At 37.6% G+C, this 103,524-nt stretch overlaps 3 protein-coding genes across 3 annotated transcripts; 1 reads left to right on the forward strand and 2 right to left on the reverse strand.

Moving 5' to 3' along the window:
• Positions 1 to 2,391: 2,391 nt before the first annotated feature.
• LOC139717267 (neuroendocrine convertase 2-like) lies at positions 2,392 to 47,975 on the reverse strand. Its single transcript, XM_071628760.1, is given in 13 exon segments — positions 2,392 to 3,628; positions 3,810 to 4,037; positions 5,193 to 5,269; positions 5,271 to 5,294; positions 8,138 to 8,353; positions 8,779 to 8,954; positions 10,943 to 11,031; positions 12,759 to 12,873; positions 13,979 to 14,087; positions 21,846 to 22,022; positions 32,777 to 32,902; positions 47,305 to 47,740; positions 47,908 to 47,975. Coding segments are annotated over 12 exon segments (2,295 nt in total). The 5' UTR covers positions 47,488 to 47,740; positions 47,908 to 47,975; the 3' UTR covers positions 2,392 to 2,853.
• Positions 47,976 to 66,307: 18,332 nt separating this feature from the next.
• Positions 66,308 to 86,521, reverse strand: LOC139717268 (uncharacterized). Its single transcript, XM_071628762.1, has 11 exons — positions 86,396 to 86,521; positions 84,087 to 84,121; positions 83,481 to 83,617; positions 82,479 to 82,529; positions 81,321 to 81,484; positions 78,713 to 78,827; positions 78,194 to 78,247; positions 77,490 to 77,710; positions 73,822 to 73,896; positions 67,076 to 67,181; positions 66,308 to 66,738 (listed from the first exon to the last, which is right to left on the reverse strand). The coding sequence occupies exons 1-11, from the start codon at positions 86,489 to 86,491 to the stop codon at positions 66,689 to 66,691; spliced, it is 1,104 nt and encodes a 367-aa protein (XP_071484863.1). The 5' UTR covers positions 86,492 to 86,521; the 3' UTR covers positions 66,308 to 66,688.
• Positions 86,522 to 94,219: 7,698 nt separating this feature from the next.
• LOC139717333 (organic solute transporter subunit alpha-like) lies at positions 94,220 to 103,234 on the forward strand. Its single transcript, XM_071628839.1, has 8 exons — positions 94,220 to 94,241; positions 96,313 to 96,381; positions 97,393 to 97,553; positions 98,000 to 98,073; positions 98,484 to 98,642; positions 99,370 to 99,481; positions 99,920 to 100,172; positions 100,889 to 103,234. Exons 1-8 carry the CDS (start codon positions 94,220 to 94,222, stop codon positions 101,290 to 101,292), a joined length of 1,254 nt encoding a protein of 417 aa, XP_071484940.1. The 3' UTR covers positions 101,293 to 103,234.
• Positions 103,235 to 103,524: the final 290 nt, after the last annotated feature.

Here is a 103,524-nt window from a genome sequence, read left to right on the forward strand (position 1 = left end):
TCTTATTAAATACATGGAAAACTGTGATCACACAGCTAATATTCATAGATAAGCTGTTAGTTACAATAAAACTCTCTATCTGTTATTATGTACATACCAATAATATTCTAGAACTGTATAATACATCGTGACAGTTTCATTTTGATAATGATGCGAAACAAAGTGAAAGTAGATGTTTGATGTGTCACACCTACGGGTGAACATTGTGCGATGAACCTAGCTCAATCGAATATCCACTAGAATGTTTAGAATCGAACCGTCAAATTGAACACGATAACAGAGAACTGAGATTGCACAACAAAAAAGCCACAATATGCATCCTTAAGATTATGCTTTGTTTTTTTTTTCTTCTAGAAAGGATTAGCATAATTATATCATTACAAATAATCCTCCATTTCTATTGAGTGCAAACAAATTTTAAGAATTTTCACATTTCCATACGAAGCTTTTGATTTCGTGAGCCGTATATATATATATATATATATATATATATATATATATAATTATACACTCATTAATTTTGAGCTTTACTGAAGTCTTTGGGTCTTACAAAAGTTGTGGGCATTAATGCATTTTCTTTCAATCAATACTAGTTGTATGATAATGTCCACATAAATTTGTTTTGCAGACTTAACTGTTTTAGTATGTGTATACAAAGCAGAATATAATATTATTTTTATTCATATGCATGTACATGTACATACATAAACAGTAAATCTGCAGGAAACCAAAGAATTTGTAGACGTTTTGTACAGTTCAACATGATTTCGTGTATCAGGGAATAAATGCAAAATGGCAGTAAGTGAGGTGTCTGCATCTAACGAGAGAAGATTACGGTGGCGACATGCGTGGTTTGATTCTGCCGAGAAATAAGAGAAAATGACACACACATTTAGTTACAGTAACAGGGCTACGTACAAACACAGACACTTTCTAGATTTAAATGCGCGGGATAATATCAACCTTGTTATTGCATTGCTAAAATGACGGTGACAAATTCGGCAGAAAGTAAAACCTCATGATTTATAGCGACTAGTCAGTTTGGTTTTAATGCAGTACAAACGCACATTGTTTTGCGTGAAATAGCTACCGAAGTTCTGCAGTCAATCAACTACAAAAAAAGTAATAAAAGAAAAGATTCAATCCTCGAATCCTCTTATTAAAAAAAATGAATAAATAAATAATGAAAAATTAGAATTTATGACAAAATTTCCCTCTCGCGGAGTATTTTTTAAAAATTATGCACACAATGTTTTATATTGACATTTTCGGTCACCATGTCAAGGTGACTGACAAACAAACGAACAAAAACAACAAAAAAGAAACAAAATGAATCTAGTGTAGAAGAGGTGGCCAGCTTTGTTTTTCCTCTCTCTGAATGACTGAAAAGAAAAAAAAATTAACGTAGATCTCATTGAAACACAAAGAAAGGGTAAAAACGAAAATGAAAATCGCGTAACAATTAATCACTTGGTGAAACATAAAACATCACCAGGGGTGCTGATAATATAGTGAACGATCCCTTTATCTATGAATTGCGTTCTTAAAGTACCATGGTTCAATGACGACGAAAATTCAGTCTTCATCAAAGTGATATATCAAATTTTAAGAAGTTAAGACGTCCCCGTTGTTCCTATTTAGTTTAAACAAAATGTTATATAGTGATGATTTCTTTGAAAAGTACTTAAATTCATGCTAACCTGTACCCGGCAAACGGGTCTACAAAGTATGCAGAAAGTTGGCTGTAGGGACTGTTTTGCTAGCCAGCATTTTGTCAAAACTTTGCGTACAGCGAAATCAGGTCAGCCCAATGACGTACGCATGCCACCCGTTTTTCAACACAAATAAGATAATAAATCTAATAAAACCGTCCATCCCAATACCAAGACATGAACAGTCTTTACAGAGATGTGCGTTTAAGACCTGCCCTCCCCTCAGACGGTCAACCATACACATACCCTTGTTCAAGATTCTTAAAGATACACCCTCGGTGAGTGGAAAAGGGTTAGAATTTGACCTCCTATCACAGGCTTTATGAAGGGAAGCCATCAAGATCCCCTCCCCCACTGCCCCACCCCCCCCCCCCCCCCCCCCCCGCGAAAAGAAGGCCAGTCCGGCATACTCTACAGCAAACCATGCAGAGTAAACACCAAGAAGCCGTACTATACCCCTATTTCGGAATTTTCCTGGGGTTTGAACTAACCCTCTTCGGGACGCTATTTAATGATTGCTCGGGGGAAGATTTGAAAACTATCACTGATAAAAAAAAGAAAACTTAAAGAATACTAAAAGACCCTCTATTTCGACGATTTTGGGGGATTTTTCCCCCGAACTGAACCCCTTAAATATACCCCCCCCCCCCCCCCCAAAAAAAAAAAAAAAAAATGGGAACGCGCATGCGGTGCAGATGACCACCTGAGTGAGTGTGGGGTATAAGATTGAAGATGACGAAGAAACGTTTATATATTTCTTGTGAACTTATACTCGCCTCGCGCTATGTCTCTGCACATAGCGATTTCGGATATCAAATACAATGTACCAACAATCAGGTAAATAAAATATGATGATTGACCCAAATCATTCTTAAATGATCCATAAGAAATTTTATGTTTGTTTTATGATTTACCCTGAGTTCGAATGTTCATTAAAACTGATTTGATTCTCATCTTTTTAAGTCCACAGCATAGTAAGTTTTAGTTTGCTGTTGCCGATTTTATTTGAGCAATCTGTCTACGTGAACAAGAAAGGTTTCACACCCGAGTACCCAGTTCCGATTTTATTTTTCATGTATTTTTTTTAAAACCATGGGCTTCTTAACCCCCACTATCCTGAGATTATTTTTAGAGATGAATTTCACTCACGGCTTTCCTTCGAGAGGAGTTTCTTTAGTAAAGCCAGAAAATCATCATCATTACTGAATTTTCTCCAGGATTGGAGGTATGAAGGATAAGAAGAACTATAGTAATCAGCAAAGATTGATTCCGACCCAAAGACCTCGTTCTCGAGGCCGTTGTAGAGATCGCTGGACGGTTCTGCTTCGTCGGGGTAATCTTCAGATACTGCAGCAGCTGCCTGCTCCTCCTCTTCCTCCTGGTTTTCGAGCTGTGCCAGCTCTTCGTTCTCCAACGCCTGCTCTACGGCTTCGATCTCCTCTTCTTCCTGGCGGTCGAGGATGGTCTGGTTGCGTTCGGCTTCTTCCGCTTGTTTCGCCAGCTGTTCTATCTTGGCCTTGCACTTAGAGCGAGCGTTGGCCTCTTCGATGTAGGGCGCGGTCTGGGTGCCGTGGAGAACCAGAGACCACTCCGTGAGGGTGGCGGCATGTGGGGACCCGGGCACCATGGCCACCTCCAGAATCCATTCTCCCCGCGGGTCCTCTCCCCAGGTGTGGGTGGTCATGAAAGGCCAGTGCTGGAAGCCATCCTTGTCGTCGTCGTCTTCTGGCCGCGTGCTAAGGAGAATGCTGCGGGTGCCCATCGGGGAGGTGAGGTTGAGGGTGACGTCCCCTCGCCTGGAGCTGTTCAGGGTGATGATGGCCTGAGTGTGCTCCAGGTAACGCACGAAGCCCTTTTGGCCGTCACAAGCGTCAGTGTTAAGCTTCAGCACTAGCTTGTCACCGGCTCTCACGGTGCTGCGGAGAAAAAAAGGACAGTTGAGAACTGGCATCGAGTAAATGAAATCGGAGAAAAAAACAAGTTCAGTAAAAAGGTAAATGTTTGATGTTGACCATGGCCATTGATGTTACGGAATCAACAATTCTTAAAATGCAAAAAGTAAAACTAAACATGTTAAACGGAACCAAATCTCCTTACCTTGAGCCATTCCAGTGGGCTCCAGTACAGTGAAACCTCTCCGGAACGGTCTCCCACTTCTCCGCCAGCTTGACCATAGCGCCGGCATCGAGAACGCCGAACCCGAAGAGGTGGTTAAACTCGAGACCGACGCCGTTGCACTGCCATTTATAGTTCTCGTCGTACAGTTGGTTTTTGTGGGAGGTGAGGACGGTAAGGTGTTGGATATCACGCCATGTTAGCTCAGGACTGCATGGAAGTTAATAGGTCGGAACGTAAGTGCGAAACGTATAAAACGATAGTCGAAAGGAATAGAATTTTCACTTGGCCAGAATGTGCCTGTCTCATGAACAGATGGATATCATTCATAGACGGAAAAGGATTCGGTATTTTGAGGCTGAGTGTAATCCAATATGTAGAATGCTCAGATAAAGTTCATTTTTATATTGTTTCTCTTAAGCGTTGATTCCTGTCGATCAATTCCTTTGTCGAGAAGGTTTCTTTTTCGTAAAAAGCGCTCTTTCTGTTACATTGCTGAAATTAAGGTCAGCAAGAATCATTATGAACGACAAAGCGAATCTGCACTGAGGATTCAGACAACTCAATTTAAAGAGATTTTGACAAACATTTTCGTTATGTTTGCATGTTGGCGTGCATAGGTAGATGCGCTATGCGTGTTCCTTTTTAGATCATCAGTAACTAAGGCGCGAGTTTAAGGTATTGATTTTGTCAGCTTACATACCTGCTCGACTGCTAGTAGTACACGTCAACACACACACCAGCAAATGCACACAACACTACGTGTATGCATGACAGCACTGGATTACAATCAATGTTCCAAGACATCATTCAATATCATTGCAGACTTATCACTCTTTCAAATGTTGTAAATTCAAAGTAACACTTGTGGTAATTTCCACCACATTGTGGTCTGAGAATACATACATTTTTTTTCCGGTTCAGGCATTTATTGCAGGGCTGTCAACCTCTGCAGATCAAAATCATAACTGCAATAACAAAAACAAATATTGCATCGCAAAGTGAGAAAAATGAATATCATAAAACATATTAGCTGCAACGCTACTGATGCCATCTTTAGCTCGTAGTAAGATTCTTAAATTGTGTGTTTTTTTTTTTTTAATTCGGGGCAGGGGGAGGATTTAGTCCGTCAAGCATTTAAACTTAGGCCTACAGTTATGTGTAACCTTGTCAACGCTGGTAAGTTCCAGCAGATTTGTTCGCAGAATTTAGGCAATAGTGATCTATTATGATAACTCAGCCAAGTAATGAAGATCAGTAATCTTGAATCTTGTGACGCAAAGAAGCATCTATCGAGAGAACCAAACAGATAACGATCGTGCCCCTGTATCTATGACGATTATCTCTTCGAAAGATGTGACTTACTTGGCCTCCAGAGCCAAGGCAAACACTCCGGCGGCTTCAGGTGCAGCGGCGGACGTTCCAGAGTGCTGAAGGGTGCAAGTTCCCATAGAGATCAGTGGTGGCCTTTTCAAAATTAGAGAGGGAGAGAAAAAAAATATGAAAGGTGAAAATGCCTTGTTAAAATATAATAAAGTAGATAAATATACAAGCAATGATAATTGGATCAGATTGAGAGGCATATAAGAGAATAGTAAAGTTTCAACTCGAAGTCGAAGCGTAAACCTCATTGACGTGCAGTCTAAGATGGTATGAGATCTTGCCTAGATATTAATTTTGGTTCTCGTTCGATTCTCTTTCGTTCCTTTCTGTGTTCCTCAAGCAAACTTGCGCTGCCACAGCTTAATTTTCATTGATAATGATAATAATAATAATGATGATAATGATAATGATAATAATAATAACAATAAAAGTAATGATAATAAATAATGATAATGATAACAACAATAATAATAATCATGATAATAACAATAATGATAGCAATAAAAACAACAATAACAATAATAATGACGACGATGACGATGAGGATGATGAAGATGATTATACTAATGCTAATAGCAATATTGATACAAATAATAATAATGATTATAATAATGATTATGATCATCATCATCATTATGATAAAATTTATTTATTTTAATTATCTATTTATTTCTAAACTTTTGTCAGGGTAGCCCATTCACCAATGAATAGTGGTCTTCCATGGAGCCCTGATTAATATTGATGAACATAATGTACATTAAATAGCAAAACGTATAATTTTTATACAGAAGATAACATATAGATACATACTGTGCATTGCAAAGTAACATAAAGAATACAGTGTATGTTGATTATGCCACAACAAGAGTTCACCAGAATACCGAAATAACAATTAAAACGCTATTAAACAGGAATGATTAGCTAGCCCAGAATAAATTTGGTGTGTTACTTACAAATAAAAACTTTGCTGAAACAATCTCTGAAATGAATATACGGAAGAAGCTGATCTAATTGAATAATCCAGCCTGTTCCATTCAAGTAGAGAAGATACGATTGGGCTGCACTTGTGACAATCAGAGCGAAATCTTGGCACACCGTAAACTTCCACTGTCTATTAGCCTTGTGTGATGTTCATATACATCACTAGGCTTAACTAAGTGTAACTGAAGGTATGAAGGTGCTAAGTTGTGGACGCATATATCATCATAACGCGGCTGAAATCAAAACGTTTGTCTAGTGTCATCCATTTAAGACTTGTGAATAAATCAGCCGACAGTGTGTCATATGTTTTGTCCAACATTATTCGTGCTGCCCTCTTTTGAATTTTTTGCAGCTTAGTTGTATGGGATTGAAATCTGTTTGACCAAACTACAGAACAGTAATCAAATTGTGGTAACACTAGACTGTTATAAAGTAATATTAAGGATCAATAATGATAATTGATTCATATAAAGCGCTCATTCTACCTAAGGAGATACTCATGGTGAAATGAAAACGAAAAAAAAAATAGAAGGATATGATACGTCACAACACAGTTTCATGGAATATGGAACATAAGATTATCATGTTCCATATTCCATGAGCAAACGAGCAGTCAAACAGACAAACAAAAACACTGTACATAGATATAGACAATCGCCAATGTAAATCAAAAAGGTAAAGGCCATGTCACACTTTTCCGTGCAAGTCTTGCGTGCGACTTGCGAAAGCAGTTTTTACTACCCGGAGGTCCCTGCAAATGACCCGCACATGACAGTTACAAGCACGTATCTCACCCGTAGTTACCCAGAGTTGCTCACGCAAGTCCCATTAACCCGCAGCCAAGTTTAGGACCTGTCACACTTTATCGGGCAAGCTAAGCAGGCTTGTTGCATGTGGGGATTTTATAGCACGCAGGACGATTTTTGCAGGCGCACAAGGATTTGGGCAAATTTCGCATGCGTCTTACTTTCGTGTGACCTGCGTGTCAGGCGCATGGGTGGCGAGTGAGAGCTGACAACTCGGTGGAGAATTCCCTTTGAAGGAATGGCAGAAGTCCCATAGAATGTCATTATCTTGATGCATACGGGGCCTGCGAGGTGCTGCCGCTAACGGCCTCCTACTGGCGTTCTGCGATCCCCGCAACTCACCCGGAAAATGTTTTGGTCATGCTCAAAACTTGGCTGCGGGTAAATCGGACTTGCGTGCGCACCTCCGGGCCACTACGGGCGAGATACGCGATAGGTACAGAACTGTCAGGTGCTGACCAACTGCTGGGAGGTCCGGATAGCACGGTGTGAGAAGGCCTTGAGCATGCTCAAAACTCGTTCCGGGTGAGTCGCGGAGGTTTGCCCGCATTGGTACACGCAGAACACCAGTAGGAGGCCCTCAGCAGCAGCACCTTGCTGGCCGTTCCCACGCAGGTACTTCGCAGTCCCAGTGTGTCACTCGTAGCTGAAAATGGATCGGTTTCAAAGCTCTCACGCAAGTCACACGGGATACACGCAAGTGGCAGGCACGCGTCTAGCAGTAAGACGCAACTACGGAACTCGCCAACATCCTTGTCCTGGACATCCTGGAAAATCCCTACTCGCAACAAGCCCGCGTAGCTTATCCGGAAAGGTGTGACAGGGCCTTTTGTTTTGCATAAAAGTTTTACATGCAAAAGGACGACCCCCCCCCCCACACACACACACATTGATCCGCGGTGTTTGTTTTTTTGTGAGTAAGATGAGCAGAGATTTCGTGATGGTAGATGAAAATGAAGAGTATTTTGAAGATACCCCCCCCCAAAAAAAAAATAAAAATAAATAAATAATAATAAATAATAATAATAATAAATAAAAAATAAAAAATACATACAAAAATAAAAATAATTCCTTTTGTGACCGTTTAGTGTTTAGAGCTAAGTTATCGAATAGTAATCGAAACAGGCGAAAGCTGCTTACCACTCCAGCTTCGGGGTGCTGGTTACGGCCGTTGCTGAATGTGGAAGCCAGTGTAGAGGAACAAGACTCGTCGTAGAGGGCGGTCCTGCCGTCGTTTATGGCGCTGTTGATGGAGACTGTCCACATGCTGGACGCATACCCGTCACAATTGCAGTCATCCATGGGGCCGCCATCACCGGAAGCCCACACGTAGATACTACCCTTTCCACCTCGACCCTGATAACAAATTAAACAGAAAATCAAGACATTAATTTTAGAGTTTTATATAGGATGGCTCAAAATGTCTGTAAAACTACATAGCAGCATCACTGAAGGCAATGATTATTTATCACTCTTATCTATTCCTATTTCCTTTGAATTTTCTCTTTTCTCACTGCAAAATAAACGAAAATCAAGGTAACTTTCAATTTATGTAATTATTCCTTAAGTTCATTACCTCGCATAAACAGATAGGCCTTCTCCAAACAGCTCAACTGAAAAAGAGAGAACTGTTCTAGTAAAATTGAGTGTCAATACCAAAATAAGCGAAAAGATTGAAGCGTGGAATTAGGAGAGACATAATTATTATGGGTATGACAAAAACAAATCTGATAAGAATAATATTCCTCTTGAAGCAAAACAGCAATTTCAACAACACTCACGTTGTTGACGCCGTTGGCAATGGCGTCTAGAGTAAAGTCTCGGGGCCCGTCAACTGTGCGTCCGTTGTCCTGGGGACCCCAACTGGCGCTGTAGATATCAACTTCCTGGGGTAGATGACTCATAGAGCTAGCTTCGATTATATCCGTCATGTACGGCTGATCCAACATCCGAATACCTTGTTGGAAAGACGATGACGAAAATCATGTAAACAGACTTACAGAAACAAATACACTGTCGAAGCTAGAGGGTTTTGCTCTGATTCAAAGTACAACTGAATTAAAAAATAATTCGAAAATAACAAACAATGCGCTGAGGCTCATATCAATATAAAAGAATATTCACCTGTACAACGATGACAAATTTAATATTCGTTCAACAAAGATATTTTCAAATCATACAGAGCTCCTTCGATCGTTAGCTAAATCATCACTTTCTATACGAAAAGCATTTGAAACTTATGAATAGTGATGTTGACTTCGAAATACCTTATCAATCCGTCTGTTTAGGTCGTAATCTGTACAGTACCGTAGTTGTATTGATGATGCATACAAGATAATACATGCATATTGGAGCAAAATTTATTGCCAAAATTAGTAAAGTTGTTGCATTTATTTACTTGTTACATTCATTTACTGGTACACACTGATGCATGTCATATCATTCTAACTTCTATTTTGACTTGTTTGTTACTTCTCCTTATTCATTTTCCTTTCGTCTTTTCCCTTTGCGCTTAGAAACATTGTATTAACCGCTTTACAAGTGTAATGTATTATTATTGCATTGAAACAACAACAACAACAACACAAAAGTACACACGCATACACATATATATATACACACAAAACCAACGGCACACTTGAAGTTTATGTTCTGCGTGCCCATATATCCACGTAGATATGTGATAATGACTGAACAGCGAATGAAGAGGATATTAGGCTTAGCACTGGGCCCAGTGCAATAAGAAAAAAAAAAAACTTGTTCGGAAGAGGGACTTATTGTAATAATGTCATTAACGTTGAGACGCTTTCAAGTCAGTCATTGCATTTTCTCATTATGAAAGCTGGCATTCTGATATTTTACAGAATAAATGAATACTATACATCGTTTGCTGTACAGTAGCACTTGCATTACTCCATCGAAAACAGCCCGTAATTTAGGTGTCATATTTGATCAGGAAATGTCATTTCGAAGTCATGTAACTCATATTCAGCGGAATGTTCGATATCAGTTGCGTAATTTAAGTTTCATAAGGAAATATTTGTCTAAATCTGCAGCTGAGATACTTATTCATGCTTTGATTTCTTCTCGGTTGGATTTTTCGAATTCATTATTGTGTAATCTTCCAAAAAAAGATGTCACAAAACTTCAACGGTTGCAAAATTCTGCTGCCCGATTGTTAACTTTTACTACTAAGTTTGATTCCATGTCACCAGTTCTCCGTTCCTTACATTGGTTACCTGTAGAAAAAAGGATTATTTTCAAGATTCTGTTATTAGTACATCATTCAGTTCATTCTTTTTCCCCCATATACATAAGTAATTCTGTTCAAAAATACAATCCGACACGAAGGCTACGTTCATCATCAGATACATTCTTACTCCAAACACCCAGAGTAAAACATGGGTATGGTGATCGTGCTTTTTCCGTTATGGGACCAAAATTGTGGAATCAGTTACCTCTTCAGTTAAGGGAACTGTCATCTACAGAGTCATTCAAATCCAAACTTAAAACTTATCTGTTCCTTTCATACTGAGGACTGTAATTGCTGTATGGCATTAATGTTGGATCAATATTGTATTTTTAATTGGTATATGTTGTATTCTTTATTTGGTATATATTTGTTTTTGTTTACCATTTTCTTCTTTGTTGAAATGTTTGAATATGTATATGCATGTAAATATATGATATCTTTTCATTTTTTGAAGCGCCATGAGCACTGAAAAGTGGACCTATGCGCTATACAAGTAGCCACTATTATTATTATTATTATTATTATTATTAGTGCTTGGTTACCCGGTTACCCGTGTTCTGTTCGATATTATCCGGAACTATTCGTTGTTCTTCACTGCACTTCTGTGAATTTTTGTAAACGTCATTCTTTGTCCATGCTATACGTACTCCAATAAAAAAAAAATGAAATGATGAAATGTGAATCGAACCCACCAGCAATCTTGGAGTTGTAAGCGATGCCCACTCCGCAAACGCCATTGTTTGCTACTCCCGATACTTCTCCGGCACATCGCGTTCCGTGGCTGAAATAGAGATGTGTCAAAAAATATGAAGAAGTAGGAGGTATTTTTATCCACCCCTGCAGCCGGCATTCGCTTTTCATCCGAAAGGTCAGACTACATGCACTGCATGCGTGCGTGCATAGAATGCCGCTGGGGGTATTGTGATTGAAGATAAATGATATTTGAACATTTTGCATACAACAACAACAACAAAGAAAAAGTTCAAGTGTCAAACAAAGCAATGACAAAGATATCTAACACTATTTTAGAAACATGACTGCTTCGCAATGCGAATGGAGGAGAAAATCTGCTTCGCATTTCTACAATGGTTAGTGACGTTTGCTCCAGAACGTCAATCGACCATGGCAAAAAAAGAATATTGGGATATTGGATATGACAATAATGATTTCCATCTAATCAGACAATTACAAACCAGCAATCTGTTTGCTATAATCCTCTTCTTGCCTTCTCTGTCTCATTTCTCCATCTCTCTTTTCAATTCAGTTCAAATCAAATGAGATTTTAACGACATGGAACTTTTCTTCTTGACTCTGTGAATGTAGGGCGTGATAAATGGCAAATCACGTTAGTATAACTGCTGCTAGTTTTCAAAATGAAACACAGATCAATCACGGAAATTGGACATATGAATAATTTATATCCTGTCGCCTAATGCGTCCTAGTAATCACAAAACAGATAGACATGTTTTTTTTAGTTCCCCTCTTCAGTATATACAAAGGTCTAAAATTTTTGTTACAATGCCTCAGAGTCCACATTGATATCAATAAATAAATCAATCAAATTTCGATATTATGAGAACGGATACTCGTAAATCATTTTCGGTCAGCATTACGATTCAAAACGAGCGTCTCGTCTTTTCGGATTAAACAACATACAAAGCATATTTTTGATGGGCTTGAAAGGGAATCTCAAAATGACTGACAGGGGCGGATCCAGGGAGGACCGCAACCGGCGCACGCCCCCCCCTTTATTTTTTGTTGAAACAAAAGAAATAAAAAGAAAAAATGGGGGAGGGGTGCGTGCGCCCCCCATTTAATTTTGCAAACGCGCCCCCTCTTTACGGAATTCCTGGATCCGCCCCTGACTGATACTATCACATTATGTTTAGATCATGCATAGTTGAGTTAACTGAGATAATGGTTACTGATGTCATTGCTACTCCACGTTTATGCGAATTGAAGAGATTCTTCCGTCGAGTCGTTTTTATTGCAACTGATAGACAAATTACCCTACATCGACGTAAATAAGCACTGAATCAATCTGTGCTTTAGCAGTAGCCATGACAACAGATATCATGGGCATATACTCGAGCAACGACCTGATCACGACAGACGTCTTATCCACTAGACGAGCTTCCGTCCTACAGTCAATACTGGCTGGTCCTAATCCTTACGGCGTGCAGCGGGTACTGCGTAATTATTCGAATTGATGAACAACTGATCAGTTCAGTGCTTATTTACGTCGATGTAGGGCAATTTGTCTATCAGTTGCAACGATCCACGTTTGTATTAAATCTCAGTTATCACCATCACCATCGTCCCACAGACTGCAGACGATGAATTTCAGATTAATCAATTTCACGAATGGAACACTAACCGTATTCACAACATACACACACACGCACACACCCGAACACACAAGTTATACAATGTACACACATTAGCTAGTTCTCTCATGTGAAAACTGAAGTAGCTCATTGAATGTAATAATGGGAGGTACACAGTACCTGTTAAACCAATCATCAGTGTAGCGTGGATAAGGGAGGGGGTCGTTGCTGCTGAAATCGTAGCTCGCATTTGCATTGAAATTTGGCGCCAGGTCAGGGTGCAGGTAGTCAATACCTATGGCCAGTAAACGATCAAGAAAATGGAAAGAAAAACAAACCAATAAACAAACAAACAAACAAACAGAAAAGAATCGTAAGAGCATATGACATTGAAAATAAGGGTATTGAGACATTCGTTTCTGAACTAACGGGTGATTTCTTCTTCAATTCTTCAAGAACGGAACTTCTCCATTATTGACGATGAGCTTTTGCATGAATAAAAAAGTGGATAAAAGAGATAGACATAAGTATAAAGACAACTAGATACTAACTAGTTAGACATATGGACACATGGTTTTAAATATAACGATTGTTTGTGTCCCTCAGTATGCTGCAAGGTTGGGCATAGCGTGAATAAAAAAACACTAAAAAAGGTTGAAATTGAAAAAGGAGAAATAAAAAAGGGAAAAGACGAAGATTCCGACACACTTACGTTTCAGAACAAGAAATTGTAAGCTACGTTTTTCAGCTTGGTGCTGAATATAGTTAGGTAACATGTGATTTTAATGATTGTCACATAGCAAATTCTACAAGTCGTCAGAGTTTGTAGTTTTAGTGCTTAGTTTAGAGTGCAAAAAGTGAGATTAAAATGGTAGTTTCATGATAATTTTGGCCGAGAAACAAATCACTATACATTTGGCAGATTTGCCGAACTTTAGTATACATGACACATAGGGCCTATGATAGCTGAAGCGATCTTTAAGGTCATAATAGATATTGATGTTTTCAGGCATCGTATTTCTAAGTGCCTGGTCCTCATCCACCCTCCCCCCCCCCCCCCCCCCCCCCCCCCGCCCCATCAAAGTTAGGCCGCAAGTGTTCAAATTGGACATTCAACATAGACACGGATTAAGGTAATACCAAAGATCTGCGTCACTTACTGGCCCGAATGCAAGAAAGCGATATTTTAAATCATGGTCTACTTAGCCCTGGTACAAAATAAGAACAAGGTTAAAAATTGTACCTCCTTCGTGAAATGCAAATTTTTGTACCATGGCACAAACCTGCGGTACAATCAATCCATGATTTAAACCCACGGTTCAAAATTGTACGGCTCTCGTGAATTTGGACCATTGTGTGCATTTTTTTTTTGTGCGAAAATCGGTTGCCTCACAACTCACCGTCATCCATGATTGCTATGGTAACCCCTTTTCCAGTGTAGCCAGCTTTCCATGCTTCCTCCACGTTCAAATCCAGTCCTGGTCTACCGTTTGCCTGACCGACATTTTTCTGCACGTGAAGAGTGAGTGTGTGAAATTGAGAGGGAAAGATTGTGTGTACGTGTGTGTGTAGGTATGCGTGTGTGTGCATGTGAGAGAGAGAGAGAAAAAAAAAAGGCAGAGAGAGAGAGAAAATAATACATTGAAAGTTTCAGTTTTCTAACTCGCAAATTTCGATTAAAAAAAGCAAATAACAGATCAGTGAATTCGGTTAAAGATTCGTTCACGTACATTGAGGAATGGTGATATGATTGTATACGTAGTTATATATCAAAATATGCGTGAACATACTCACATACATTAGCAAGTGTACAGAAGCATACATAAAGGGTAGAGCGAAATAAACAAGCATTGAGATTGATGGCCCGGGGTTTTGCCGCGAGAAATACACATGAATTTTGCATGCGGGTGATTAATGACATTACTTCGAAGTGAAATGAATTCTAAAAGCGCAAATGCAGGGAAGATAATTCGGCGGGACTTCGCTCTCCTTCATTGCGGACGATATGACTTCTAGAAAGCTTTTATTAGGTCAGAGGCTTTTCTCGCCTATCCCGAGGGAAATGCGAATGAATTCAAATCCTGGAAATGGCATTATGCCATCGTGAGTGCTATCGGTAAAAAAAAATAATAATAAAAATGAATAAAAAAATCTGAAAGATTTTGTCCGTCGCTCTCGTCTCCTCACATATCTGAGTCAATCCTGCCATGCAAATCAATGGTGACATTAACACCCTCAAGATGAAGTTTGCTGCACTTCTTTCCCCCCTTATTCCATTACTTCGAACAGACCACCAAATAGCGGCGTGCTTGCATTTTGTTTTTTCCCCCTCCTCCCTCACAACACGAGCATTCAATCTCGACTCATTTATGGAATGTCCGCCTCAGCGCGCTTTGCCCATCGATCAACCTATGCTGCCAACCAACTATATAAAGCTCTTCGAAAGTTCTTTTCCCACCATAGTTATAGATGTCTGACAAATCTTATGCCTGCTTGTGCTCACTCTGAACAGCCACTAGAGAGTAACAAGTGGTGACTTTAGATCCCCTCAATTTTATTTCATTTAGGACAATTTATGTATAGTTATAATAATAACTGTCTTCCGCTTATATTGGATTCTATGTTTCCTCGTAACCTGACATACCATAGTTACCCAACAAGACAGTCTAATGAATTTCATTTGCCCCTGCTTAGAACTGTGTTAGCTCAGCAGACATTTATATATACAGGCCCAAGATTCTGGAACTCCCTTAGTCCAGACATAAAAAATGCTCCTTCTTTGTTTTCATTTAAAAAAAGATTGAAATCATTCCTTCTTAAGTCTTACAATGTAACAGAAAGAAATTAATTTTGTTTGTTTATCTTTTTCAGTAAGTAGGTTTTGTAAGCACCAGGATGTTATTGATTTTTCATAGGCTAGTTAGGTCGCGTCTTTCGCGGAATTCCGCATCGCATCCCCTGTTTTTCCTATTGCAAACTTACGTGCCTTCACAGAACAGATAATGTGCTCTGCTATCAGCAATTCCATACAATTGTATATATCACTTTCTTGTCGCTTTCAACGCTCTACACTTCTAATATGGCTAATAGTCTCTGTTGGTTTGATCTTGAATGTACCGATTGATCTAGGCTTTCTGTTCTTAGTTGTCTCGTCTCTTTACTTGTATTTCTGCTTCTTCCCTTTCCCCCTTTCCACTTCTTTTTTCATCCCGCACACTTGTAGTTAAGTTTTCACTTTTTTTTTCTTCCTGTGAGGTGCCCACGTTGTACAAGCATAGTCTTTTGAGTGGGTACCTCCACTTTTTTTTTTCGCAGAATGTATAAATATGTCTGTATGAAAAATGCCTAATTTTGTAATGATTATTGACAAATGTTATTCTTTGCTACCTATGTATGATTCCTTCAAACACATGTCGAATCTATATTTTTTGTACATTCTGTTGAAAGAAGTGAAAATAAAACCTTTGAATTGAATTGAATTGAAATATAGGATATACAATGTGGCAATTACTGGGTTATCAAGTTGCTGTATAACTTAGATTAAGTGTTGATGTACTTTTTCGATTTATTTCCTCAAAGGGCCGCCAGGCTAGGGAAGAATTATGTTTATATGATTTGTCTTGCTTGAAAAAAAAATGCATACCAATGAAATCATTGCTATGATATATATGTTAGTAGAGTACAAGAAATAATCAATGTATTGAAATGGATCAATGGATTTTAATGCTGTGACGGTCTCAAATTTACACATTGAGGATTGTCCATAGCATTCTTCTTTATACTTTGTCCTGCCAAAGGACACTTCCCCGTTTGATTTTAGAGATAGCATGGTATCCATGTAGAAATAGAATTTAGTGCTAAGTGTAACCTTTGTATGCCGGGTTTTAGGAATTGCGTCATGGAAATGGATATTTCTACACTAAATTAGGTGATGGTCACCTTGATTAATTTTGTTCTCATGCTTTTATCGTGAGCGTAAATGATAGATCCGGCATGTCTAGAAAAAAAAATCAGGTTCTGTCAACCGTCTTGATATATTTTAGGTAATTACAATATCAGCAGTTTCCATGGCCACAGACGTGGGAGTATCATATTCTTCGAGGTATATTCAATTAATGCAAGAAATGGAAGCAAGAAAATACAACATTTTCTATTCTTCCATACAAAGCATGGGAGAAAATGGGAAGTTTACCTTCTTAATTTCAAAAAGGACAACAACAATTACACCATAAAACATCGATCTTGAATATCCCATTCTTTTGTAATTATCATTATTTGACTACATACTGTCAACAATGGTGTTTTCACAATGGGGGATAAGTGTTTGAGAAATAAGATCCAGTATCCGCAGTCATCGCTTAGTACAGTGGACGTTTAATGAGACTGGGACGACGCAAGGATACTTCAACGGAAAACGACGGGTTATTAAGTTTAGAGGCTCGTCTGACTGATCAGAATGCTAAATCCCTGAGCCACGACAATCCAGTGGATGTACCGTCGGGTGCTCTAACTAATATTTCAGTCACGAACTTACTCTCTGTTGTGACAACAGCTAACATGCTGAAAGTAGCAAAATATCTGCTTCCTCCTTTGGATTAGAAAAAATGTGACATATATTAGCGATTTATTTTTGCTCCTTCCATCCATCGTAGTCTTGAACGGACGTGGAATTCACGACATCATCTGCTCTTAATACTCTGTCCACTGTTGATCTCATGTTGCTACAAGTTGTAAAGTGTTTATGACTGCTAGTACTGCTTCCACCCACGGCCCCATTGGACCAATCCGGGCCGAAGTCCACAGCAGTACTTGTGGGACGAAGACGTTTTGAAGTGTGCGTCTCTTGAGAAGGAACAGTCCCTACTCATGCCGGGCAATTCGACAAGATGTTTGCGGACGGCTGTGCTCTCCTATATCCCCATCGCTCTCTGACCGTTGGGCCGCGCCGACAGCACCTCGGGGAATATCTCTCGACAGATAAATTAGTGCTCTCCCGGCTTTGGCAGCCGATGTGTTTGCTCAGGTTTGCTAATGATGTCAATACATTTCCAATGGCCGTCAGCAGGCGGGATATTAGAGTTTGCCGCGCCTTTTCTTTGACGCTCGGCGGCTCACGTTCGGTTTGTGATCTTTGAGTAGTCTGTTCCATCGCGACTGGAAAAGGTCAAGTTTGGTTGTACACTCCCAGTGATTGCTTATTTTTTTTAACCGTAATTTCCTTCAGACACCATTCCATCAACAGACGTAGTCAAGATAGGCTAATATATTCAATCCTCTGTGAGGTAACAGCATCCTACCATGAAATAAGATTTCTTTAAAACTTTTTTTTTAGATAGCAATCCACTTTGACGCCATGCAGCTTTCTTTTCGAACGCAAAAGTAGCTATATGCGTATCTAGCAAGGGGAAAACACAACAGAAACGATGTAAGAACTATATTGCTCCAAAAATGCCCAAGAACAGCAGTTTTTGGCGCGTTTTGAGAATAAAATGCATATTATGCGTAAAGTATACAGAACAATCCCGTTAACGTCATCACGTTACCATCATAATGAAAGCGGTTTTCTTCGAGAACGTGAATATATAGGCCCTACTCGTTATTGCGAATTTTTATAGAGTCTGACATTTCTTCCGTTAGGATGTTTTGTATTGCTTCGTTTCATTAGTTTCGAGTTTGTCCGAAAGTGCTTCTCTGAGTGTGGACCACATAATAAGTGGCAAAAGATTCTCGTGCCAGTGGTTCTCAACAGTGTCTTATGCACAGTTGTTTATTGATGACTGAGTGATTAGTTTCTACTCGCAACTTCAGACTATCTCAACAGGCTTGAGGACACATAGCAGCAAAACTATAATGCACTATAAAAATGCACTAAATAAAGCCATTGTCATTAGTGCGATAAGATAATTTCATCTGCTGCTTTCCCTGTATCATTAAAGTTGGCTTCTTTGTGACCGTGATATGAAGTTATAGCTGGATTGAGCAATGCACAAAAAAGAAGAAGAAGAAGAAGAAGAAGAGAAAGATCGAGAGAGAAAGAAAAGGGAATCGTCAATACTGTCGTCTTTCAGGATCGGGTAAAGGTGTCATCCAATGAACGCTCTAGTGTCTGTAATGGAACTATTAAAAAAAAATCAGGCAAAGAACACACCGTGCTTAATAAGCGTCATACTAGTAGGCCTATAGGTCGCCCATTGTCTAAATGCTTTTGCGTGAGTGCTTACGCTCCACTTTCCAAGGATCAACAGATCATCCGATTGACGATGATTATGACGTCGATTGACACGCATAACTGATTTGCATCACGAGTTCGGCTCACACTGTGATTGCATGTTCGCCCTTCCGTATTCAAAGCGCGAAAGTGTTACCACGGTGCCGAATAGCGGTGGCATGTCATGGATTGTCATGAGTCGCAAATGATTTTGTATAATCATCGAATTGCCATTGGCTGTTGATTCTTGCAGACCAATGCCCACAAGGAATACTTGGAACTTCATTAGCGCGAGACTGGTGTGGTTTCTTTGGACGCAGTGGCAATGGGCTTCCACTTGAGATATTATTAGTGGGCGGATAGATGAATAGATAGATAGATAGACAGACAGATAGAGAGATAGACAGGCACGCAGACAGACAAATAGATAGATAGGGAGATGGACGGACAGACAGACAGACAGACAAACAGACAGATAGATAGAAGATTATATGGGGGACAACATCATACCGCGCGGAAACCTCTACGGTTTCTTTGAGACCTTCTGAGAGATGAAAAGAAACTCAGACTGAAAAAAAAAATGGTTTTGTATTTCAGCTCACATGTGGCAGGAGATTCTTCCGGACAATCCCACTGTATATATACGAATACTTGGATCTCCATTAGTTTGAGGTTGGCGTGGTTTCTTTGGACGCAGTGGTAATAGGCCTCCACTTGAAAAACAGATAATGTTAAAGTGGTACACCGCAAAAATCTCTACATTGACAGTACTGGTAGGCGGATAGACGAAAGGATAGATAGATAGTTTGATAGATACATACATTACGAATAGACAGACAGACAAAGAGGCAGAAGGAAAGAGGAGCAACAGCATATATCGCGGAGAAGCCTCCATTTTTTTAGACTTTCTGAGGGATGAGGAGAAACTTTGGGTGATGATGATGATGATGATCCACAGCATTTGTATGGCGCCATATATCTGTCACAGAAACATTCAAAGGCCCAGCACAGTACATGTTATGGATCAATGGTACAATCTTTTTCCAAACTGACCTTTCCATCAATATTATTTAACATCCGAAGGGTTTGTATCTGATATATTTTCATCTACTTTTCCAGAGTGAGATTGGTTCCCGCTTTCCTGCACAGAGAGACGCACAGCAATAGGATGTGGTTTCATTCCCAATACGGCCCTCAGTCTTCGCTCTCAAACGTAGCCTGCCCGTGTCTGGCGTATACACACCCTGTCTTCCTTTATATTTCTCCCTATCTCACTTTTCCTTTATCCGACAGTTTTATTGCCCAGTGGCACTGTCAGGCAATCCACGTCTTCCTTGAAAGTGTTCACAAACATCTTTCGGTCATTTCCTGACTCCAAAACAGGGTTTTGATTACTGGCAGGTTGACGAGAAAACGCTACACGATTAAAGTTGAACACCTTTGAAGATCGAATAGTATTTTGCCAACAGCTTTATGATGTTCTCATACATTGAAGACATAGGAGCGCGTAAAAAAAACCGCGAAAGTGTATAGAAAGAAATCGAACAGCAAGGATTTTGCAGGAGTAAAGACCCGGAAAAGGGTAGGGTAAAGAATTACTAAAGTTTCACATCCAACATTTTCCCTCTTGCCTTAGAGGATCATTGGTGTAGGCGTGGGGGGGGGGGGGATTTTTGTTCTCGACATGAAAAGTGTGAGGCATCAATGCCCCCGAATACTAATGAGAATTAGTTCCTTAAGCCAAACCTGTCACTCCTGGTTTGGTGACGTTAAAAGAAACCAAAAACTGTTTACACAGCCGGGAACAGTAATTCATTGATTGCGACTTACAGCAATACGCGTAATAGATTAATCTGTCACAAAGTTTGACTAAGAAGATCTCGTAACATGATTGTTACTTCATTTTTTCCCCATTTTCAGCATACTGACGGCACATGTATCATTTAATTTTGCTCATTACAATACAAAGATAATATCTATTAGAATGCAGGCATTTCGGAAGCAAATAATACAGATAATTGCATACGGTTTGTGCATTTAACTGACCAAAATTACAGGAATGTTCCATGCTTGGATGTATAAGCCGATGGTAGATTGTATCTTATAATAAAGTCATTTCGTCATTCCACATTCTCGTTGTGACCGTCACATAAATCAATTTGATGAACGTAAAGAAGAAAAAGAAAAGAATAACAAGAGGCCGAGACCAAACATGGGGTAAATGGAAGAGGAAAAAAAATGCCACCATGGCTAATCCATTATGTGGTTGTTGTCCGAAATTGAGGTGTTGACGAGGATATCAGGTGTAAGCTCGAGGATGATGGGGGCACGAGAGGGTGGGGGTGGAGTGATTATTGATAGGGGCAGAGTCGGGTATCAAGCGTAAGCCTACCCGTCAGCAAAAACATCTACGTGAGATGTGAACTTTACTATCATTACGGAAAGAATGCTTGATAAAATGTTACGAGGTCATACCAGTAGGCCCTATACGGTCAAATCTGAACACAATAGGTCGCTCGGAAGGGGAATCATGAAAATAGTCCTTTATAAAAGAGTCGTTGAGGTCATATTTATTTGACCATATTATTTTATCTACTCACGCAGCATCATGGATTATGGTGCAATGCACAGGCCATTAACACACTGACGGGAATATTATGCAAAATGTAGGTACATGCTGACATTGTTTCTATGGTTATGAATGATTACGTCCAGTTTTTATGCGGCTAACTTTTAGTTTGCTTCCATCCATGAAATCAGCATGTTTATTAATGACATTCTATATCTAATCACTGCGAGAGAATAAGCTGGCCATTCAGATTAACAACACCATCCAGATCCCATCAAAGGAATGCAATCGCCGTAACTATGGACATGATTGCATAAGATATTGGCCAGAAAAGGAAGAGTAACAATGAGACAGCGTACTATTAAAAGTAGACCAGCAACTCGCAGTTTTAGACCTATAAAGTCCATTCAAATCACTGTATGAAAAAAGACAGGTATATATATATCTCAGTGGAAGATTACCATGGCAACTGGGCCCAAGCAATACTTACGAGATACCACTGTTTGGATAGGAGAGGATCATTGAACGGGGCATTCTTCCATGTTTTCGGTTCCTCTTGGCTCGCTGACTTCAGCTTCGGGTAGTCGTATTTTTCGTAAAGCTTTTTCAAATCCTTGAAACCGCGTTTATCCCGGGTGAAGCCTTGTTGTCGAACGACGCGTTTAATCTGGATGAAAGGAGGAGAGGGAGAAAAGATCATAGTCATGAAATAAGATTATGTAGGTGTGATTTATGAGACCTAATTATACTTGATCTGTGTGTGTATGTTTATCTGTCTGTCTGTGTGTATGACAATATCCCTGAACAGTAGGGCCTTCGTTACAGAAATTTTTCTTAGAACCCACGCAAGGAGATACGAAATTCATGAGGGGAGGGGGGGGGGGGGGCGGAGAGATAAGATGAATCTTCAATTTTGTTTTGTGGCTTTCTCCGAGCCGGGGGTGGGTTTTCTTTAATGAATATCATTACAAGACTGTATCAGCAGTTGAGGTGGTCACATTCCCTGCGTACATGAGCAATAAGAGACTTCAGAGCATGCAAATTAATGTTCACGTCATGTATAACATGATGCGACCTTCAGAAGAGAAAAGCAGCAATTCACCTAGCTGCGCCGTGATTACCTTTTCTCTCTCGGCATACACCTGACTAAACTTCAACCAGTATTGGATGCAGCATCCTGTTTCTCGGCTAGCGCCACGACGTGTTTCAATTATTTTGCACACGGACGAGCGAACACATACACAGCATGCACACACTCACTCGTACAAAGAACGATCCAATATGTGGTTGCATTGATTTTGGCGAGAGAACTGCAGCTTAAATACAAGATTAAGGCTTGAAAATGAATTATCATCGGCAAAAGCTAGTGACGGGGGCGGGGTGGGGATGGGGGTGGGGGTGGGAGTGGGAGTGGGGGTGGGAGTGGGGGAGGAAGAGCACGAACGGTGTATCATCAACAAATAAAACAAATGATTCTTGAGAATGCGATTTTTGACAGCTTGATCGTGCAATTAATTACCCTCGTATGAAAACCCCTTTCTTACAGTCCTTCGAGAAATAATCTCAGACTACTCCAACGAGTTCACACGATTTTTTTTTTGTGTGTGTTTGTTTTTGCTATGTCGTTTTGTAACAATCACCAGTAGAGCACCTTGGAGAAAATCTTTTGTGAAATAGAGAAAAGAGAAAGAGAATCAATGCAATCAACTGATTGTCATGGAGGAGTCTGATTCGTGTGATTATCCTATGGCGCAATAAGCTTCATTTCCTTCTCCCCAGACAGACGACAGTTCTATATAATGCCATGACAACAAGAAAAAAAAATCATATGTTAGTGGCGCTGGTGATCGTGCGGACTTGTCATGACGACGAAGAAATTTTCATCAAAGTTATTTCATAGTTACCGCGGGCACCAGGTGCACCAGCTAACGAGACTTCGTTTCATCAGGTTTGATTGAAACGACTACCCACTGTTCCCTTGTGATTAGAACGTTTGTGACCCTACTTACAAATTGTTGATAGAGCTACGGAAATGCGTTCATTTCTGATTTCTTACTGAGAAAAGAAAAACCACTACCACTTTTATCAGAGTGACGTTAAGTATTCTTGTGACGCACTAACAAGTATGGACACCAAGTAAAATAAACTACCGCAGACAACGCAAGAAATCTGGCCTCCAGAATGAATAACTTTTGAGAAAAATTTCCACACAACATGATAAAATAAAATCAAGTATGTGAGAAGGGTTAATAATAGGATAAAAGTCAGCGCCAATAAAGGATGACATCACGTTGCCAAGGAACTAAATTTTAAATCTAAGTGAACATATTTCCATATTATTAAAAAAGTAAAATGGTTAAATCTGTGTCTATTCAAGTAGACAATTCTTTGAAAGGTTGCATTATCATTTGATAAAAGCCTTTTGTTGATACATTGATGAGTCGTTACGATACTTTTGGATTGATTATGCAACGTCTGTCGGCAGTTTGCTGAATTAAATTCATGTACATTAATGTTTCAAAGCGTTAAAGTTTGGTTTGCTTTAATTTCTGAATCTCTGGATCACAGCGACAAAATGATACAAAGTATGCAACAAAGTAACCGATTGAAATCGATATAGGAAATGTAATTTATATATCGTCAAAAACCATCAAGATCTCTGATCCTAAAAATGAAACATAATCAAAGCAGCAAAATCGCAAACTATCATACTCACAAGTACAAAATTGTTAAAATTTGAAGAGAAAGTAAAATGACACTGACTTCTATTTCGGTTTTTTTTTTTAAAGTAATGTCCATGTATCATATTTCACAACCAGATCATTTTCCTCCTCAGATTTAATGCCTGAAACTTTATCCGATTAACTGGGTGGCAGTCATCCATTTCATCACGATGATCACTGTAAGGAAGATTACTTCCGTTTTGCGAAAAAAGAGCGAGTATCTGTGATGATTACGGCGTGGGTGGGTGACTGCATGACTGTGTTCGGTGCCTGTCCATGTGCCCATAATTCTTAGGGCAGGGAGTATACATCAGCTCCGAGATTTCATTCTACGTAGATAAATCAACGCTAAGATCAGACAACGATTGGAATTCCTCAGTAAATGGCTTACAATGTAAATGACATGACATGGTATGAGGGTTTTAGCTTTTCATTAATTGCCTTCACTGGTTTGCGGACAACACATCAGTGAAGCAAAAATTCTCACAAACAACGTCTGTCTGTGTAATTGTTGGAAACGAAATTATTAGTTCTTCTAAATATTCTTGGCATTGGCTAATTCTATAGAAATGACTGACTTATTTTGCCATAACGTTGACAGCCAACTATGAATCAAATTCATGTTAAATTGGCAATGTTTCTTGTCTTGTTACAATAATGGAGCATATTCGTGTCAATACGCCACTCGTCATACGTACAGTACATGATATCGAAGGTTATTGTTGTTGTTGTTGTTTTTTTTTGAGGGGGGTTGTTTTTTTAACACCAGAGTTTGTTACATGTTGTCGATACGATGTTAATAAAGCAGGAACCGGATATGTTAACGCTTGCCCCCTGATTCCAAGGCTTCATTTCGCATACTTACACATCTCTGGTTTCCCCTTGTATAGCTCCCACTACAGAAAATGGAGTGAGGACATCATGTACTAATGGAATGGTGCTAAGTTGCAATGCAACATCTGTCGCAGTCAAACCACCTTTACCATTCCGCGCCCCCTCGCTTTCTCTCTCTCTCTATCTACTCATATACCTACATCCCTTCTTCTCTATTTCTCTATCGATCATTCTTTTCCCCCCTTTGCTCTGATTGATTAATCCGCTCAGATGCTTACCTATATACCGGTTTATTTGCTCTGTCTCCGTATAATATTGTTAAACCAGCCACCTCCCGTTGTCCTTTTCTTTTTTCTGTCCTTCAGACTTCTTCTATTGATTTCCCGTGCTATCTGCCTCCCATTTTCCGCTTCCTTTTTCACCTCAGTTTTTCGATGTTGAGAATACAGAGAATATTCATACCTGTCACTTCTAAAACCTACATAGGAGGAATCTCATGACATATGGGAATGCTGTTCACATTTGAAATGGTAAGCGCATTAATTCCTGTTAGTGCGTCTGACGCATGACACATACAGTTGGCAGTAGGCGCTAAGAGTCGTTCAAAATTGTAGGAGACGATAATTCATATGTAACCATGACGCAGGCTGGATTATTTCCTCTGTCTTTAATAGCTAAGAATTTATTGATTGGAACTTTGATCTCTAATCTCTGATGGATCTTTCTTTTACAACTAAAAATATGTAAAGTCGACATAATCCTTGGTCCTTTTTCAAGTCTGTTTACCTGTTTACCGTTTCGACATCTTTTATTCTGAGATGTGACAAGTCTAGAATTTCGTCCAGGTATGAATTTCGAAGTGTTATTTCATTTTAAGCAAAATGAAAAAGTGTTCTCGACTGGTGACTACAACTCCAACAAATAAAACAAAATTGAATCGATGAAATAAACTTCAAGTTTATTACCTCTTTGTTATAATCAAAATCATATCGTTGATGTGATTCTATCGGAGTGTCGCCGCAATATTCATCCATTTCGTTTTTGTTTCGTTCCTTTGCCTTCTCTCCAGAGCGATTTAATATCCTGCACGTCTAGCCACCTTCTTAATATCCTGAGTTTTTTTTTGTCCTATTTGCGTCTATCTGTTTGGGTGCGTGTCTTCTTCCTTGAGATGCATGTTGGCTATACATACATCAGACCTTGTATTGCACAGTGTGACAATTACCGTACACTTGCATGAGACATGGTTCTTCGCTTGATTTAACGCCGTAGGGAAATTCGAATCATAATTGTTCCAAATATTTAAGTCAACGTTAAGTTGAACTTTAATCTAAGGCAGGATTAAGTACTCAAACCGTGATGATTGAGAGACTGACCTCCGTTGCGTAGTTGCATCTGTAAGCAGAGAAGGGTTTGATGAAATCTCACTTCGAGTCATTTTTTTTCTCTTTATATCTTTCCCATTAAATCGACTTTATCCGGAGGAGAATGTCCTATATTTGACGATTGATACTGCTTTTAAACGTGCGCTTGTGACAAAAGGATCTACTATTACAGAACTACAAAAGGGCTCATATATTATATAAGACAACCAGGAAAGTGGGAGAAAGAGGGAATGAGTGAGAGAAGGAAAGGGAGAGTGGAGACCCTGTGGTGGGGACCTGTCCCTGTTTCCTGAGCAAGACGGATCATTCCTGTTGAGTTTTCTTTTTTTTTTTTTCACCTCAAGCTGATGTTACTGTTGTTCTTGCTTTCTGATTGGTTAACGTTTTAATTTGAATGAAGACTAGGTCCAATGAGCCTGTCGCATGAGAATGACTCCATATCCTTGATGGGTTATTGTCTTTTACACAACTCTCTGTAAAACGCATCTTTGGAGATTAACTTGATTAGTATGACTTCCTGGAGAAATTGTCAAAATGTTGACGTCCTTCCATTGTTGTACAGAGTTCAATTTGATGAACTTAGTTTGGAAATAAAAATAATTTTGTATGATTGATGACTTAATGATAGTTTATGCAATCGAAGGTAACGTGTGTTTCATGTTCTAATGCACACTATTTGAATTGCAAAAAAAAAAAGATTGCCCTTATTTTTTCTTTACAGTTTATAAATGAAAAACAGAAACTATAATGATAAGGAAAAGACTGGCGCGATAAGTCCTACTATGCTTCTTGCAAATCGTTTGAGTCAGCAAACAGTAAAGTTTTGTGGGTGTTGCGTGTTTATATATGTGTTATCATTGTATGTATACATATATATATATATATATATATATATATATATATATATATAACAAATTGATCTTTTTACGCATTTCAAGATGTGTGGTATACCTAGAATGGGACAGTTGTAACTGATTGTTTCGAGTAAAAGCAAAGATAAAAATCATGAGCTTGCATACCCCAGAGTATGTTTGCCGATGATTTTTCTCTTGACTATTACACAAAGTACGGACTAATCGGTGTGTATTTACGTCGATGAAGAGTAATTTGTCCATCAGTTGCAATACAAACAAATCGACGTATGAATAATTGCTACAGTTACCGTATTTATGTTATCTTTTGCTGGTTTTTCGTCTTTTTAGAGACAGTCAAAATTGTTTCCGCTACTCCAGTCTCTCATGCCATATGGTGCTGATAATCTTTGCGATTGACACAACTGATAATGTTAACACTGAGAAGATGGCATGATAGCAGTAGTAAGTGCTCTACTCCATGGAAAAGAAAGAAAAAAGAGAAAGGAATGATGATATTTTAGCGGCTTGCTGACGATTGGCGGCACTAGAGAACATCTGGGGAGAGAGATGCTAATCGCGGTTATTTTCTTATTCACGTATTTATTTTGTTTCTTGCTCTTTTGACTTGGCTAAGATGCGATCAGCAAAACAAGCAAATAAATAAAATATTTTTGAGTAAAGACGTCCCGTATGACAAATATGCACTATCCCGCGCTCAATATTATCTTTTCCCCCTCGTCTGATGGAGAGTGCTCTCGACACAAAAATAGCCGCCATCCAAGCATGATAATATATTTCTTGTGTTCAGAGATAGAATGATGGAATGCCTCTTGCGGTTTCCTGCCAAGACTACTGTCCTCCCTCCTTCCTCCCTTCCTATCCCATTCCCCATCCCTTCTCCCCCCCCCCCCTCTCTCTCTCTGTCGTCTTGTGTTATGACGTCATGGTTGTTATGGCTACTGTATTTATCTTTCACCGAATAATTGATGTGAGAGCGGGTTTTCATGTCATATTTGATGTTGCATTCCCCTCGACAGATGGTGTTCCGTAAGACTGAGCAGCTATGAGAATCACCGACACTAGTGGGCTACCCAAGCTTAGACAAAATGCGTTTGGCCTAATTCTGCGCGATACGCCGGGAAGTTTGTCATCTAGGGGTTCATTTTTCGAGGCTGAGATTTTACACTGCGATATTAAGAAACAAACAAGCAGTGTAAGCCGTTAAACATTATTGACGCTCATCAGAAGGAAATAAGTTGTATTTTATTTATTATTTTTTTTCTTTTTGCTGAAAGATATCACTCTTACTGGGATAGCTATCTATGAACAACAGCCACCGATTATCATCACTTATATCTTAAAATCATTATTTTTTTTTTCTTCGAGGCATTTTATGTTCGTTTTCAAGCCGCGTTTACCCTCCACTTTCATTCCATCAGAGGCACTGAAAACATATTCATCCTGCAGTTCAAATTTATCAAACATTAAATATTTATAGAGATCGTCTTTGTCGTCCTTTAATTAGAATTGTAAAAGATTGCATTAACCTGACCTGATTGTCGGGATAAAAACTAATAACGGAGGATAAACCTAATTTTCCACTCCCCTATCTTGTCGCAAGTAAACTGTGTAAAGAGTGGGTAGAGACTCTGACTACTCCTCAGATGTTTGAAGTGCTCCTCAATATATCTTGGCATGGTCTACATTATTTGATGGCCAGATGAAAATGATGTAGCGTGTGCATGTCGAAAGATAAACATAAAAGCACAGCTAAAGAAGCGATCTTCACATCCGCGACAGGTGAAATTTGGAAACGATTTTGGAAAAAAAAAGAAGAAAAAAGATATTCCATTTCAATGTTATTTATATCATGGGCACGTGCCAGAATTATTATACGTAAGCATGAATATGTAAGTATATATATATATATATATATATATATATATATATATATATATATATGTCTGTGTGTGTGTGGGGGGGTGGGTGTGTGTATTTGACGTCTAGTCACTGGAGATAACGGGAAGTCAACAATTATGAAAAGGTTGCATGTCAAGCTGTTACAAAGGCCTTTAACTATATCATCACCAGATAAGAATATCACTGCGTCATTTTCTGGGGAACATTTCCGGTTGAGGTAGGCAATGACGCCTGACAACGGCCAAAGATAGAGATTTATTATTTTTTATTCATCATTATCTGTTTTTATTCATTTTTTTTTCAGGACCGTGTTAATGAATATCCTCGAACCCCCTCCCACATAGACACCTCACACGCACACACCAGCGTGATATGCTTTGTGATAGCAAGGAAGCGCACTTCGTCATGTTCGTAATACACTCCTTTGTGACGTGCTGGGGATTCGATCGAACGCTCGGCAGATCTAGTCATGCGTCTATATGGCCGTGGGCAAGGTGTTTTGCTCCGGCTTTGTCTGTCTCCGCTGTGACATGGAGGAAGTACATCTTGTGGTGTCTTACAAGATATTCATCTCTCTGCCCATATCGCTTGCTTCCCCCCTCCCCCCATTGTAAAGAATAGACTGAGTGGTAACTCGTCAAAAACCTAGAATAGCTAATAACATCTCTTCAGGAAAGAATGCAGGTGGTCAGACGGGAATATAATGCTCTTCAATATCTCATATGAATGCTATCCTCGTGGCATTTGAGACTTTTGTTTTATTACTTTCCTGTATAATGGCAATAGTCACTTGAACTCAAGCAGGATCGAAGCGGGCTGAGGCAAAGCAAAACAAAGCAAAAAACAAACAAACAAACAAACAGAACGTCGCACTTTCCATGCTTAATTCCTTGTAGACACAAATAGATTGCAGATGCATTTCTATGATCCAGCTCTTGTCAGCGTCAATTAATTTGCAACAGTGGCTCACTTAGCGTCTCGTCTGTGAAAACAACATAATAATTTAACATAACACCTTTAAAATTCAATTACCCCATTCCCAATCACATAGTCCTTTTTATCGAGTAAAAAAAATACTGAAGTACTATGTCAAACTACTTTTTCTTGTCTGTAGAGTAATTTCTAATTACAATATAATTGTCCTCAGAGTTATGGCTGCTGCAATTCTGATGGATGTATAAAGAGAACAGAAGGAGTGATAGAATGCATTTTCAACAAGATTGACATGTTCCAAAGACAACCGGAAGAGCGGAGAGTGTGACCTGGAGGTCTTCATTAAACTGAAGACAAGAAAATCCAACTCAAGAAGAAATACAGTTTGAAATGATCACTACTACTGTTTTCCTATGTACTCCCTGCCAGTCAGATGGGGAATCATGAACAATTGTCGAGGATTCTTAAAGGCATTATTTACCATTTGCAGATGAAACAAAAACCCAGCTTTAGTGCTTTAAAATAGTTCTAAAATGTGAGTTAAGGATAGAAACAATGTAAAATCTTAATCAGTATGATAAATGTTAAGTATTGTTGAATTTACAAACTATGAACCACATCACAGTTACGATGAAAATTGTTTCTAGACTAAACCATCTACAGTATGGTATTTTAGAAAAATAGTGATTTCTCCTATATTTTAGGCTTTATTGCATTTTTTTATATCGTAGGATGCTTTGTGACACAACTGATCTACACATATGTACCAAATTGATAACTCTAGTATGTTCTAAATCACTGCTCCCAATGGTAATAATCAATACTTTCAGTTGGTTCATATTGCAGATCAAAAGAGGTCACGTTGTTCCTAGTTAAAACGGGTGAGCTTACCAGTGAATTCTCTTATACATTCAAAAGTACAGGTTTTCCCGCCAATTTCGCACTTTTGTCACTCCAATTCCTTATTGCTGCATTCAATTTAGCAAAATTTGGCATAGATGACATGATTGGTATTTCAATTTTATAATCTCTTAATTCAAATTTATTTTGGAGCATTCAAATTTCCTTTAACCTCATTCTAATCAAAACTTTCTAAATTTAAATTTTTAAAACAAGCACCATTTCGTTATTCTTTCATTCAATTTAGAATGATATAGTCACGTGATCACGTATATGCCGTGCTCGTTCATTCGAATTCATTTTTGGGCATCCAGACTAACATCTTTTACAGTCAAGCACACATGTTTATGCTTTGGTTCTTTCTTTATTTTTTTCAACATAGCCATTGTTTTGTTCGCATTATTACATTTCATATTTTCGTATTCATTTAAGAGATTTTGCAACAATTTTCCCCCAATGTGCTCATTGAGTCTCCCAGTCCGAAGATAGTGCATGTGGCCATAACTTATGTCGCCGTTGAGCGCTTTATTCCAAGTGTGTCGGCCAGTTCTAGAAAGTCAAGGTTATGATCATGAAATGTTCCTATAATTCTTTCTCTGTCTTCTTGAGATATATGTCTGTATCTAACTTGTGCTGTCATGACTGTAAGAAGATGAAGTTAATCTGTAGTATTGGTACATGTAGGCCTATAATGACATGTATGAAAGAAATATGATACTTTCACTGCTTAACAGTGTGTGGATGAAACAAAAAGTCACATAGAAATACACGTTTAAATGTTCTCACCTTTTCAAGAAAGAAATAACATGACGTTAATTTGAAAGAGAATGTTTAGAATTTGACTGCCCATTCGCGAAATTGAATGACTCAAATACCCTTTTCGGCGAGTGGTGGCGAATTTGAATGAACGTAGAGTACCAGCAAATTTTGAATGCCCTTTATTACGAATTCGAAAGCCACATGTGCAAATTTCATTGATCAAAATGCTAAATTGAACGCACAAGTTGCAATTTTGAAAGACAGACTGTGCGATAACGAGGGGTTTTGCTAAATAGAATGAACCTCCTCTCAAATGGACTGACAAAAGTGCGAAATTTGCCGGGAAAACCCATATTACGAATGGTTGTATGTCTGTTTGTGCATGTACTATGTGTGCCACCAGAAGTCGCCATGAATACCAAATAATTTGGGCAAACTATTGGGGAACATCAGTATTCTGATTTTGTAATTGCGCAATACCCCTAATTCTGTCGTTTTGTGGAATTCGTCCCACACAACTATTGATCATCCTATCAAGAATCTAGGTATCTTTTCTCTATGATCTTTTCTTTTCTCTATGAGGGGACTGCATTCTACAAGCTCTGCTTTTTAGCAGTCCCCTCCATTTCCAGCAATATCGTTTATGCATTTACCACAGTGACGTAACAGTTATTTGTATCTCTGTTGATAATTTACCTATATTTTTTACAATGTCATTCTGTTCATCGCATTGTGGTACTGATTTCATGACGTCTGTGTATATGAGCGTTTATTTGTATTTCTTATTTGTTTGTTGGAAGTGAAATAAATCAACTTGAACAACTTGAAGAATCTAGGTATAAGTAAAGGAGAGAGAAAGAGATGAAATAACGATAATGATACTAATAATGATAAAAATAATACTGATGATGATGATGATGGTGGTAATTATGATAATAATAATGATTATGATGATGATGATGATGATGATGATAATAGTAACAATAATAATAATGATAATGATAATAGTAAAGAAGAAGATCAAGAAGAAGAAGAAGATATAGAGGAAGTGGAAAAAGGATGAAAATAAGAATAATAAAGTACATTTTGCATTAACAATACATTTGCACCCACCTTGGTATCTTGTTGCAGTCGAGTTAGTGTGTCTTCCAGACTCCTCCTATGCCGCCGACTAGCTGGCTTCGATTCCTCTGCATCTCGCTTCACGAAGTGGTGCAGGTTTGGTCGATGTTTCAATACCTGTTGGGAAGATGTCAAAGTAGATTTTAGTTTGTTTCTTTGTTTTCTCTAATTTTCCAAATGACTATGTTAGAAAATGACCTTTGTTGTATTCCAAATCACTAGGCCGCAAAACTACTACTGTATGTCCTGAGTACCAGAGGATTTAGTTTTCAATTGACATTATCAGAAAATGGATGCTTCATTATTTAAAGATATTAAGAAGAAAGATTGTGAACTCTCGACCTTCCTAAACAATAGGTGAATGTAGATACATTTTGTTTTCCTTACACTATTTGCAATTATATTTCTTTTCACCTTTTTGCCATCATTTTCATGTGTGTGACATTCAAAAAAACAAATACACCTGAATAGGCGGAAGAGGACCTGATTCGTTTATGATTAACGGTATATTTTCACTCATGCATGCCTAAGTATTTGACTCTTCGTCATCCCCCCTATAGTACACAACAGCAACAAAACTAGAGGTCAAACCCACAGGAACAATACAAATTTGAAAGATAAAAGACTAAACGACATCAAATTAGTCATTAAATATCAAGGATATTTAACAACTGTAAATCAACATCCCAATGCCCAAGTTTGTTACTTTGTTGTTTTCTGTCTTTTTCATCTTTTTTTTTTTCAGGTGATATTCAGAAAGACGTAACAGATATTATGGCGATGATGATTCATAATATTTGTATTGCGCCATTATTATAATCTGTTTACAAAACATTCAAAGGCGGAGATTGATCACGTCAGGATGAAAATTGTCTAGTGTCTCTCTCCAAACCCATTGGAATTCCGCGATATACTCCCTGAAGGTAATGCGCGCATCATAACTACTATAAGAGAATGGAACAACTTTTTGGTATTCTTTGTTCAGTGGTTTCTTGTTTGTTCTTTAAGATATTTTGGCAACACATGACGCATTTTAAAATGGACAGATTGCACTCCCACTATAGCGCAACATTACCAACGCTACACATGATGTTATTAATGTTGCCGATTTTTTAAGTCGTCATTGCCTTCTTCGACGGTGACACGACATTTACTCCTGCAACAAAATAATGTTCCGGTCTTGAAGTTTTCCAAGGACTTAGGGTTAGGGTCAAGGTTGTGATAGGGTTTTAAGTTTAGTTTGACGTGAGGATTAGGATTATGGACAGGGTTATGTCTGTGGCTACAATTTTTATGTTTGGCTTAGTGTACAAATATTTATCTTATATGGGAGCAACTGTCGCAGGCGTAATAAATATCACGGAGCCGCTTCAACATACACATGTGGATCTATTTCAGAAATGGACAAAAGGATGGGCGTTTTCAGGAAAGGTTTGTTGGGGGTGGCTAAAAAAAAAAACACCCTCTATCCACATCCTTGGAGTCACTGCACTATAAAAGGAGAGCTAAAGAATGATGAAATATAGCTATAAATCCAGTCACGTCACTACGTGTTGTGGGCAGCAGAAGAGCATTATAGGTCCACGTTTCCTCTGAATTGGCGACAGGGAAGGAACACGTAACTAGGATTTCTTCATGTGTTGCCGTAAGAGGGAAATGCTATCACCCGCTATGTGCCTGGAAGAAATCCCAGATGAACGGACTTGGTGTTTGGAATCTATTATCCTGCATTCATGCTCGCTTGAGCTAGAAAGCCCCCCAAGCTCTCAACTCGCATGCCTATACCCAGCCCATTGAAAACGCATCAAGACTCTTATGCCATGGCGTGCTGGATTGATTCACACTTTAACGCAGCACTTGATGTCCAGTGAAGTAAATTTCGTAACAGAAAAATGGAAGTAAAATGAAATATATATATATATATATATATATATATATATATATATATATATATATATATATTAAAAGTTATGTAATAACCTGGCTTGTTCGAAAGATTGCGTTCATATTTGGAGAGTGTATAATGATAATTGGGCAATTTTAAAAACCACTTTGAAACTGTTAGTACATTCCGCGATGGAATATTTACTTCTTATTTTTCTTTATTTTTATTTTTTTTTTTTGGGGGGGGGGGGGTCAGTTTCCTTATAGCCAAAGTCCGTCAAATCACTTAAAGGAGAATGATTGTTCTGATAACCTGTTGTAATCTATAAGCAGGCCATCTTTGAGGGTGTATCTCGAGGTGACGCCTCACGTTTGCTTTGATAACACACTTGTAGAAGGGCATTGTACGCATGTAAGTAAGTTTTTGAAAGCTCTCAGCGATTTCAATTTTTCTCCGGGAGATTTTTTTTTTCGATTCATGACAAACATGATGAAAATATCAAGTAAGAAGTACTATTCATTTAAGTTTCTATAGTATTCATATGCATTAATTATTCATTGCTTTATTTATAGATATATTCCTGTTCATACATGCTCAGGGAGACAGGGCACCTTCTTCCGCAGTCGGATAATTTTTGTGGTTTTGGTTGTATACTTTCAAACTGAATGAATACGCAATTGTGGTATCAGATACATTATTACGTATTTCCATACGTTGAGGTTTTACCAGTGTTTACGTAATTGATAATGATCTTTTGTCAATAACGCTGTTAAAATTGCATTGACCTCTTAGTGAAATTGAAAATAATGTTTAATAATCTCTCACTATTTTTTTTTTTAATTTCATTGGGGGGGGGGGGGGATTAAAATCAATTTGTAAGCCAGAAGCAGTCAGGTATGAAAGATGAGAGGAAAATGTGTTCTGCATACTTCTTCTATCAGTATGCAAACATAATCATATCATACTTCCATAGGATATAATTACGATTGTGTAATGGAATCACGTGTTATCATGTCAGGCGACACATGTCGCGGGTTAAACGGGAAGAACAGCATCTCATTATGATAAACGGGACAAGATAATCCTTCGTATTAATCTATAAGACCAGCACTGCACTGACAATGATTACGTCACTGCTTAGGCGGTATCCGCAATAATGGAAAATGACGTTGATTGTACATATAGTGCGTTATAGACCATAGATACTAGCGTGGTACCGTGGTAACGATCGCGGGCTTGTGTAGAGGCAATATCCCAGGAAATGTCTGAATGATTTGCCGTACCATATGGTTGACCGAATGAGTAAAGCATCTCCCGCTTCCTGCGTCATTAAAGCACTAGGGGCGCGACACGCTCACGTCTATTGCTTATTCATCGGCGAATTCGGCTATCGGAAATGTATACACAGTGTCTGTGTGTATCTGGAGCCGTGTGGAGGTGAAGGTGTGTGTGGATGAGTATGTGTGTGTGTGTGTGTGTGCGTGCAATTGCAAGAGTCATCATGTGAAACGTAATTGATGCAATATTATGCTAATTTACAAGCTCATTAGATACTCTTTCATATATAGGAAAGGTATCTACAATCCATACCAACTCCTTTGACTAATGACGATGATTGTGAGCAGTTTATAGAGCCTAATTGTAAAGGAAATGAAACAGTACAACCCAGTTCACAATCATGCGATATAACGTGCATGAGTGCATTTATACTTAAAGATAGATAGACAGATTATGGTTAGTCAATGTTAAACCTAAAGACATCGGCAGGTAGATTCGTCCACATTAGCAACTTCTCGGGCAAAGACGAAACAGCGAATACGGAATTAACGTGACTTACCTAAATTCACATCATACAATGTATGTATTACAGCCACTAGCCGGTCAATGCTAGCGTTTTGGGGTATCTGAGACCCGATTTACTTTTCTCTTACATTTCTGCTGTCAAAATGGTTGTTCTCACTGCAAGAAGTGATATGCAATTTGGTAAAGGAAGTGACAAATTTGCCCTTTCACGAGAATCTTTCCAAGCACACTGAAAACAATTACTCCAAAGCTTTGGTCGAACTGTCAGATATCACAGTAATAAAAGTCTCGTTTGACAATGATTTGATCGGAGAAGTCCTAGATACCAGTGGAAAAGAGCAATTTGAATTTCGTCCAACTATTATTGAAACGCCTTCGTAATCGACAAAGAAACAGTATTGAAACGACAGAGAATGAGAAGTGACGTGGTCTTTCCCTCAACCTATCGTCTGCAAACTCACAGTCAACTGTATTCACAGCAATATCTGTCTATAGATCCATCTATTTTCAACTTATATTTCTCTTTTTCTATGATTATCTATTTCTCTGTATGTATTACATCATGAAAAAATATATGCATATATATATATATACATATATACATATAATATATATGTATATATATATATATATCATGTTCATCTCTCTCATATAATATATATATATATATATATATATATATTTACATATATATATATATCCATATATAAAATATGTGACAGAGATGAACATGATGAAGAGAGAGAAAAGATAGTATACGTATGATGAAACCAGATATATGTGAATGATATTGTCACAGGATGATGTCACTTCAATATATTAGCAAAAATCATCTTTCCCTTAACTTTCACCTTTATTTAATCCTGCCTTCTTCGGCTTTGTATCGTGTTTTTTTTTTTCTTCTACAGGCTATCACTGCTTACTGACTCCACCTAAATGCACGATCTTTTCGTTTGCCTCCAAGCTGATACCTAGAACTGAGTATGTATACAGATCGTGTTCTTTTGTAAAGATGATATCGCATTTCTTGCCAAGCTTTTTCCAACGTTAGACAGTATAGAAGGTAGATTTCGAAAATATTAATAATCATTATGCAAGCAATGGCAAACCATCATTTATATATTGTACTCCAAATCAGGTGAACAAAATGAAGAATGGACAAGTCTGAAGATTTAGTTGGAATAAATTGAAACGTTCCTCCAATTAAGGCCTATGTATTCAGAGTCAAACGATTACTGTTTGTGACTTACAAAGATTTCTTATTTACGATGAGAAAACGAAGATCAATACAACTTTCGTGCCATCAATCTCCGTCTTTATATTGCCGTAGAGAGTGACCCCACACTATTTTTTTTGTTCCTTACTTCGTCAATGTTGTTGTCTTTCACATATTATAATCGTTTTGTTTATCGTAGCATACGTAGGGCAAGTTTGAGTCCGTGGCCCTCTTTAAGGTCTTCTTTCGCATTGTATGGACACTGTCATGATATATTTCATTCATTTCATTTCATTTATTAAGTTTCCACACAAATCATACAGTTTTGTATTTACGACATCCATCCATGACAATGTAAAGTAACACATAAATTATATGGCCAAGTTGCTTCATGAGAATTTTACCAATCACTACTATCAACACCCAATTAATTTTTCTAGGATTAACATAACTTTAATCGAATTAATCAAATGGTTTCCAGGAATCGAATTCTTCTCTACACGTATATTATATAATTTACGCAGATCACAAATTAAAGCACCGTGAAGTAGCGATTGATAGGGGTACATAATAGCAAAGGTGTTTCCAATTTGACGAAGCTTTCCGTAGGAATTTCTGTGCGATTTAATTTGTAATGTTTGTGACCTTTTCAAGTCACCTGTAAATGGATGTGAATTTCCTCCTGATTATGGACCCCCAAGCAAAACGAAGACAGTGGATATCTGCTCGAGTATCACTAATTTGTAAGAATTTTGATTTGGTTCTCTTCTTGAACTGTCACAGGACGCGACGCCGAATTAGTCATGGTTGTCGGATCACGTGGCAGCAAGGGTTACTTTTCAAACTTTAAAGGAAGCGATAACGCTCGGCCTAAATTACTGAATCCCAAAAAGCTTTAAACTAGGCAAACAATTTACTGAGGAATAGGGGAACTTTTGCAACAAATTCAATTTGATTCAAATGATATTTTATTTTCAATAGCACATTTTGTTGATATGGAAATGCTTCATGCAGTCAGAAGAAGTTTTAAAAATCTGAAAATTTTAGTACATTGCATTGATACTGAGAAATGCTCATCCATCGAACTTGTTAGCCCCTTTCTAGAAATCGCTATGTCAGAAAAAAAAAACACACATCCAAATTTCTCTTTTGATTTTGTTTCTGATTTTCACTTTTAACTTTCCAAACTGTACAAAAAAGTAACTCAGAATGAAAATTTAATTTAGGTTGACTTTAAACAATATGATGACCACATCCCATTGAAATACCGACTAGCACGCTTGTATATAATGTGGTAAATGGAAATCTGTTATAATCTTTTAATGGAAAATCCTAGAGGCTGTTACAATGCAACTCTCGTGAACATGGAACAATTCAGCGTCAGTGGCACCGTGGCGATATCGACTAGGAAGTTTTGATCGATTGGTGGGCGGATGACGGATTAATTTGTACAAATGAATTATATCCCATGAATTAATTATGTTTCTGTCTGGGTATTCTAATGTTGTGGATTTCACTTAATTGCAGACAACAACGCTAATATCGAATTTTAATTTAGTGTCTGCCAAGTGCTTTCAAGCATGTCGCAAACATCTTAAAAGAGGATATAGTGGCTTTTTCGTTATGAGTCTATTCTAATTACATTTTTTTTTCTTTTTACATAATTCCAACTGTAGTCATCGAGCTTTCTATAGAGGATGGCCTCTGGCACAACAAACAAGGTGAGTGTTTAGACTATTAACAAAAGAGTGTATTTGGTTTCAACATTATCACTATAATTACTGCTGTGACGTTTTTGTCGTTTCCAACATCCGATCCCGGGTTGCATAAAACTACATGAACTTTACAATACTGTTATAAATGGTAACCATCAAGGATTATTTTCTTGGCTTTGATTTGCTATGAAAAAGTCACCATGGCAGAGTCATTATCATTTGTAACTATATGCCATTGTTTTATGTAACGGGCCCTTGATTATTATGGTAATATCAAAATGATCTTCTATAGCAGTTAGTATTTAGTTTATGGCGTTTGTTTATAAACCTCCGTCACTGTCCCCTGGATTGATGCTGCTTCCGACATTATACGTAAATGTCAATGTACGTGTGACTTAAATGCCGGAAGACAGAACTTTCCCCTCAAGAATTACAAAACAAAACAAAACGACACAACAACACACACATTTAAAAGCCACCATTGAACGGAAGATCTCCCCGAGTCGCCGGACTTCTTGCAAATGTAAGAAGGCAAGATCGCCAATGGTTTTTCTACCTGGATTATCACCAGGCCCTTATTTGCTCATACCGGTAAGTCAACGCCGATACCAGCCGTGAATCGATATCAATCGATTCGTTCTTGTCGGTAATGGGGTGCGCAGTTTATATTCGGCTTGCGGGCCGCGTTTCCATTTCTCCACATTTTGAAGATATAGGAAGGCGCGTAGCTGTGCTTGCAGAGCGCATTAAAACAGAGCCGTGGGCCATTTTATGACTTCAATATGCATTGCAGACATCTCCCTGGGAATAAAGGTCACGCAGAGATTTCGGCGATCACGTTGTAATATCATGACATTTCGAAGGCAACGGAAATACAACTCACGGACTGCTTTAAAATGTCAGCTGCATAGTTCCAGCTAGCGTGATATTGTGAGACAGTTTCTATCTTCATCACTGCATGCCTGTTTGCAATATCATATTTATTCTCTCCAAGGCAAGCTTCTCAAAAGTTACCCCAAAGATAGAAATTCATGATCATTACGGCATAATCAATCATCCCAATACCAAAACATGAAATATTATTTTGGTTTTTCTCAATAATGATTGCAGTGAAATCATGGAACGACAGAGAGAACAAAAGGTTGTGATTTAAAAAGGTAATGAAAATTGCTCGAGCTGTTTTCTCTTACTAATATCAAATTGGTACAATTGAAATTCACAGAAATGAAAAAGCAATATTGCTTAACATTCGAATCCTTGTTAAGAGTACTGAAAATAGAATTTACTGTTATGATGTAAAAAATGCGAATATTATCTAAAAGGTTTGGAAAATGTCTTCAATTGGATAATCAACAAGAGTGGTTGTGTGCAATCTATCTGCTGACTACAATCTATGATGACAGATAACAGACAACAAACTTCTGGAGCTATTCTCTATATGTTACCTATACAGATGGTTTGCAAATTACATGTTTTCTTTAATTCCCACAGGCCTGAAGATGTTCTTTTGTCAACTAACGATCAATGTCGCAGCACTGCACTTTCAGACTAAAAGGGACTTAATCATTAACGAAACAGCCCGCTGCTTTTCCGCGTAGCGAATTGATATGATTTGATCTCCGAGCAACGAAGCCATGCGCGTCTAAACCAGTAATAGACAGAGGAATTAGACATGGTTAGCAGTACATGTACGTAGAATTATGCGAACGGATCTATACAATATTGTCTGCCGCAAGCACTGGGAATGGACTATAACTGTCACTTCCGCGTAAGGGGTAGTACATGATCTAAAAATCAAGCAATGATAGAAGTAAAAACACATATGGATCCTTTAAAACAGAGATCGCTATAGTGTTCACTTGGTGTTCATTTAGTGCAGAAACCACTTGCCCGCTATAGCACGTACGCTGAACAGGTTAAATCAACACTTGGATAGTAGTACATTAGCAAAACTGCAATTATGGATGGCCATTAAATGACAGTTGCAAAATAAGTATTTCAAAGCTCTCTCAGGAATTTGCGAGAACATCTCCAAGCCATTAAAGGACTTCCGTTTCAGAATTTGATCAAAAATCTGCTGAGTTTGAAAGTGCAAAGGCTAAAATCGCTAAAAACGCAATTAACCCGGCCATCTCCATGATCTGTCCGGACTTAGGCATTCGCTGTTCTCAAACTATGCGTTCAGTGTTGTTGTGTACGTGTCTGCTGAGTGTATAGGATTGAGTGCTCTTGATCATTCTTACTTGTTATCAAGTCCATGTACTCTTTCGCGTATCAAAGTGGTCTATTTTACAGACCGTACTTGAGATTTACTTCAGATCTTGATTCAACCATCGCAATTATGATTTTAAACAACTCACTCTGGAGTGTAAGGCAAGGCATTTCCCACCTGGCTTGCAATAGGACGACGAGACGAAATCATCCTCAAATCGTCTCAATTCAGTTTCAGGGAGATGAAGAGAGTAAAAGAACTGATGCTTATATCAGCAAATGAGTAGGCGTCAATAATGGCGAAATATATTTAGTGCATCCTTCGTGAGACCGCGTGGCTATGTGGCATCAAAAAGTATGATAATTAGATCCACTGGGCAGGTAGAATGAGGGAAAGACAACAACAAACATGAAGCCATGACATGAATGAAATTCAGCATCTGATGACGCATCCATTCTCGAATAGGAGTGGGTCTTTCTTTAATTGTTTTGTTTATTTGTCTGTATGTTGGCTATCAACCCTTAATTCTCACTGACTGTTCCCGATCGCTTCCAGTCCGGTGTGGGCAAAATTAAAAAGAACACAACTCGATCTACTCTCATTGCATGCATACCCCCCCCCCCAAATATTCACCTCTTCAGAGCTCTTGTAAGTAAACATCTTCGTGGCCACGAAGGCAATTCAAAAATACCTTCTTGGAAAGCGACTCAGAAGCTTGAAAGCAGTTTTAATTAAGTACCTAGAGATGAGTGATGTGACTTTCAACCATGGACATGTGAGTTGAAAAAAAAAAGAAATACGTCTATTTTTTTTTAATTGGATTAATATCTACGCGCCTAATTTGTCGACAAACCTATTGCTATTGCGCATGCACGCTACGAAAAAAAAAATCATGACACCTATAGTCGATCCGAACAAACATCGGACATGCTCATTACATCCCTGCAATAAACAACATAAAGATAATGAGATGAAAGTTAACCCACTGATTTCTGCGAAAGTAATGAAAACAACGTAAAAAAAGGATACTTGAAAATAACCCTTTTTAAAACATATACGGCTGCAATTTGAATTTCATCCGAATTTGATCCTTTCTGGTGTTTTAGGGGCCGCAGAGATCCATCTCTGTGGGAATATCTATTTCATATCATTCAAGTTTTTCCTCCACTGTGGCATCACGTTTTGGAGATGCGAATACTGAATCCGTGGAAGCAGCTTGTAATTCAAAGTTTTCTCCTTTCATTTCTCTATTAATTCCGACAGTTTAACGCATCGACGTTACTTCAAGTCTTGTAGCATGACTGCATACTGTTACGATTTTACTACCATCGCTCGGTTCTATTCAGTTAATAGCATGCATTTGTTTCAGAAAAAGAAATGAAACAACACGGAATTTGCTGACAACTATGTTCTACCTTAGTCAAATTTAATCTTGAAATCAGGTGAATATCAACTTTGTCTATCCAGATACAACTTGTACCGAGGAACAGATTGATTGTTATTTTTTCCCCCAATAAGTTCGCTCTGACATGTACGCAGATATCTTGTAACAGCAGGGTGCACGTCATGAGACCGACACCCACGAGTCATACAGCCCACGAGTCATACAGCCCATGAGTTATACAGCTCATGGGTCATACAGCCCATGAGTTCGACACTAAGGAAAGCTAACAAGACCCCCGAGACCGACACATTAAGCCCCGTGTTGTATCTGTCGAACTCATGGGCTGTATATATGACTCGTGAGCTGTATGACTCATGGACCTCTTTTCTATGTCGAACTCGTGGGCTGTATGACTCGTGGGTGTCGGTCTTGTGGGATGACCCCAAACGCAACGCAGATTGTTAAAAATCAATGAGTAAAATTACTGCATGCAATAATGACCTTTTTTTCCCGTCTACTCCAGTGGTCACGGCTGTGTCACAAGATTCTGGGGCGATTTCTGTTAGATGCACATCGCGAGGAAAAGATTTCTCTACGTCGCTGACTCGTGCACCAGTGCGTACAATGGCAACTAAACGCTCAAGGCAAAGCACTTACCGCATCTTTTTTATGAAATGTGACTAACGGAAAAGCGATGTTTGAAGCACAAAAGTATAGAAGAAAACAGGAAGCCTCATCTACTTATAACCCGCCTCCTTTCTCAGTTTGCTAAAGGCATCAGCAAAAGTGATAACTCCATGCGATAGTAACCAGAGGGTTAATTTCAAATAATTCTGATGACATCCATGTTGACAAAAAGAAGACGATGGTCTTGTTGAAGGAAAGTTGGAAGACACAGGCGTATATTGGAGAATTGAAGGTGTTGTCCATCACTGCCGTGAAGTTCTGCAAGTAAATCAGTATAGGAATTCGTCCTGATCCCTTTTCGCAAAGACAGCGTTGAAAGAGACTATGTCACTGATCAATCTCATGACCTGGTTTGTCGTAATCAGTGTGCCGTAAACATCGGGCGTGTCAAAAGAGAAATCAAGATGTGCTTACCCGACAATGACTTTCGGACCTACATGTATACTCGCAGACTGGTTGACAAGAGTATAGTCTCGATATTTGCGCGCAGCATACAGGTAGATTTGCCACGAAAGACTAGATATGACAATTGTAACTATCCCTATGACAACATCCGGATTACATCTTGGTTTTGTACCATGGAGGCTCAATAATAAGAAGATTCAATATAGATAGTAAGTGGCTTCTACGTATTATTTGACAACTGACACAGTGAGAACCCGAAATTCGTTTGTTCTATCAACACTGGGTTTCTTCTAGGATGTGAAACATCACAGCTTGATAATCAGATCCTAAACATTTTGCATGAGCATGTAGTATTCTTAAAATGTGATCAGTCTATATCGCGTAAAAAATTAATTGTATTATTTAGCAATTTGATTCTGACATGGCGCCGGAAATATCAAGGAAGTATTCTTTTTGTCTAGTGCAAGCGTTTTATCCAATTAAATGTGGTAGACAGAACGGCTGTCACGGGGGAACAAGAAATTACCTTATTGCAGCTCATATTACGCAGCGCGTGATAAACAAGTCACGACATTAAAAAAAAAGTAGAAGAAGAGGAAATTATTGATTGTTAAAATCCCACTGAAGAGCAAATTTTTCTGAGATAGCTGTGTTTTTTTTTCTCAGCTAAAAACAAAAAAGAATTCTTGCTGCACTATGTATTGTATTGATAGCTAAAACAAATGGGATCAAACTCCTCTAACAACGTCAACAGTCTTTGCTTCCGCTCAGCAACATCTTCGTCTGATTTATTATTATAATTTTCGGAAGAAAGAAAGGTAAAAGTGAGTATCTTCATAGGATTTTATATGTATATATGTATGTACATATATATATATATATATATATATATATATATATATATATATATATACATATACATAACATACATATATATGTGTCTCGGGGCCACCAGAAATAGATAGCTTTAGTGGCCAGACCGGGCCAAAAGAACATATAATTTCTTAAAATCTTTATTTGTCCAATAATAGAAGCGGCCGTACTATTATCACCCTAATGTTAAAATTAATCATTTCATGAATATGTATAGTGTCATGGAAAATCATGTTTATGCGTCAATTTAATATTGAATACAATACATGTAGTGATCTTAGTCACAGTACATGGTATTACAAGCCCTTTATCACTCTTGCCAATTTTCACAGAATTTTCATGCTTTATTGTAATATTTTTAATGTTTTATCAAATGATTATTGTTTTTTATGTTTTACTCTTCCTTTCTTTTCCTTCTTTTTTTTTTGTGCGCGCCACCAACCTTCAATGCCGAAGCACCAAGTAAATAGATAAATAGATAGATAGATAGATAGATAAATAAATAAATAAATAAATAAATGATGAAATTTGAAGATTTTGATGGCGCGAACTGTCCACAGAAGAAAAAAGTTCATGTCGAGCCTATACATTATTGATTCATCAATTGATTTTGTGCCGTACGTGTAAATGTTATTTGTATATACTGCTTATAACTCATGATTTATGTGTTACTTTACAGTGTCATGGATGGATGTTGTAAACACAACACAGTATTTTTGTGTGTGGAAACTTGATAAATGAAATGAAATGCAATGAAATGAAATTATAGGCCCTACAATATCACAATAATCCACAGCGTGCTTTAAGCGAAACCCGAATGCCCAGCTTCACGTTCCCGAAGAAGCACTGCGGCATGCAAGACTGAAATCACAGTAATGATACCTGTAATGACCTTGATTATGCCGAAGCCATTTCTAAACCTTGGGAGACCGGCACAAGAGGCTTTACAAAACAGACCTCTGGGAAATAATGGCATGCCTCAAAGTATCATGAGTCGCCCACAGAGAAAATTACGTGTCATAATTATCAAAGGCTTCTTGCAATCTGTCCAATCAAATTTCTCTGCTCCATGTTGACTCTTTCTGTAGCTGTCAATCTGTGCATAACTTTGCTCTTTTTTTTTCTTTGCTCAGATATGTAACTTCAATGTATTCATCAGTGGTTCAGTACATCTTTCTCTCCATTAGTCACTGTATATCATTTACCCCTCTTCCCCTCTCTCTTATGCTCTGCAGGAGTAAGGGCTGTCCGTGGTGACACCTCAGCATTCAAGTCACATCCAGATTGATTCCTTTTTTACTTTTCCCCTTCATACGTTTGCTAGTAACCAGCAAATCATGTGTATGTTTATCAATTATGGTTCTTCACTTTCTGTATTCATGCACTACTACTTTGCTCAATAGGCACGGCAGCAAAGTAACAAAAAAAAGTTTTAAATGAATGTACTCTTTACTAGTGATTTATCGTAAAAATTATGTCCCCAACGTTTACGTTCAGCCTGTATCATTTCTACAAGGATAAATTTCTTCATGGCCTGAAGTTTCTCATTTTATTTTCCCCACACAGTAACAGGAAGGCAGGACGGACAGAGAAAACTGCAAAAGGAAGTAACAACCATCTCACAGCAAATCACCTCACCGGAATTATCAAAATGTTTCCGTAGAATGTGATAATTACCTTCCATCATTTCTAAAGAAATCAAATGCTAACGACACACTCAGTACTGTTATTCCAGACTAAGCGATGTGATCTGGGTTTGATATGAATTTGTTTGGATTTTCACTGATTAGAGAGTTTATGCTACTCGTCCTAGAATATAAATCAGGAAAGCATGTTTATGCATTTTCGTCTTTCTTTGCAACTGATTTCTTGTAGTGAATCCTCAAGACCAACAATCGTGTATCAGGTTTGTACTATGGGATTAGAGTGGAGCTAAACACCCCTTGCCCCCCTTTTAAGGATAAATATTGATACCCTTTTCATTGCGTGCATGCCATCTTGAAAAGTCTTCATAAAGTATAGCGTTTCTTCACCTCTTCAAAGTTAGTTGTTTACTGTTCTAGGGAATGGTAGCTAATATGATTTAATATTAACCTTAATTGCCAAGAGTCAAGTAATCATACTTACACTGATGCGCATAGCTTCACTAGACCAGAAACCTACGTCATCGAAGTTGGTATATTGCCTCTGCAAGCTGTTCCATTGCCCCTGACAGCTGCTACGATTGAAGCTGTTACGAGCTTACTTTTTCCGAAAGTAATCATCAATTTTGTTCGTGGAAAATACATATTTTTTCGTTTTCTTCAACCAAGAGAGATACTAAGATATTTCAGACTAACCTGCCCAAGGTACTCAAGGTTATGCCTTTTGGCGACGGAATGTGCACTGTCGCCATCTTGCACCTCGATCACGAAGCTGTTTGTGTAGTGCTTATCGCTGCCTGATGCACAGACGACCGCGGCCAGGAGGAAAAAGGCGCCAAAATACAGCCCTCGTCCCCATGTCATAACTCCAACCATCATCCAGCCACCGGCGGAGCAAGTGTTTTGTCGATAATCCTCCCTTCCCTTTAGGTGTTTCTTTCTATTTTTCACTGTTGCTCTTTTCAATAAAAATTGGTCTCCTCTTGTGTTCCTTTCTTCCTAAGACGTAGAAGAATCCTTTCGCAATGCATGCGGATTTGTTCTATCCTGTCACGTCGTCTTCGTCTTCTTTGCAATGCATTGGTGGCTAGCATCCCAGCTTCTAATTCGTCGCACAGGTTGCCGCCGCATACTGCAGCAAGATGGACATCAACGGTATACACGCGCGCACACAAAGTACAATGTCACACACACACGTATGATGCACACACACACACACTCACACACACACACACACCCACCGTCTCTTACAATATGCTCAGCAGTTCACATTGCCAACGGACGAACCGCATTTCTCACTGATCGATATTACTGGACCATCCTCGCACACGCTAATGAGATGCAAGTGGTTGAGGCGCTTTTATTGGCTGAAACCTAGTGCTACGTTCCTCGAGAGCGCCATTTTTTCTTCCTCGTTTTCAACATCCATCACTCCTGCATCAGGCACGTTGCCGCTATTTAACATGGATCTTATGAACCGTGTGCGAAGGGCCATTTGAGATGCGTGGTTGATGCCCGTTCGCCAGTGGAGACACGTCAGTGATGGATCTCAGTCAGAAGAAAGAATCACCGAAAATAGGAAAAACAGTGATATTTAACTGAAAGGACCCACCATTGCTCTGCAAGCGCGTGAAAAACAAATCAATTACTTCTTTGCGACGAGGGCTGTCGTTTTTCGTAGTCATGTTCTTTTCTATTGCATTCGTAGACAGTAACATATGTTAGATTATAATCAACATTATCTCGTCTTTTATGACCTCATCTGCCAATATTGAAATTGACTCCAATGTCAATTACGATTTAATGAGCACTTCGTTAGTTGTAAACACAAAACGGTGTACTAAATTCAATGAATTTAATGATGGTGGGGCTCCGTTTTTCTGAAAACCTCTCTTTCTCTCAAATTCTCCAGCGTATGAATTCTTCATGAATATTAGTCAGCATCAACACTGTTTTTATAGAACAAGAATACACGGTCGCAATTGCCTACATTTTGTGTGGGCTGGTTGCCCACTGCACCTTTTTGAGGTCAATTCATTGATGATGACGTCACCAGCAAGGGAGAGTGACACTGATCTTCAAAATCTCTATTCCACCTCATGGCAACATATTCTGAATATTAATTCTTTACAATTAAGAGGTTACTAGAATTAAGTCACATACAATTCAGTCATTTTGAAGTCAGGAATTATAAGGATTTTGTAACAGAATAAGAGTTTCTGAAGTTATTCATCAAATTTATAGTTTCTGCTTTAAATGAATGGATAAGAATTGTAAAGAGTGCATACATATACATTAGACTAAACAGTAAATGCTGCAATTTTTAAATTCATGACAGGCATACGCTGCTTGGCACACACACACACGTACTACACAGAGTACGCACTTCATTGGTCAACTCTGCTTGAACTTTCATTATTTTTCTTTTTATCTTGAGGACCATCTTCAATGAACTCAATAATCTATCAAAAAGCGTGTCATTTCACACAACAACACTCATATAAAAGGCTCTCTTATTAACTTGCCTCGGACGAAAGAAGAGATAAACATAAAATGTGTGACGGATCATCTTGTAAATCGTTAAAATTTATGAGCAAAATGTATGTCTTTCAGAGCAATATGATTATAGTAACCTTTCACTTAGGGGACAATCAAAATATTGCCTCAGAAAAATCATTGATTGTTTTAAGAGGTACACTTGTTCACTTGCATCATCATGAAAAGGAAACAGTAATCTCATGTAATATCATATTGCATTTATTGGTTAAAATATTAACCTGTATATTTAGTCAAGAATGAACGTGGCTTGACAACATTAAACGGATCTGATGATTTTCTTGATTTTATAATGGTTTCCAGGCTGAAGTCAATTTGAGTGGAAAAAAAAAACCTGAGAGTGAAGGAGGGAACAAACGAAACATGAAGAAAATGAAGGGAAGATGAAAGGTGCGAGGACCAGATACTGCAGGGAAATAAATACGGAAGTGTTTAGATGTATCGCTCAATATTGTAGGCAAAGATAAATGCGTCTTTTGCTTTTTTAATAAGTTAAAAGTTGTAGCTTTAAAGATGTATATATGTATATATATATATATATATATATATATATATATATACATATATATATACATGCATAAATATATATCTGATCACTTCAGTTTTCGTGACAATGTTAATCATCATAAAGTTCCACAATATTATTGTACACGCTTTTCATCTCACATAGTTTTACTCACCTTATCTCCTGTCACTAAGAAGTGATGTATATATGGATTTTTTTTTTTGATCAAAAAATTAGATTAGAAATTTGAATTGACTTGAAATATTATATAAAGTTATTTCTGCTCTCCGGTGGTCAACTGCTCATCGCATTGACACTATCTTTTACAGAATATATAGCATGAGCGTGCATAATGGCTAACGTCACAAATCATGCACATTTAATCTTCCGGAGGGTCTTTATCAAACGCTCACTTTCCCATTCGCCTGAAGTTATTGCTTAAAGAACAATATTATTTTTTCTGCATTGAATCCTTGCATGATCTGTCTCACGCCTGTAATGTCCGAGATGTTGTAAAAAAAAAACCAACAACAACACTGAAGTACTGTATGCCCTATTTTTTTCTTCAATGCACAAACCTCTTGCTTCGATGAAAGACGCCCAATTCCCCTTGGCAAATCTCATTTTTCATCTTAAAGGCGAAATTTTACACCATCACACTTGATCCCATCTGCTACTTGTGTTATCGCGATCAGATCTAAGAATTGTTTGGAATGATTACCGCTGTACAGATCCAGTTCTTTTCCTTGTAAAAAAAAAAAACCTGAACTTGTCTCATTGAAAAAGAGCTAACATGTTTGAAATAACTATGAAACCAGAGGCTAAAAAAATCACATGACTTAAATATAATTGGAACATGAAATGCTGTTCAAAATGATTCGTTTAGCTCACTGGTTAATCCCCTCTTTTTTTCCAACGCGGTACCTCTTTCTTAATTAAATAAGGTGTTTTAAAGGAAGGATGCACTTAACAATTACAATGTAAGAATATAACACGACTACTGCGGATGTCTTCAGCCAGAAACACCAACAAAAATCTAATTGTATGCATGTCTCATCTGAATTATTGACATGTAAGCTAATTCATAATCAACTACAAGTATAGGGCCAATATTCATTGCTGGCTCGGGTCTTGCAACAACATAATGTGTGTCATCTAGATGTGAGTATATATGTATATATATATATATATATATATATATATATGTAAATATAAATATAAATAAATGTATATATACAAATAAATGAATATATATATATATACAAACATATATACTGTATATGATATGCATATTGATGATGACTCTATGTATACAATTATGTGATATACATAATTCATACAATATCTTGATTATTCAGATGGATAGGGAATTAAAACAAATCTGATTAAACATATTAAACTTTTACTTTAAAAAAAAAATGAATGTAAAAATGAAAACATGAGAGTCTGGCGTGCCCAGACAGAATATGTTTGTCGTTGTTTGAGATTTTTTTCTTCTGTTACTAGTTCGGATCTTTGTTTTTTTTCTTCGAAAATGCATTAGATAGTTACAAAAACAAGAATTCCTTTAAAGGGCATTAAATTTTTTGAGAGAAGAGTATGCAATGTAAACTTAGACCAATATCTAATTGGTTAGAAAAAAAAAAAGCTTAATACAAGTTGTTATTACTATACCCATGTATAACTGTAACACAATTTGGAGGCAAACAGCAGAGATATTCGGTATGATTCATTCCACGCTTTAAAACGAATTAAGCTCTGTGTATCTGTCTTTATGATTACTTGTTATTTTGCTCAGGCACACAACCTCAAGCACTACAACCTCGGAGATAAATCGTTTATATCCTTTAGATTAATATCGTAGGCCTTGAAAAATATATGGAGGTATTTTAAACATAATTATTCAGTCATATCGCATCCCACGTACGCGCCCTTGATAATACGAACTTCTCCTTGCCCCAAGTCTGTAAGATACTTTGATCCACCTGAAATGATATCAAACATGTTATGAATCAATTTGTGCATGCATTCACCCTGTGTACACACACACACACACACACACACACACACACACAAACACATAAACACGCAAACTTACGTATACACAATGTAAATTATTTTCATAACTGCTCATGATTTAGAATGCACTGTACTAGATTATGATAAGCACGGCAAATTCATACTTAGCCCAAGAATTAAACAGTTTTGTTTCGCTGAGGCCAAAGGCGGAAGTGACACAGAATTGCACGGTCAATAACATGCATTTGTATGCTGGCTATGAAAGGGAATGAAAGAGCATATTACTTTATTTTTGTTTTTTGGTTATGATAATTGATAGCATTGATGTGAAACATACTATTTGTTTAACACGGGATTCCCCATGCTATGGAATCAGAGTAAATGGCTCACGATGGTAAACCATATACGAAATCAATGAATGTCACATGGTACCAACTTGACCAATATTATCTTGTTATGAGTACACTATTTGCGATTATACTGTAAACTGGTCTTATTATGCATACTATCATAATCTAGTAAAGCGCATTCAAGATCATGTAGGCCATGTAGATCATGGCCATACATCATGTAGATCATGTAGATCATGTAAGATCATGTAGATCATGTATTAATTAAAATATAACACAGCAAATGTAAACTCATATTGACAGCATTCTTAAAATTCATGACATTGTTATCCCGGTTTCAAAGCCTTTCAGAGGAATGTCGTAACCGTTTTGAGTCCTGTTCTCCGATATCTAAATCTTAGCTATAAAGATCCCTAAAAATAGTGCAACCAAACAAACTAACTTGTACACTTTACACATACTGATGCATTTTGCTTTTGATATGGTCGCCCCAGTGTGGAGTGCACGCGTATAGGAGGGTGTGATATGTGTACATTTCTAAGCGGATTTGATTTGTTATTGTGCTCAAAAATTCATCAGTTTAATAGGAGTTCGCGGATAGTCTCATTACTCTAAACTTCGTAGCTGTGTGAGAGAAGCCTGTAGCGTTACCGACTAAGGCTCAATATTTCAAAATAAAAACAACAATATTGACAAATAGAAGCAACCAAGAAAACCTTATTGAATGATATAAACTATGAACATATAACACCAGTTGATTTGACAAGGTCGCATGAATTGACCCTTGAACTCATCTTCATTTTGCTCTTGTTGCCTTTGATCTTCCGTATATTATTTCTTTCAATGCCTATCCTCTTCATTAGAGAACTGCTTCGTTTCTGTCTATGAGTGCAGTTGTGTTCGTATGATTTGTTTTATGTTTCCCCTGTTTCTTAGGCAATTTGCCCATTACTATCAGTTACTGCTCATAAGGGGACTGCCTTCTTGAATACAAGCCATGCTATCCAGCAGTTCCCTCTATTTCCTACAGCTTTTCCTTGATACAATTCGGTTACAGTTAGCCTATCATGATTGCATTCTCTTAAACTACGTTTTCTTCATTATAAACAGATGAGCTGCATTTGATAGTGCATGTATATTTTATGCAGTTGTTATATTGCATTTCAAACATGGTTTGGAATGAAATAAAATGAAATGAATAACATCTCCCTCCTCAAGCAGAATCTGTTCATCTGTCTGAAAAGACACAAATGAAGACTTTCGCTAATGCTAAAGTTGAAAAAATTGTTGTACCATGTAGTATCAACTACACTGTATACTCTCTGTCTGAAGAACATTTTTTTTTTTAATGCAAAAAGTTATTGATTCATATGAAGCATGAAATGTATTTGTATTACTTTTCTGTTAGATGGATGTAAAAAGTTCACTTGAATTGAATTTAACCATGCACTTTTTGATTGACAATTAGCAAAATCTCTCAGCCTTTGTCAAGTTCATTTAAAAAATTGTATACATTACGTTGATTATATGAATAATACTAATTACCATCAAAGTCAATATTGTATAGGAAATCAATGTGTGCAGATAAGACATTGCTATCTTCATTTTTTTTTCTTTTCTTTTTTTTTGACCAATGGAAAATCAACACTCCTGGATTTCTTCCACCTGTTTACTTACATGAGTCAGGCACCTTAATTTTTGCCGGAGTTGTTTTGATGCTGGACACCATTTTTCCTCGAGATAAGAACAAGAGGAAAACTGTAAGAGTCTTGAGAAGGTCTGGCGGGGAAGGCCGCTTCCTTTGTAGTCTCCACGGCGAGACTACGCGGCGTGGAACTGATGGAAGCAACCGATCGAATCGGGCTCTGGACTCCCCAAAGCGTGACACACACGCATCGCGACTTGCCGGCAGACATCTTATTGCCATGGCAACAATACGTCATTTCATCCCGCGTGATGACGATAGGCATCTGCTCCACTTGGTATTCACCCGACACCGGGCGGGCGAGCGAGCTTCTGCTAAGGAGCCGACACACCTTGCTGTGGGCATGGAGATGAAACTGAATAAAAATGTAGCAACCAACTGACAACAAAAACCACTATTCAATTAGTTTATATGCATTTTATTTTTGTCTTCTCTTTGTGTTCTTGTTAGCTTGTTTTCTGTCTGTATCGATAATAATCTAGCTGCTCCCTTTATGTAAAGTGCAATAAAAGGTATTAAAAGTTCCTATAACTTGTGGGAACAGCTGTAATACTTCTCATGATAGAACCTTCTCAAACCCTCTAGCGGGCCTGATAACAACTCCATCACTGTTTATGGATGTCTCTAATTCACCTTTTATAATAAGATAAAAATCTTTTTGTACCCTGAGTATTAATGGTCTTTTATTTTATTTTTTTTTAAAGTTTGGTCTTTAGTTGTACCCGTGCTCCTCGTCTTGTTCTTCACACTATTGGCTTTTGTTGAGACCTACGCTGAACAAGCTCTTGCTTTTTAGTAGGTTCCATCGTATTTCTCTATAGCATTCTTTTACTTTGATTGAACTAATACATCGACCGTTATGTACTATGTTCGTTTGTTGTTGCTGTTGTTGTATATATCCAAACTGGACATTATGTATTATCATATTTTGTTATATGTATTTTCCATCGAGAAATACGAAAATAAATTGAAATCTTTAGTAAAAAATAGAATTTTGCAAATTTTACCAGTGGTGTCTAATAGTAGATTAAAAAGTCGACTTTTGTATTTCGTTGCAGAGAATCTCGTTCAAGTAAGTCAATTGCCTGCATGGATCTGAACTGATGTATTTAATTGCTGTCTTTATAGTAAAGAAAAATCTGGTTGCCCGACATCAAATTTTATTGGTCGCGGTCCATCGCTAATCTTGAGCCCTGCGTGAAAACATACATACATACATACATACACACATACATACATACTTTTATGTAACATGATATAATCAATCCATAATTTGCAATTGTCATGATCCTGGCTAAGCTTCATAATAACATCGCCATATGAAATTTAAATGAGTTAGAAAGTGTCAAAAAAAAATATCAAAGGCTTCTTCCATCAATACGACAGTAACGCCTACATGAGATTCTGTATTCCTCCTGGCGAAACCAAAACACAATTTCAATCTTCTGAAGTTCAGCGTCGCCTGGAGGATACGAGTATATTATCACTTCTCCAGAAATCTGGCGGATATGAAGATGGTAAGCCGGCTGAAAGCTTCTCAATAATGCCTGGAAAACGGGGTAAATTGCGGTTAGCCACGTAAATCGCCTACATATAGAATTGAGTGTGATAAAAATATCAGTGTAGGCGTTTCGATAGAGAGTGATGTGCATGTAGAGTTTCATCGGTGTTGTTTATATATCTGTAACTTATCACCATGCATGATGCCATACTATGAGTATTGAGTATGACAGCAAATGTCTGTGTTACCCGGCCGTCCACCCAAAAACCTCATAAAGTCGCTGAATATCGATTTTCTATTTTAGGAATCAATACATTTTCAATCCTAAAGCTTTCATACGGAATGTGATTTCTCCCCTGAATTTCCCAAACAAACCACAAAAAATGGTTAAGAACTGGTTAGTCACCTGTTACACATACACATCTTACGTTTTGGAAACAATCGGCTTTGAAAGTTGAAGGCATTCAAAGTGGTTGCAAGTTAGACATACAAACACAATCAGGCATTCAAAAGGACCATGGTAGCCCGCTTCAAGGACAATTTTCTGCATCGAATAAATCTTGACCTTTGAATTATACTCAAAGAGTAAATTTAGATTATTTTTTATAACTTGTACTAGCTTGGATTTCGGCAACATTAATTTACTTTACAGTGTTCTTGGCTAGTTCAAGCTTTTTCACGAAAATGTGTTGAAAGGTGGCAGGAATTCTAACAAAAAATGTCTTTAAGACTTAGGAGAAACTAATGTTTCTACTTTATAGTTGCAAATCCAAGCAAAGCTACTAAATAGTAGTTCATGGATTTGTGTTTTGCGTTACTTTGGACATTTTGCACTGCTAAAGTTGTGGGAAATGAAATACTGAACGACTTACAGAGAATGAAATTGTCAGAATTGTAATACTAAGTGAAATGACAAGAAAAACAACCAGTTTGGTAATGGCTGATCGATACTTTACTGCCCCAACAGTAGAGAGTTGAACGTATATCATCAAACTACACTGTATATCATTGCAATATAAAACAAAGCTTTTCATGTCTTAAAAGCAGATGGATTCTTGTCTGAGGAATGGTAGCTAATTGGTTTTGACTCATAGGGGGAGCCTAGGATAATAGCGACGAACTACCGATTCATGAAGAAGTGGAAGTACGTTTGCATGTATGAAGGCTATGTTAAAGATGAAGATAATCATTAATGATAGATGTTCGTTTTGTCCAAAAAAGACGACTTGAAAGATAATAGATTTCTTTTATTGACGTGAGATTAGTAAATCAATGTGGAATTTGGTCCATATATTTTCAAGAAATTAGAAATGATGTTTTAAATTGTGTGGTGATTCAGATTATGCAGCAACTTATTGTACAAAATCTAAATATCAAAATTACATTTTTTTTTAACATTGTGAAGAAAAAACAATAAAATATTGAATAAATTATCATGACGATGATATAAACTTATTTCGTATCGTATACGCGTACCAAATTTCATATACAAAGTGCTCCATCATTTGTTTTTGTGAATGATAACGGGAGAAGGGTAACAAAATATGGTTTCGGTTGAAGATATTAGTTTACTGAGTTTTGAAATGATGGAATGGATTTAATTAAAAATAATAATGAAAAAAAAAACAACTCATGCAGTATGGAGGGCTAAAAACATAGAGAGAAAAAGAGAATTTTTGTTAGATTATATTTCATGTATTGTAAAACCATTGAAAACCGGGTTGATAAGAATCTTTTTTTTTTGGGGGGGGGGGGGTTAGATTATGAGCATAAAGACGTCTAAGTTAATGATGCAGATGCTTTACAACTTTTACATAATTTTCAATTTTCCCCATGGCAAAAAACAAAAATAAAAACGAACACATGACGAATCTCAATAGTTAACACAGCAGACATTGAGCTAGAATACAGCACTCTTAGCAGTATCTGTGAAGCCAGCTTGGTACAATCTTTGAGAATTCCATTCATGTAAAGGTAGGCCTATACATCCAAATGATTCAAGTGATTTTAAACAAAATTAAGGGACTTAGACAGAGATTTTGATTTTGATTTTGCAGATTTTGGTAAAGACCAAACGCAATCACGCATTGTTATTTCTAAATGTAATGATGATCACATATTCTCACATAATAGTGATAAAGAAAGAAAATACTATATGTTTTCCCGGTCAATTTCATACTTTTGTCACTCAAATTCATTAATGTGCATTCAAATTCACGCAGCGCACGCACGCGAAAATATTCGGGCATTCAAATTCAGAATCCGAGCGATCAATTTCATTTATGGGCGTTCTATTTCGTTTTCGTGAAATCAAATTCACGATTGGGCATTCAATTTCAAAATGCGAGCATCGACTTTCCTACTCGTGCATTCAAATTCATGCGATAGTCACGTGATAGTCCCAATGAGCTTGTTTGGAGCGTTCAAATTCATTTTTAGGCGATCAAGTTCCTACTTCGTGCAATCAATTTAACGAGGAAAATGGAGTAGACTTTTAAGAAAGGAAAAAGGGCCAACACAACCAACAAAGGCTTGCATATAGTGTAATTATGGTTGTTTACAGGTTCTACATTGTTCTCTGTTCATGTATTCTTTGTTTTTCATCTCAATAAATTTCAAATTGCAATGTCCAAGCAGCAGTGCATCCAAACAACACAGCGACTAGTAATCATATTTCTTGGTGATACTGCATGCTGACAACGCCCCAACACCAACCACATAATCATGATAATGACAATTCATCAATTTAAAGACAAACTGACACACAATGATCTCACATAGTCCCGCAAAAGTAAATCAATAAGACAGCAATACACAACAAACAACACGTATAAAATGTTAAAGTATCAGCTTCAATATAGTCGAAATTGTTTTTTTTTCCTCGAAAGTGTCAAACAACCCTCTGTATTATGCTCGTCTGTAGGCCTATACAGTGTCTAATTTTTGTTTGTTTGTTTCGTTTTCCATCAAACAAGATGGCTGGATAACCCATATTCAGCTGCAAAAGCTGGCCTCCCATAATATGGGGTCAAGTTTGATGTTCTGCTCTTTGCGATGAATAAATGAAGTGGGATCTTTTACGTGCATGAGTTGTGACTCTCTTACACATGGGACCTCCATTTTATGTCCAATCCGAGGGACATGTGCCTGTATATTCCTATTTGCTAAGCGCGAGTTCAAAATTGTCAATGAACAGGTGGACCTCTATACTGCAAAATAAATAATCATCAAAAATCCCAATATATTCAAAGCCAAATGAGAAACACATGCATACACGACCCCAAACTAACTAAATTCAGGACTTCTTTTAAATTGAACGCAGTTATTTGGAACATGGTTGCCTATTCACGAATTTGAATGACCGACGAGATTCCGTCGCCAGCTTGACATGAATTTGACTGCTCATTGATGAAATGCGTGCTCCTCTCTTAAATTTGAATGCTCCGATAGTGAATTTGAATGTTCCGATAGTGAATTTGAATGCTCCGATAGTGAATTTGAATGCTCCGACAGTGAATTCGAATGCTCGGATAGTGAATTCGAATGACCGGATTTTGAATTTGATTGCTGATTCAGTGCTGCGAGCGTGGAATGCGTGAAATCGAATGCTCGGAATAGGAACTTGAATGACAAAAGTATGAAATTGACCGGGAAAACCTATATTATCTGATAGTTTGAAGGATTTAACGGTCTAATCCTTATATATTTCACAATATTTTACAATTATTAGCTAAGTATGTATAGAGTCAGGAGCATAATAAGAACATAATTTATAACGATGGGACATGACGTGCTGTCTCGGCTTAATTAAAGCTTAAACAAAAATAACAACAACAACAGTAGTAACTGCTCACAAATTTTGATTCATTCAGTTGTTCAGAAGGTTGTGCGTGTGAAGATAGCACAAAGGGGGAAGGGGGAACCTGTCTATAAAAGCGTCTCTGGTTATACTCTCGCTCGAGCTGTATAGATAGATAGAGATAGATAGATAGATAGATAGATAGATAGATAGATAGATAGATAGATAGATAGACAGACAAATAGATAGATAAATAGATAGATAGATAGATGGATAGATAGAAAGGCAGGTAGATAGATAGATAGGTGGGGGACACATTGAGTTCACTTAGTGCCGTATTAAGGTCCTGTAGACTATAGTCATCCCTGCTGTACTGTATCAATCTTTCTGTGTCGTTCATTGTCATACTTCTCGCGTTTAGAGTGAAGGAGATTGATTCTTAACTATCAGAAATTCACCGGATGAGATATGAGATACATTCAAGTCTATTGAGATTTTGCACGTGTGTTTCATGAATGCTGCAAAATCACCGCCTCCTCTCACCTATGGCATCTAAAAAAAACCAACAACAGACAAACACACACATAAGATGAAGTAATGTCGGTGCCCCAGCTGTAGTTGTAAATCCGCGAGAATCTGCGGATTCTGAGCATTTGTCCCGTCGACAACCACCTGAGCCACCCTCGGGACAAGCTTTGTCCGAGGAGGGATCGGCAGGAGGATCTGTCAGCAGAAGTAGAGCCGTTGAGGGCGTGAGAAGGCTCTGGACATTACTCTCCTTATGTGACACGTTGCTGCCGATGTGGGGATACGATTATTTACAGAATTGTATCACTGAAAAAGTATACGAGAGGCTAAATCTATATAAAATGAACACAAACAAATAATCAGTACACTGACTAAGCTGACACATAAAATCACGAAGAGCGAGTTGAATATCAATGTTGTGTGTGTTTGGTTATAAGCTATCGTTCAACCTGATTTTAGTACATGTACCAACCTAATTGGAACCGCTGATAAACAAAGCTGATACAGTACATAAAATTAAAAAGCAAGAACGATAGAACGCGATAGTCAATAAAGTGTCCTGATGAACCCCGACCAAGGACGGAATATAAAAGAAAACACATACGTTGCCGCTTTCTTGTACAATGGACTCGTTTCTAACGCTTAGAATTGCACATCCCTCATCCATGTCAACACGTTCATAATAATATTGCAAAGCATAAGGCCGTGTCACACCTTTCCGGGCAAGCTACGAGGGCTTGTAGCGAGTAGGGATTTTCCAGCACGCAGGAGAATTTTCTGCAGGCGGACAAGAATGTTTGCGAGTTTCGCACTTTTGTCTTACCTGCTAGACGCGTGCCACTTACCTTCTACTTGCGTGTATTCCGTGTGACCTGCGTGAGAGCTTTGAAACCGATCCGTTTTCTGACCTACGGGTACTGCGAAGTACCTGCGTTGGAGTTGCCTGCGAGGTGCTGCCGGTAAGGATCTCCTACTGGTGTTCGGCTGCGTGTACCTCTGCAGACAAACCCCCGCGAGTCACTGGGAACAAGTTTTGGGCATGATCAAGGCCTTGTCATGCCGTATCTAGGGAAGTTTTGCGGGTTGATTTGCGGGGAAACAAATTTGCTACCCGGAGCTCTCTGCAGTTGGTCCGCTCATGACAGTACCTAGCACGTATCTTGCCCGTATTTGCCCGGAGGTGCGCACGCAAGTCTGATTTACCCGCAGCCAAGTTTTGATGATGACCAAAACTTTTTCCGGGTGAGTCGCGGGGTTTGCCCGCAGAGGTCCACGCAGAACGCCAGCAGGAGACCCTTAGCAGCAGCACCTCGCAGGCAACTCGAACGTAGGTACTTTGCAATCCCCGTATAATGCGGCGAAAATACCCGCAGGTCACACAGAATACCCGCAAGTAGAACTGAAGTAGAACGCGTCCAGCAAGTAAGACACATGCAAAACTCGCCCAATTCCTTGTCCGCCCTCAGACATTGTCCGGTATGCTGGAAAGTCCCTACACGCAACAAGCCCGCGTAGCTTGCCCGGAAAGGTGTGACAGGGCCTAAACACGGTTGCAGGTAAATAGAATTTGCGTGCGCACCTCCGGGCGACTACGGGTGAGATACGTACTTGGTACTGTCATGTGCGGGTCATCTGCGGGGACCTCCGGGTAGTAAAAAATTTTTTTCACAAGTCGCACGCAAGGCTTGCCCGGAAAGGTGTGACACGGCCTTAAAGAATCTGACTTGATTTGACATTCTGACATAGTATGTGCATGATGCATGCATGGTATCATATCCTCTCTAGTTGTGTGTAACTTGATTTGTGTAAGTCCAGGGCCCTGTTTTATGAAGAGTTACAATTGATTATATAGTTGATTTCAACTGTAAGTCTATGGCAGCCTGTGTAGTAAGGAAACTTAAAATCGATTTTATCGTTTGATAAAACGGGGCCCAAAACATAATGTGTAATGTAATTTTATGATGTATAAATCGCTCATAGTGGAGCGATGACTTTATATTAACATCATTTCATACAAAATATCTATCAAAGCAGAAGATTTTTTGTTTTTGTTTTGGGGGATTGCAGAAAAAATGAGTAAGCAAATTGATGTAGGCCCTAGCTGTACTTGACACTTTTGTCGAAAAAAAAAACTCCCACATTACATTGTACTGTATAACAAAGATATCCCACTTGAATGAAATGAAGTCATAATTGTGAAAAAAATTTTATCACATACTGTACAATGTACGACAGTACAAGTATTTTTAGGTGATCCGAGAATCCTCTCGGATCACCTTCTGTATCTGTACTGATTCTTTGTTCTTCTTCTTCTTCTTCTTCTTCTTCTTTATTTCTCCGCAAAAGTTGTGTAGAGACTAGCTCAGAAAGTGCATTGCCTATGAATGTCAAACTTATACCATATGTGTATCATGTCCCAAAGACGACATGTCAAGTAAAATCGTAGTGATCAGTCGACCGTGACGTCACTATGACGTCATTATATGAAAACACATTTTCAATCATATCTCATTAATGGAGTGGAATTTCTCAATGAAATTTACGTCACATAAATTTCAATTCAAGGGAATTCTACCCATATTTTCAGAATTCCTCGCATCGTAAAGACGTGCGCGTACGCGCGCGTTGAAATATTTGTATGCTCCAATCAAGCTCAAATTTTTTTTGCATACGTTTCAGACCATTTGGAGCATTTTTTGAAAAATTGAAAAAATTGGACGGACGCGTACGCGCGCGCACATATACGCACGTACAGCTCATATGCAACAGAAATTTCCCGATTTTTTACATTTATCGGATGTCTGAAAAGTCAAGGAATATTTCTAGCAAGTTTCAAGTCAATCCGACTCAATATGACGTCATACGGGACTGTCAAAGTTGAAATTCCGCGCGCGCGTCAATGGCGATATACAGTACAACAATGCCCCAAAACCGCCAATTTTAAATCCGATTTTACTCGTCAGGATGGACGGTGACCCCCAATTTTCTTTACATATTCTGAAAGCTGATGAGTTGTACATGTCAGTTTATGGGTTGGCGATACTGAAAAAGTGATTCAAAGATATCAAATTTCTTAATAAAGTAAAAAAAGTAAATTTTCAAAATGACGTCATCAATTTTCAAGTTTACTTGGGCGTATCTCACTTATCCTTTGCCAATTTTCACCCAGATTTCAGTATGTTGTAGCTTATTAAATGTTCCACCATTAATGTAATTACAACATTTTGATTGGATGGCGGCATCACCTCGTAAAAATGGATTAAATGTAATCTTGTCAAATTTGACCAGTTTACGTGTTATCTCTATGGGAGAGCAGTTTTTCTGGCAGTGAAAATTGACATGACTATCTTTTTCGAGCATTAGCTCACTTATGCTTCGGTGAATTTTTCCCAGATTTTAGTATGTTGTAGCTGAGACTTTGGGCTATCGTTAATGTGCCCTCCATTTTTTCATACGAGGCCGGCATCACGTCGAAAAACTTGGTTGAAAATGGCACGTGGCTTCGATGCAGCGTCATTTTGCTTAATACACAGGGCCTATGGAGCATGAAATAGGTCATTGCATAGCGCATCCGACTCGTAATCCTAAGGTCCCTGGTTCGAGCCTCACCCTTGCCAATATTTTTTTTTTCAAACTCTTTTTTTCTTCTTTTTCTTTATTTAGTCTTAATCTCCCTTCCTATTTTTATCTTTTTCTGATTTTTTAATGCTTCTCCTTCAAATTTCTATAAAATAACATAATTTTTTCTTTATTTTTCTTTCTTTCTACTACATTCTGTGCAATAGATGAAGAACAACAATGGTTATCAATCCCATATTTTGCACATGTTTAGTTCATGTCACCTACATTATTTCATAAAATAACAACTTCTTGATCAGACACCATCTTGGGTATGTAAATTAGGGTCAAAGGTCATAAATGTTTCATCCTGTATCTTGGTGAATACATGTCCTATCTTTCCAATATTTTGCACACACAAAGATCACGTTACCAGGATCATTTCACAAAATAACCATTTCTTTCTCAGATGCCATCTTGGCTGTGCAAAGTGGGGTCAATGGTCAAATATACTTTATTCTGTATCTTCGTTATAGTGTATACGGAATATGGTACCAAAGATGGCAAACCCGACTCCCTTTTTTTTAAATGAGAATCCAAACATCACACGGCCAATGTCCATAACCACAGATGAACCTTTACGGTCATGCCTATTGGGATCAGGACTCAAATCATTGACTTTCGAAGAGATCGGATCACCTAATTTGTCAGTGTTGACAAATTCCGAGTCTAGTTTCTCTTGGTATCGACCAACATCAGGTTTTGCGTCGTGCATTCTATGAATACAACAACAAAAATACATTGACACGCTGCAGAATGATCATCTACTACGTTTATTTCAAAATATATATTCATTTGACAGTTCATTATAAAGCTTTGATAACATTGTATTATGATAGACGTAAACGTAAACATACTGAGTTTACCCCTCACCTTTAAACAAAGGATTGTAAAAGGAGAAAAAACACACACTAAAATTCCTTTAAAACGACTGAAATGATAGAACTAATAGCTTCTATGAACCACTGAACATCACACACTGAGAGACTCAATGAATCATTCAAATGGTCCCGAGAAGTAGTCTTCCCAAACATTCTACACTAGTCATTCACCATTATTGCAGTGAAGGATTCGTGAAAATTGATTTTTAGAAATCCAGCAAACAAAACTATCATCATCAGCCCATGATTGTAAGAGAAAAGAAAAAGGCATAAATGCGTCATAAAAACACCCATGTTTTACATTTTGGCAACATACCGCACTCGATTAGTCATTAAAAAAACCCCCCAACATATTACAAATTATCAATAAAAACAATAGAAATCATCTGAAAAAGACCTCGTATAGTTTAACCATGGTTAGAAGCATTAAGTAAAAGTGACGGTAGTAATTCCTTGACACCCAAAGTAAAAATTACTGACGAAAAAATGGGGAAACATGTACATGTATTAGCAATGAACAGTGATACCTCAAAAAATTATTGCGCGACTAAACACTACACTTCGTGGCGCTGTGAATACAAAAACAACGCAAAACAGTGTGTACCATAGCACTCAAATCCACAGTTGTTGTGGTTTGTTTGCGGTTACAACTTGTAACTGCAAACAAACCACAACCCACGGGCCTAGAGTCTGGCTGAGTATACAAGTAGACGTGTATAAATGATGAGGGAATATGATATTCAAAATAACAGCCCTATCAATATCTCTCCAACCCAGACTTGCCGTCTTTCCAAAATCATCAGCGATCCATGACAATGAGCTTAATTCAGGCAATTTGTCAAATCTTTGGCACATCAGTGGCTAACCAGTGATCAAAACAGTTAACCACACTACTTGAAATCCCATCATCGATATATCCAGCCGCCCATTCGTTAAGCAAGTTACACTGTATAACCATTACACCAATGATAATCAAGAATTTGACATAAATCTCTTGTCTTTCCATTGAATCAAACGACGCATAGTAACAGATAGATTGCTATGTACTCATAACTACACACAGTATGCTGGGCGGAATTGTCAAGTCAATGGCGTTAGCACACGCGCAGCATAAAGACGTCCGAAATTACGGAGAGCAGCTTTCTTTGTGACACTGGAGTAAAAGACGCCACAAAAAGACCAACAAATTTAAAGAATTAGTGTCTGAGAGATTCAGGAAAAAAAAAAGAATGTACTTGCGTAACGATTCACAAAGCACACTTGTAAACAAGTCAACTGAAGCTACATAGCGCCCTCTTTTGGACGGCTTAATATCAGTTATCACTGCGTGCATGATGAGGCTGAAAGAGACAGTTAATACAGTAGTTTGTTATTTCCTAGGAATCTCTGTCGGTTTCTTTCAAATAACGATTTACTTATTTTATAGTCTTCCTCCTTTTATGTTTCTCACTTTTCTTACTTTGCATATTTTATTTCTATCGCCTTATCAGAACTTCATACAACAAAAGAAAGAGCACAACCACCACCAATTTTTCATCCTGTTTCTGAGTAGAATGCATTGATAGGATTTGAAGTGGGTCTCTATAGGAGCGACAATCAGACACAAATTTGCTACACAGTTGGTAAGTTCGCCTACCGCATTCACACCAACAATGACTAATGATATCAAATTGTCCATGATTGTGTCAAATCATCTCCTCAGTGTACAAAAGAGCAGTAAATTGAAAATCATTGATTCTGTCTAAAATGTCATCATGGATGATTTTGTGTGCCCCTGATTCAAAACGAACGATAACCACCATCTAGCCACCTGAGTTAATTTGGTGAGTATTGTTCAAATACATCTTAATTTTTGCCAGTGCCAACATACTGTCATAAAGTGAAGCTGTCAGTGCATATACAAGCTTGTTTTCCATGACGACCGTGAGAATAATGACAACAAGCTGTCACAGATGGCTTTCAAAACTCAAATTAATGATCACCTCTCCTGTAGAAGAATTCCCTCAGCACTCACATGGCAGGACAGAGCTTACACATTATACAAAAATGCACTTTCCAGAATGCAGTAGCACCATCACGCACAAACACATTTATGTATAATGAAAGGCATTTTTTTATTCTCTTGGTTTCTTTTATGTGATGCTGATTTACAGATTTGCCATTTTCCAAAGTCTTGGTTCAAGGCAACTGGTCTTCAACGTGACTACAATACCGACCCCAGCTTTTGATAGCTGGGACTCCAAATCACACTTTCTCGTCATGTAGTTCCCATCTTTTCAATAAAGAGGAAATTTCCATGACAATGACATGATCAATTGATGCAAATTTTGCTGATCTTTTTTTTTTCTGTCAGTTCCTGGTTTGTCTGTTTTTTTGTTTTGTTTTTCTTCTGCATTGTGTGTTCCACCTTGGGTAATTCTTCTCTGAAACATTGTAAATACCACGCAATATGTACGGATTGCAGAGATAGAATTAATGCCAATGAAAATTGAATGACTATAAAATTACATCACTGATTATCTCCCAAGGATGCTCTTCATCTAACAAAGAAAAAGAAAAAAAATGCTTGACTAGTTAATTGACAGCTGCTCCAACTGTGCCTGGCTGGAACCAGGTCATCACGAGTGTAGGTAACCGTGGTACTTTTCAGGGAGTGTATCCAGGAGACCTGGGCAGTGGAAAAGAAAGAGAAGAAAACAACTGAAACCAGTGTCTGTAGCAACTGAACGACTACTTGAAAATAACTACAGCTGACTGACAAATTGCCCTACACTGACATTTTTTTTTTTTAAATTCAGGCCTGCATGCAACAACTAACTTAACATGGACTTGAAACAACACAAGAAAAAAAAAAAGTCAAATAATCATGTGCACATTCGCAGCACCACAGGGTATATCATATAGCTGTGTTTTTGTACTCTTTTTTTTTTCCTCCCCATCAACAAATAATGAAATAAATAAAAATGAACGAATAAATCTGGTGGAATCCTTTTGATTCCCCTGACCTTTCTCCTGCAGCCAGGTCCTGTTGAAAAGACGGGCGTAGTATCGCTGTCCAGTGTCACACAAGCATGACACCACAGTGTGACCGGGTCCCAGTTTCTTGGCAACCTGCAACCGGTCAGAACAGTTTATCAAGTTAACGTATGCATGATTGCCTTCATTAATGTTACTTTACTAGTTAATCTCATATGATTTTTCATTTGTAATAAGGATGTAAAATGGTATCATGCATCAGACATGTCCAAAAATAGAACAAAATCAGCAGTCATAAAACTATACAACTTCCAAGCCCCCCCCCCCCCCCCCCCCACCTCTCCAGATCTCGGCCGTCGACCGCGAGATCGCAATGAAAATTGGCACACACATTGCCTATAATGTAATCTAAAATACCATGTAGAGTTGATCTTTCAAAAAATTATCATTTATGCTTAATTGTGCTAATTTATGCAAAATGATGCATGAAATCAAACAATTTGGTATAAATCACAAAATAAAGCTAAAAACAGGCAAATTTTTTGTGTCAATATTCTTTTTAGTGTCCTTAGCAAATGTAAGAGAAAAAAAATGTGATATCAGAAAAAATTCTTAAGTATCTTATTGTTTTTTTAATTTCTGACGTATTTCCTTGTTTTTCGACTTTATGTTTTCCATTGTTTTTCCGATGAAATTTGTCTGGTGACATCGTTCCAAACAAGAAAATGTGTTATCAATTGATTTTAATCGATAAAACCCCCAAATAATCATGCTTTTATGAAATTTGCCTGTAAGCACAGTTTGCATTGAAATTGTACACGAATTCATGTTTTTGAGCAATTTTTGGTCTGACATGCACAAACACATTTATGTGAAATGGGCATTGCAAATTTGGTGTCAAAAGATGCGGGAGACTCGAAAGAAAAAAGTCATGAAACATCACAGCGATAGCTTTTAGCAATAGTGATGCATCGCGCGGAACATCAAGGCCCCCCCCCCCCCCCCCCCGCCTAGTTAGGGTTAAAGCCCCCTTCTAACATTTGCAGATTTAAAAAAAAGAATCAGTGTAATCAATATTAAGTATTGTTAAATATACAAAATATAAACAATACACAGTAGTTTTATCAAAATCCCTTTCTAGAATAGACTGTCACCTTGATGGTTTACTAAGAAAATTTGTGACTTCCCTTTATACAGTATTAGTGGTTTCATTGCAAGATTTTGGTATGGTAGGGTGTTATATTATATGTACTATGCACTGCTCCTTATGTCAAAGAGGGGCTTTCATTTATGAGATTTTGGGGAAATATTTTGCCATTTACATTGAAATCAAACTCACACACACATGACTGGCAAATGACTACAGTGCTTTATCCTCCCCCCCCCCCCTCCCATTTCTGTTTATAGCAACAAGAAAATCAGGAGATAAACGCTGATTACACTAATGAATCACAGGTGGCTTGAAGCATGCACAGATGCATGTGGTGCAGCCCACTGCCATAAAGCCACGTAATAAATGTCTCATTAGTGGATGCTTACAAACTCTACAGAGATTAGCTGGATTGGTTGTTTGCATCCCCCCCCCCCCCACCTTCCCATGATCAATGGATGGCTCATTGATGAAATCCGATACAATTGAGAATCAAAGACACACCTTTCATAAGACCTTAGTGTATTTTTAGGCAAATTTGCAGATTCTGTACAGTATTACTTTCATTGACATCTAACTCCAAGAAAGCTGCATTCTGATTTCCTCTACAAAAATATAAATAAACACAAAAACTGAAAAAAAACAACAGCAATAAACAAGCTCCTTTAGACAAATGTCTCTCAGGATGGTGGTAGATAAATGTGACCTTGCACCTCAAAACAAACAAAAAGTCGCCAGACATAAATTTTTAGTTAAGACCATATTCTGAAAGAGCAGATTTTACGCTTTAAAATGATGTATAACTCAAATCAAATGGACTCTCCTAACCTATTTAAATATTGGAAAGAAAGCACAAACTCAGGAAAAGTGTGAACTGAGAAAAGAGGCTCTGAAGTACAGTGTCTATTCAAGCGTTTAATCTTTACCAAACCATGCTGGCTGTGCGATGAATGGGACAAAAAACAGGAAGCAAACCACCAGAGTAACAACAATGAAGGGATTATCAAATTAAATTGAAATTAAGCATGCCTCATTAACACATTCTGTCCATAATTAATGCCAATTTTCAAGTCAGTAGCACTATCCTTTCAAAAGTTATTAGAGTTGAAAGTGAAGAGTGTGGACAAGGTTTTTCAGAAATGAAAAAGGGATTCTAAAGACACACCTAATCACACTATTCTAACAAAAATGTTCGAGATAAACTGCTAAAAATACACACTTTCCTGCTCGATTTATGGTACCAAATTTTAGCATAATGTAAAAGAAGACCCGCTCTTTCAGAAAATATGGAAAAGTCAAGTGCTCACGCAAAATCAGTGTGTGCGACTTTATGTTCGTTTTGAGGTGCACGGTCACAAATTGTCTTCCACACTGATTTGAGTGGGATCACTTTAAGTGTTTTCATCATCAACAACTGTTTCTACTTTAGTTGGAAAACTCAAGCACTACACAAGGCATTTATCTATGACAGCAATGATAATGCCCCTTCAGTAGATTACACTTATGGATCCGCTTGTCTTTTTCCCTGGTGTCATAACACTATTCCATCAACCATCAACAGCAAGATGGTGCAAAAGGACAAGCCACAGAAAGCGCTAATGATTATTCAATCAGAGAAGTTTACATGACAAAACATGAATGGATATGTCTTAAATCAACAGAGGGACAGATGGCACATTTGACATTGAATACAGTCTGATCCCAATTCTCTTTATCGCATATAGCTCTCTGAATCTGAACGTGTGTGGCGCTCTAATTTTTCTACCTTTAATTCTCGGGATATAAACTTCCGGTTATGAACGCGCTATGTGTAAATGTACACTTTTATGCACATTGAACACCGAAGTACCAGTATTCACAGATCGTATCAAATTCTGTCTTATAATCTGTCGAATAATAGAGTTATATTCTAATCTGTAACTTTAAATTTGATGAATGTGATTCTTCTGCGAAGCGGCCCAATGCTGGGCCGATGATGCAAAAAACGAAATCAGGGAAAATATCCATAGGCGAAGGACGTGACGTGAGTAAGCCACAAAGTTCTGTGGGGTAAACCACAAAAACAGAAGTGTACGTCCCAAGAGCGATTGATCAGATATCAGTATCGCACGGTGATATCACTTGATATCGGCTATATGCGATAGGGAGAATTATCTGGCAATCTCTTATCTGCACTTCTCAATCATCCTGATGTGTTCACACAGTGAAGACAAATTTAAAAAAAGTGATTTGAAAGTCAATTTTAACTCGTAAAACTCACAAGATTTACCTATCATATTCCAACAGAAACAGGATATGAATTACATCAAAATGTTTTAATTTTCATAAAAAAGGGACTATTGACATTAAGCGTTAATATCTTTTTGCACATTATTTATATTCATTTAAGTCCTACAAATTCTGTACTTTGTTGTATCTGAAGTGGTATGCAAATGTACATGGATGGTTATATGGACTATCTAGGTTGCTATGGACAATCAGGTACACAGACAAAGCATACCTTATTTATTGGGACTTTCAAGTAATGTGTTTTCTTCATACAAATGTCGAATAACATTATATCAACTGGAGTAACTTGTTCCTTAATTTTCTTATCTTTCTTTTGGCTGGAAGGAAAGAATTTTTGCAAGCAATATTTTTTTTTTAATAAAAAAATTAAAAACATTCATTCTAATGTAGCACTAAAAAAAGAGCATCGTGTGCAATCTGCAGTTGGTGTTTCATCCACATTGAAGCATCTTTCAATTGTTATAATTAATGAGTATATGGGCTTAGCACAGCTTTGGTATGATAATCGAGATCAACTTTAATGCCTCACTGAAAAAACAACAAAACAAAACAAAACAAAAAAAGAAAGACACACACACACACACACACACACACACAAAGTTGCAAAAATATCTACAGCTGTTGTTGTTGGGGTTTTTCAGAATGTGGTTGTTTGAGAGAACTTTTCCTGGATCTAAAACAAAGCATAATAACCAGGTTTGCAGGCATACTTCTATAAATAGTTTTTATGATATGTATCCAAGGATGTAGAGCATAGACCATAAATTGATTGGATGATATAGAGAGCATTTCACAAAACATCACAGGATGATTGCCTTATCTCTTGTTTGCCACTGCTATGTGCAAATAATCCGCCAACTCGGAAAAGCAAATTGTTGGAATACAAAGTGCTAGTTTATGGGCCAATCAAAATACAATGGAATCATTATAGAATGATTAAGTGGCACTCGGCAGCAAATCTCAAGTAATTACTTATTTGCTCTCGACAGTTTACGGGCTAAATATTGACGGGTAGTGGTCAAAGATTGGAGGTGGGGGAAAGATCAGGCCTAAACGACCCATGTCCCCTTCCGGGGGCTGTAAATACCTCACATTCCTCTGCATTTGATATGTGAATTTTTGAAATTCCTGCACATTAAGGGTTTCTTCTTCTTCTTTTTCTTCTTTTGTTCAATTCAGTCAAATAAGGATTTGTCATATAAGATAATACCTGTAAATGAGTACTGGTATTCAATGATAAAAAAAGAGTTTCTCAGAATCAGAATTTAACTAATCTGTGTTCTCAAGCAAAGATGCAGAAGCAAAAGGAATGAGAAAGCCTGTGGACATGACTTTTTGGCATTCTTCTAAATGTTTAAGATTAATAGGATTACGTTTTCTATATTCTTTCCAAATGTGTTTATAAATGCATACGGACTGGTGAAGAAGGCATGGAAGCATTAACTGAACATGAATCAGCAAAATACAGTATGAAATAGTGTTAAAGTATGAAATGAAATAGCATATGATGCATCTTACTTGTCATGAACAAGAGAGAGTTGTGGTAAATATTCATAATGGAATCCCTCCCTTCCCCATTGATTTCTCTCCCACTGCCCCCCCCCCCCCACACACACACACACAACACAAATATCCAGACAGCAACACCCTCCTGAATGAACCATAGAGTCCATAGAGCTTGGAGATGTTACCAGTACAATGTACTTCTTTTTGTTATGGAAATTTTCTTTTCTTCTGCATGGAAGCAGACTAAGAACATCATATATATGTAGAATGGAGTCATCACACCCTCTACATGTACATGTATAACAATAGGGGGAAGGGGGAAAGGGAGAATTCTGTCCAGTTGTCATATCTGTCTTTGAATTCACACTTAACCGGTTGAGGATGAGCACCGAGTATACTGGGGTAGGTGTCTCTGGGAAATGCATGTTGTGGCAAAATCAACGGGTTAAACTGGTTCTATATAGTAGGTTTCGTTTTCCAGGTACCGGTAAAACATGCATTTCTGCCTCTCTGTACATTACATAAATGGGAGCATCATGGTAAGGATGATGGTTAGATTTGTAGCATGTAATGATTGCTGAGATGACGTTTGGGGAGAGATTCGCTGGAAACCTCCATGTCCCCGGGACCAAACATTGCGAAGGAGTTTGGTGAATAATGTTGACAAAACACTTTATAGAAGTATGTGGCCTTGCTACTGTTGCGTTACTGCAGTTCTTAGAATACAAACCAACTGGGATAGCTGTAAAACCCTGACAGACTCGTTGGAGGTCAACACTAAACAAATGGCATGAACTAATTTTCTCTAATCAATTTCTTTCTTCTTCTTTTTTTTTTTAACAATTGACCTTTTTGCAGTCTTTATAAAATCAACATCAATTGTCAATCACAGAGACACTTACAAAATTTATGGGTGACAATGGGTGATATGGATTATAAAAGTTCAGGAAGCAACATTATCAAGACTTTATAATTCCCATGAATACAAATAGAGAGAGAGAGAGAGAGAGAGAAAGAAAGACAAGCCATTTTGACCAACAGAGAAAAGTCATAATCAGCATCATGACCGACTTATCAATGACCATGCAATGTCGACTTCGCATGAGCACACAATTACTCTCTTTTTCTTTTTGTGGAAATGACCACGTCGATGTACTGTCCTACTGACCAGAGTCTTTGCTATGGAAATATGCAGGCATTATGAATACATCACGATATTTTGAGTCTACTGGGTTAAGAGGATGGAGGTAATATAAGGTAAATCATTCGTACCGGCATTAAAATTCTGTGTATCTCTCAGCTGCCATCACATGAAATATGAAATGCTAACAATCCTCAAATCATTTTAATCTGTTGAGGATGAGTCCCGAGTATACTCTGGCAGAGGTTTATGGGAAATGCATGTTGTAGCAAAATCAGTTGATCCTCAATGGGTTAAAGAAGTCAATGAGAATCTGGTGAAACAAACAGTTTTGCTCTGAGACCTTCCTCTCTACATTCAAATCCCTGACAAACTATAACATTTCTTGTGACCAAGGATAAAAACAAACTCCCCCTCAAAAAAAAAGTCCCAAATTGACATACCTGGTATTCATAAAGATTACTATGAGCAATGGCATTGCTTCATCATAGCAATTTGCCTGCATGGTTTTCAAGAGGTTTGTTTACTTGGGGGAGTTTTCGTCTTCATTCATTTGTGCTTCAATCTCCACACACTCTGAAAATCAACATACAGTGTAGATTTGAGAAGCCAGCTATCTCTGAACAAAATAATTTCGTGAAACAAAACAAGAAATTTAGTTAAGATCTTGGGTTGTTGTTTTTTCTTACCTCCACAGCTGCCACAACATTCAATCCTGATGACGCTCCGACAAAGAAGCCCTCTTCACTCAGCAGACGGAATGTCTTCAGAGGAGTAGATAATATATGTCGCACAATGTCAAAGAGCCAAAAGGGGGATGCATTACACAAATCAGGGATACAAATTCAGCGCAATATTTGCTCAATGTTTTTAAATGGAATGTGACAGAAGAAAGGCAGACAGGATTACAACATAAAGATAGAAAGGGAGAGAGAGAAAGAGATAAATAAATGGACCTGTATTTGAATGGCAGGTACCATGTATAGTGGACAGGCCCAAATTGGTATTCACATAAATTCTGCGCTGATTCGTGGCAGTTCAGGGGGGCGTTTCATCAACGAGTTCGTCGGGGGTTTTCACCGACGAATTTGCTATCAGCCAATCAGACGCAAGGATTTACACTGACAACTGTTAAAAGCTAATGAAATCCTTGGTCTGATTGGCTGATAGCAAATTCGTCGGTGAAAACTCCGACGAACTCGTTGATGAAACGCCCCCCAGGGAAACAGAACAGAGATTATCAGAAATATCATCAAGTATAATGATGTGGGAAAAGATCAGGGCCCTGCTGCACAGTAACTTTACAATTAATGGTAACTCTGCAATTAATGGTAACCATCAGTGATTTCTTGGCTTTGACTGGCTGTGGAACAGTGTTGCCATGGTAGTTACCATCAGTTTTAGGCATGGGGCCCTGGTTCTGAAACTACAAGTCTCCTGAAACTTCTCCATTCCAAGACATGCCCTACTCCCCTCCCCTCAATTTTCTCGCACATTTATGAATGCAATACATGTACTACCTAAAGTCCAATCATTGCTGAAGTACAAAACAATGGAATAACTTCACTTTTTTAGGTCACCTCTTGTGACCTTGCACTTTTTCTTGATCTTGCTAAATGGTATGAAGCAATGGTTTCATCACAAAGAAATGAAGAGATGTACGGAAAGCAAGCATAAAAAACAAAAGCACTGACTTCAAAAACAAAACAAAACTAAAAACAAAATTCCTGCTCTGCTAGTTCATTGGCACTGTGAGCGCTTTGAGAAAAAGTCATGATGCAATATCAATACCTCCATAAAAACAACAAACTCTGTGAAGAGCATATTTGCTGTGCTATGATCATAAAGACAGTGCTGTTGACATTGGCTCATCACAACGTCCTTGTGGCCATTATGTCGGCTCCGATCACGGCTTTTATTAACTCTTAATCTGTTTATACTAGTGTAATCATAATGCAATTAACCCTGTAAAATGGGATACTACTCAAGCAAGCACAACACACACATACAAACTTTTGGTTGAACTGCATAATCAAAGTGCCTGGAAAACCTTATCTAGCCACAAAACTTAAATTGAAAACTATTTAAAGACAGCACCTCGCACAAATATAGCAAGCCTATTGGTTATTTTGGTTGCTGCTCCAGTTGTTGCTATTCATAGCAGTAATTTTTATATGTCCTTGCATAAATATAGCATGGCTTAATATCAGTTGTGGTTGTTGCTCCAGTTTTTGTTACAGCAGTAGATTTTATGTCCTTGCACAAATATAGCAAGCTTCATATTGGTTGTTGTGATTGTTGTTCCAGTTTTTGTTACATGTAGCAGTAGTTTTTATGTCCTTGCACAAATATAGCAAGCTTAATATTGGTTGTTGTCATTGTTGCTACAGTTTTTGCTAAAGCAATCGTTTTTATATGTCCTTGCACAAATATAGCAGTCTAAATATCCGTGGTTGTGGTTGTTGCTACAGTTTTTGCTACAGCAGTCGTTTTTGTATGTCCTTGCACAAATATAGCAAGCTTAATATCGGTTGTTGCTGTAGTTGTTACAGTTTTTCTTTAGCAATCATTTTTATATGTCCTTGCACTAATATAGCAGGCTTAATATTGGCTGTTGTGGTTGTTGCTACATGTTTTTTGCTATGTGCAGCAATGTCATTTGACCAAACTGGCACAATATCATATGTTTCCTTCACAAAACATAACACTTCATAGAAAACAGGCATTTCTTTTCCAAAGGTGACTGAGAATATATTTTGTAAGGGGGCATGCATCTCAACAAATTTGCTTTGACTTTATACACAATGAATGTCTTTTGCTCAACATGCTTCCTTCAAATTCATGGCAGCTGTTAGCTTATATAAAGTTTGCCCTGGGCTTGACTTATGTAGCAACAACTCACTAAGACAAAGCCAAGCTTTAAAGATTAAAAAAGAAAAAAAACAAAACACTTAATCAAGACATGCATCACTAAACTAATACTGAGGCAAATTATACACAAATTATATATTTTAATTCCTTAATATTTGCTTAATTAGATGCGATTTCTCTGGATGAGGCTGAAATCCCAATGACCTTTTGCCTAGTTTTCACGCACGATGGAATGTAAAAAATCTCTTCTCATTAAGGGAAACAACAGGATTTCAAGTTTTACAAGAGAAAATAAAGCAATCACACTGATATACACTGAAAGACCTCTCACCCACTTTACACTTGTAAATTCTTGTTTTACAAGAAGCAAGCACCACCAAGATAGAGTAAGTTATCCATGTTTTTGATCTTTTGATTTACTGTCACCAAACAGTGAAGTATTCAAAGAGGATTTACAGAAGATGTAGCAAGAGCATGACCTTTCCTCCAGTTTGCAATTCATTACAGTATTGCAGTTTTCTATTGACTGGTCCCTTATTGCTGGCACTTTAATTGGAATTGATTGGTGTGAATGCTTTCTTACAAATCAGGGTGCTATCAGATGCACAGCACCAATTGTGGACCATTCACACTATTTGCAGATGGGGTCACTGGGTGAATGATGTTGGGTGAAGACAACAATTGATTTGGGATGTTCATTCCTACTTCTGTACAGTGGCTCTAATTTTTGGACAGTGCAGTCTTACGGTGAAAAAGAGCATGCATATTGTGCACAAATTTTTAATTTGTTTTAATGATGTCACATGATTCATGACTTTGACTTGGAACAATGCAAAAAGTTATATTTTCTGTTCTTTTCCTTCCACTACGCTGTTGTTGTTGTTGCTGTGTTTTTTTCTGACAGACTCTTAAACTAACTCATTGCAAAAATCAAGCTATAGATGGTAAACCTGCGGCCTCTTGGCACATAAAAAGACAAATCAAAATATTTCATGAAAAAACATTAAGTCAAGAAAAGAATAAACTGCTAGCAAATAAAACAAATCATTTAAAATTCAAGTTTAGTGTGTACGTATTACAATCATGTAACCAGGTAGACATACACAATAATGAGTATTGTAATCACTGTTGGACTGCAAATCAAATAACACGCGAAAAAGTTGTTATGCGTTTGGGCAATAATGCACTTACAATAGCATAAGCGTTAAATCGCAAAAACAGCATCTGGCAAAAATGTCAGTGACTTCCTCATTTGAAAAAATATCTGTTTGCAAAAATAACAGCTTATACAGTATCACATATGCAAGGAATATGTAGGTGAAACATTGATGAATTCATTAAACTGCACAGTCATGACATATTTATAAAGCATTTCATTGGGTACAAGATCTATGACCAAATTACAAAGATCTCCTTAATGACATGTGGAGTGTTTTAGTTAGGAAAGGGAAAGGTGGAGTAAAGAATTCACTGTTACTTGACTGACCATATTCACGGCATCGACATCCTGAATGCAGATGGCTTCGTCAACGGGGGCGCCCTTCATATTGTTGGTGACACGCCCCTGACCTATGCCCTCGGTGATGGAGGAGCCGGGAGAGCGCTCTATCTTGCCATGGGTGAAGAAGTTGTAGAGGACGCTGCCCTGGGGGTCAGCTAGCACCACCTTCACGTCTTTGCTCTTCTCCTTCATGTACATCCCCACACCTGTCAAGTGGCGCATCACAGAAAGAAGAGTGTACATTTATTAACCCACTGAGGATGAGGTGATTTCGCTAAATATTGCACACAGTTCTCATAAACACCTGCGCGAGTATGATATTTGTGACTGGTTTTCAATGGGTTAACCTAATCAGGCCAAGAAACTATATTTTAGTGGTTTGGTGTAAAACCTTTTTATCATAATTTTTGCAAAATCTATGGTTATTGTTTCATGCATGAGGTAGAGTACATAGGTTCTTTCATATGATAGCCTATGTCGTTGTTGTTGTTGTTGTTTTATGTGAATGTTTGTCTCAGTTGCAGAATCTTTAAAAGCCTCTTTACACCCTAACTGTCCTTCAAGGTGCAGACAAGCTAAATGAAGTTTGGCATTTTATTGCAGAATCATGCCTACATATAAGAATTGGAAAGCAGTTTGGCTTTGCCAATAAACCACACAATGAGCTTTCAAAAGAGTGCTAAACATACCTGCCAGGGTTCCACCAGTTCCAGTTCCGAATGTCACAGCACTCACCTTGCCCTCTGGAAACAAAGGACAACAATAATAATAACAATAATAATAAAAATGATAATGATAATGATAATGATGATGATGATGATGATAATTATAACAAAAATAAAAATAATAATAATACTAAAGATAATGATGATGATGATGATGGTGATAATAATAATAATAATGATAATAATAATGATAATAATAATAATTCAAAAAAATAATAATAATCATAGTCATAACAATAATAATGATAATAATAATTACAATAACAATAATAATTACAATAACAATAATAATAACAATAGAATTAAAAAATATGAGAAAAATATTAGAATAACTGTATATGGCATTTATTTCGCAAGTCTAATTTTTAGTGAATCGGGACTTTCCGACAATTTCACAAGTGGTTAAACTAGCAATTGTGGAGTACAAGTAATAAACAGGGAAATGCATGATTGCACATCAAATTCTCAAAGGTCATGACCAACCTGTCTGCTGCCAGATCTCTGGTCCTGTGGTTTCTATATGGGCCTGGCGGTTGGCAGTGTTGTCAAACTGATTGGTCCAGATGGCATTCTCTAGGGAATCAGCATAGCGTTTGGCCTTTGTGACAAAAAGCAGAAGGCGACATGAGCTAATGAAGCAGTGCTCCAATTAACAGCAATTACTAAGGATAATGAAATAAAAAAGTAAAAAAATCAAGAATTATGATAAACACCATATAGTCTCAATGGGATGAAGAAAAATAACCAATGATCTTTCCCTTAAGATCGGTGAAGATTGCCTTTTCGTAAATAGCTGTGAGAATAGGAAAACTATATAAATGCTCAGACTTCTTATGGCTAAACTTACAAGTCTTATCATGTGCAAGTTCTGTATAGATGGGAAATCACATCAGAAAGTAAGAATTGTAAGAAAGAAGAAGAGGGATTCGACATGGATGAAAGTATTCAGTGTAACCTACAGCTCTAACAAAATTCAGCAGCATAGCCGTTTCCTGTCTTTATTTGCTTTCAGATCATGCTGAAAGGTAATAAAAAGAATTTTGTTTGTTTACTTTTGATGTGCACTCAGATCTACAGAAGGCAAAACCCGCAAACAATTTGCCAAAAGTGGTATGTAAGCTACCTAAGTGCACATTATCAATGGATAACCTCTTGTTAATAGATAATAATCATACACATCGCGTGTGACCAAAATGTTTACTAACACCTGTTGAGAATGTAGAGGTTATCTATGCCCTTCAGTGCCACATTCATGTACACTTGCTGCTGAAAGAGTGGTACATGGCCAAAGGTTGAGTTTAAATGTGCTTCAAGTTAAAAAACCAAACAACTTGAAGAGTGCACAGAAATTAGGGTGAGATTCTGTATACATGTAGTAACAACAGTCTATCATCTGAAAAGGTATGACGTTTAAATGCACAGGTCACTTCTTGATAACACAGTTCTGGAATAGGCCTGGGCGTCAATTCATATTTGTGGCCTTTTTTACTTTTAGATTCTGAGATAGAAGTCAACATAGAGGTATTAAATCTCATGCTACCCCCTTTCAGACAGATGCACCTCAATGTCAATTTTGGCGTGACTGTGTTTGCTCGCTCTATGGGCATAATGGGTGTATAATGGCACTTAAGTTATCTACGAGTAAATAAAGCGTTGCCTAATTATCTCTTCTTGAGATACTAATTACTTAATAAAAATATGAAAAACAACAATGACATAGATTTGGGATGCAGTTTGTGGTGCTACCAAATAAGAATCAAAGTCCATAAAGGTCTCTAAAATCAATTATTATTTCCAGTTTCCAACTTCGGTATGACCTGAAGGAGAAAATCTAGGTTTCATACACATAATTTCGTTCCATTGTCTAATGTGTAAAGAAGAGGATATTATGATAGTCTATAATCATAATATGCCAATGCCAGCAGCACTGAATCAATGAAGGGCATGGGAGAGGCAAAAATTAACCATTTATTTTTACCACCACCCATGCACCATCCAGCTATCATGCGAAGTCATGTTGCATAGGAAGATCAAACAACACAATGCCATGATCATCATATTATTGTACTGCATTGCAGACCATCCTTAAAACAAAATTCAGACTACCTTCATTTCAACTGAGGGCTATCAATTGCAAATCACACACACATGCACGGTCACATACATACATACATACACACACACACACACACACACACACACACACACACACACTTTGTTTTATTTCAATTTCATTCATTGATATACATTCCACTTGAATGTTTACAAAATAAATGTATGAAATGTAATATCTCCTGTCCAGGAGTACACTTGAACCATTCTACTTGAATGTTCTGGTAAGCAAATGTACAGATATGCACAGATATACAAAATAAATACATACAGTATAATATCTCCTGTCAAGAGGTATACTTGAATCATTCTACTTGAATGAAGTGTTCTTAAAGAAAACACACAAACACATACACACACAGACAAACACACATATTATATTAGACATCATTAAAAACACAATTATGATTATTTGTGAGATATTTAGCAATTGTCCAAGGTCTTGTTTTCTATTGTAATAAATCCAATACCTTTTTAACTTTTTTTTCCTTGTCTGAGGCACAGAGTTTACTCATAAGTTTATAATTATACTTCTGTGGGTACATTTCACTTTCCTCGGTGTTCACACAGCTTTGTCAAGTTACATAAGGACATACAGGGGGACAACTACTGTATCGACAGTGACATTGATGCCACCATACTAACAAGTCACACATAATATCGTAATGTGCATGAGAGAATGACAGGAGTACATTTGTATGCGATTCAAGAAAGCCGTGCCCGGGAGAACAATGCGAATGCTGGCCAGGCATGTAAGCATAACACGTGCCTTGCATGTATTCGTATTGTTCTCCCAGGAACACTTTCCTTAAATCGCATGCATTCGCGTCATTTTCCTGGGTAAACGATGATATGTTAATCACATCTATTTTGGCCTACATTCATCATGTACAGCACCATGGTTGGAGAGGTGGGTGGGGGGGGGGGGGGGGGGGGGTGAGAGGAGGGTGTGGTGGGGTGATGGGAGGAAAGGTATTACCTGGTGATTGTAGTTGTCTGGATTGTCAAAAGGCACGGCAGGAACTGGGAAGACTTCTGCTCCGAGGAGTCTGAGCATGTCAATCTTCTCTTGGCTTTGTGTGTTGGGCATGAAGATGACACACTTGAAGCCCATGGCATTGCATATATGGGCTAGACCAATTCCTGCATGGACAGGGAAACAAAACGCATCATGAAATCCTCGAACGCATGACAACAGAACAATGTCATATTGATTTTACAAACACCAAAACTTTCACTGTAATGGTAAGACTGTCTCTGATATCATACATAATGATTATTCCGCTGCCATTTCTCTTAATGCAGTAATGAATCAGGCTTTACTTAATAACCTTGAAAATATCTAAAATGCTTTACACTGCAACATTAATACACACATCTTAGGGGGAAAAAAAAGAGTCTCTACTCTGGGAGGGTGGTATTCCTATTCCACACCCTACCCCTGATCAGTTGCTTTACTCTTGCTATTAAAGGGCAACTGACATCAAAACAATGGTCTGGATAAGGCAACAAAGCTTTTAGAAATATAAATATGTATATATATATATATATATATATATATATATATATATATATATATATATAATAAATGAATCAAACATCTGGTTTACTTTTTATTTTTCATTTCAAAATCATTATTTTTGAAAAAAACAACAACAAAACTTCAAACAACTCTTGATGAGGTCATATTCCAATTATATTGTAAGTATAAGCTGAAACTTTGAGTCAAGCACTATTTATGCCCTCGAAATAAGGGTAAAGTCTTAAAAAGTTTGGCATTGCTATCAGGGGAATTTCATCAGTTCTGAAAATGTTTGTGGTCACGTGTTTATGCCAGGATAATGTTTCAAAACTAGTCACAGTCTATAAGATGAGGTAAAATCTCACCAAATGACATCTCAAAGAGTGTATTACCATGTATGCAAGAGCCTGCAGTGCTCATCGCATTTGGAATCTGCAAATCATGTATTATTTCAATATTTTTTACCTCCAAAGTGGTTTAACCAATCTTGGTTGCAAGGATACACAGCATACAATGCACAGGTTTTGTAACTGGAAAATGGCCGAGTTTGGAAAAGTAAATAATAAAAAACCATGCTTCAGTACTTCCCGTAAAAGGATCTCGGACTGCATTTACCTGTGTTTCCTGCAGTCCCCTCAACTACAGTACCACCAGGCTTTAGGCGACCTGCAATGAAATCAAACACCATCATCAAATTCACATCATTCCTGTCCATTTTACTTCATCTGATCAACATTGCTTTGTGCAAGATATAAAAGGATAGGAAGGCATGTAATTTCATCACCTGACAATAGTGAACAGAAATTACAAAGTGGCATACTGGCAAGAAAGACTACTTTCAAACAAACAGATAAAATTACTTTTATATGGAGGGTAATTTGTGAAATCCTTGTCAAATTGAAGAAGCACTATTTCCTGTACATCAATATTATAAAATCTTGTACTTTAACCTCCATAACAAAGCGTTGAATATGTTTTCCTACATTCTCAGGCAAGTTTTATGTCTCTCAACGTAATGTTTATGATACAACTTTATCATGCCAGTCCCTTTGTATCATGGACTATCAGTGTTGTATGTATTTTGCAAACCACAGCATGCAGGAGTCATTGACATGAAACTATCAAAGCACATAAATTTTATACTGCGTGTTTTCCCAAAACGTGTTCTATCTTTCATGTGCGTGCTGCGTGTGTACAATATGTGTTGGTATTTCTGGACACACCTTGAATTTTCTCCTTTTTTTCTCCATGATTCAAGTGTGGTTTCAGATTATGTCAGTCTCACAGTTTAGAAAAATATTTCTCTGCACTTAAGAGTTCACTCGAATGATTAGTGATCATAAATTGAAAATCTATTCATCTCTTGTTTTATTCATGAGCTGCTTTGCAATATCCAATATCAGCATGATCTATCATGAGAACCTAAAGGTATTTTGAAAACAAGGGCTGCTATCATTTATTACATTGACTCAAGATGGCTGCACCAAAGTGAGCATCTAATGCACATATGACTATTTGCAGTGCTTAAAGGTACATTGTACTTAAAAGCTTTGTTGTTGTGTTGTTTTTTTTCTCACCCTAACTTTGGGAAGCCTTATCAATCTGTCATAAGCATACCTTCATCAATTCCCTGCTTGATAAGGAACAGGGCAGCTCGGTCCTTCACTGACCCACCGCCATTCGCAAACTCCGCCTTGACCATTATGTCACATCCTGTCTCTTCACTCACTTTGTTGAGTCGAATGAGGGGGGTTCTGTTAGCCACCGAGTGATGATATTTGGGGCATCCATTTAAAAAGTAAAAAGATATGGTATAATTTTATTTGTTTGAATACTTGATGACAAAAAAACAACAAAGAGGTAAAGATGGAGCTGGAATAATTTCGCCTTAGTTCTTTATGTTTCCCACACTTAACTTTGTGCACATTATTATCTTCTTTTTTTTTTTACACTCAGCTATGTACACCAAGTGTTTAGAGAGAGGCTAGGTGTGTGTTTTTTGTTTTTCATCAGTCATCTACCATGATATGTGACTGTCTTCCATTTCCATGGTCTTAAAGGAGAAAAATGACACCTATGAAGAAGGCAAAGTCAAAATGCCTTGATACAAACAGCTGTATCATTACTTCCTTCTGTAAACAAAATGATCAAAATTACCTGTCAGCATGCTTTGAAATACAAGTAATGATCAAAATAACCACTTCAAAATGTACAATATCTTACCTGCCCACCATCCCAACAAAGCCCATGCGTACATCCTGCAAAAATAAAGCAGAGACAGCGATATGAAAAAACAAAACAAAACAAAACAAGACAAAAACACCTTAGAAAGCCTTGTTTCTTAATCAGTAATATGTAATGCTGATCATTCATGATTTTGATTATAGAATTTAGTGGAAATGAATCATACAGAAATTTCATTTCATGAAGCATGCATGGTCTCACTTTATCATATTGTGTTTGTTTACAACAATGAGTATTTGGCCCAGTTTCTCTCACACAATAAACAGCATCTATCAATCAATACAGGTGTGACCTTAAACATAGAAAGAATACTTGAAACCTAAAGGTACATCTTCATTGTCACAACATTTTTGTACACTTCAAAAAAATCTGTAAAAAATGAGAAATAAAATACTATTACATAATTTATTACTGGCAAAAATAAAATTGTGTGCTTTAATTTTTGTGCTGATTTCATGTTGTGCAAAATTCTCAAAATTTCCATTTGAATTACAGTACCTAAAATCTTTATGATTATATATATATATATATATATATACATTGTATATATATTACATATACTATATTATATATATTATATTATATATATTATATTATATTATATATATTTTACAATATAATATATCCACAGACATAAGCACTAATCTACAATTCTCTGATTTAATATCTTCAGTCTCATTTGGGGCCACCTGAAAACCATTACGCCACCTGAAACTCTTGCCCACATTACCCTTCTGGCCACCTAAAAAAAAAAAGAAGAAGAAAAAAGAGCAAGCTCTGTATGATAATATGCATTGATATATCACTGTCAGCACTCCTACGGGCTTTCTTTACAAGCCTATAGATATACGCAGTTTCAACTGACGACACTCACAGACAATGGACAGACTTCCTTGTCCCCCCCCCAAAAAAAAAATTCTGTAGCTTATGCACAGACGCATGCATACACACACACTTGACAAGTGGTGGAGCATTATGTATTATCTTTGGGGAATATAGTAGACTATGGAAGTCTTGCCAAGATAAAGGGTATGTGAAATAATCCCCCCCCCCTTCTATGGTAGGCTTATCTCCATACCTTCTATACTATTAATGCATACATGCAGATGTAACTCTCAGATCTTGTCAGTTATCATCTGTATCATTCATGTCATGCATCAATAGAGAAATTAGGAAATAGGCACAGCCGCAGTGCGCGAGCATCTGTGTGTTAGCAAGCAAGGTTAGGTTAGGTTTAGGGTTTTGGGTTAGGTAGATAGGATTGTATCTATATCGTTAAAATTAGTTGAGGGACATTAGGAAGTCTTCCCAAGAATAAAAGGGAGAAAGAAAAGAAAGAACGAAGGAAAACAGGAAAGGAGGGATGAAAAGATGCTATGCAGCGGAAATTGGCCCCACTGCTGTATCAATCACGCAGAAACGGCGTTTGGTGGAAGCCACATTCATGAGTAATATACTGTGAAAGAAAACCCCACCGCTGTGCTTATGTACACCACACAGTGGGGTTGAATTCACGAGTATAACAGCAAAGCCGCCATAGTATATTAGAGACAGGCAGTGGTGGCGCCTATTTCAAAAGAATGCTGAAAACTCCATAGACAAACCACTCTGGTCTTGTCTTTCACTGACACTAGTCTTTTCATCTTCTCTCTCCCTCTCCCTTGCTCCCACTCTAAGGTCAGGATAATTTACTATGCCATCAAGACATATCAGACCCAGGGGCAGGGCCATAAATCTTGCAAACGATGACCATTCACCAATGATCTATAAAGTAAACAAGAAAGTAAATTAGTGTAAAATACAAAATGTGTATTGTATTCTTGTGAAATAAAACTTTTGAAAGCTAACCTATTTTACATGTTTTGCACATTTATTCTAATTTATGACATAAACACTAGTTCTAAAAGACTACTAGACTAGCTAAAATGACTGCTATGCTAGACTGCTAGAGTATATCTGTAGGTACCTACAGAAAATAATCTCTACGCTCTTTTAAAGCTCCATTTCCATTTTAAGAGTAGCGTGTCTTCAGTTGTTTTCTCTACGAACGTTGTACCTTGGTCAATGATGATGACAGCGCATTTCTGCTGTGTAAACAAGCAACGGGCAAAAGCAGCATGCGCATGATGGCCATGGCATGGTTCATAACACAACAAAACAGCACAGAAAGAAACGGGTGGGACTGTAATCTATTCCCTGTCCAGCGCAGTCTAGTGGCCCTGGGCAAAGCCATGTCCAGAATTAAATTGCAAAGGCTTTCAATTGAAAGGTATGCCGGCTGGACTTACATTTGAAAGACATCGCAGAAGTCTTCCATGATGCTGCTGACAAGCTCCTAAAAGCTCCCTGCTAATTCTCTGCATTGCCGCAGACATATTGGCCATGTAATTTGTCCAAGGGCAGCTGAAAAGAGGGGGCGGGGCTTAGAATAAACACAGATAACCGGTATATCACGCTGTTACTACTTGCTAGACTATAGTACATGTACTACTAGTATTACTGAGTACTAGTATATTGTTTCATCAAGACACCCATATTCTCCATACAAAATGATGGGGGGGGGGGGATATATGCGTGTTACCACCTGCCTGAACATACTTAGTAACTGATGACGTTTATGTAGTACAGCGTACATTGAAATCTACTACGTGTCAGGATTGTGCTCCTGAAGACTCCAAAGTTTAACCCGAAGATTGCGTAACATAGTAAACTGGATAACTGAAACAGACGAATATAAACAGGTGAATTGAATACTGTAACTCGCTAAAATAGGGTGGGTGGGGATCGAGGGTCCAAAAGTATGCACATTATTATTCGCATTTGGGTGCAGAATTCTCCCTTCTAATTGCTGATATTTTTTGTGTTAATTATTTTTAATGTAATTTCAACTCAATACACTTTACATTGTGACGTCTGTGTAACAGCAGACTGATGTCATCAGATTTGCAATCCGCAGTGATCAAGAGTTGGGCACTCGCACAAAGAAACAGATAAGATAAAGGCTGCGTTTATCAACTTTCCCGTGTTTAAACGACTTTCGATAGCCCTTTCCAAAGCCCTTTAGAAACGGCTTCCAAAATAGTTGTGTTTATCAACTCTCTTCGCGAACACGATAACTGGCCTGTCACTGCACAGCTGCATTGCGCAATTCGACCCGAGGAGAAGAGGTCATATAAGGCGTGCATTGTTCGTAACTGCAGTACAATACTTCAAAGCCGTTTCAAAACAGCTTTGCGTTTATCAACTTCAAAAGGCTTTTACAAACAGGTTTCTGGAAACCTGTTTAGGAAACCTGTTTGGATAGCCACAAATTTGCTGCTTTCGAAAAGGTTTTCCGAAAGGGCTTTCAAAACAGCTTTGCGTTTATCAACTCGTAAAAATTCCTTGAAAGCTGTTTGGATAACCTGTTTCTGCCGAGAAAAGGAGTTGATAAACGCACCCAAAGACCCATCGACTATCAATGAATGCAAAGCGACTCTCACACTCCGACCTGTATTTCATAAATTCACATAATAATATTTATTTTTCGGAGAAAAATGACATTTTCGGGCAATGTTTCCCTTTGTCAAGGCATGACTTCAATAATGGACCCTGAACTATAGCTGTCATTTGTCATGTTTGTTGGCCACAGTTAGTCATGTGTGCAGCTCGTCACTTGGTTTACGTAGCAAGGCAAATATATATATATATATATATATATTTTTTTTTTAAAGAAAAAAAAGGCCTATGCCAGCGGGAGGAGTCGAGTGACTGAAAAGGAGAACGTGACAGAGAAACAAAAATAACGAAAAGAGATGCTGAAAAGAAACAGGAAAAGAAAGAAGAAAACATCGACTTCCCAGTAAAAGATAAATTTTAGTTCAATAGCTGGAAAAGCATGGAAACACCCACGCATCCCTTGATACATTTGAACTGGAGAACCTAGGCGGAATTCGCTTGCACTCAAACAAACTTCAAAGTGATGTTTCGCTTGATTTGAAGAGTGCCGCGTCTGGCGATTCTGAGACATAAAAATTATAATGTTTGAAACTCGATTGTCCTGATGCAAGTCATACCAAGGAGGTTTAAGAGTTGGAGTTTCAACTGGCTGTAATTATTCAAACAGTTGTCAGATTTCTATTGATGTACAAAAGAATTTCACAGGTACATTTTTGTGCTTTTGATGATCGATGTTCAACGCCGCCGTCTTGCTGAACAATCTGAAGATTCATTTTGAATGTTAATATAATATTAGTCATATTTTGCTTATATTATTTATTAAATGAATGAAATTTCACTTAAAGGGAATGGCTAGTAACTGATCAGTGGGAATTGTTGGGAATGCTGGGAATGATTGTTCCAATCCTTGTGGGATTCATTTAAGAGTACATTCCACCTTGTGTGAAAATCATTTGCTTCAGAACGGTCTTATATTCAAGTAATGTGCAGTTTAATGCCCCGTCACTGTGCAGGCATGCTAACCTGGAAACATTAAACTGCACATTATTTGAATATGAGACCATTCTGAAGCAAAGAATTTTCACACAACAATAGATATATGATGTACTCTTATCTCACAAGGATTGGAACAATCACCTCTCCAGCATTACCACTGATTCCCACTGATCAGTTACTAGTCATCCCCTCTAATGATAAAGCATGTAAAACAAAAGTTAATCCCGTCCAGAAATTTGTGCAAATGTGTAAATCAGAGCTGTATCATGAGAAAATGTTTAATATGGAATAATCTTCAAGTATAATTCTATATTGATAGATATCAGATTAGTGCCCGGGTATGCCCAGTCGAGTAATTTTCATCTGTATTTCAGCATCTTTTGCGCAATTTCTATTCGCGCATCCTCGTGTCTGTACCACCTACCTTTTATAAGGAGGGATAGCGAAAAGTAATTACCATCACAAAGACATATCTTCCTTAGAAAGTGGCTGGTGATTATGCAATGAGACACGAGTCAATTGTCTTCCTATCTGCGTGGAAGATCCTGTTTGGCACATGCTTCAAATATTTTTGAGTGGCGGCATCGAACATCTAGAAAAGGAAATAAGACGGTTATGACTCCATTCTCTTGAACATCCTTGGTCATACCAATCTTCGTGATGTTTCGTCTTTGTTTAACTGACTTCATATGGCTTGGAAAAAGATAGATTATACCTTGTGAAGTCCTGATTTGACTTACATGAATGTTTTAAATGTAATCATTTCAGTCATCGTACTTTATTTCAATTTAGAAAATAAGAACATATCTTCTTACAAAAAACAAAAACAATACTTTTCTTCGAAGTCTGATGGATAGAGACAGCACTCTATACAATATTGTTTATTCAAAGTTGAAAGAAAAGCTGATTTACCGTGTCAAACTATCAATATACAATCTGGGTGACGAAACAGAGCGTGGTAATGACCTGAGAGGCAGACAGCATAAACAAGATATGTACATATCGGGAGACCGCTTATATGGCTATGATATCTGAAAAAAAAAAATGTCTTAATCATTCATTTTTTTTATACTTCAAAAGTGCAATAACATAGTAATAATTTGATTTTCATCTTTGATTTTTATTTTTTTTGTAAAAACTTTACATTGACTTTATGTAATTCATTGTTGCATACTTTCGTAAAGAGTTTAAAACTTAAACATAGTTATGATTGACATGTGTTAATGAATTATACCATTCGCATGAAAAAAGTCAAATCTTGTTATCATTTTCATTTGATAAGTTCTTACGTGTACTTAACGTAGATTAAAAGTTATTCACATCTATACTTCTTGATGCCGTGTCAAAAAGTGTTTTTTTTCGTAAATTTGCTTTTTAACTTTTCTCATATAATATATATATATATTTATATGTATGTATATATATTTATATTTATATGTATGTATATATATATATATTTATATGTATGTATATATATATATATTTATATGTATGTATATATATATATATATATATATATATGAGAAAAGTAATTATAATCATAATTTAATATTACATTGTTATTATCATTACTATTATAATAGTATGTATCACAAATCAATATTTGCACAATTGAGATGAGAAGAAATAAACATACTATATTAAGCACAATGTGTAAAGTAGCTTCTATAATTCAACCCCTAACTATATAGATTATATCTCAGTTGAAAAAAAAAAATATATATATAAGTTAGATATATAACATTAGGGAGTATTTAAGTTACCGTACATTAAAACCCGCTTTAGGTAAAGAAATTCAATTAACCAGAAATTAAGCAGAAATTCAATTAACCAGGTCCGAAATTGTAAAACTTTCGCTGTTTTAAACGTAGGTCAAATTTGTATTTGACTCCACAATGATGTTATGCCACCTGTCCTCCAAAATTCGGATAAAATCTGAGTAAAGAATATTTTTCCCATAAATGCACCTTTTTTTGGGGGGGGGGATGCCTTTTGTTCTGCTTTGTTTCACTTAATTATATGTTGTATATACTTTCATGTACATGTATATCTCTCCCTTGTTCACATGCGAATAACTATGCCTTAGCATGTTGACATGTTGCTTTAATTCTTACATGTTTTTAAATTGACAATTCTTGTATTGATTTGTATGTTTTACTCTCCTTTTTTTTGTATATTCCGTATCAATTTGTTTTCATTTTTGCTGTTGTATTTGGAGAAAGAAAATAAAGAAATAAACCAAATCAGACCAAGCTAAACATGACTGTATATTATGATTAGCATGATTAGCGAACATCAGGAAGCACAGCCGTGTTGGCTGAATCGTGTGCCGAGCTAAAATAATGAAATGAAATGAAATGAAATGAAATGAAATGAATTATGATTATACAATATTAAACGCGATGAAATTCAAAAGGTGCTAATTAATGATGATGAGACAATAATTATAATTTTCCTCAGTACAGTTCCCCAGGACTTCAGAGGCTGGCACCAGAGGGACATTTCATGAAGTATTTCGTAAGATTTTTTCTGACAAACTGTTATAAGCTTCTGAAATCCTCGTTTGTGACTGGCTGAATGTAAATTTGTCTGGACAAAATACTTCATGAAAACATCCATCTAGAGGAGCTGTGCTCTAGCTCCATGCTCTATAATGTAAGCAGTGAATGAGTCTTCTAGTCATAGGCCTACCCTCTCTCTATTATTTTGTACACGCGTGCCTTCGTGGTTTCCACGGAAACCAAATTCGACGTGTTTGACCCCCTTACATTTAACACAATTTACAGCAATAACTACCGAGGCCTATGCTTTCCGATTAATTAACTGTCAAGGTAGCTTAATTAAGTTGTAAACGAACACGATCATGCATAACTTCGTTGTGTTTGCATTTGTGCAATGGGACCACCATTTGTCTTCATGTTTATTTGTTTATTTTGTATTGCTTTGTTTTGTTTTGTTTTCATTAGAGCACAGTGATCATGTTTAATTAACCGAGATTCTAGTTACAACGTTATTGTATTAAAGTTACACTATTCTTAGGTAATGCTTGGCCTACTTCTAAGGAAAATGCTTACTTAATTAAATTTAGTTCAATTTAATTCAATTCAATCTAATCTAATTTGACTCTATTTAATTCAATGCAATTTACTTTACTTTACATTAATTTAATTTGATTTAATTTGTTTCATTTTATTTCCGATGCAATTTCAAATAGACATGTTCATAAACTGCAAGGATGAATTTGGAGTGAGAATGTGTTTTTTCAAACCTTTCTTTGTTCGAAAGAGAATCGAACTGAGAACCTTAATAACATACATAATTGCGATGCATCGAAAAATAATCTTGTCGTAGTTCTTTGTAAGACTTAATCTGACTCCCCACCGTTACCTTTATAGTTGTTTTAACTGAGAAACAAAAAGGAAATACATAAACACTTTTAAGGAAAATTGCGAGCTTGAGTCAGACAGTCAATACCAAATGAATTTATTTGGGCATGCGTAACAGGACCACAATGTGTACACAGGTTTACAATCACAATGTGGATTCGTCATTGTATTATCTGGACCACCACCACTGCCTTCGAGATGTTGGTCTATAAAGCACAGAAGTCATTCTTTGAAGAACACCTGCCATAAATCATGACATTTACACTGCACGATTAGCCAAGTAGTTGAAGAACTCTTTCTGTTTGGTCTTCCGCTGCCCACGCACGCGCACCAATAATAGACGCAGACGGGAGACCTACCGAAGCAGTAGCGGAGCAGACTGAGTTACCATACCAAGGTGTCATCCTGATTTACAACTCTTAGCACGTCCTTTTTTTGCAGCTATATAAGTTTAGACGAGGCAGAAGTTTCAAAAATAGACGCTGGCAGAGACCAATGCTACACAAGACAGTGACTCTTTAAGCGCTTTTGTTCTCCACCTCTACAACATCTTGTTCTCGAACATTGGCCCACGGGACAGAACTTTTTTTTTCGGCATCCGTATTTAGATAAAATATTTCTGTGCTGTTGGCGCTGGCGGAAAGAATAGAAGTCCAGCACTCTTTCAACCAAGGCCTTTTTCAAACAGGCCCCTGTGTGTTGCTTTGGGCATACTATATTATATTGGTCAGTGACCAAGTCACGTTTGATCTGATTTCTTCTTGAGGTAAGAGGATGACACTCTCCTTTGTCTTAAACGCCATTATTAGATGTTAATTTGCACTCTTATACAGTATAACCACAGAGAACCATATTTAAAAAAAAAAAAACGCTTCAAAGCTACCGAGCGATTTAGTTCAAGCTGATTTTAATTGAGAAGCCAAGCCTTGAATCTTTCTTCTTCTTCTTCTTCTTCGTTTGTAGTTTTACTTTCGTCCAGTATTTTGATGCGATCTTTGCAAAATCACAGGTCGGAGAAGTGACCTTACAAAACTCAAGGCGCTAAGTAGGAACTGCCTTCTTCATTCAAGCTGTGATTGAGGAATGTTTTTTATTGAATTCGTTGAGTTGCGTGAGGTGTCTAATGAAAGAAAGTACAACGAGAGTGCTCCCGAATTTCTGGTGTTACTTTTCTTTTCATGCACAGCAGTGCAATACTCGATCATTTATTTATACATGCTCATATCTGATGTTGTACGAATACCATTAATTTGCAGTGATATACCATTATAGGGTCAAAACACTCTTTTCATCGTGCGTGTGTGTGTGTGTGTGTGTTTTGCTCATTTATCTTCCGATAATATTTCAGACTCTTCAGTGATTTTTTCCTTCAGTGATCAACTAGGAAGTGTATTAAAAAGGTTGAAATTTGTGCTTGAATCTTCGGAATGTTTATATCAACTTTTCATCTTCTAGATTCTTTAGCGATTTTTTTTTTTCTATCAAGCTTGCTGTTACTGTCTCTTGTCATGAATAAATTATTTTTCTTGAACGCTGTGATCGCCATTAGATTGTGTCTTTGGATCTCTTAATGATAATTATCTTAGAGAGCGAACGAGATTTGGCGAGAAATTTATTCATTCAGATTGAAATATAGTTGTCTGGTGAATTTCCTCAGTATAAACCTCTTGTCAAAGTAGGATAGACAGAAAGATACATCTACACGGAGGAATTCTGATGTCTTCAGTATATAAGATACATGAAATAATGATTCGGCCATGAAAACTGTATTGCCTTTCTGGAATTAGAGTGCGGGTACGTCGTCTATTATATGCACACACGATGCACAAATATCCAAAGCTAACAAGTCAAGACCTCCTTAGAAGAGCCGCATTGTTATAAGGGTCTTTAAACTCGACAGTGATTGATTTCACCTATCGGTATTCCGTTCAAGGTGCTCCATTATTATACCTTTATACCGATGTTAAAAAACTGGGAAAATATTTGCATCTCTATCATTTTCATGGCGGAGAAGTGGTGTTTTGATAACCAATTCCATAATCCAGAAAATCAAATACAGACAGCACTTGTACAATATGAGCTCATGATAATAGAATGTGATAACGGAAGACAAGAAGAAGAAGTTACATGAAATTCGAAATTTATCGATCGGAAGGATCGGGCCACTCAGTAGCAAATGAAATCAAAGTTGTAGCAGTTTAAAGCATTATTATAGGGACTTATGCAAGATTACGCAATGCTTGAAAGCTTCCGTTGTGAATTCCGTTCTGCGATTTGTGTTTTCGTTTCGATATGACTAATCCCTCTGCCCGCTGTATCTTAATTTACCCCTCATGACACGGTCGCAATTGTCAGTTTTGATTCGATTTGGTTCAATTTGTTCTCTGTATGCCATTTTTTCAAATATATCAATTTTCTGCAATTTCATTAACATCTTTGAGTTATATAGTATCTTAGTCAATAGTATGACTGTTTTCAACAATTATCATCATTCTAATTATAATTACATGAGTTACATCTTAATTTGAATACAGAACGATTGCCAGGATTAAGCACAAAGCGTGACTGTGTGGAAACGGATAACGAATAAAATTACAATGAATTACAGCTGGATTGTATTAATGTATTGTTAAGGTGTTACTATTTGACACCTGCTTTCCTCACTTACAAATATTGTCGTCGAATAATGTCATCGAAAATGACTAATAGATACAGTTGCAAAACCCAAAATACTGGTAGGAGCGATATTCAGGATTTTTGTTCATGTATCTGTGTTTGTCAATACCTATATTTTTATCGACAAGCATAATCGCTATCGAGATTTTCAGAAGCAATAAAGACGTTTACATAAAGATATAAACACTATAATAGACCTATATATACTCCTCACTTTTTAACATCAATGCGAGACCTCCTTAATCTTTACGTCGACCCTGGACCGAATTATGAGCATCAAACCTCCTACATGATAAAGTTAAGGCATCAATGAAAATTACTTTATAAGTAGAACCATTAGTTTCTTCGACTCAGGTGTATGTACTATACTTCCGTAAAACAATCCTCAGTAGCTACTATCTGCATTTTAGCAAAACAATTATTATAATATAACATATTGTATCTACACGAATTCATGAAATCATTATGCTGCTTGTAAGAGAGTTGACCGACACTCTGACTTAAGTTTCCGATGACTAGCATGAACGTCAATGATATGCCTACTGTATACCTCTGGCTTGGCAACAAATATCCCACTTATCAATATTGTGAATTATTTTGTTAATTATTTATTAAGCTATATATTTTTAATCACCCAAAGGTTATACACCTGCAACCATTGCTATTGCAAATATTATTTACCTTCTAATACTCGACACACAAAGACCGCATATTATTGTTTATTGTGTTTAAACTATCACACTCATCACTCACGAACGGGGGGGGGGGGGGTTGCAATGAAAATATAAATCAACTTGACATTTACGAGTATATTCTCCAAATGTGATTCATAGAACAGGGCAACCCCATTAGTCCCAATGTCCTGTTATAAAGTATATAGGCCATGCGGTAATTAATGATGACTGAGAACTCAATTAACACCTTGTAAAGTGTTTATATCAACCGCGAGGAATTCAGATGTCGGACATCGTAAATAGCACCTGAGTGACTGACCACCGGAAATCACGATGACCACACGCCAATGGCATTACAATTCTAATCTTGTATTTGAACTGCCGGGTTGCTCTCAAATTACGATCAATGTGTGACGATTCACTATAAAAAAAATAGCGATTTTAATCATTAGAGACTGGGAGAGAGAGAGAGAGAGAGAGAGAGAGAAGGAGTGAGGGAGAGAGAACACTGACATAACAGTTTGTTACCGGAGTTCGTTATTCCGAAGGTTCGTGATACACCGATGGTTCATTAATGCACAGATGAAATAAGCTTCGATAGTACGCACTTTCTGTTAGTTTTCGGATTAACGAACCTTTGGAATAACGAATCTTATTTTCATTTTCTGATGAACGAGCCTTTTGAATAACGATCATTAGTTCAATTTTGAATTAACGAACATTCATGATAACGAAACTTCGGAAAATACCACGATTAATATTCGTATTAACGAACGTGAACTGTAGGTGAATGGAATTTGTGTGTTTTGGAATAACGAACCTTCGGAATAACGCACCTTATTTCATCTCCAGATTAACGGTTCTTCGGAACAATGATCACACCCACACTTAATAATACCAAATTGCATCGTCACTCTGCGTTTGGTGTTTTGATAACAACAATAAGGTGAGTTCGACTGCTTATGAGATATTTCAATATTGTCACGATAACCTCTATACTTATAAGACCACAAACTATTTCTCTCCCTACATCAGATTGGTTTCCAGGCGTCGCCATGGCAAACTGCACCGTTGTAGAACCCTCTTCAGAGGAGCTCTTTGCATGTAAGTAGTGTTTGACTCGTTGAAAAGAGGGGCCCCACTCCTCGACTGACTTAACATCTTAAAGGGATAGTACAGTATTGGTGGAGATGAGAATTGGGCTTTTAACTTTTTCTGAGATAACAAGAAAATACTTATGATATAGTACAGAGCATACCATTTTAAGAAGAATTCAAAGTTTATTTGATGAAAATCGGGTTTGGAATGACTGAAACATCCAAAAACAAAGTAAAACAAAGCATTCGTAATAAAGTGTGGGTCCCACACTTTATTAGAAATGTTTTTTTTTTTTTGGATATCTCAGCCATTTCAAAACCAGTTTTCATCAAATAAACGTTGAATTCCTCATAGAATTACATTCTCTCCTATATTTCATAAGAGGTTTCTCATTATTTCACCAAAAAATGTTAGAAACCCAAGATTAGGTCTCAACCAAAACTGTAAGATCCCTTTAAGCTGGATTCAAATAACTATAAGTACATAGGGAAAATCATCAAAATACATTGTTGCAAGGTCCTCAAGAAATAATTCAAAAAAATTTGTACGGATGTTATATAATTTATTGACAAGAATCAGTCCCATGTAATAGGGCAATTTTTAGAAGATATAAATCGTATTGATACTGTTTCTTTTATCGACCTCTTGATAACAGCACTGCTTTACAACAGTTATTCTATCTATAACTTCACATAACCAATGTACTCCAGTAGTCAAGTACATGGCATTCACTTGACATTCATTTAAGTTGTCAAACAAAAATCTTTGCAGCCCTTCTTTTCACTGTTTTAAAGGAGAAATGATTCTCATGAATTCTCTAACATGAATACCTTATAACTGCATACAAGAATATAATGCCGGTCAAGCTTTCAAAGGCAGAAATAATGATAAGCGTCAACAGATTATTAAAAATTAATGATAACAGCAACTGTGCTGCTAGGACATCGTGACGCCATTGTTTGAAGCCAGTTTTCTCATCTTCACTTTCTGACTTTTATTAATTCCTTGCGTTCCTAGATTATTCGAGTAATACGCCAGCAATCGTCCTGATCGTGTTTATGTCAATCTTCACGTTGTCCACGGTGCTGATGTACCTCGAGGCTGGCTACTACATCAACAAGAAAGTGAACGACAGTCGAACGAGGGTCAGACTCCTGGTCATTCTCGGTATCTATCCAGTAAGTATGGTCAAATGGTCAACGTATTTTTGTCAGTAGGCTCATATCCAGGGTCAATTGGTGATGAGCTATGAGAATAATTGCGGGGGGTTTTTTTTGATCGAAGAAAGCATCAAGACAACAGAGAACATTGATTTAAAATGTGATGGTCCACACGAAAGCTGTTTATTAGTATGTTAGAGGCTCAAACTCAAACGCTGATGTGTCCGTTGATTTTGGTATGTGGATACTACGTCACTTCACCCTAGTTTTCTTACGAGAAGTCCAGGTGATATGGGTAAATCTGCGATTATCAGCCTATGTCACTTTTTTTCTGTCACTTTCATGTTTCATATTAAGAAATCAGTGAAAGAGTCCAATTTTCAGTGTATGTATACCTTATTGTGTATATATCTGATAAAAATCAACAAAAACTGAATTTGCAAACTCATGTTTGTTATCTCAAGGTGTACTCAACGACTTCGTTGCTGGCGTTGTACATTCCCCGGGCCCACTTGATCACGTATCTCACAGCCACACTGTAAGTCACAACTCTCAGCAGCTTGGAGATGTAACCATGTGAACCAAATCAGTGTTATCTTTATCAATATTATTATCAGCATCATTTTTTTTTCATGTATATCATAATCATATAACAACGTTTGGATAAAAAGTGATGCATTACATAGCTTTCACGATCCTATTCAGTTGATCTCAATTATTTTTGTAAATCACGGTACAAATCCTTCTTGCTACAATAAAATCATTGATATTTTGTTCAGTTTCCAACCCGATGCGACAATAATCAAACCTTTAGGCGTAGAAAAAAAAACCACGATGTTAAGAAATTACATAACATTACCGGATTACAAAAGTATAATATCATGACATGAAATTGACGAAGGCATTCAGGCTAATATAAAAGAGTTTGTATATCCTAAACCATTGCAGGTATTTCTCCGTGGCACTGTACCAGTTTCTAATGCTGATTGTTGGCTACTTTGGTGGGAGAGAGCAGCTGCTGATCAAGTTGAAGGATACCAAGATACCGGTCGCCAGCCCGCCACTCCTCTGCTGCGTCCCGTGCTTGCCTCAGCCGGACATGAATGCGTAAGACAATGTTATCATTGACTGTTCACATTGCAATTTAAGTCATTTGCTCATTTTATGAGAGGCGATTGTTTTAATTTTTATTATTTTCCTTTTTTTTTCTTGTTTCCTGTTTATTCTGAGTTAAAAAACCTTCTGAAAATCAGCCTTTGCTATGACTGAAAATGCAATTCTTCCCATGAGTGGAGAATAGAAAGATGGTTTAAAATAAATAGGAACACGAAGGTTTATATTCCAGGGGAGTTTTCAGACTAGAGAGAGGTAGGTTTGCAAGTGTTAAGTTTCTAGCGAAAAAACAACATCCGAAACGGCGGGGTACATAATGAGTGAGGCACTGCTTTTGCGGTAATATACCAATTGGGTCTTACATGTATGCTCCCTCAGTGTGACATATCTTATTCAGCGTGTAAGGAGAAAAGCACAAAGCTCTTGTTGTTGTTGTTGTTGTTGTTGTTGTTGCGACTGTTGCTGCTGCTGTTGTGGTGGTGGTGGTGACGGTGGTGGTGTTGCTTTAAATCCAGCTTAATAATGTGCCTATTTAATCACCCTGGTAAACTGAGACATTCTAAGTAGTGGATAAAACAACTTGCCAAGGAACATTGCGACAGGGCAGAATTATTCTTAGCCAGGATCGTCCTTGCTGAGAGTCTAGAAACGAATTAGGCAGGTGTGACGGTAGACCGATATCAAGTGATCAAGTTATCAACTTTTTCTTTGTCTCTGACAGTCGCAACCTTCTTAGGCTGAGACGTATTGTGTTGCAAGTGGCCTTCGTGCGACCGATTTGTAACTTCATCTCTCTTATTCTCTGGGCCAACGGAACCTACGTCCCTGGCTTGGTAAGTACCTTCACACTGGCACCACTCCCCCTCCCATTCTTACCCTTCCGCCAGCTGTAACTTAATAATTTCATTAATTGTCATAACCTGAACTTACAATATTCTCAAAAGCTCATTTTGTAGTTTGTATTATCATAAAACATGGACTCATCAAGAAACATCAAGAAACACGTCAACAGCATCAACCACTTCTTAAAAGGTCAAATCTCCCTAACTCTTTCTAAGTTGTTCCGTTGACTCAGAGAAACAAAGCATCGTTTTTTAACTTCCATTATCAACTCATTTTGGGACAATTATCATCATGTGATAACATTAATAACCTTTCGGTTGAGCTAGGAAACAAATGTACGATTAGATGTAGATGGATTTGAAGGAATGAAAGCAGACAGTCTGTCATGATATTCGTATTATTTTGGCTTAATATCCTTTTCATCATAGTTCGCTGCGGACAGTGCGTACGTGTGGTTGACGGTCATCGCTCTGTGCTCCACGTTCGTCGCCCTCTACGGTGTAATTATCCTCATGCGTATCTCCAAGAAGCCGCTAGAGGGCTACAACGTTCAGTCCAAGTTTTTCATGGTACAGCTGGTCCTGGTGCTCATCACAGGCCAGCTTCTGATCATTGCTATCCCCGTGCTCACCGGCGCCGTCAGCTGCGAGTATCCGATGCCGGCGCTTACGAGGGGCTATTGTAAGTCTGATAACAAAATGTTTTGAGTTTCCTCTACTGGACCAAAATGACCCGTTTTTCTTATTATACAAACGAAACGAACGTTTCCTGGATTGCTGGAAATTTTGAAGATGCGTACAATTTCACTCAAATTCTTCGCACGACATGTTATTGTTTTGTTATTTTACAAATGTTTAAATGTTTTAATCACATCGATGCTTGTTCCCAGCAATGGCGCACTAATACAACATCTCTATTTCACAAACAATCAAACTGAATTGAACTGAATTGATCGAGAGGATGACAATCCTTTCTGTATCCAGGGCGGTGAGTTGGCTCAGTCAGTAGCGCGTCTGCCTCGCGATCCTAAGGGCCCGGGTTTGAACCCGAGTCTGGACTGAGCAATGTTGTGTGTAAGCACACCATCCCCTCTAGCAAGAGGCAAAACACTCTGTCCATCTGATAGGACATAAAATGGAGGTCCCGTGTATGAGAGAGTAACAATCATGCACGTAAAAAATCTCGCTTCATTCATTCATCGCAAAGAGCAGGGTGTTTAACCCCGTGAAGTGGTCCCACCTCACATCCAACTGGACCCCATGAAAGACCAGCTTAAGGTAGCTGAATATGGGCTACGCAGCCATCTTCTTAGATGGAAATAAACAAACAAATCCAGACGAAAGGTGAACATATTAATATAAATGACATGTGTCCTTCCTTCATCTTTGCCGTGACAGACATCAGCGATCTCCTGACCGTGGTCGAGATGGTGGTGTTCATGCTCTTCGCCCGGTTCTTCTTCCGGAAGCGGGTAGGCCGCACGCCTGCGGGTATGGATCACCCCGATCACCATCTTCACCCGAGCAAGCGAAACTCTGACGCCTTCGTGATGGGCACCGGTGAAAAGGAGTCCTACTCGAACCTCAGCAACGGTATCAGGGACCCCGAGTACGGCGTCAAGAATAAGGCGGACTTTGAGCACGACGTCAAGGACGTTGATGTGGTCGTAGTAACAAATAACAACAATAACAATAAAGTGTCATACATCAACGAAGGGGCTGATGACGTCGACGATTCAATGAAGGCAAACTCAGTAGATGAAGCGTCTGAGGGTGAGACTAGTCAGGACAAAAAGTTGTGATTCGTGCGAGACTTTGTCTCTGCACCGTGATATGGGTGTTTTCTCAACTACGTAAATACTTGCGAACCACAGAATAAACTGGACAAATGAGTCGTTCCATGAAAACCTCATCTCTCTTGGACAGTGGGTTGATGAACACATACCAAAACTTTATTCTTAAAAGTTGACTCGAGATGTGATAACATTCTCAAGAAAGACTTTCAAGTCTCCTCGAATTTCTTCGTTGAAGAGGCCCGACATTCAATCGCTTGCTTGGTGATGCCCTGGATGTTATCACGAAGAACCTAACGATGACGCTTTGCTACACCCCCCCCCCCCCCCCCCCTTGACTCGAAAACAGTTGACTCGAAACATGATATAATTCAAATCAAACATCAACTTTAGTTCGTTTTCAGGTATGGAATCATGGGAGGTGCTAGTTCGCATTCTTCTGGCAGACTTAAAAGTTCTCACGCAAATGTAGAAATTTATATTAAAAAACTTAATTATATAACAATCCTGACAAAACTCTCCCAGAATGCTTAATTTAAGGTTTCATTTGAATCCTGCCTGACCTATAGAGGGCGTCGTTTTAGTCCCCTCAAATTATGCAAATGACGGCAAGATTATCACCTTACATGCATGGGGTGATCAGAACCCAACGTGCTCCCCTGATTCATATATTTGGAAGATAATCTGAGGCACACAAATTTCTCCCAACAGGGAGCAAGTGTCACTTTGTGAATAGCAATAATGTTTATCAAAAGACCTGTCCTCAGTTGTATAGAAATTATCATTCCAAATGAATTCCGAGTACAGTTTGTATTAATTATTGCAGGACTTAAGTCGAGATTAATGAGATATGTCCGATTCAATATAAAAGGAATCTGATGGGTTTTTTTTGATAGAGTAAATACACATTAAGTAAATGAATATAAATAATACATTGAATGCGCTTAATACAGTGTTTCTAAGCGCAAAGGGAAAAGACGAAAGGAAAAATGAGAGATAACAGACGAGTCAAAACACAAGAATAACATAACATAAATCAAGTGTGTACCAGTAAATAAGCACTTACAATAATTAGGTTACACTCAGCACATTAACTTAAGGAAGGAATCAACAGGGAAAAGATAAGTTTTAAGAAGTGCATTAAACGATTGAGTACGCACCAAACATGATTTTATTTATTATATTTTGTAAATAAAGATTATGAAATGTATTCACTTATTCCATGATAACGAAGTTGTCGATTCTACCTGCTGCTCTTGTATTACAAAATTGATACTTAACCACTGTTCGTGTTTCACGCATTCTGAAGAAAAATGCTACTCGTAGACTAAGGAGGCTGTCTACATCCGTTAAACGTATACTATCGTGTATTTTTACTATTCTGTATGGACTTTATATTTCAGCAATCTACCGTATCATTATTACCGATTTCTGTATATTTGTTGTATCATTATTGCCTATTTTTGTAAATGTGTTGCACACTAACTTACTCAAAACCAGAGAGAAAGAAATGTGCTTGTTACTGTTCAGCTACAAGCCTTGCAAACAGCTGTATTCGACAACCATAACATTATATCCCATAACAAACACATGGTAAAGAGACAGGTGAATTTAGTTTAAAATAATCTCAAAACGCAAAAAGACGAAGAAACACGTACAGGCAGGCACTGTCGGTGAGCTTCACTTTCAATGAATACGCAAAGTTTCCTTCTGTATGTCACTGACATACATTGGTATAATTACCAATGTGCTTGCTGCATTGCATCTATTCTCTATGTAGGTGCAACATGTAGGTTTGTATTATCTGTATAGAATATCTTATAATTGAACTGAATTATGACTTAAATGTCTCATGATGAGACCAGAGTGTTTCTCATCATGTTTCTTCCACTGTGCGACAAAGAAAATGTATATCACGCATTTTGTATCATTTTTAAAACATTTTTACTATTTCTTACTGTTCACGTAGGATTCGCATCTTCTTTTTTTGGGTGGGGTGGGGGTAGGGGTCAATTCAATTCAGTCTTGATAATAGATACGTGTGATCAACCGTACATTAACTATTTGGAAAAATCCCACGCAACACTGTGATTATAATTGTATACTATCCAAAGTTTTGTTGTAAATCTTGCACTATTTTCGGTTAACCATAATAAATGTTTTACAAGAAAATATCGTTGTGGCTATGCTGATTTGTTTTCTACACTCACATTCACCAAACATTCGTTAGACTGTTATCGC

This window comes from Diadema antillarum, unplaced genomic scaffold, assembly GCF_040938485.1.
Source record: "Diadema antillarum isolate AM-2024a unplaced genomic scaffold, OU_Dant_1.0 scf00000074, whole genome shotgun sequence".
Lineage (NCBI taxonomy): Eukaryota > Metazoa > Echinodermata > Echinoidea > Diadematoida > Diadematidae > Diadema > Diadema antillarum.

Bases quoted from the DNA above. Each gene is read 5' to 3' on its own strand.
- LOC139717268 (XM_071628762.1), bottom strand. From the start codon at position 86,491: ATGGCCAATATGTCTGCGGCAATGCAGAGAATTAGCAGGGAGCTTTTA. The intron at 82,530-83,480 runs GTATGCTTATGA...ATTTCATTGCAG, and splicing joins CAAGCAGGGAATTGATGAAG to GTCGCCTAAAGCCTGGTGGT. The intron at 66,739-67,075 runs GTCAGGGGAATC...TCCACTGCCCAG, and splicing joins GACCTGGCTGCAGGAGAAAG to GTCTCCTGGATACACTCCCT.
- LOC139717333 (XM_071628839.1), top strand. From the start codon at position 94,220: ATGACTAATCCCTCTGCCCGCT. The intron at 97,554-97,999 runs GTAAGTATGGTC...TGTTATCTCAAG, and splicing joins TCATTCTCGGTATCTATCCA to GTGTACTCAACGACTTCGTT. The intron at 98,074-98,483 runs GTAAGTCACAAC...AAACCATTGCAG, and splicing joins ACGTATCTCACAGCCACACT to GTATTTCTCCGTGGCACTGT.